Source organism: Narcine bancroftii, chromosome 3 (assembly GCF_036971445.1).
Source record: "Narcine bancroftii isolate sNarBan1 chromosome 3, sNarBan1.hap1, whole genome shotgun sequence".
NCBI lineage: Eukaryota > Metazoa > Chordata > Chondrichthyes > Torpediniformes > Narcinidae > Narcine > Narcine bancroftii.
The window spans coordinates 319,892,080-320,013,975 of NC_091471.1; the positions used below are offsets into that span (position 1 = coordinate 319,892,080).

Consider the following 121,896-nt stretch of genomic DNA (forward strand, 5'->3'; position numbering starts at 1 on the left):
GTCCTCCATTCTGGAGACGTTACCCACCCAGCGCAGCTGGATCTTCAGCAGCATGGACTCGATGCTGTCGGCCTCTGCCATCTCGAGTACTTCGATGTTAGGGATGAAGGCGCACCAATGAATGTTGAGGATGGAGCGGAGACAACGCTGGTGTAAGTGTTCTAGGAGCCATAGGTGATGCCGGTAGAGGACCCATGATTCGGAGCCGAACAGGAGTGTGGGTATGACAACGGCTCTGTATATGCTTATCTTTGTGAGGTTTTTCAGTTGGTTGTTTTTCCAGACTCTTTTGTGTAGTCTTCCAAAGGCGGTATTTGCCTTGGCGAGTCTGTTGTCTATCTCATTGTCGATCCTTGCATCTGATGAAATGGTGCAGCCGAGATAGGTAAACTGGTTGACCGTTTTGAGTTTTGTGTGCCCGATGGAGATGTGGGGGGGCTGGTAGTCATGGTGGGGAGCTGGCTGATGGAGGACCTCAGTTTTCTTCAGGCTGACTTCCAGGCCAAACATTTTGGCAGTTTCCGTGAAACAGGACGTCAAGCGCTGAAGACCTGGCTCTGAATGGGCAACTAAAGTGGCAAAATCTTCGCTAGGATTCTCCTAAATAGAATAATACCTAGTGTCGCCGAGAATATTCTCCCAGAATCACAGTGCGGCTTTCGCGCAAACAGAGGAACTACTGACATGGTCTTTGCCCTCAGACAGCTCCAAGAAAAGTGCAGAGAACAAAACAAAGGACTCTACATCACCTTTGTTGACCTCACCAAAGCCTTCGACACCGTGAGCAGGAAAGGGCTTTGCCAAATACTAGAGCGCATCGGATGCCCCCCAAAGTTCCTCAACATGATTATCCAACTGCACGAAAACCAACAAGGTCGGGTCAGATACAGCAATGAGCTCTCTGAACCCTTCTCCATTAACAATGGCGTGAAGCAAGGCTGTGTTCTCGCACCAACCCTCTTTTCAATCTTCTTCAGCATGATGCTGAACCAAGCCATGAAAGACCTCAACAATGAAGACGGTGTTTACATCCGGTACTGCACGGATGGCAGTCTCTTCAATTTGAGGCGCCTGCAAGCTCACACATATATATATATATATATATATATATACACCCATATACACACATACATATAGTTCGTGGTCATTTTTACTCTCATTACATGTCTTCATCTCTCTGCTTGTTTTGTAGTTGTTCTGCAAATTTTCGTGCTTCCTCCAGATCCGAGAATAGTCTGTTTTGTTGCCCTGGAATAACTATTTTAAGTACCACTGGGTACTTTAACATAAACTTATATCCTTTTTTCCATAGGATCGTTTTTGCTGTATTGAACTCCTTCCTCTTCTTCAGGAGTTCAAAACTTATGTCTGGATAGAAAAAATCTTTTGACCTTTGTATTCCAATGGCTTTTTGTCTTCTCTTATTTTCTTCATTGCTTTCTCCAATATATTTTCTCTTGTTGTATATCTTAAGAATTTTACTAAAATGGATCTTTGTTTTTGCTGCAGCTGTGGTTTTGGGGCTAGTGTTCTATATGCCCTCTCTATTTCCATTTCTTCCTGTAATTCTGGTCTTCCTAGGACCCTGGGGATCCAATCTTTTATAAATTCTCTCATATTCTTGCCTTCTTCATCTTCCTTAAGGCCCACTATCTTTATATTATTTCTTCTATTATAGTTTTCCATTATATCTATCTTCTGAGCTAACAGCTCTTGTGCCTCTTTAACTTTTTTATTAGATTCTTCTAATTTCTCTTTTAAGTTCTCTACTTCCATTTCTACGATTATTTCTCGTTCTACCACATTGTCCACTCTTTTTCCTATCTCTGATATGACCATCTCTATTTTATTCATTTTTTCTTCTGCACTCTTAATTCTTCTTTTTATTTCATTAAATTCTTGTAATTGCCATTCTTTTACTGATTCCATATATTCTTTAAAAAAAAATATCCATTGTCCTGCCTTTCCCTTCTTCTTCCATTTCTCTATGTTCTTCTTCTTCTTCCTCTGGTTTGGCCATCTGTTGTTTCCTTGTTTTCTTTTTGCTCTCTTCTTTCTTGTTCTCGTTGTTTTCTGTGTTCTCTTCCTGTTGCTGTGTTGCAGCTGTCACTCTCAGCTGTGGAGATCGACTCCTCAGCTGTTCCCCCCTCCCGTCAGTGTGTTTTTTTCATGCGCATCGCACATGCGCGTTTGCGCACTTTTACTCGGCTCCGCGAGCCATTTTTGTAGTCCTGAGCTCAGGACTTCCACCAACCTTAGGGAGCAGGCTTCTCTCTCCGCGGCAGGCCTCCTCGGACAGGTAAGGCCTTCACCTTCTTCTTCCGACGTTCTTTCTTCTTCTCTTCTTCCCATTGCTTTTGACTTTTCTCTCTTTGCTGCCATTTTCTTCTCACCTTTACTTTTACTTTGTTTTACTTTTTATTCTTGTACCTTTGTGTTTTGTGTGTTTTTTTTCAACTTTTCCGGAGAGGGCTGGAATTCCCTGACCGGCCACTACTCCATCACGTGACTCCTCGAAGGTTCTTGATATATTTGAGACATTCAGGAAAATCAATTTTAAACTGATATTCCCACAGATCATTAAGTTTCACAACTAAAATTCTGTTGACGTTAACATTCAATGACCTGATCATTATTCATTTTTCCTCCTAATGATCCATTAATTGTCCATTTGAGCAATGTTCTCATAGCATGGTCCATCATTTTGACTCCTTATTACTTCCAGAGGTTCGGGAGCTGTTAGTACATCTAATCCAATTAACATCTCAATCCTGGCATCAATCTTAGGTAAACAAATGTTTGATATTATCCTGATAGGGAATATTCTCCTTATTCACAGGCATAGCCTTCTGAGTATATACACTTGGATGATCATAACATTCATTGCTATTTAATCCAGCAATCTATAAACTGGAAACTATATTAGTTTCAATATTCCTTTCATCATCAACAAGATTTGTGACCTTTTTCCATGAAGATTAAGTTTATTCATTAATTCAGTACAAGAAATGTGTAGACCTTCAGGATGAAGCTGCCCTTTTCAACTTTAACCTATACAGGAACTATTGAGAGGGCTTTGTCACTGGCTCCAGTAAGACTGTTTGTCTGAACCGAAGATAAAGTATATTTTCTGATTGTCTCATTAGTCTTGAATTCAGATTGTTTGACATACTTCACTTCGTTGAGTATGCAATAACTTGCAATGCTTTAAACTGCATATATCACAACTGAGTCACTTGTTACAAGTTTTGCTGATGTGTCCTTTACACAAGCAACCAAAACATATTCCATTGTTCTTCAAAAAGGTTAATTTCTTGTCATACGACTTTTTCTCCAATCGTGAACATCTTTCTAAAACATGCTTATCTTTGGCATTCAATCAGTTTTTCTGAACAGTCTGATCTTCCTTCTCCTTTGTTTCCTTGTTCTTTCCTGTGCTTGTATCGACCCAGCAGTAACAAAGGTCCCTCCCTTTGGTTTTTGTTGAGACAATTACTTAAACTTGTTTACATCTTTAGGAACTATTAAAGTATCATTAATATTTCCAAATACTGGTGCAGTGTTAACATCCACATGCCATTCCAAAAATTGTACAACAACCTCAAAAGTGGTGTCCGTTCCGGGAAGCATCTTAAGCTCTGCAACTTAAGTTCTCCATAAATCATTCAGCTTTTAAGGCAATTTGTTTATAATGATCGACAAATTAGCAAGCAAATTCAGCTCTTGGACACCACTTCCCATTGCATTACAACATCGTCTTAGAAAGAAAGCATACGCTTGTAAAGACTTTGCATCCTCTGATTTTATTGTTGACCAAGAAAGAATCTTGTCTACGTGGGCCCTTGCGATTTTATGTTCATCGCCATATTAATGATGCAATAATTCTTTTGTCTTTTTAAAACCTTGTTCTGGATTCATATATTGGCAACTTTTGACTAACTCCTTCACCAGTCCTCCAGTAAAATGCTCCAGGTAATACAGACGATCTTTAGTGTTTTTAGTATTACTTTCAATGTGATGTTCAAACATAGCAGTGATTTCATTTTGTTTTGCTATAAGTGATGTTATATTGTCTTGTCCACCATGGCTTGTAACTGGTTGTCTTGAGGTGAATGGAGAAAATGGATCTTGAACTGATGCCATAGGGGTAGAACCTTGTGACGTCATTGGTAGGAACCCTTGACTTGTAGCTGGTTCTCCAGCAACTTAAAGAGACATCAGGTCTTGAGTATGATCAACTCACATGGTTGGACTTTTTGGAATACCCTCCTTTCAGGAAGATCCTTATATTGTTCACGCTGGAGAGAATGAAAGTCACTGGCTCTTTCCTTAGGGTTGGTCATTGTCATTCAAGCACTAGCAGCGACACCCGTGGCTTCTTGCTCGAGCATATTTGTTTCTTATGGCTGCATTACCCATGGCTCTGCTGGAATGTTAGGTGCTAGCCCTTTGGGTATTTCACTTTAAGTGACAAATCTTGCAGAAGCCTGAGCTAACGCTTTGACTTTGTCCATATTCATAGCTCGTTGTTCCTCAAGCTCTAGTCTTTTGTCTATTCATTCATCTAATTTGTTCTTCACCAGCCATTTGTAACTTTTGAAGTTGCTCTCCTTGCTCTAGATGCTGATTCTTGATTTCAGCTTCTTTCCTCAGGTGTTGATTCCTGATGTGAACTTCCACAACCTCTAAAGTATATATTTTCTCCAACCACTGTTGTGGTGCACAGACAGGGGCCACATCTGCTTGTGCCTTAGCATGCATCGATAATGTGCTTGAGGCACGCGAAGCTGTACTTGCTCTAGATGCCTTTGAAGATCTTCCTCTGCTCATAGCCTTGGAAATACTATCATCAGGATTCACATCTGAACTTCCAGATACTGCTGATTGAGTCTCTATCTCCTGCATTTCTCAGTACAGCACCAATGGGACTTTGCAACATGTGGTGCACTGAAGTAGCAGCAAGCAAGCTCAAAACTCAAATGACTGTACAACAGGTAAAAGTCTGAACAGCAGTGTGACTGGCTCAGGATGGGCCAGCTCAGGTCTATATTCAGGTCGGCTGATTGACAGCCAGCCAGGTGGAGTCAGCCCTTAGGTAGTCTTCCTGCAGGTACAGAGATTGCCCTTTGTCGTCGGCTGGTGGTCGTATCACAACATTCACCCTCTTCTTAAAATTGTCCTGGGAGGGGCGGGGGTGGGGGGTGTCGTGTTGAACAGTGCCGAGTGATATTTAGAAGTGTACACGGTCCAGCAGCCATCAAAGCCTCTGTGACCATTGCAGAGTTGGCTACTCGTCAAAGGTCAGCAAAGTTGTGGTTGCTGCCTGAGGGCTGGCTGGGTCTGGTGTGGTTATTGCAGGCACAGGTGTGGGCAGCTTGGTGTTTATTAGTATGTTTGGCCGGGAAGTGGATGGGGATTGACAGGAGTGGGGTTTGATGGAGGGGCGGAGAGTGTGCTTCAGCCCCTGGATCCTGGGTGGGCCAAGGGTACCCATGGTGAGGGAGCTGAGTCAGGTAGTCATGATGCTGGGAGTGTGATGCCCCTGCTGGTGCCAGATCCCTGGTCGAGACGGTGTCCTCACGGCCACTGGGGTACCTGTGTGTTGTGGTTAGCGTGGTGGAGGAGCAGCGGGTCGACCTTATGGGCCCGCATGTGTTTGCGTAGGAGCACCGATCCCAGAGGTATGAGCAAAGCTGGGAGTGAGATTCCAGTCACCGATTTCCTGGGGAATGAGAAAAGGCCCTCGTGAAGGGTTTGAGTTGTAGTCATGCACTAAATGCACGGAGTTCCTCAGAGAGGGTCTTTTGCCAGTAGTCAACAGACTAGCCTTTGGACATCACGGCCTTCCAGATCACCCCTTTTTCGCACTCCACCTGCTCGTTGCCCCTCGGGTTGGAACTAGTCACTCAACTAGTCACAATGCCTCGTGCTACCAGGTACTGGCACATCTCCTCACTCATGAAGCCGATCCCCTGATCACTGTGGATGAATGTTGGGTATCTGAAATGGTGAAAATCTGGATCAGAGCCCTGGTAACAGTGGCTGTGGAGGTGTCCGGACAAGGGATGGTGAAGGGAAAATGGGAGTACTCATCTACAACCATGAGGAAATAGACGTTCTTGTTCGTGAAAGACAGGGGGCTCTTGAAATTGATACTAAACTGTTTGAAGGGCCGAGTGGCCTTAACGACGTGGGCCTGTAGTGGGCAGAAGAAGTCTGATTTGCACTCCACACAGACCCTGCATGACTCAGTCATGGTCCGAACTTCTTGTACGATGAAGTGGAGGTTCTGGGACTTGATGAAATGGTACAGGCATGTGATGCCTGGGTGACAAAGGGAGTCGTGTAGCACCTGCGGTTACTCGGACTGCACTGCGGCACAGGTCTGGGACAGGGCATCCGGGGAGTCATTGAACTTCCCTGGTCTGTACTGAATGTCATAGCTAAACGAGGCCAGCTCGCCTCTCCAGCGTAAGATCTTATCTTTCTAGATCGTGCTCCTGTGGGTGGTACTGAACATGAATGCCACTGCATGCTGGTTGGTGAGGAGGGTGAAACTCATGCCTGCCAGGTAGTGGCGCCAGTGGTGGACCACTTCCACGATTGCTTGGGCCTACTTTTCATTGGTGGAGTGCCCGAGCTTGGAACTGTGGATGGTCCTGGAGAAAAAGGCCATGGGTCAGTTCCTTTGGTTGAGGGTGGCTGCGAGGGCAACATCAGAGGCATCTCCCTGGAATGGGATGTCACTGTCCACGGGATGCATCGTGGCATCGGCAATGTCCTGCCTGATGTGGGCAAATGCTGCCTGGGCTTCAGGGGGAGAGGAAAAGTTGTGGCCTGGGCCAGTCGGCGGACCTTGTCCGAGAAATGGGGACCCACTGAGAGTTATAGGAGAAAAGCTCAAGGTACCTGCGGAGGCCATTGAGCATGTGGGGAAGGGGCAGTTCCATTAGTGGATGCTTACGCTCTGGCTCAGGACCGATGATGCCATGTTCCACGATGTACTCTAGTATGGCGAGGCGGGTGGTGCTGAGCACGCACTTCTTTTTGTTATACTTGAGGTTCAGCTCCTCGGCTATCTGGAGAAATCTCTCCAGTTTGGAATCGTACTCCTGATGGTCATGGCCACAGATGGTGACATTGTCCAAGTATGGGAAGGTCGCTCTCAGGTTGTCCATGTGGTCCATCTCCCGCTGGAAGACAGAAACCCCGTTAGTGACCCCAAACAGAACTTGGCAGAACTGGTAGAGGCGCCTGTCTGCCTCAAAGGCGGTATTGGGCTTATCCCGTGTATGAATAGTGAGCTGGTGGTAGGCCACCATTAGGTCGTTTGTCGAGAAGACCTTGTCGAGTTGACCATGTCAGCTTTTCTGTGAAAGTGGTAGGCATCCAACTATGTGTATGGTTCATGGTCTGGCTGTAATCAATGACCATCCTCGGTTTGCTGCCCCCCTTGACCACCAGGACTTGGGCTCTCCAGGGACCAGTGCTAAGCACTATGATGCCTTCCACCAGAAGCTGCCTCACTTCTGCCTTAATGAAGCCCCAATCGGCTATGCAATAGCACCTGCTCCTGGCCACTAAGGGCTTGCAAACAGGTATAAGGTTTGTTGAAGAGGGTGGCAACGTGGAGAGGCCTTAGGTGGACTGGGGTCAGTTGCAGGGCTGCACGCTGTGGAGTGTGAGCAGGGGGAGGGGCCCACAGAAGTAAGGGCATCTTTGGAGATGGCACAGGAAATCCAGCCCTTAGAGGACTTGGGCACAGAGCTTGGGAATAACCAGGAGCCTGGACCTGTGTTATGTTTCCCCCCCCCCGCTCCCCGCCACTATCAGATCCACTGAGCAGTGCCTGAGAGCTGTGATAGAGCGGTCCTGGGCTGTGAAGGCTGTAGCAAAGTTTGTGGGGTAGATTTTGAGCTTTTATGTCCAGGCCACATTCGAAGCTCTCAGTACTACTGCTATTGAACAGACATTTTGTTACCTTCCCGTTGACAGCAATGTCCATCATTGAGCACTTGAGTCCATGGGGAATGTCCCTTTTCAAGGTGGTAGACTCTAGGACTATCTCGGGGTCTGAGTCGCTGCTCCCTGATGGATGAGGCGAATAGCGGCCAATGGTATCCTTTCCAGGTGAGGGGTGCGTCAGGTGGGCGATCCAGTATGTGCCCATACTGACCACATCTTTAGCCCAACAAGACTTATTTTTATCCATCTTGGATTCTTCACATTGCAACCTTGCTTCTTGGCTTGGCTTCTCCTGGATCCTGCAGAACTGTTAATGTTTTTTGTATCTTACTTGGTCCATATAACAATTACAATACAGAAGCAGGCCATCTCAGCCCCTCTAGTCTGCACCGATTTGTGATCTCCTCGAGTCCCACTTACCTGCACTCTGCCCATAACCCTCCAATCTCCTCACATCCATGCACCTATCTAACCTTCTCTTAAATGACAAAATTGATCCTGCTGCAACCACCTCTTCCAGAAGGTGATTCCACTCAGCCACTACTCTCTGAGTGAAGAACTCCCTCTCATGTTACTTCTAAACTTTTTCCCCCTAACCCTTAACTTATAACCCCTCATTCCAATCTCACTTACCCTCAAGGGGAAAAGCCTATTCACATCTACCCTATCAATCCCCCTCATAATTTTATATACCTTCTCAAACTTCTACGTTCCAATGAATAAAGACCCAGTCTACTAAATCTTTCTTTGTATTCTTGTTACTGCAATCCAGACAACATTTTAGTAAATCTTCTCTGCATCCACCCTACCTTATTAATATTCTTCCTATAATTTGGGGACCAGAACTGCACAAAGTATTCCAAACTTGGCCTCACCAATGCCTTGAATAATCTCAACATCACTTCCCAACTCCTATATTCTATGCTTTGATTTAAGAAACTTGCTGCTGGTTGAATTGTCTGTGATTCTGCACACAAGCTTTTTTACCTTAAGGTAAGTGAGGGAGGAGGCGGGATGTGTGTGAGGGCAGTTTGCTGCTCACAGTGTCAGATGTGGGAGGTCCTGGAGTCTTCTAGCCTCCCGAACATCCAGGTCGGCACTAGTTGTGCTGAACTGCAGTGTCTCAGGGACCGACTCAGGGAACTGGAGCTGCAGCTTGACGACCTCGCTCTGGTCAGGGAGAGGGAGGCCATCATAGACAAGAGTTATAGTCAGGTGGTCTCACCAGGGCCATGGGAGGAGAAGAGTTGGGTTACTGTTTGGAGGACGTTTGCTAGAGCTACCAAGGGGGCTTTAAACTAGTATCTTTGGGGAAAGGGTCCATGTAAGGAAGGACAGCAGAGAGAGGTATTGTAGGCAAAGAGAAAAAGCTTATTCACAAAATATGGGGTGGAACAGCAGTTGATTGAGGATGATAGAGATAGATGCTATGATAGGGAAGAGAGGATGGTGACAAATAATAGTGTGGATGGCAGAGAGGGGGATAGACAGAAGGTAAGATGCGGGAAGTCTCTGAGATGCATTTCAATGCAAGGAGTGTCGTAAGGAAGATGGATGAGCTAAAGGTGTGCATAGACACTTGGCAGTATGACGTGGTGGCAGTTAGTAAGATATGCTTAAAGGAGGGTTGTGACTGGCAGTTAAATATTCCAGGATTTCGGTGCTTTAGGTGTGATAGAATTGGAGGGATAAGGCGGGTGGGGTGGTGTGGCACTACTTGTCAAGGATGATAGATTGGAGGGCTTATCAAAGGATGCAGTGTGGGTGGAATTAAAAAATAAAAGAGGAGAAGTTACTATTATAGGGGTGTATTATAGACCACCAAATGGGGAAAGAGAACTAGAAGAGCAAATGTGCAGGGAAATATCTGAGATGTGCAGTAAGCACATAGTTGTGTTGGTTGGGGATTTTAAATTTCCTAACATAGATTGGGAGACGCATTCAGTTAGTGGGCTGGATGGATTAGAGTTTGTGAAATGTGTGCAGGATAGTTTTGCATCAATATGTTGAGGTACTCACTAGAAAGGGGGAGGTGTTGGACCTACTGTTGGGGAATGAAATAGGGAAGGTGATGGAGGTGTGCGTTGGGGAGCACTTCGGATCCAGTGATCATGGTACCATTAGTTTCAGCTTAATTATGGAAAAGGATAAGTCTGTTCCGAAGATAAAGGTCTCTGAGTGGGGGAAAGCCAGATTCGAAGAGATGAGAAGGGAGTAGTTTGGGATGATCTTTTTTCTGGAAAGGACGTTGAGGAGAATTGGAGAGCACTTAAAGGTTAGATAGTGAGAGTGCAGAATCTATATGTTTCTGTCAGGACAAAAGGTAAGACCAAATGTTCAAGGGAGCCATGGTTTTCTAGAGAGATCAGGAAGTTGGTTCGGGATAACAGGGAGGCCTATGTTAAATACAGTAAGCAGAGGATGGATGAGATGTTTGAACATTACATAAGGCACTTTAAGGTGGCCGAATGTCCCACATGTAAAGCCGCATATTTTGGCAATGTGCGGCTGTGGGGAGGCCATGTGAATGTGCAGGAGGGGCCTGTGAGGCGAGCTACGTAACCCTCCCCAGAGAGGGATAATCAGCGCAGCACAGTGGCTCCCCCAGCCATCTGAATGCAGCTGGCTTAAAGCGGCTGTCAAAGGGGCGGGCTGCTGATGTGGTAGTGACATCGTCAGCCTGAGACGTCAGGCGCCAATCTTGAAGCACATTGTGCAGGCACGCGAGTGCAGATACAGTCGATTTGTTTCAGCAGTGCAGGAAAATGGTGTTTTTGAACAATGGCTCCAAAAAAGGCTAGTAACTGGTCTGAAGAAGAGGTAGGACTGCTTCTCGACCATCTGATTCAGGAATCCCAGGAGAAGGAGCTCACTGGGATAGTGAGGGATGGTCTCACATTTGAACGGCTGTTTGGAGTAAAGCGCAGTAAAAACCAAGTGGTCACAAAGCTGAAGAATATGAGGAAGAAATTCCATGAAGTCCTGGACCACAACAGGAGGAGCGGCAATGGGCGCAAGGAGAGGCAGTACTTGACCAGTGCTACACTCTCTGTAGCCAGTGCTCTGGAGACCACTGATTCCCCAATGCTCATCTCTAAGGGATCTCAGGGTTCACCCAGCGGCAATGATGGAGGAGACATGCCGGTCCAGGAGGAGGAGGCCACCGCCAAAGACCCGGCAGCCACAGATTTGGATGCCCCCAGAAGCAGCGCACTGTTCTTGGAAGTGTCGAGGTGGCACTCTCAACAGAGAACACAGGTACAGTAGCATTGAGGTTGTGTTTATGGGGAAGTATCTAAGTCCAATGTTTTTTTTTTGAAATTTATTTATAGTATCTCCATACATTCATTTCAAATTGACTTAGTATAATATTACATAATAGATACTAAATAATTTTCAAATTTTCACCCCCCCCCCCCACCTCCCCTAACCCCTTAGGAAACCACCTTGTGGTGGTTAATTCCCAAAAACCCAAATGGGTGTGGCATAAACCACAAGTGGCATATGACTTTCGGGAGCAGAAGTACCACTCCCTCCTCCCCCCCCCCCGGCAGACAAAATACACGTATAAACCGAAAAATCATCATTTCTTATATCCATAAAACCCCGGTCCATCAATTTAACCAATCTTATTCATAAACTATTTTTTTTGAAAATCCAAACATGATATTAAATTTTGCACCCTTTCCACCCTCCCAACACTGAGTTAAACATTGTTTACAATCAATAAAAGCTTTTTTTAAAATTTTTTTTTCAAGTCTTCCTGAATTTCATCCACTGAATTAAAACACCTCTGAACATCCCAGTTCAACACCGAATCTTCCATTCTTCTCAGTCTCAAGTTGAATTTGTAGCTTACTTTCAAAAAAAGTTTTTTCAAATCTTTTAAAATTTTCTTGAACATAATTCCTTCGGTCTTGATCTTCTAAAGCATCAATGTTATTCATAAGTTCTTTCTTCTATGTTTTCCAATTTAGTATCAAATTTTCCACTTTGTCAATCTTCTCAATGTTAAGTTGAAATTATTGTTTATTTTCAAGAAAAACTTATTCAAAATTTTTAACTCTTCTTGGACATTGCTCCTTCAACTTTAATTTTATAAATCATCAATCTTGTTCATAGTTTCTTTCTACTGAGTTTCCAAATTTAATAAAGTTTCCGTTTTTTCCAATTTTCTCAATATTAAACTGATCTTGTTGTTTAGTTTAAAAAAAACCTTTTCAAAACTATTAAAATCTGTTTGCAATGTATGCATACTCACAGATAATAAATTCACTCTTCCAATATTCCATCCAAAAAAAATCACTGATAAACCTTATTGCAGGTCAAGGAGTTCCATATATATGTTTATCTTCAGAAAATATTTCAAATATTTCAAATCAACATTCGTCGCCATCTTTCAAAAAGGAGTCCGAAATCAACTTTAATAAGTTCTGTTCTTGAGAAAATTCCAGCACCAACTCCGGCTCTGTCTGGGTAAATAGGTCAAATTTCTTCCAAAGTCAAAGAATGTAATTTTGTTCTGTATTTATAGATAATAAGTTCATCCTTCCGATACTCCATCCAAAAAAAAAATCACTAATAAACTTTAATGTTATCTGGATTTTTAAAACTCATGGGCAACCAATGCCAATTACTGCAATTTATCTTCATAAAACATTTCAAATCAATATACATCACCATCTTTCAGAGGGGTGTCCAAGGCCAGCTTATCCGACAGTCCAATTAATGAGCTCCATTCTTAAGAAGATTCCAGCTTTGACTCCGTGGTTCTGTCTGGGCAAGTAGGCCGAGTTTCTTCCAAAGTCGGAGAGTGTAGTTTTGTTCTGTATTTGAACTCTATTTTCCTTAATCTTTGGTGCCATTTTAAACTAAAAACAATTGATAAACAAAACAAAGACTTTTAACAGAAAAGAAATATTCTTAAAACGGGTATTTATATAACTGCCTGGGGGAGACCGGGAAGGCACGTCCGCTCCCTACGCCATCTTGCCACGCCCCCCCCCAAGTCCAATGTTGATGAACTTTTCCTATTTCCACCCACAGCCTTTGGTCCCAGACGCAAGCACCAGTGACTGACCAAGGGTCAGGTTCTCGCAAAGAAGCTGCAGGAGATGATGTTGGCACTTCACAGGGAGGACAGTGAGAGAGACCGCCAGCGGGCAGATGAAGTGCTGGATTAAGAGAGAGCCATGCTCGCTGACCTGAGGGAGGACAAGGAAGCAACGGACCACTCCAAAGTGGAGAAGCATGCCCAGTTGGTGTCTGAGTTTGCAGCTTCCCTGCAGGGACTGAGCACCACAATGGACAGTCATTTTCAACAGATTGGTCACGCGAATGGAGACCTCCCCATCCCCATTCCCACAGTCATATGGTCAGCCTCATCCCATGTACCTGGCCCCTCCATCCAGCATGTCATTTCATTCCACACCAGTGCATCACGGTATTCCACGGTAGTGGACACGTTAGAATGACTGAGATACTGGGGCCTGGGGCAGGTTTCTCATCCACCCCCTCCAACTCATTCCTCTCAATGCTGGAATGAGGTTTGTGTCGGACTAAACATCCTTAATGCTGCTAACTCACTGTTCACTTTTGTTGTTCATGAAGCCCCTTATAAGTGCAATGTTCTGTGCGACACTTTAAGGATGGAACCATTCAGCAGTGAGATGTTATGGTGCCGGGTGGTGATGTTTGTTGTGTTTACTGTTTTAGTGTTTGTTCTGTGGTGTTCAAGTGTGGAGTGGATTTGCACTGTTATTTGTCCATTCCATGGTTTACTTCAAGTTTAAGCATGATGTGAAATATTTAAGTTGCAATATCTACCTCAGATATTTTTTAATGCAATATGAATTCTCAAAGAATGTTTTTTATTAAATTTTATTTAATGTTTGACAAGCACACAGGTCTCATGTTTCATTTATATGCACCTGTTCCTTCGCGAGAGCACATGACATGCCAGGCAGCAGTCTCATGTCACCGCATTGGGTGGAACAAGTTGTGGAAAATGGGGAGCTGGGTAGCCGGGACATACCCTTACAGGATGGCCTGGTGCCCATGGGCCTGCTGATCAGGGCACTCTGGACTATTGGGTGCAGGACCATCTGCTTCAACCAATGTCCACTCTGAAGGGAAGTCTTCCTTGTTAATCTCACATATATTGTGCAGTACACAGCAGGCAAACACAACATCTGGGACTAAGGTGGTAGAGATATCTAGATGCTTGGACAGGCTCCACCAGCGGCCTTTTAGATGGCCAAATGCATGTTCCACCACTATCCTTGCAGAATTAAGGGCTTTGTTAAATCTTCGCTGATCCAGATCCAATACTCGGTGGTAAATTGGATTTACAGATGATACTAAGATTGGTGGTGCCGCGGACAGAGAGGAAGGTTTTTAAAGCTTGCAAAGGGATTCAGACCAGCTGTAAAAATGGGTTGAAAAATGGCTGATAATACAAGTGTGAGGTGTTGCATTTTGGAAGGACAAACCAAAAAAGGACATATTCGGTAAATGGTAGGGCACTGAGGAATGAGGTAGAACAGAGGGATCTGAGAATACAGATACATAATTCCCTGAAAATGGCATCACAAATGGATAGGGTCATGAAGAAAGCCTTTGGCTCATTGGCTTTCATAAATCAAAGTATTGAGTACAGGAGTTGGGATGTTATGGTAAAGTTGTATTGGTGAGGCCAAAATGGAGTATTGTTTACAGTTCACTGAACAATAGAAAATAAATATCAGTAGGATTGAAAGAGTGCAGAAAAGATTTACTAGGATGTTGCCCAGACTTCAGAGTCTGAGTTAGAAGGGAAGGTTAAACAGGTTAGGACTTTATTCCTTGGAGCGTAGAAGCATGAAGGGAAATTTGATAGAGGTATTTAAAATTATGATGGTCATAGATGCATCAAATGTAGGTCAGCTTTTTCCATTGAGGGTAGATGAGATTCAAACTAGAGAACATGGGTTAAGGGTGAATGGGGAAAAGTTTAGGGAGAACATGAGGGGGAACATCTTCACACAGAGGGCAATGAGAGTGTGGATCGAGCTGCCAGCTGAAGTTGTGAATGCGGGATCAATTTTAACATTTAGTTAGATTTTGGACAGGTATACGGATGGGAGAGTTTTGGTGGGTTATGGACTAGCTACATGTCAGTGGCCCAGATGAGAAGGGTCAAAGGGCTTATTTTCTGTGCTGCAATGTTCTATGGTTCTAGATGGATCTGTACTTCCTTGCCTACATCTCAACGAACTCCCTGCTCGCTGTGATACTGAACCCTCTTCCATTGCTCCCTCGTGTCTGTGTTTCTGACAAGGAGTCCAAACCCTTCATGAATGATCCCTTGACCACTCTGCAACAGTCATCCTCCTCCTCCTCCTGGACACCTCTCCACGTGACCTGCTCATTACCTTTCAATGCCTGATGGGGCATGAACCCACTCATCCCACCCTCACCTCGCCATCCCCCACCCACCCAAACACACTGCTCTCTTCTCACTTCACACCCTCTCCACATTCACTAGGGAGTGGGGGGGGGGGGGTTGTGGTCTGGAATACTAATGTGAACGTCACCGAGACCAGGCACCATCTCTCGGACAGCCCCCTCTTAATCAACCAAGACCTCACTGACCATAGTAAGGACATAATCTCCCAGACAGAAATAGTGGTGGTTCTGGAGTTGTTGTAACAGTAGCACTGCCATTGATGCATACCCAGCGGGTACTGCCTAGTCATTTGCCGATGGTGTAAATAGAGCCAATGGGGTTTTATTTTAAAATCCTGCCAGCACAGAGGTCTGGTGACACTGGTTCTGGGCAATTTAACATGAGAGTCTGCGCACTTCGGTGGAACACAGGACACCAGAAACAGGATGTTTCTCATTCCCCCCCTCCCCTCCCGGCAACCCCGTCAACCGCATTGAGAAGGAGAAACATGGGAGCCACCCCCTGCAGGACTGTGACCACGATCGTGGATCAGCGAGGGGTGCAATGACTGAAAGACCCACACAGACTGCCAGCAACTTGTGTTCGAAGTACTCGTGCAGTCTGCATGATTATCAGAACTGGAATTTGAGAGGGTGCTGATGGCAAGAAGGGTTCCCAAAGGGCCTCGGAAATTGAAGGCTTCCTTTACATGTTGGAGGTTTGGGTCTGTATCTTGGTTTGCCAATGGTTTGAACTGGGGTCTGTGAGACTGCAGAGGCAGTGGGTGCTGCGGGTGAACCCATGGACTTTCAGTACCTCTGAAGGCTCGATTTTCCATGGCCATTCCCTTGTTAGGGGCACCAGGCAATGCTCACAAATTACTTTTTTTTTGCCTTATGGCAGACAAAAGTGAAAGTATATTATTTAATTATATTTTATGTATTAATACATGACAATAAAGAGAATCTTGAACCTTGAAGTATCATAGACTCCATCAGTTCAGAGGATCTCCCCATCACCACTTCCAACTGGATAGTTCCCTGACCTCCTACCATGTGGTCAACCTCCCACCCAAAAGGTTCAGCAACAGAACAGTCCTGGAAAACCCATAGTTTCTGCCTGCACCTTCACCACCGAACTCTCCTCCTCATCTCCCCTCACCATCTCGTCTCCCTCGTCCACAACTTCCCCACCTATATCTAGGACATATTCTCCGCCTCCTTGAAGAATTTTGATTCTCTGTCCCACACTGGCTGCCCTTCCCCATGCAAGTGTGCTCCCTTTCCACATCTATTCCCCATCAGGATGGACTCAGAGGCCTCCACTTATACATTGAATGAAGAGCATTTCAGTAGTCATCCCCTAAACGTCCTCTGCCTCCATTTCCTAAAGATGCAGGCTGTATCCATGGACACATGGGCATGACGGCTTGTGATACTGGGTGGCTACAACTGTCACTCGGGCCCAACCCCCAAACTCTTCCTCCACAACATTGATGACTTCTTTGGTACATTTCCTGTATTCATGCAGAGCTGGACAATTTCATAACCTCACTGCCAACTATCAACCAACCCTTATCCCCTTCCTTGTTCTCTCTGACTCCATCTCTGGGGACAAACTATGCATGGACATCAACACCCACCACCACCTGGGTTATAGCTCTTCCCATGGTATCATCTGCAGGTACATCATCCCATCCTCACAATTCCTAGAACTCTACCTCATCTGGTCCCAGGATGAAGCCTTTCACTGCTCAACATCCAAAATGGCTGAATTATAATATAAATGTAAATTCCCCCTCACGCATCAATATCTCCTCAATTTCTGGGTATTCTGCACACACCCATACCACAGCTACATTCCCAGGAAGAATGAGAATCCTTTGCTCCTCAATTTACCTGCCCCTCCCCCAACCCCGCCACCAGCCTCTGCATCCACATTATCCACCGACACTTCTCCCAACATCAGTGTGATCTTAACACCAGTCTCATTTCCTACTCTCCCCCCCCATCCACATTTTCACAGGACTTCAGTCTGCTCTTCTCAATACATACATCCACCATGATACAAACTTTTTACTTGTGACTGCAGAAACTGACAACCTTATTGCCATATATCCTCTGTCCAGGATCACAAACAGATGATCCAAGTGATGCCCACACTGACAGACAATAGACGATAGGAGCTGGAGTAGGCCCTTCGGCCCATCGAGCCAGCACCGCCATTTTACAGATCATGGCTGATCACTACCATCAGTACCCCTTTCCAGCCTTATCCCCATAACCCTTAACTCCTTTGCCCACTAGAGTCTTATCTAACTCTCTTTTGAACATAATCAGCGAATCTGCCTCTACCACCCTCTGTGGCAGAGCATTCCACAGATTCACACTTCTCTGGGTAAAAAAATGTTTTCTCATCTCCGTCCTAAAGGGCCTACCCTGTATTCTTAAACTATGCCCTCTAGTCCTTGTCTCCCCCATCATTGGGAACAAGTAATCCGACTTCACCCTGTCTATCCCCCTGATAATTTTGTATACCTCAATCATGTCCCCCCTCATCCTTCTAAACTCCATCGGATACAAGTCCAGTTTTTCTAGCCTTTCAGCATATGTCAACCCCGCCATCCCTGGAACTAACCTTGTAAACCTTGATTGCAAACTAATAACCACAATGGTCCCCAGACTGATCCCCACACTGGTTCCCACACTGGTCACAACATTGATCCTACCTTTGTCCCCACACCGTTCCCACATTCTTCCCAAATATGATCCCCACACTGATCCCCACACTGGACCCCACACTGAACCCAAACTCTTCCCAACATTTTTCCCCACACTGATCCATACATTGTTCCGGACACTAATCCCATACAGGACACCACACTGAACCAACACTCTTCCCAACACTGATCCCCACACTGATCCCACACTGGACCCCACAATGATGTCCACACTAAACCCCACATTGGTTCCCACGTTGTACCCACAATCTTCCCAACACTGATCCCCACAATGGTTCCCACACTGAACCCACACTCTTCCCCACATTGGTTCCCACACTGGACCCCACACTGAATCCACACTCTTCTCAACACTGATCCCTACACTGGTTCCCACACTGGACCCCACACTTATGTCCACACTAAACCCAACATTGGTTCCCACACTGGACCCCACACTGAATCCACACTCTTCTCAACACTGATCCTCACACTGGTTCCCACACTGATGTCCACACTAAACCCCACACCAAACCGCACTGTACCATACATTGGTCAAAACATTGTTACAGACACTGGCCATTGCACTGATCCTCACAATGGTACCCACACTCATTCTAATGCTGGTCCCCACACTGTTTCCCACAATGTTCCCCACAGAGACTCCCCCACTGATCCCCACACTGGTTCCCACACTGATCCCCACACTGGTTCACACATGGATCCCCACACTGGTTCTCACTTGTTAACCACACTGTTCCTGACACAGGTCCCCACATTGTTCCCCACACTGGTCCCCACACAGATTTCCACAATAATCACAGCACTGATCCCAACACTGATCACCAAACTCATCACGACACTGGCACCACACTCATTCCCAAACTGATCGCCACACTATTCCCCACATTGGTCCCCACTCTGATCAACATACTGACCCACACATTAATCCAGACATTGATCCCCACACTGTTTCCAAAACTGGTCCCCGTACAGATTCCCACACCGTTTCCCACGCTGATCCCCACACAGAGTGGTCCCCGTACAGATTCCCACACCGTTTCCCACGCTGATCCCCACACAGAGTGGTCCCCGTACGGATTCCCACACCGTTTCCCACGCTGATCCCCACACAGAGTGGTCCCCGTACAGATTCCCACACCGTTTCCCACGCTGATCCCCACACAGAGTGGTCCCCGTACAGATTCCCACACCGTTTCCCACGCTGATCCCCACACAGAGTGGTCCCCATACAGATTCCACAATGATTCCCTCACTGATCCCACACTGTTCCCGACAATGGTCCCCACACTGATCCCACACTGTTACCCTCACAGATCCCCACACGTGTACCCACACTCATTCCCATGCTAGTCCCCATACTGTTCTCTGCAATGTTCCCAACATAGACTCCCACAGTGATCAGCCCACTCATTCCCACATTGGTCCCACACGGATCACGCAATGATCCCCACACTGGTCCCTACTGTGGTCCAAACATTGGTCCACAAACTGATCCCTACAATGTTCCCGATACTGGTCCCCACACTGGACCCCAAACTGGTCTCCAACCTGTTTCCTACACTGGTCCCCAAACTAATCCCCACATTGGTCGCCACTCTTCTCCACACACAGATTCGCACACTCATCTGCACACTGTTCCCACACTGGTCTCCTCACTGATCCTCCACTGTTCTACACATTGATCCCTCACTGATCTCACACTAATCCCCGCACTGATCCCATACTGGTCCATACACTGATCCCCACACTCATCCATACACTGATCTCCACACTGATACAATCCCGATCCACACACTGACCCCACATTGATCCCCACAATGTTCCCCACAGTAGTCCCCAAAATGATCCCAACACTGATCCCACAGTGATACCCTAACTGTTCCCACACTGATCCCTCACTGATCCCTACACTAATTCTCACATTATTCTGCACACTGATTCCACACTGATCTCCACACAGGGCCCCCCACTAATCCACACACTGTTCCCAACCCAGTTCCACACACTGATCCCACACTCATTCCACACTGATTCCCACACTGATCTCCTCACGGATACCCACACTGGTACCCACACACATCTCAACACTGCTCCCCACATTGTTCCCCACTCCCACACTGGTCACCCTACTGATCCCCACACTGTTCCCCACACTAGTCCGCAAACTGATTCCAACGCTCAACCCCACACATTAATCCCGACACTGATCCCCGCAATGGCTCCCACACTGATTTCCAGACTGGTTACAACACTATTTCCCACACTGGTACCCTTACTGTACTCCACACTGTTTCCGAAACTGGCCCCACCCTGATCCCACACTGTTCTACACATTGATCCCTCTCTGATCTCACATTAATCCCCGCGCTGATAACATACTGGTCCAATACTGATCCACACACTGACCCCACACTGATGCCCACAAAGTTCCCACAGTAGTCCCCAAACTGATACCAACACTAATCCCACAGTGATACCCTAACTGTTCCCACACTGATCTCCACACTAATCCCCACATTGTCCCATACATTAATCCCCACACTAATCCGCACAATGTTCCCGACACTGGTCCCCACACTGATCCCCACACTGGTCCCCAATCTGGTCCTCACACTGATCCCATGCTGTTTCTAACACTGGTCACCCGACTGATCCCTACATTGGTCCCTACACTGACCCCCACACTGACCCCACACTGAACCACACTGATACCCACATTGGTCCCCACACTGGTGCACACACTGATTCACACACTCATCCCGACACTGTTCCCCACACTGACGCACACATTAATCCCCACACTGATCCCCACAATGTTCCGGACACTGATCCACACACGGATCCCCACATCCAACCCTGCAATGAACCTCACAATCATCCCCACAATGCACACCATTTCCCAGACTGGTACCCCACTGATCCACACACTCTTCGCCACAATGATCCCCATACGGTTTCCCAGACTGGTCCCAAAACAGAGCCCCAAACTTATCCCCACATTCATCCGCACACTGATCCCAAACTGGTCCCCTCACTGATCCCCACATTGACCCACACATTAATATCCACACCGATCCCCTCAATGTTCCCAACACTGGTCCCCACATTGGTCCCCAAACTGGTCCCGGCACTGGTCCCAACACAACATTGGTCCCCACACTGATCCCCACACAGGCACCCACACTCATCCCCGCAATAGTCGCCACACTGATCTCTACACTCATCCTCGCATTGATCACCACAGCGTTTCTCACACTGATACCCACGCTGTTTCCCAGACTAGTCCCAACAGAGATCCCTCACTGATCCACATATTGTTCCAAATACTGATCCCACACTGATCCACATTCATCCCCACACGGTCCCCCCCACTAATCCCCAAACTGATCGCACACTGATCCCACATTGTGGGATCCCTCACTGGTCCCCTCATGGATCCCCACACAGATCCCCACATTTCCCACACTGCTCCCCAGATTTCCCACACAGATCACCACACTGTTTCTGAAACTGATCCCCACACAGATTCCCACACAGATCCCCAAACTGATCCCACACTGATCCCCACACTGTATCCATGTTGATTCTCATACTGATCCCTTCACTGATCTCCACACTGGTCCCTCCATTGATCCACACACTGTTCACCACACAGTTCCCCACACTGGTCCCCACACTGATCCCTACACTGACCCCACACAGTTCCCCACACAGATCCCCACACTGACCGCACACTGGTCCCCACACTGATCCCTACACTGGTCCTCACACTGGTCCCCACACTAATCCCTACACTGGTCCCCATACTGGTCCCCACTCTGGTCCCCACACTGATCCCCACACAGATCCCCACACTGATCCCTACACTGGTCCCCACACTGATCCCACACAGGTCCCCACACAGATCCCCACACTGTTTTGCACACTGGTCCCCACACTGATCCCCATACTGGTTCCCTACACTGATCCCTACACTGGTCCCCTCACTGATCCCTACACTGGTCCCCACACTGGTCCCCACACTGGTCCCCACACTGGTCCCCACACTGATCCCCACACTGATCCCCACACTGATCCCCACACTGATCCCCACACTGATCCCCACACTGGTCCCCACACTGGTTCCCTACACTGATCCCTACACTGGTCCCCACACTGGTCCCCACACTGATCCCCACACTGGTCCCCACACTGATCCCAATACTGTTCCCTACACTGGTCCCCACACTGGTCCCTACACTGGTCCCCACACTGGTCCCCATACTGGTCCCCACACTGATCCCAATACTGTTCCCTACACTGGTCCCCACACTGGTCCCCACACTGGTCACCACACTGATCCCTACACTGGTCCCCACACTGGTCCCTACACTGATCCCTACACTGGTCCCCACACTGATCCCTACACTGGTCCCCACAATGATCCCCACACAAATCCCCACAATGATCCCCACACAAATCCCCACAATGGTCCCTAAAATGATTCCCACAATGGCCACCACACTGATGCACACACTGATCCCCACATTGATGCACACACTGATCCCCCACTGTTCTACACATTGATCTCCGACTAATCTTACACTAATCCCTGCATTGATCCCAGACTGGTCCATACACTCATCCATACACTGATTCTCAGACAGTTCCAAAATGACCCCACACTGTTCCCCACAGTGGTCCCCAAACTGATCCCAACACTGATCGCACAGTGATCCTCATACTGATCCCTCATTGATCCCCACACTGATCCCACACTGATTCCCCCCCAGTAATCTGCACACTGCTTCCATGACAGTTCCCCTCACTGGACCCCACACTAATGTCTACATTGATCCCACATTGATCGACACACTGGTTCCACACTAGTCCCCTCATTGATCCCCATATTGTTCCTCGAACAGCTCCCCACACTGATCCCCTCCCAGATCTCAACACTGATCCCCCACTGATTCCCACACAGTTCCTGACACAGGTCCCCAAACTGATTCCCTCCAGGATCTCAACACTGTTCCCACATTGATGCCCACACTGACTCACTCATTAATCTCCACACTGATCCCCAAAATATTCCTGACACAGGTCCCAAAACTTTTCCCCACGATGTTCCGCCACTGATTTCCACACTGGTCCCTACACTGGTCCACACACTAGTCCCCACACTGTTCCTGACACAGGTCCCCAAACTGATTCCCTCCAGGATCTCAACACTGTTCCCACATTGATGCCCACACTGACTCACTCATTAATCCCCACACTGATCCCCAAAATATTCCTGACACAGGTCCCAAAACTTTTCCCCACGATGTTCCTGCACTGATCCACACACTGACCCACTCATTATCCCCACACTGATCCCCAAAATATTCCTGACACATGTCCCCACATGGACCCCCTCAAGGATCTCGACACTGGTCTCCACACTTTTCCCCACAATGTTCCAACACTGATACCTACACTGACCCACTCATTAATCCCACACAGATCCCCACAATGTTCCCGACCCTGGTCCCGACACTGATCCCCACAATGATCCCCACACTCTTCCCCAAACTGGTCCTCAAACTGATCCCATGCTGTTTCTAACATTGGTCACCCCATTGATCCCCACACCGGTCCCTACATTGAACCACACTGATACCCACATTGGGCCCCACACTGGTGCACACACTGATTCACACACTCGTCCCGACACTGGTACCCACACTAGTTCATACACTGCTCCCCACACTATTCTTGACACAGGTCACCACACTGATCCCCTCACAGATCTCAACAATGGGCCCCACACTGACGCACACATTAATCCCCACACTGATCCTCACAATGTTCTAGAGACTGGTCCACACACTGATCCCCACATTCATCTGCACACTGGTCCCAAACTGGTCCCCTCACTGATCCCCACATTGACCCACACATTAATATCGACACTGGTCCCCACAATATTCCCGACACTGGTCCCCAAACTGCTCCCGGCACTGGTCCCAACACAACATTGGTCTCCACACTGATCCCCACACTCATCCTCGCATTGATCACCATCACTGTTCCCCACACTGATACCTACACTGTTTCCTCACTGATCCCCATATTGTTTCACTCACTGATCCCACACTTATCCACACTCATCCCCACACAGATCCCCACAGTTCCCACACTGATCCCCACAATGTTTCTGAAACTGGTCCCCACACAAATTCCCACACGGTTTCCCTCACAGATCCCCAAACTAATCCCACACTGGTCCCCACACAGATCACATACTGGTCCCCACACTGAACCCCATATTGATCCCACACTGACGCACACATTTATCTTCACACCGATCCACACACTGGTGCCCACTCTGATCAAAACATTGATCCCCACACTCAGCCCCAAATTGTTCCCAGCACAGGTTACCACACTGATCCCACACTATTCCCACATGGATCCCCACTCTGTTCTCCTCACAGATCCGCCCACACTCATCCCCATGCTGGTCACTGTTCACCACAATGTTCTCCACATAGTCTCCCACACTGATCAGCCCACTGGTCCCCAAATTGATCCCAACACTGATTCCACAGTGATCCCCACACTGTTCTGCACACTGATCCCCACAATGTTCCTGCTCTGGTCCCCACACTTTTCCCTACACTGATCGCCACACTGATCCATTCACTCATCCCCACACTGAACACACACTGGTCCCCACACTGATCCGCACACTGAACCCACACAGATCCCACACTAATCCCACTCTGATCCCCATACTGATCCCACACTTTTCCACACAATGGTCCCTAAACTGATTCGCAAACAGATCCCCACATTGGTCGCCACACTGGTCCCAACACTGATCAAACACTGAACCCACACTGGTCCACACACTGATTCACACACTCTTCCCCACACTAGTCCCACACTGATCCATACAATGATCCCCACATTGTTCCACACACTGGTCACCACACTGATCCACAGACTGATCCCTACACTGCTCCCCACATTGATCCCACAATAATCCACAGACTAATCTGTGGATTACTGATCCCTACACTGTTCCCAAACTGGTCCCGACACTGGTCCACACACTGATCCCCAAACTGATTCCCACACTGTTCCCCATAATGGTCCCTACACTGATCCCCACATTCATCTCACACTTGTCCCCACACTGAACACCACACTGGTCCACATTGTTTCCCATTTGGATCCCATACTGATCCACAAACTGGTCCTCACACTGGTTGTACACTGACCCACACTGATCCCCTCACTGATCCTAAACTGGTCTCCACATTGGTCCCTCTCTGGTCCTCACACTGGACCCCACACTGAACCCATACTGGTCCCTCATTGGTCCCCACACGTCACCAAACTGATGCCTACACATACCCACACCATTAGCCAGCAATGGGCACTGCTATATGTCTTGCTGTACTGAACTATGTGTTGACAAATAACAGAACCAAACATTGAACAATCTGTGTATTTATTAATTTTGTTCTGTGTTTACATTATCTCCAAGATTCATTATACAAGTCAATGCACCTGGCAGCTAATCAACCTGATTTAAACTGTCCTCATACTTTCAAAATTTTAATAAAATTAAGTATTAACTGGCAGGAACATCTGCAGAGATTTCATCCATACCAAACTTTTGCTGTGATGGTGAAGTGGTGAAGGCAGGGGGTCATGCAGGAGTGGAGAGTGGTGTGGTCTTCAGTAAAAGTGTATGTGTGATGCGGGAGACCTGCCTTAGTCCATCCATCCACCAGGCTGGTCCTAGACGGGGGTGGTTCGCCTGTTGGCAGCGTTTGACTGGAGACTGCCCATCCAGTCCTTGGACAAGCAGTTGCGGACCTGTAGGAATTTTGCATTTTTTTCAGAAGTCAAGTTAGTTGCCACAACTGCTTTTGAAGAGTCTCTAGGCAGGGTGTACATTGCCATCTCAGTGGAGGATGTGGCGCTGTAGCCTTTACCCCCCATTGGAGAAGGGTCTCTGGATCGGGGCTCGGTAGAGCGTGAACTTGATCTCCGGCGGAACCGGTACCTATAGCTGGGAATTCGGGCAAGTGCTGTCTTCCTCAGGACCGGGTAGTGAGGCTTTACTCTCAGCTGTTGGTGCTTCTCAATGTAGAGGTGCACTGCCAGTACCCCGACTGTCTCGGCAATGATGAACGACAGCGCCCCAAAATAAAACGACCACCCATAAGAATAATTGTTCTTCTTGGAATCGCTGAGCCCGGGATCACCTGCATTTGCGGATATGTACACGATAATCCCTATTATGTTGCTTAAACCTAAAGAGGGGGGAAAGGACAGAGTCATCAATCCAGAGAATGATGCAAATGGCATCAGGGAATCAAACGATTGCTTTGCAGATGGAACATTTCTCACAAGATGTCACTCACAGCTTCCAGACCATTTCTGCAGGGGCCAAACATAAAAGAGGAACAACATCATGAGAGGAATTGATAGGGTGAACAGACAGAATTTTTTTAGCTCAGAGTAGGGGAGGTACAAAGAGGAAGAGATTTAATGGGATCCTGAGGGGAAACGCTTTTATATAGTGGGGTTGGGGGGGGGGGGGAGTATGGAACGGGCTGCCAGAGGAGGTCGTTAAGGCAAGTACAATACTAATATAATTTAACAGCTACTAAGATAGGATGGGTTGAGAGAGCTATGGACCAAAGGTAGGCAGAAGGGACATTTTGGTTGGTGTGGGCAGATTGAGCTGAAGGGCAATGTGAGAATATCACTCCATAACATATGATATTCCTTATGCAATCCCATAAACCTAATGGCATTATTACCAATTTCTCAAATTTAGGGGGACAAAATTGGTTCCACTATTTCCATATTTTCTCACGAATGTTTGGCCATGATGGCGGCTCTCTCTCCACTTCTCCCTCCTCCTCTCCAACATCCCTTGTTGGAACCTCCCTCCGAGCTTCTTTCCTCATTCATAAAGGAGATATCAGTCCTTCATAGTTTGGTCTTCATATAGGGTCCTCACCATAGATACATGGAACCATAGAACATTACAGCACAGAAACCAGGCCTTTCAGCCCTTCTTGTCTGTGCCAAAGTATTATTCTGTCTTGACCCACTAACCTGCACCTTTGTTCATAGCCCTACATACCCCTCCTATTCATGTACCTGACCAAATTTTTCTTAAATGTTAAAATTGATCCCACATTTGCCACTTCAGCTGGCAGCTTGTTCTAAACTTTCACCACTCTCCATGTGAAGAAGTTTCCCCGAATATTCCCCTGAAACTTTCCCCCTTCCACCTTTAATCCATGTACTCTGTTTGTATCTCACCTACCCTCAGTGGAAAAAGCAGACTCCGACTATCCCCCTCATAATTTTGTAAACCTCTATCAAATCTCCCCTTATACTTCTACACTCAAGGAAGCCAGGTTGCAGTGTTAAGTACCCAAGATGGATAAGAATAAGTTTCGTTGGGCTAAAGACCTTAAGCAAACAGATCCTCTCAAAGAATTGTTTGATCGTGAGTTGAGCCAGCCAGGTGGAGCGACAATGCTTGGCAGGAGGTTGGAGCCAGTAGTCAAAGAAGAAGCAGCTTCAACTAGCAAGCAAGAAGAAGACTCTGTCCAGGCATTGCAGGCCTCATTCACTGGCTTAAAAGTTAGTGGAACTGGAACAGATGAATGTATGTTGCAAAGTCCCATTGGTGCCGTACTAAGCGAAATGTAGGCGATAGAGACTCAATCAGCAGTATCTGGAAGTTCAGATGTGAATCCTGATGATAGTATTTCCAAGGTTATGAGCAGAGGAAGATCTTCAAAGGCATCTAGAGCAAGTACAGCTTCGTGTGCCTCAAACACGTTATCGATGCATGCTAAGGCACAAGCAGACGTGGCTCCTGTCTGTGCACCACAACAGTGGTTGGAGAAAATATATACTTTGGAGGTTGTGGAGGTTCACATCAGGAATCAACACCTGAGGCAAGAAGCTGAAATCAAGAATCAGCAACTAGAGCAAGGAGAGCAACTTCAAAAGTTACAAATGGCTGGGGAAGAACAAATTAGATGAATGAATAGACAAAAGACTAGAGCTTGAGGAACAACGAGCTATGAACATGGACAAAGTCAAAGCATTAGCTCAGGCTTTTTCAAGATATGTCACTCAAAGTGAAATACCCAAAGGGCTAGCACCTAACATTCCAGCAGAGCCATGGGTAATGCAGCCATAAGAAACAAATATGCTCGAGCAAGAAGCCACGGGTGTCGCTGCTAGTGCTTGAATGACAATGACCAACCCTATGGAAAGAGCCAGTGACTTTCAATCTCTCTAGCGCGAACAATATAAGGATCTTCCTGAAAGGAGGGTATTCCAAAAAGTCCAACCATGCGAATTGATCATTCTCAAGACCTGATGTCTCTTCAAATTGCTGCAGAACGAGCTACAAGTCAAGGATTCCTACCAATGATGTCACAAGGTTCTACCCCTATGGCATCAGTTCAAGATCCATTTTCTCCATTCACCTCAAGACAACCAGTTACAAGCCATGGTGGACAAGACAATATAACATCACTTATAGCAAAACAAAATGAAATCACTGCTATGTTTACCTAAGAAGGAAATTCCTGTTTTTAATGGAGATACATTACAATATGTGACATTCATGAAATTTTTTGAACATCACATTGAAAGTAATACTAAAAACACTAAAGATCATCTCTATTACCTGGAATATTTTACTGGAGGACTGGTGAAGGAGTTAGTCAAAAGTTGCCAATATATGAATCCAGAACAAGGTTTTAAAAAGACAAAAGAATTATTGCATCATTAATATGGCAATGAAAGGGTCCACGTTGACAAGATTCTTTCTTGGTCGGCAATAAAATCAGAGGACACTGGATGTTATAACGCAAAGGGAAGTAGTGCATATTTCCAAGAGCTGAATTTGCTTCCTAATTTGTCGATTATTATAAACAAATTGCCTTATAAGCTGAAGGATTTATTGAGAACCAAAGTTGCAGAGCTTAAGATACTTCCTGGAAGGGACACCACTTTTGAGGATGTTGTACAATTAACCAGTAGTTTAATAGGTGTTCTGATAAGATTTTGTAAAGAGCCCATTGTAATTGCTTCAGATACTGAAGTAATGTTTCATCAAGTGAAAGTACCATCAGAAGTTAGTAATTGTTTACGATTGTTATGGTGGCCTAATGGAGATTACAGTAAAGACAAGATTGAATACAGAGTGACAGTTCATCTATTTGGAGCAACTTCGTCACCAAGTTGTGCAAATTTTGCTCTCAGGAAATGTGCTGAAGATAATGAAGAGCAATTTAGTTCTCAGACTATAAACATCTTCAGAAATAATTTCTATGTTGATGATTCTCTAACTTCAGTGGTTTCAGAAAAAGAAGCAATAGATTTTTATCAAGAGTTAAAGGAGATCTGTATAAATGGAGGTTTCTTCCTTACGAAATGGATTAGCAACAGTCGAGATGTGTTGGCTGTTATTCCTGAGGCAAAAAAAGAAAAGGAGATAAAACACCTTGATTTGGATTGTGATGTTCTATCTGTGGAAAGAATTCTAGGGGTGCAATAGTTTGTTCAATTTGATGTTTTCAAATTCAAAATCATTTTGAAAGAACGGCTTTTAACAAAAAAGATGTATTATTTCAATTGTAAGCTCACTGACAAAAGGCAAAGGAGGAAAAACCCAACACCCAACCCCAACCAACCAATTTTCCCCTGCAACCGCTGCAATCGTGTCTGCCTGTCCCGCATCGGACTTGTCAGCCACAAACGAGCCTGCAGCTGACGTGGACTTTTTACCCCCTCCATAAATCTTCGTCCGCGAAGCCAAGCCAAAGAAAGAAGCTCAATATACGATCCTTTGGGAATATTGGCACTGGTTGTTTTAATAGCCAAGAAAATACTGCAAAAATTGTGCAGAAGGCAATTTGGATGGGATGAAACTATAGTAGAATCCATTACACAAGAATGGATAAATTGGATTAAGAGTTTTAAATGTTAGAAAATTTTGAAGTCAACATATGTTTTAAACCAACAGACTTTGGAATTGCCACATTTGCTCAGTTACACAACCTTGCTGATGCAAGCGAAGGTGGGCTTGCTACTGTCAGCTATTTAGTTCTATGAAATAACCAAGAGCGAGTGCATTGTGGATTTATAATGGGAAAAACCAGAGTGACTCCATTAAAGCCAATCACCATACCTCATATGGAATTGACTGCCGCTACTATGGTGAGTAAAATGGACACTATGTTAAGAAGAGAATTACAGATGGAGTTCGCAGACTCTATGTTTTGGCCTGATGGTACATCAGTACTTAATTACATTAATAACAAAACCACAAGGTTTCGTACATTTGTGACTAACATAATTATGAAATCGAAAATGTTTCTCATGCTAATCAATGGAGATATGTTAAAACAGAGGATAATCCATCTGATATGGCTTCACGAGGATCAAAAGTTCAATCTTTCATGATCTCAAGAAGATTGGCCACAAAATCCAGAAGAGTGAAAAGAAATTTCAATGGAGAATCCTGAAATCCATAACACTAACGTAAATACTATTCAAATATCTAAAGAAAAGTATGCAATTGGTCGACAAACTTGCTATCACTCTTCATGATTTGGTTTGAAAAAAGCCATAGCATGGATTCTGATGTTAAAAACGATGCTTTTAAATCGTATCAAAAAAGAAAATATGAAGACTTGAAAGAGCTGTTGCCTAACAAATGATGAGTTGTCAAATGCTGAACTGGAGATAATTCATTTTTGTCAAAAAAAGGCATTTGATAATGAGATATCAAAATTGAAAAAGAATCGAATGTTTCACAAACAAGTCATGTTTACAACTTAAATCCTATTTTGGTAAATGATGAATTGAGAGTAGGAGGAAGATTGGAAAAAAGCATTATGCCAGAAGTGGAAATATTCAATTTTATTAGCTAAGGAACTTCATATTTCTGATTTAATTGATCAAAACATTGATCAAAAGAATTATATCAAAATGTGTTAATTGTTGATGAACAAATGCTAATCCTGGACAACAACAAATGGTGGATTTGCCCCAGAGTACAAAGTTTCACCTGATGAACCTCCATTTGTAGATTTTGGAAAAGATGGATTAAAGAAAATCTTTTGTTATTACAAGAATGACAATAAATGGTCTTAAGTTAAACACAATTTTGTATGTGGAGATATTGTGATTATCATGGACCCATAAATTCTTGGTTGCTGGGGAAAATCATGGATGCAGTTCCAGACAATAAAGGTTTCATTTGGCAACTGCCTGATTAAAACCAAGACTGGTCACTGAAATAGACCTGTTACTAAAATCTGTCTTTTACAGGAAGATGAATATTTTGATTTCTAATCTTATACTTACAATATTTATTTTGTGCATCTGTAATAGTAATTATTATATATTAACCATTAATGTCTATTATAATAATTATGATTGGGATATGAAGGTTAGAACTTGGCATTTTTTTATTCTTAGTTAATTTTGTGCCTGTCTCTTTAAGAGCATCATTGTTTGTTGTATTACCATAATGACAGTGAAGAAATATGTTGTAATATCTGTCCAGGCTAATGACTTGCTCATTATTCAACCAGATCTGAAGGAAGCATGAGGACGAGAAATTTTTCTTCGAATTTTCTTTGCATCTCTTTAAATACCTTTTTATTTATCTCTTTAAAGTTTGAGTATCTCTATATACATTTTTTATTTCAATTATCCAGTAAATACTTTGTTATTCATTGCTATGAAAGTCTTAAATGCAAAGTTATGCAAAAGGTTTATCCATTTTATCAATGAATTAAAACTACATAAAGTAACAGCCACAGAGTTTGATTTATTGGATTAAAGTGATCAAAATTTAGGATATTGAGGCTCACACCTTGGAAGATGACACTTTGAAATGAGGATATATTAGAACGGTGGTTCCCAACCTTTTACTTTCCACTCACATACCACTTTAAGTATTCCCTATGCCATAAGTGTTCTGTGATTAGTAAGTGATTGCCTAAAGTGGTATGTGAGTGGAAAGTAAAAGGTTGGGAACCACTGTTCTAATTTCAAAGTGTCATCTTCCAAGGCATGAGCCTCAATATCCTAAATTTTGAGTATTAGAATAAGGAAAGTGCCGTGTATATGACCTTTTTAATCTTTCCCTGTAACTCAGTTCCTGAAGTAAGGGAAAAATCCAACTAAATCTTCTATGTGCTCTTTCAATCTGACTGATATCTTTCCCGTAGTTCAGTGACCAAAACTGCACACAGTACTCCAAATTTGGCCAATATGCCAAAAGCTCTCTTTATGACCCTATACACCTGTGATCCCACATTCTGTATTCCCAGATCCCTCTGTTCTACTGTACTCCTCAGTGCCCTACCATTTACCGTATATGTTCTTTCTTGGTTTGACCTTCCAAAACGCAACACCACTCACTTGTCTTCATAAAATTCCATCTACCATTTTTCAGCCCATTTTTCCAGCTGGTCCAGATCCCTCTGCAAGCAAGCCTTCCTCTCTGTCCACAACACCTCCAATCTTAGTATGATCTGCAAACTTGTTGATTCAATTTACCACATAATCATCCAGATATACAAATAATTGTATATATGATCTCTTTGAGCACCTTCCAATAATTTACCCAATTTCCAGGGTTACATTTGGAATCTATTCTTAAACGGAATAGCATGAGCTACCCTCCATTCTTTGGCACCACATCATTGGTGCAGGACATTTTAAACATTTCTGCCAGAGTCCCTTCAATTTCTACAACAGACTCTCAAAGTCCAAGGAAATATCTTGTCAGACCCTGGGGATTTATCCACTCTTATTTGCTTTGTGACAGCAAGCATTTCCTCCCCTTTAATCGGCATCAGTTTCATGACCTCACTCCTTGTTTTCCTTACCTCCCACAACTCTGTGCCTGTTTTATGAGTAAATACTGATGTAAAAAAAATATATATCTCCCATCTCTTTTGGCTCCGTTCAAAGCTGACCACTCTGATCTGCAGAGATCTCCTCCTCTCCTTTTATTCTTAATCTACCTGTGCAAAACTTTAGGCTTTTTCTTCCCTTTATCTCCAAAAGCAATCTCATGTCTTCTTTTAGCCTTCCTGATTTCTTTCTTGAGGTTTTTCTTGAAGCGTTTATTCACCTCAAATACCTCATTTACACCAGAAAAAAAAATTATAATGTCAACCTGGAAATCTGAAGTGAGCCTGAGAGTACAGTAATGGTACATAGAAATGAATAAATGTATTCCATTGGAAAAAATAGCATATAATTTAAAAAATAACGTCACAGTATTCGAACAAATTTGGGAACCGTACATGGATCACAACAGAGAGGGCCTACCGTGGTCCTCCACCCCCCTAAAATGATAGAATGAAAAGAAGACGAAATGAACTGACCCAGTGTGTAAAAGTAGATGACACAATTTTATTGTTTATTTTCATTGTGTAATGACATTGTTTAATGGGTTTATTGCACACGTTGAACATTTAGTGGGTAGGGAGGGGATGGGAAGGAGGGTTGGAAGGGAGGGGGGAAAAAGGGGAGAAAATGACACTGTGTATATTCAAGAGGGAAATGTTTGTGTGTATTTTGGTTAATATGGTTCATAGTGTGAAAAATTTAAAAAAAGAAAATAACTTAGCCCAATCCACACATTCTAGATCCTTTCTCATTTCCACAAAATTATCCTTTCTCCAATTTAGAATCTCAACCCGAGGCCCAGACCAATTCTTCTCCTAATTAACTTGGAACTAATGGCATCATGATCATTGGACCCAAAATGTTCCCCTACACTAGTGGTCTCAACATTTTCTTTCCACTCACATACTTAAGTACACACACACACACACACACACACACACACACACACACACACACACACACACACACACACACACACACACACACACACACACACACACACACACACATATATTAACAAGAACAAAATTGGTCTTTTTACTTCCACCTTCTGTCTCTCTGCACTTGCTCCCATACCCTTGTCCCATTAGTTTAAACCTTCCCCAACAGTGCTAGCAAACAAACTCCCTAGGACATTGGTCCCGGCCCTTCCCAGATGTAGATTGTCCTGTTGGTACCAATCCCATCTGCCCCAGATCCCATTCCAATGGAGGGCTATGTAGGTCAGTGGGACTAGGCAAAAATAATAGTTTTCCCTACACTGTTTCTGTGCTGTAATGGTCTATGATTCTATGTAGCTTCAGTAGACGAGCCCTTTCACAGTTGTGATATTTTCCTTGAAAAGCAATGCCATTCCCTCCACCTTTCATCCCCCTGTTCTATAACGTTTAAAACAGCAGACCCCTGGAACATTAAGCTGCCTGTCCTGCCCCCCTTCAATAATTTCACTTATGGTTGCAATGTCATAATTCCACATGCCAGTCCACATTCTAATTTTGTCTGCCTTTCCTACAATACTCCTTGCAGTGAAATAGATGACACTGAGAAAATTTCCACAATTATCGGCTTTGTTCCAGGGAAGGTGTGACCTGTTCCAATGGGACTAGCATCCTTGCAGGTAGATTCACTTGTGCTGCTCCAGTGTGTTTAAACGAGATTTTCAGTGGGAAGGGAACCAGAATGATAGAGAAGGTAGTGAGGGTAGAGGACAGTCAGACTCATGCGAGGACTGCATGTAAAGGCAGAAAGCAGAGGTTTGTACATGATATAAATGATCTCAAATACATCTATTTCAATGCGAGGAGTATTGTCGATAAGGCAGATGAGCTTAGGGTATGGATTGGCATGTGGGATTATGACATTATCGCATCAGTTGACTTGGTTGCATGAAGGGCAGGACTGGCAACTCAATGTTCCAGGTTCCAATGTTTCAGACATATTAAAGGGGAGGGATGAAAGGTGAGGGGTGGCATTGCTACTCAGGGAAAATATCATAAGGACAGGACTGTGGGTGGAACTAAGGAATGGGAAATGTGTGAGCTCAATAATAGGCTTGTATTCTAGACAGCCTAATAGTCCGAGTGAATTGGAGGCACAAATCTGTCGTGAGGTAACAGACCAGTGTAAGAGACACAAAGTTCTGGTAGTAGATTTTAACTTTCTGCATATTGAATAGGACTCCCATACTGTAAAAGGGTTGGATGGGTTGGAGTTTGTCAAATGTGTACAGGAAAATTTTCTAAATTAAATGTAGAGGTAGCAACAAGAGAAGATGCAATACTTGATCTCGTATTAGGGAACCAGGCAGGTCAGGTGGTAGAAGTCTGTATAGGTGAGTCCAGTGATCATAACATCATTAAAAGTTCAAGTTAATTATGGATAAGAATAGGTCAGGTCCTTGAGTTGAGGTTCTAAATTGGAGAAAGGCCAATTTTGTAGAAATGAGGAAGGATCTTCAAAGAGTCAATGAGAATAAACTGTTTCCTGGGAAAAAAAAAGTGTCTGGCAAGGATGCAGAGTTTGCATTTTCCTACCAGGATTAAAGGCAGAATTAATGGGCATAGTTCCCTATGCTTTCAAGGGATATTGGTGATAGAATTAAGAAGAACAGAGTGGTGTATAATCGGTATAGACCACAAGGAGCAAATGAGGTGCTTGCAGAATAGGGAAAAGGTAAGAGAATATTAAACAAGGAAATCAGGAAGGCATAAAGGAGCAAGAGGGGGCTTTTTCAGATAACATGAAGGTAACCCCAAAGGGTTTCTACAAGAATATTAGGAGCAAGAAGAAAATAAGGGACTAAATTGATCCCAGAGATGATCAGAATGGTCGTCTATGTGTGGAGCCTCACATAGTGGGGAGACCTAAAACAGTTTGTTTTCATCAGTATTTACTCATGAAACTGGCAGAGTGTATAAGGAAGGGAGAGAAACAAACAGAAGAGTCATGGAACAGATAGAGATTAAGGAGGAGGTGGTGCTTGCTGCCTTACAGTGAACAAAGGTAGATAAACCCCTGGGCTGGATATGATATTCCCTCCAACCTAATGTAGAAATTGCAGGAACCCTGGCAGATATATTCCAAACGCCCTTCACCATGGAAGAAGTGCCAGAGGATTGGAGAGTAGCTCATGTTCTCATGCTGTTTAAGCCCCCCACGGCAGTGACCCCTCTCCCCCTGCAGCATCGACCCCTTTCCCCCTGCAGCATTGACCCCTCTCCCCCCAACAGCAGTGACACCTTCCCCCCGTAACAACGTCCAGTCTGTCTCCCGTGGCAGTGACCCTTCTCCAGCCTCTCCCCCACTCGACAGTGAACTCTCTCACCCTGAGGCAGCGGCACCTCTCCCCTCCTGTGGTAGCTATCCCTCTCCTCGCGTGGCAGTGAACCCTCTCCCCCCCCTTGACAGTGACCCCTCTTCTCCCTGCAGCAGCTATCCCTCTGTACCCCATGGTAGCGACCCCTTTCTCCCACCCGCAAGCAAGCTCTCCCCCATGCAGCAGCGACCACTCTTCCCCCCCCACCAAGGCAGCAACCACTCTCCGCCCCTGCATCAGCGACCCCTCTCACCCCCCACCACTGCAGAGAGCTCTGTCCCTCCACCCACCATGGCAGCAACCCCTATCCCCCCTGTCAGCGACCCCTCTCCCCCACCAATGGCCATAAACCCTCTCCCCCACCCCGTCAGCGACCCCTCTCCCCCACCAAAGGCCACAAACCCTCTCCACCTGTGGCTGCGACCTCTCTTCTTCCCTGCAGCAGTTACCCCTCTCCCCTCCCCTATTGCGGCATCACTTCAACCTGGGGTTTCTTTGTGAACCCAGCACACAAATCCTGACATCACGGGAGTATCTGGGTCAGCCATTTTCCCATTCAAGTCGTCGGTGGACAGGACATAATTGGGTTCACAGATTTTCTCTGAGGTAAGTCAGGGACCCAGTTGGATTCTGGCAGGGTTGACCACTCAGACACTTTCTAACTGCCATGTAACTGGGGCTCTAACAAGGCAAATTGCCTGGTTAACCCTGTTTAACATGGCATTTTGAAAGGGCCTAGTGTCTCACAATGTGGAAGGACAGGAAGTGGCCCAGTGTCCTGGTGTATGAAAGAACACCTGTGTCCCAGACTTCTGGAATCTGCCACAGTATCCCAGGATGTGGGTGAGTGGACTAAGTACGCGTGTCAAGGGAAGGATCTACTAACCTAAACACCACTGTCGATGTTACCACCTCTGCCCCCCATCCCTGAACTGTATTTTGTCCCCCCATTTGCTCTGGCCAATATACTGCACAGCCCTGTTTGGAGCTGGAGACCACAGACAGGTTCAGTAACTCATCTCTGCTGAAAAGTGACAAACCTGCAGCAACAAAGAAGATGCCAGAGCTGAGAACAATATTGTGTCTGCTTTTGTAGAATTCACTGGCCGCCACACAGATGCCTCCCAGAAACAGCAACCCCACACTGAGTACTGGAAACAAACTGGAAGCTCGGACAATTCCTGTGGGGAAAAGGAGGAGTCACCATGAGTCTTAAGGCAGCTACAGTGACACCCTTCATACACGTTGTTGGTGGAGAACATCCCACTGCTTAAAATTTTACATACAGCACGATAACAGACTATTCCGGCCCATGAGCCCGTGCCGGCCAAATGCACCCAATTAACTTCCAACCATTTGCAATGGTGGAAGGAAACCGGAGCTCACGGGGGAAACTGTCGCAAATATGGGGAGAACGTACAGACAGCATGGGATTGGAGCCCCAGTTCTGATCGCTGGCGCTGTAAAGGTGTTTCCACCCTTTACGGGTGTATGATTGGAGTTACCCATGAATGAAACGAGCTGGCTAAGTGCATTGGTTTAGAGATTCACATCTCACAGAGTCGCTGTGGAGAACAGAGTGAAGGAGACATGAGGTGAGATGACAAAGAGACTGGGTAGGGAGCGAGCTGACCTGGAGGCATCATAGAGGGAGAAAACTGGTCCATGCTCCAGACCAGGACCTGCAGCTTCTCCACATGCATTCATTCCAGGACTTTCCCCAGTGTGAACAGGGACTAATTCCTGACAAACTCCCTCCCTCCCAGGGACATCACTGCCCACCCATGGATAGCACACCCTCAACCACATTGACCCCCCCACAGTAATCCCTCCCCAAGAGACCCCCACAGATAACCCACCCAGTGACTCCCAACCCATAGATAGCCCCAACACTGACCCCCACATGGTGACATCCCCACAGTAACCCCCCCAGGGACACTCCACAGTAACCCCCCCAGGGACACTCCACTGTGACCCCCCCAGGGACACTCCACTGTGACCCCCCACCGTGACTACCTCAGTATCCCCACAGAGACCCCCTATATTGGCTGCGACCTCCACTGGGTCCCTCCCCATCTGGCAGCAAGGGTGAGAGCCACACACATCTCCCAGACCACCACCTCTCGCCGTGGTGCTGTGCACATTCCGATGGACTGGCTCCCTGATCCGTCTCTACTGATGCTCAGAAGATGTTGGGAAGGCTAGCACAAGAGTGGAATGAGAGAATTAGAACAGGTTCCACAGTGCAGGGCCATGCAAGAAGAAGGTGAAAGAAGCCATGATGTACTTACCAGGAAGGCTGGAAAGTTTAGAGGGCAGAGGAATGAGCCCCTGGGGACAGGCTTGACTGCACCAACCTCACAGTTCGCTTTGCTATTTTTGAACTGAACTCTTCTTGTAACTCTGCTTTCTGTCTGGTGTTAAAGTTTCCTGACCATGTGAAACATTCTCACCAGATCTTGGGTCAAGTGCCAATAAAAGTGAATGGTGAATGTTAAATTCCAGTGATTGCTTGCTGGGCTGAAGAGCCATTTTGCAGTGTGCCCAATGGCATTGGGGACAGTACCTGAGATGAACTTGGATATGGCAGCAAGGTTCTGGGAGTCTTCATGAAAAGTGTGGAGTGTGGATTTTGAAGGAGTTAGAACCAAGGACAAGAAAGGAGGGGTGAAGCAGGCAACAACACCCACACTGAGCAGGAAGGGAGCACTTTGTGGAGGGAAAGGAGAGAGTTCATGGCAGAGTCAAGGATTGGAATGAGATTTTTCAGGTCAACCTGAACTAGTTTCACCACAGTTTCAAGTCCCAATCTATGATCAGAGCACAAGGAGCTTCAATGCTAAGATGAAGAAATGGTGCAAAGATCGGGCCTCCTCTCACCCTGCGTGATTTCATCCAGAATCATTCCCTCCACAATGCACAATGCGTCTGCAGTTTTAGACCCCGTGTCACACCAGACCACCCCTACCCAGTATTCATCATTGCTATGAGTAATGCCACACAATGACAACCCACCATCTTTGAGGAAGAGAATCAACCCTGACCCACTGGTGCCTGTTAGCTGGGCTATTTCCTCTCCATGTTGTCATGTCACCTGTTCCACCTTGGACCTGCGCAAAAACCTTCCCAGCCAAACAATACCACCAACACTGATGACAACATTAACACAGTCGTTAACACTGTCATCACAAACACCACATTACCACAGACTCCACGTCATGATAGACACCATGTCAACACAGACACCACGTTAACACGGAGACCACATCACCACAGAGAGATGATCACAGGAATCATGTCAAAACAGACACCATGTCTCCACCGACACCACATCACCACAGACACCACGTCACCACACAATCCATGTCACCACAGACACTAGGTCACCACAGACACCACATCACCACCGATACCATGTCACCACAGACACAAGGTCATCACAGACACCACATCACCACCAATACCATGTCACCACAGACACTAGGTCACCACAGACACCACATCACCACCGATACCATGTCACCACAGACACCACGTCACCACCGATACCATGTCACCACAGACTCTAGGTCACCACATCACCACCGATACCATGTCACCACAGACACTAGGTTACCACAGACACCACGTCACCACAAAATCCATGTCAACACAGACACCACATCACCACCGATATCATGTCACCACAGACACTAGGTCACCACAGACACCACATCACCACCGATACCATGTCACCACAGATACTAGGTCACCACAGACACCACGTCACCACAAAATCCATGTCACCACAGACACCATGTCACCACCGATACCACGTCACCACAGACACTAGGTCACCACAGACACCACGTCATCACCGATATCATGTTACCACAGACACTAGGTCACCAGACACCACGTCACCACCGATACCATGTCATCACAGACACCACATTACCACCGATACCATGTCGCCACAGACACTATGTCACCACGGACTCACACCACCACAGACACCACGTTATTACAGACACCATGTCATGACCGGTACCTTGTCAACACAGAATCACTGACAACATACAGCCACCGACATCACGTAACCACATATAACACATCAAAACAAAAACCACATCACCACAGACTCCACATCATCATTGAAACCACGTCACCACCAAAACCATGAACTACCGGTACCAAGTCATCACAGATGATACGTCACCACAGACACCACAACACAACAAAGACCATGTCATTACAAACACATCATTAAAGAAAACACGTCACCTCTAACACTACATCACCACGGACACATCATCACAAACACCTCAGCAACACCGACACCACATCATCACAGACACCAAGTCACAACCAACACCATGTTACAACAAAGTACATGTACTCTTGATCCCAGAGAAGCTGCAACTCAGATCTTCCATCCCAGACACACAGGAACACACACCCTCCATCCCAGTGATACTTGATCACAAACCCTCAATCCAATAATCACTGTAACACAGTGATATCAGAGACACCGGAACAGAGATCTTCCATTGCAGAAACACGGGAACACAAAGCCTGCATCCCCGAGACACGCAAACACAAACAGTCCATCACAGAGACAATGGACACAAACCCCAGATGCAAAAGGAATGGGGAAACAGACCATCCATCCCTGAGACACTGGAACACAGATCTTACATTGCAGAATCACTCTATGCCAGAGACGGGAACAGAGACCTCCATCCCAGAGACATGGGAATACACACCTCCGTCTCAGAGATACTGGAACACAGACCCTCCATCCAACAGACACTGGAACACAGACCTTCCATTCCAGAGACACGGGGACACAGATTGTCAATCCCAGAGAGATTGGAACACTGACACTCTATCCTAGAGATAATTGAGACACATGCTCTCCATCCCAGTGAAACGGGACCACAGACCTTCTATCCCAGAAACACTGGAACACAGACCCTCCATCCTGGATACAGTGGAACACAGAGTCTCCATTCCAGAGACACGGGAATGTAGATTCTCCATCCCAGAGAAACTGGAACACAGACCCTCCATCCCATAGACACTGAACCACAGAGCCACTATCCAAGAGATGCTGGAACACAGACCCTCCATCCAATAGACACTGGAACACAGACCCTCCATTCCATAGACAATGGAACATGCACCATCCATCCCAGAGCCACGGGAACACAGACCCTCCATCCCAAAATCACGGAACACAGCCTCTCCATCCCAGAGACACTGGGAAACTGACTCTCAATCCCAGGATCACTGAAACACAGATCCCCGATACCAGAGACACCGGAACACAGACTCGCTATTCAAGAAACACTGGAACACAGACCAACAATCCCAGTGATGCAGGATCACAGTCCCTCTATACCAGAGATATGGGTACACAGACCAGGCATCGCAGAGGCACGGCAACACACGCCATAAATCCCACAGACACAGGAAAACGGACCCTCTATCCATGTGACTCTGTAAGGCAGAGAGACAGGAACGCAGACCCTTCATCCCAGAGACACGGAAACACACACACACTCCATCCCAGAGACTGAATCACAGACCTTCCAGTCCAGAGACACAGGAACATGCACCCTCCAACACCGAGACATTTGAAGATGCACCCTCCATCCACAGACACAAGTACATCAACTCTTCAACCTAGAGAAACTGGAACTCAGATATGCAATCACAGAGACATGAGAACACAGACCCTCCATCCCAGAATCACAGGAAAAAAGCCCCTCCATCCCAGAGACACTGGAAAACTGACTCTCCATCCGAAAATCACTAAAGCACAGACCCCCGATACTAGAGACACGAGAACACAGACTATCCATTTTAGACACACTGGAACACAGATCCACCTTTCATGAGACACTTGAACAAAAACTGTCCTTCACACAAACAATGGACACCAAACCGACATGCCAGAGGAATTGGGACACAGACCCTCCATTCCAGAGACACTGGGAACAGTGTCACCATCAGAGAGAAACAGGAACATGTACCCTCCATCCCAAAGACATTGGAAAATGGACACTCCATTCCAGAACCACTGGAAAATGGCCCATCCATCCCAGAGACACTGGAACACTGACCCCCCAGTGTGGAATCACTGGAAAACTGACCCCAGATACCAGAGACACCGGAAAACAGAGTTCCACCCAGAATCACTAGAACACTGACGCACCATCCCAGAAATACTGGAACACAGACTCTCAAATGCAGAGGCACTGAAATGCAGTCCCTCCATGCCAAAGACACTTAAATGCAGACCTTCTATCTCAGAGACATTGGAACACACACCCTCTATCCATGAGACTCTGTAACAAAGATACTCCATCACAGAGATGGGTACACAGAACTTCCATCCCAGAGACAGTGGAACACAGACCTTCCAATCCAGAGACACAAGATCACGGACCCACCATGCCAGAGACACAGGAACACAGAACCTCTATTCATGATACTCTGTAATACGGACATTCCATCTCAGAGACAATGGAACGCAGACCCTCCAATCCAGAAACACGCGAACACAGACCCTCCATCCAGAGACACTGGAACACAGGCCCTCCATACCAGAGACGTTGGAACACTATCCGTTCTCCCAGAGACACTGGAACACTGTCCCTCCCTCCCCCAGAAACGGGTACACAGACTCTTCATCACAGAGTCACGGGAAGTCAGACTGTCCATTCAACGGGTACTTGAACTCAAAGCCTACATCGCAGAAGCAAGGGGGAAAAAAAGACCCGCTGTCCCAGAGACACAGGAACACAGATTTCCAACCAAGAGAAACTGGAACATAGATCTTCCATTCCAGAAACTCTGGAACAGAGCACCCTGCATCCCAGAGACACGGAAATACACACCCTCTATCCCAGAGACACGGAAACACAGACCCTGCATGCCAGTGACACGGGAACACAGAACCTCCATGCCAGAGATAGGGGAACACAGACCTCCATCCCAGACACACAGGAACACAGACCCTCCGTCCCATCGACACAGGACCACAGACCCTCCATCCCAGCGACACTGCAACACGAACCCTCCATACCAGAGAGTGTGGAACACATACCTTCCATTCCAGAGATACTGGAAACAGACCCTCAAACCCAGAGACACTGAAACATGCCCCGTCTTGACTGAGATACTAGAACACAGAAACTTCATCCCACAACCAGTGGAAGACCGACCCTCCATTCCATAAATACTGCATCACAGCCCATCCATCCCAGATGACCACATGCCTGAATCACAGAGCAAAGACCAACCATCCCAGAGAAAGTGGAGCTCAGATCATCCATTCAAGAGACATGTGAACACAGACCCTCCACCGCAGAGGCACAGGAACACTCGTCTTCAATTCCAGAGAGACTGGAAAAGAGACCCTCCATTCCAGATACACGGGACCACAGACCGTCCATCCAGAGACACGAGAACACAGATCCTCCATCCCAGAGACACTGCGAAACTGTCCCTCCATCCACGAGACACGGGTACAGAGACACTCCATCACAGAGTCACGGGAAGACAGACTCTTCATTCAAGAGATACTTGAACTCAGAGCCTACATTGCAGAAACATAAGAAAACAGACCCTCAATCCCAGAGACACTGGAACACAGATCTCCAACCCAGAGAAACTGGAACATATATCTTCCATTCCAGAGACTCTGGAATAGAGACCCTGCATCTCAGAGACACAGAAATACACACACTCCATCCCAGTGTCTCTGGAACAAGGACCACATGCCTGAATCACTGGAACACAGACCAACCATCCCAGAGACAGTGGAACTTAGACCTTCCATTCCAGAGACACGTGAACAAAGACCCTCTATCGCAGAGGCACGGGAACACTGGAATTCAATTCCAGAGAGATTGGAAAAGAGACCCTCCATTCTAGACACATGGGAACACAGACCATCCATCCAGAGACACGAGAACACAGACCCTCCATTCCAGAGACACTAGAACACAGACACCCCATCCCAGATACAGAAAAACACAGAGCCTCTATTCCAGAGATACGGGAACGTAGATTCTCCAACCCAGAGAAACTGCAACACAGAAACTCCATCCCATAGACACTGAACCACAGAGCAACTATCCAAGAGATGCTGGAATACAGGCCCTCCATCCAATAGACACTGGAAGACAGACTCTCTATTCCATAGACAATGGAACATGCACCATCCATTATGGACACAGACCCTCCATCCCAGAATCACAGAAACACAGTCTCTCCATCCCAGAGACACTGGAAAACTGACTTGCCATCCAAGAATCACTAAAGCACAGACCCCTGATTCTAGAGACACGATAACACAGACTCTCCATTCTAGAGACACTGGAACACTGACCCACCTTTCGCGAGACACTTGAACAAAGACTGTCATTAACACAAACAATGGACACAAAACCCACATACCAGAGGAATTGGGACACAGACCCTCCATTCCAGAGAAACTGTAAACAGACCATTCATCCCAGAGGCACTGGAAGTCTGACCCTCCATCCCAGAATCACTGGAACACTGACCCCGATATAATAGACACCAGAACACAGATCTACATTCCTGAATAACTGAAACAAAGATGCACGATCCCAGAAATACTGGAGCACAGACTCTCCATTCCAGAGACACTGGAATGCAGACCCTCCTTTCCAGAGACACTGGAACACACACCCTCTATCCACGAGATTCTGTAACACAGTACCTTCATCCCTGAGACACGGGTACACAGACTCTATTCTAGACATAATGGAATGCAGACCCTCCATCCCCGAGACACTCCATCACAGAGAAAAAGGACACAAACTCCACATTCCCGAGGAATGGGGACACAGACCCTACACTGCAGAGACACTGGCAACAAACCTTCCATCCCAAAGACAATGGAACTTGCATCCTCCATCCCAGAGACACTGAAACACAGACGCGCCATCCCAGAATCACTGGAACACAGCCCTTCCATCCCAGAGGCACTGGAACACTGACCCGCAATCCCAGTATCAGTTGAACACTGACCCCAATACCAGAGACACCGGATCACAGAGCCCCATCCTTGAATCACTGGAACACAGACTCTCCAATCCATAGACAGTGAAACACAGTCCCTTCATGCCAGAGACACTTAAATGCAGACCTTCTATCCCAGAGACACTGGAACACACACTTTCTATCCCTGAGACTCTGTAATAAAGATATTCCATCTCAGATATAGGTACACAGAACTTCCAACCCAGAGACACTGGAACGCAGACCCACCATTCCAGAGATACTGGAACACAGAACCTCTACTCAAGAAACTCTATAATATGGATGCTCCGTCTCAGAGACAATGGAACGCAGACCCTACAATCCAGAGACATGCAAACACAGACCCTCCACACAGAAACACAGGAAAACAGACTCTCCATTCCAGAGACACTGGAACACTGGCCCTCCATATTAGATACGCTGGAACACTATCCCTCCTCCCAGAGATGCTGGAAAACTGTCCCTCCATCCCCCAGACATGGGTACACAGACTCTTCATCACAGACTCACGGGAAGACAGACTGTCCATTCAACATATACTTGAACTCAAAGCCTACATCGCAGAAATACGGGAAAAAGACCCGCCATTCCAGAGACACTGGAACAGATATCTCCAATCAAGAGACACTAGAACATAGATCTTCCATTCCAGAGACTCTGGAACAGTGCACCCTTTATCCCAGAGACACGAAAACACAGACCCTGCATGTCAGTGACAAGGGAACACAGACCCTCCATGCCAGAGATAGGGGAACACAGACCTCCATACCAGAGACATGTGAACAAAGACCCTCTGTCCCATTGACACGGGTCCACAGACCCTCCATCCCAGCGACACTGCAACATGGACCCTGCATGCTTGAGAGTGTGGAACACATACCTTCCATTCCAGAGATACTGGAAACAGACCCTCAAACCCAGAGACACTGAAACATCTTCCCTGAGATACTAGAACACAGAAACTCCATCCGAGAACCAGTGGAACACCGACTCTCCATTCCACAAATACTGGATCACAGCCCATCCATCCCAGAGACACTGAAACAAGGACCTCATGCCTGAATCACTGGAACACAGACCAACCATCCCAGAGACATTGGAACTCAGACCTTCCATGCCAGAGATAGGGGAAAACAGACCTCCATCCCAGATACACTGGACCTCAGACCCTCCACCCCATTGACACGGGACCACATACCCTCCATCCCAGTGACACTGCAACACAGATCCTCCATGCCAGAGAGTTTGGAACACATACATTCCATTCCAGAGATACTGGAAACAGACTCTCAAACCCAGAGACACATGAAGACAGACCCTCCACCGCAGAGGCACAGGAACACTCATCTTCAATTCCAGAGAAACTGGAAAAGAGATACTCCATTCCAATGACATGGGAACACTGACCGTCCATCCAGAGACACTGGAACACATACCCTCCATCCCCGAGATGCTGCAACACTTTCCGTCCTTCACAGAGACATGGGAACACAGACCCTCCATCCCAGAATCACAGGAACACAGCCTCTCCATCCCAGAGACACTGGAAAACTGACTCTCCATCCCACAATCACTGAAATACAGATGACCGATACCAGAGGCTCCGGAACACAGACTCTCACTTCTAGAGACACTGGAACACAAGCATCGTAGTGGCACTCGAACACACGCTGTATATACCAGATACACGGGAACACACAACCTCCATTCCATAGACACTGTAACATGCACATTCCATGCAGTGACACTGGAACACAGACACCCCATCCCAGAATTAAAGGAACACAGCGTCCCAGAGACACTGGAACACAGATCTCCATCCCAGATAAACTGAAACAGAGACCTTCCATTCATGAGACACTGGAACACAGACCCTCCATCTCAGAGACACTGGAACACAAACCTTCCATCCCAAAGACACTGGAACACGGACCCTACATCCCAGAATCACTGCAACACAGCCCATCCACCCCAGAGGTACTGTAACACTGTCTTCCATCCCATAAGCACTGGAACAGTGGCCTCCGATACCAGAGACACCGGAACATTGAGCTCCATCCCTGAATCACTGTAGCAAAGATGCACCATCCCAGAAACACTGAAACAATGACTCTCCAGACCCTCCTTTCCAGAGACAGTGGAACACACACCCTCTATCCACGAGACTCTGTAACACAGACCCTCCATCCCCAAAACATGGGAACAACGACTGTCCATCACAAACCCCACATGCCAGAGGAATGGGGACACAGATCTTTCATTCCAGAGACACTGGAAACAGACTTTCCATCCAAAGATAATGTAACTTGCACCCTCCATCCCAGAGACACTGAAACACGGACCCTCCATCCCAGTATCACTGGAACACAGCTCATCCATCCCAAAGGCACTGGGCCATTGACCCTCCATCCCAGAATTATGGGAACACTGACCCCAATACCAGAGACATCAGAACACAGAGTCCTATCATTGAATCACTGGACCACAGATGCATCATCCTAGAACAATCTTTTGTTCTCCTTTGCAGACACACAGGAACGCATACCCTCCATGCCAGAAACACTGGAACACATACCCTCTATCCACGAGACTCTGTAACACAGACACTCCATCCCAGAGACACAGGAACATGTACCCTCCATTCTAAAGAGACTGGAACACGCATCCTCCATCCCAGAATCACTCGAAAACTTACCCCCAATACCAAAGACTCGGGTACACATAACCTCCATCCCAGAGACACTGGAACACAGATACTCCATTCCATAGTCACTGGAACACAGACCGTCTATTACAGAGGCACTAGACCACAGACCCTACATCCTAGAATCACAGGAAAACAGCCCCTCCATCCCAGAGACACTGGAACACAGCCCCACGATCTCAAAGATCCTGGAACAAGGACCCCATGCCAGAATTACTGGGACACAGACCCACTATCCCAGAGACAGTGGAACACAGACCTACAATTCTAAAGACACGCGAACACAGACCTAGCATCCCAGAGACCCTGGAACACAGTACCTCTATTCATGAGGCTCTGTAATATGGATGCTCCATCTCAGAGACACGAGAACACAGACCCTCTATCAGAGACATAGGATCACAGACCCTCCATCCAGAGACACGGGAACACAGACCTTCCATTCCAGAGAGACTGAAACACAACTCAACCATCCCAGAGGCACTGGAATACTGACCCTCCATCCCAGAATCACTGGAAAACTGATCCTGATACCAGAGCCCTCAGAACACAGAGACTTATCCCTGAAACTCTGGAACACAGACATACCATCCCAGAAAAACTGGAACACAGACTCTCCTTTCAATACACACTGGAACGCAGACAATCCATGCCAGAGACACTGGAACACACACCCTATATCCACGAGAATCTGCAACACACACCCTCTATCTCAGAGACACAGATGCACAGAACCTCCTTCCAGAATCACAGGAATACAGCCCCTCCATCCCTGAGACACCGGAACACAGATTTTCCATCTGAGAATCACTGAAACACAGATGCCCGATACTAGACACACCGGGTCACAGCCTCTCTCTTCTAGATACACTGGAACACATCCACCATCCCAGAGAGGTAGTAACACTGTCCATCTATCTCAGAGACACTGGTACACAGACTCAGCATCGCAGTAGAATGGGAACAAACGCCGTACATCCCAGAGACTCGGGAACACAGAACCTCCATTCCATGGACACTGTCCATGCAACATCAACCCCAGTGACATTGAAACACAGGCCATACATCCAAGAATCACAGGAACACAACCCATCCATCCCAGAGACACCAGAACACAGACTCTCCTTTCTCGAATCACTGAAGTGCAGTCCCACCATACCAGAGTCAGTGGAACACAAAATCTCTATTAATGAGACTCTGTACTATGGCAGCTCCATCTCATGGAGAATGGAACACAAACCCTCAATTCCAGAGACACGAGAAAACAGACGCTCCATTCCAGAGACATGGAAACACAAACCCTATATCCAGAGACACGGAAACACAGGCTCTCAATTCCAGAGACGCTGGAACACTCTCCTTCTATCCCACAATCACTGAAATACAGATGCCTGATACCAGACCTGAACACAGACTCTCACTTCTAGAGACACTGGAACACAAGCATCGTAGAGGCACTCGAACATACGCCATATATGCCAGAGACATGGGAACACAGAACCTCCATTACATAGACACTGGAACATGCACATTCCATCCCAGTGACACTGGAACACAGTCACACAATCCCAGAATTACAGGAACACAGCATCCCAGAGACATTGGAACACTGACTCTCCATCCCACGATCACTGAAACATTGATCCCCCGATACTAGAGACACCAGAACACAGACTCTCCATTCTAGAGACATTGGAAGACTGACCCATCTTTTGCCAGACACGGGAACACAGAATGTCATTCACCGAGACAATGGACGCCAACCCCACATGCCAGAGGTATTTGGACACAGACCCTCCATTCCAGAGACACTGGAAACAGACCTTCCATCGGAGAGACACAGGAAAATGTACCCTCTATCCCAAAGGCACTGAAAAACTGACCCTCCATCCTTGAATCACTGGAAAACAGCCCATCCATCCCAGAGACACTGGAACACTGATTCTCCAGCATGGAATCACTGGAAAACTGTTCTCAGATACCAGATACACCGGAACAAAAAGCTCCATCCCAGAAATGCTGGAAAACAGACCTTCCATTCCACAGCCACTGGAATGCACACCCTCTATCCATGAGACTCTGCAACACAGACCCTCAATCTCATAGGCATGGGTACACTGGAAAACAGACACTCCATTCCATAGACACTGGAACACAGACCCTCCATTCCAGAGACACCGGACCACAGTCCCTCCATCCCAGAATCAAAGGAACACAGCCCCTCCATCTCAGAGACACTGGAACAAGGGTCTCTTGCCAGAATCACTGGAAATCAGACCCACCATGGCAGAGACTCTGGAACGCAGAACCTCTACTCATGAGACTCTTTAATACAGATGCTCCATCTCAGAGACAATGGAAAGTAGACTCTCCAATCTAGAGGCATGGGAACAGAGACTCTCCATCCCAGAGACACTGGAACACAGACCCTCCATCCAGAGACACGGGAACACAGACCCTCCATTCCAGAGACACTGAAACACAGTCCACCCATTCCAGAGGCACTGGAATACAGACCCTCCATCTCAGAATCACTGGAACACTGATCGCGATACCAGAGACATCGCAACACAGAGTCCCATCCCATAGACTCTGGAACACAGACGAACGATCCCAGAAAAACTGGAACACAGTCTCTCCATTCAAGAGATACTTGAACTCAGAGCCTACATCGCAGAAACAGTGGAACACACACCATCTATCCATGAGACTCTGTAACACACACCCTCTATCTCAGAGACACGGATGCACAGAACCTCCATTCCAGAGACACTGGAACATGCACACACTATCCATCCCAGAGTAACTGGAAAACAGACCCTCCATCCCAGAGTCACTGGAAAACAGCCCCTCCATCCCTGAGACACTGGAACACAGATTTTCCATCCCAGAATTACTGAAACACAGATTCCCAATACTAGACACAGTGGGACTCAGCCTCTCTCTTCTAGATACATTGGACCCATCATCCAAGAGAGGCAGGAAAACTGTCCATCCATCTCAGAGACCCAGCACCACAGTGGCACGGGAACAGATGCCATACATCCCAAAGACTCGGGAACCTAGAACCTCCATTTCATAGACACTGTACATGCAACATCCATCCCAGTGACATTGGAACACAGGCCATCCATCCTGGAATCACAGGAACACAGCCCCTCCATCCCAGAGACACCAGAACACAAACTCTTCATTCTAGAATCACTGAAGCACAGTCCCACCATACCAGAGACAGTGAAACACAGAATCTCTATTCATGAGTCTCTGTAATACGGATGCTCCATCTCATGGAGAATGGAACGCAGACCCTCAATTCCAGAGACATGGGAACACAAACCCTCCATCCAGAGACACGGGAACACAGACCCTCCATTCCAGAGACGCTGGATCACTATCCTTCGATCACAAAGACGGTAGAATACTGTCTCTCCATCCCTGAGACACGGGTACACAGAATCTCCATCACAGAGTCATGGGAAGACTTCCATTCAAGAGATATTTGAACTCAAAGCCTACATCGCAGAAACACGGGGTAAAAGACTCTCCATCCCAGAGACACTGGAACACAGATCTCCATCCCAGAGAAACTGGAACACAAACCTTCCATTCCAGAGACACTGGAACATAGACCCTGCATCCCAGAGTCATTGAAATACACACCCTCTATCCCAGAAACATGGAAATACAGACCCTCCATGCAAGTGACATGGGAACACAGACCCTCCATGCCAGAAATAGGGGATCACAGAACTCCATCCCAGAGAAACTGAAACACAGACCTTCCATTCCAGACACTGGAACACAGATCCTGCATCCCAGAGACATGGAAGTACACACCATCTATCCCAGAGACACGGAAAACACACACCCTCCACCGCAGAGAGAAAGGAACACAGTCCCACCTTGCCACAGACAGGGGAACACAGACCTGCATCCCATACACACAGGACTACAGACCCTCTATCCCAGCAACACGGGACCACAGACCTTCCATCCAAGCGACACTGCAACACGGAATCTCCATTCCAGAGAGAGTGGAACACATACCTTCCATTTCAGAGACACTAGAAAAGGACCTTCCATCCCAGAGACACAAGAATATGTACCCTCCATTCTAAAGACACTGAAACTTGCAACCTCCATCCCAGAGACACTGATACATGGACTCTCCATCCCAGAATCACTGGAACACAGCCCATCCATCCCAGAGGCACTGGAACACTGACCCTCAAGCCCAGAATCTGTGGAAAACGGACCCCCGATACCAGAGACACCGGGACACAAATACAGACGCACCATCTACCAAACACTGTAACACAGACCTTCCATCTCCGCGACAGGGGTACACATAACCTCCATCCCAGAGACACGGAAACACAGCCATCCATGCCAGTGAAATGGAAAGGCAGACCCTCCATGCCAGAGATATAGGAACACAGACCTCCATACCAGAGACACGGGACCACAGATGCTCCATCCCAGCGACGCAGCACCACAGACTCTCCATCCCAGTGACACTGAAACACGGACCCTCAATGCCAGACAGTGGAACTCATACATTACAATTGAGAGACACTTGAAATAGACCCTCAATCTGAGAGTCATACCCCATCCATTCCAATGACAATGGAACACAAACCCCCCATTCCAGGGACATGGGCACAGAGAATCTACATCCCAGAGACTCTGAAACATACACCGTCTTCACGGAGACAGTGGAACACAGATATTCCATCCCAGGATCAGTGGAACACCGACCTTGCATTCCAGAAATACTGGATCACAACCCATCCATTCCAGAGTCACTGAAACACATCCCCTCCGTTCCAGAAACACTGGAACAAGGACCACATGCCAGAATAACTGGAACACAGACCCTCCATTCCAGAGACATTCGAAACAGACCTTCCATCCCAGAGACACAGGAACATGTGTCCTCCATTTTAAAGACACTGGAACATGCACCCTCCATCTCAGAGGCACTGGAACACTGTCCCTCCATCCCAGAATCACTGGAAAAATGGCACCAGAACACAGAGCTACATTCCAGAATCACTGAAACACAGACGCACATCCAAGAAACACTGTAAACACAGACCCTCCATCTCAGAGACACGAATAAAATAATCTCCAATCCAGAGACACTGAAACACAGATCCTCCATCCCAGAGACACTTGAACACAAACCCTCTATCCACAGACGATGGACATAGTCCCTCCATCCCACAGACACGGGTACACAAACCTGTCATCACAGAGGCACAGGAACACAGACCCTCCATCCCAGACACACTAAATACAGGCTTTCCATCGAAAATATTGGAACACACACTCAAAATTCCAGAATTACTAGAACACGCATCCTCAATCTGAGAGACATGGAAACAAATACTCTCCATCCGAAAGTAACTGGAACTCAGATCCTCCATCTCAGAGACATGGTAACACAGATCCTCCATCCCAGAGACACGGAAATACACACCCTCTATCCCAGAGACACAGGAACTCTGACTCTCCATCCCAGAATCACTGAAACACAGATGCTCGATACCAGAGACACCAGAACACAGACTCTCACTTCGAGAGACAATGGAACACAAGCATTGCAGTGGCAGTGGAACACACGTCGAATATGCCAGAGACACGGGAAAACAGAACCTGCATTCCATAGACACTGGAACATGCACATTCCATCCCAGTGACACTGGAACACAGACGCCCCATCTCAGAATTACAGGAACACAGCATCCCAGAGACACTGGAACACTGACTCTACATCCGAGAATCGCTGAAGCAATGTCCCCCGATACTAGACACCAGAACACAGACTCACCATTCTAGAGACACTGAAAGACAGACCCACCTTTCGCAGGACACAGGAACACAGAATGTAATTCACCGAGACTATGGACACCAACCCCACATGCCAGAGGTATTTGGACACAGACCCTCCATTCCAGAGACACTGGAAACAAACCTTCTATCATAGAGACACAGGAACATGTACCCTCCATTCCAAAGACGTAGGAAAGAGTACCCTCCATCCCAGAATCACTGGAAAACATCCTGCCCATCCCAGAGACACTGGAACACTGACCCTCCAGCATGGAATCACTGGAAAATTGACCCCAGATACCAGATACATCGCAAACAAAAAGCTCCATCCCAGAATCACTGGAACACAGATCTTCCATTCCAGAGACACTAGAACACACACCCTCTATCCTTGAGACTCTGCTACACAGACACTCCATCCCATAGACACTGGAACACAGACACTCCATTCCAGAGACACCAGACCATAAATCCACCATCCCAGAATCAAAGGAACAAAGCCTCTCCATCTCAGAGACACTGGAAGAAGGGCCTCATGCCAGTATCACTGGAAAACAGACTCGCCATTCCAGAAACACTGGAACACAGAGCCTCTACTCATGAAAATCTGTAATACGGACACTGCATCATAGAGACAATGGAAAGCAGACCCACCAATCCAGAGACACGGGAACACAGACCCTCCAATCCAGATACACGGGAAAACAAACCGTCCATTCCAAAAACACTGGAACACAGGCCCTCCATCCCAGAGATGTTTGAACACAGACCCGCCATTCCAGAGACACTGGAACACTGTTCCTCCATTCATGAGAAACGGGTACACAGACTCTCCATAACAGAGTCGCGGGAAGACAGACTGTCCATTCAAGAGATTCTTGAACTCAAAGCAAACATCGCAGAAACATGGGAAGAAAGACCCGCCATCGTAAATAAACTGGAACACAGATCTGCATCCCAGAGAATCTGGAACACAGACATTCCATTCCAGAGACACTGGAACACAGAGCCTGCATCCCAGAGACACGGGAACACATACCATCCTTCCCAGAGACACAGGAATACTGGCCCGCCTTACTAGATACATTGAACACAATACACGAGAATGCACACCTTCCATCCAAGAGACACTGGAGTCCTCCATCCCAGATACACTGGAAACAGACCTTCAATCCCAAAGACAATGGAACTTGCACCCTCCACCCAGAGACGCTGGAACACTGTATCTCCACCCCCAAGACAGGGGTAAACAGACACTCCATCACAGAATTACGGGAAGACAGACTCTCCATTGAAGAGATACTTGAACTCAGAGGCTATATCGCAGAAACACAAGAAAAAAGACCCTCAAACCAAGAGACACTGGAACACAGATCTCCATCACAGATAAACTGAAACAGAGTCCTTCCATTCAGGAGACACTGGGACACAGACTCTCAATTTCATAGACACTGGAACACAAACCTTCCATCCCAAAGACACTGGAAAACGGACCCTATATCCCAGAATCACTGTGACACAGCCCATCCACCCCAGAGGTACTGTAACACTGTCCTCCATCCCAGAAGCACTGGAACAATGGCCCCCAATACCAAAGACACCGGAACACAGAGCTCCATCCCTGAATCACTGTACCAAAGACGTACCATCCCAGAAACACTGAAACACTGACTCTCCATTCCAGAAATGCTGAAAGGCAGAACCTCCATGCCAGAGAACATGGAACGCAGACCCTCCTTTCCAGAGACAGTGGAACACACACCCTCTATCCACGAGACTGTAACACAGACCCTCCATCCCCGAGACATGGGAACAATGACTGTCCATCACAGAGACAAAGGACACAAACCCCACATGCGAGAGGAATGGGGACACAGATCCTCCATTCCAGAGACACTGGAAACAGTCCTTCCATCCCAAAGACAATGGAACTTGCACCCTCCATCCCAGAGACACTGAAACACGGACCCTCCATCCAAGAATCACTGGAACACAGCTCATTCATCACAAAGGCACTGGAACACTGACTCTCCATCCCAGAATCACGGGAACACTTACCCCGATACTAGAGACATCGGAACACAGAGCCCCATCACTGAATAACTGGACCACAGATGCATCATCCTAGAAAAATCTGGAACACAGACTCTCCTTTGCAGACACACAGGAACGCATACCCTCCATGCCAGAGACAGTTGAACACACAGCCTCTATCCACGAGTCTCTAACACAGACACTCCATCCCAGAGACACAGAAACATGTACCCTCCATTCTAAAGAGACTGGAACACGCACCCTCCATACCAGAATAACTCAAAAACTGACCACCGATACCAGAGACACGGGAACACATAACCTCCATCACAGAGACACTGGAACACATCCCCTCGATCTCAAGACCCTGGAACAAGGACTTCATGCCTAAATCACTGGAACACAGACCCACCATCCCAGAGACAGTGGAATACAGATCTACAATTCTAAAGATACGTGAACATAGACACAGCATCCCACAGACCCTGGAACACGGAACATTTATTCATGAGACACTGTAATATGGACGTTCAATCTCAGAGTGAATGGAACACAGTACCTCTATTCATGAGACTCTGTGATACAGACGCTCCATCTCAGTGTGAATGGAATGCAGACACTCCATTCCAGAGACACAAGAACACAGACTCACCATTCAATACACACTGGAATGCAGACCTTCCATGCCAGAGACACTGGAACACACACCCTCTATCCACAAGACTCTGTAATACACACCCTCTATCTCAGAGACATGGATGCACGCACCATCCTCCCAGAGTCACCAGAAAACAGACGCTCCATCCCAGAATCACAGGAATACAGCCCCTCCATCCCAGCGACACTGGAACACAGATTGTCCATCCCAGAATCACTGAAACACAAATCCCCGATACTAGACACAACGGGTCACAGCCTCTCTCTTCTTGATACACTGGAACACAGACCCACCATCCCAGATAAGCAAGAAAACTGTCCATCCATATCAGAGACACCGGTACTCAGACCCAGCATCACAGTGGTATGGGAACAAATGCCGTACATCCCAGAGACTAGGGAACACAGAACTTCCATTCCATAGACAGTGTACATGCAACATCCATCCCAGAGACATTGGAACCCAGCCCATCCACCCTGGAATCACAGGAACACAGCCCCTCCATCTCAGAGACACCAGAACACAGACTCTCCATTCTAGAATCACTGAAGCGCAGTCCCACCATACCAGAGTCAGTGGAACACAAAATCTCTATTCATGAGACTCTGTAATACGGAGGCTCCTTCTCATGGAGAATGGAACGCAAACCTTCAATTCCAGAGACATGAGAACACAGATGTTCCATTCCAGAGACACGGGAACACAAACCCTCCATCCAGAGACATGGGAACACAGACTCACCATTCCAGAAACGCTGGAACACTATCCCTCCATCACAGAGATGCTGCAACACTGTAGTTCCATCCCCGAGACACGGGTACACAGACTCTCCACCACAGAGTCACGGGAAGACAGACTGTCCATTCGAGAGACATTTTAACTCAAAGCCTACATCGAAGAAACACGGGAAAAAAGACCCTCCATCCCAGAGACACTTGAACACAGATCTCCATCCCAGAAAAACTGGAACACAGACCTTCAATTCCAGAGACACTGGAACACAGACCCTCCATAACAGAGTCATGGAAATATACACCATCTATCCCAGATACACGGAAACACACACCATCCATGGCAGAGGAAAGGGAACACAGTCCCTCCATGCCAGAGATAGGGGAACACAGACCTCCATCCCATATACACAGGACCATGGACCCTCTATCCCAGCAACACGAGACCACAGACCTTCCATCCCAGCGACACTGCAACACGGAACCTCCATGCCAGAGAGTGGAACACATACCTTCCATTCCAGAGACACTGGAAACAGACCTTCAATCCCAGAGACAAAAGATCATGTACCCTCCATTCTAAAGACACTGAAACTCGCACCCTCCATCCCAGAGACACTGAAACACGGACCCTCCATCACAGAATCACTGGAACACAGCCCATCCATCCAAGAGGCACTGTAACACTGACCCTCCAGCCCAGAATCACTGGAAAACTAACTCCTGATATCAGTCACACCGGGACACTGAGATGCATTCCAGAATCACTGGAACACTGACGGACCATCTAAGAAACACGGTAACATAGACTCTGCATCTCAGAGACACAGGTGCACATAACCTCCATCCCAGAGATATTGGAACACAGACACTCCATTCCATAGTCACTGGAACACATACCCTCCATCCCCAAAGCACTGGAACACAGACCCTGCATCCCAGAGACATGGAAATACACACCCTCCATCCCAGTGCCAGTGACACAGAAAGACAGACCCTCCATGCCAGACATATAAGAACACAGACCTCCATCCGAGAGACATGGGAATACACACACTCCATCACAGAGATTCTGGAACACAGGCCCTCCAATCAAGACACTGCAACACAGACACTCCATTTTGGAGACACGGGAACACAGACCCTCCATGACAGAGATACAGAAACACAGACTTGCATCCCAGAGATACCGGACCACAGACCCTCCATAGCTGAGACACTGGAACACAGACCCATCATTCCGGAGACACAGGAATACACACACTCCATCCCAGAGACTCTGGAACACAGTCCCTCCAATCAAGACACTGCAACACAGACACTCCATTTTGGAGACACGGGAACACAGACCCTCCATGACAGAGATACAGAAACACAGACTTGCATCCCAGAGATACCGGACCACAGACCCTCCATAGCTGAGACACTGGAACACAGACCCATCATCCCAGAGACACGGGAATACACACCCTCCATCCCAGAGACACTGGAACACATATTCTCCATCACAGAGACACTGGAACACAGACCCTCTATCCCAGAGAAATGGGAATAAACACACTCCATCCCAGAAACACGGGATTATACACCCTCAATTCAAAAGACAATGGAAGACAGACCCTCCATGACAGAGACACTGCAACACAGACCCTCCATCCCCGAGACGCTGGATCAAAGTGTCCTCATCCCAAATACAGAGAAATACAGACAGTACATCCAAGTGATACTTGAACTCACAGCCTAATTAGCAGAAACACGCTAACAAAGACGCTCGATCACAGATACACAGAAAGTGGAACACAGAAGTCCATTCCAGAGAATCTGGAACACAGACCTTCCATTCCAGAAACACTGTAACACAGACCCTCCATCCAAGAGACAATTGAACATAGACTCATCATTCCAAAGATACGGGAATACAGAAACTCCATCAAAGAGGCACTGAAACACAGTCACTCCATTCCAGAGAAACGGGAACACAGACCCTCCATTCCAGAGGCACTGGAACACAGACCCTCCATTCCAAAGACACTGGAACAAAGACCCTTCATCCCAGAGACATTGCAACATAGTCCCCTCATCCCAGGGACACTGGAAAACAGACTCTACATCCAAGGGATACATGAACTCACACCCAACGTATAGAAACATGGTAACGTAGAACCTCGATCATGGAGAAAGTGGAGCAGAGATGTCCATCCCAGAGAAACTGGAACACAGACCTTCCATTCCAGAGACACGGGAATACACACACTCCATCACAGAGGCACTGAAACACAGGCACTCCATTCCAGAGAAATGGGAACACAGACCCTTCATTCCAGAGTCACTGGTACATGGACCCATCATTCCAGAGACACGGGAATACACACACTCCATCTCAGAAGCACTGGAACACAGACCCTCCATTCCAAAGACACTGGAACAAAGACCCTTCATCCCAGAGACATTGGAACATAGTCCCCTCATCCCAGGGACACTGGAAAACAGACTCTACATCCAAGGGATACATGAACTCACACCCAACGTATAGAAACATGGTAACATAGAACCTCGATCATGGAGAAAGTGGAGCAGAGATCTCCATCCCAGAGAAACTGGAACACAGAACTTCCATTCCAGAGAAACGGGAATACACACACTCCATCACAGAGGCACTGAAACACAGGCACTCCATTACAAAGTCACTGGAGCACATACCCAGACACTCAATGGCAGAGACACGGAATCACAGAGCTCCGCCCCAGAGAAACCTGACCACAGACTCTCCATCCCAGAGACACTGGAACACAGACCCTCTGTGCCAAATACACTGGAAAACAGACCCTCTTTGCCAGAGATACGGGAACACAGGACCACCATGCCAGAGATATGGAAACAGAGACTTCCATCCCAGAGACACGGGACCACAGACCCTCCATGCCAGAAATATTCGAACACAGACACTCCATCCCAGAGACACAGGAATACACTCCCTCCATCCAAGAGACATGGGAATACACACGCTCAATACAAGAGATACTTTAACACAGACCCTCCATTCCAGAGACAATGGAACACAGACCCTCCAAGCCCGAGATACTGGAACATAGACATTCCATCCCAGAGACACTAGAACACAGTCCCTCCATGCCAGAGACATTGAACACAGAACCCTCATGCGGACCTTTTATACCACAGACCGTGGTACACAGACACACATGCCAGAAACAGGGGGACCCAGACATTCAATGCAAGAGACCAGAAACACAGACCTCATTCCAGAGACAGGGGACCACAGACTCTCCACCCCAGAGACACTGGAACATGGACGATCTTTGCCAGGGTCAGTGAAACCGAGAACCTCTTTACCAGAGACAGGGGAACACAGGACTTCCATGCCAGAGGTACGAAAACAGTGACCTCCATCTCTGAGACAGGGGACCACAGGCCCTCCATCCCAGAGACACAGGAATACACACCCTCCATCCCAGAAATATGGAAATACACACCCTCAATCCAAGAGAACTGGAACACAGATCCTCCATTCCAGAGACACTGGAACACAGACCCGCTAAACCCAAGATACTGGAACATACACACTCCATAACAGAGACACTGGAACACAGGCCCTCCATTCAAAAGGCTCTGGAACAAAAACCCTCCATCTAGGAGACACTGGAATGCGTACCCACCATCACTGAGACACGGGAATAAACATCCTCAATCCCAGAGACAGTGCAACACGGACACTCTATGCCAGAGACTGTGGAACACAGACCCTTCATTCGAGATTACTGGACACAATCCTTCCATCCCAGAACCACTGGAACACCGATCCTCCATCCACGAGACATTGGATCAGAGACATTTCATTCCAAAAATCCTGGAACAAACACCATTCATTCCATAAAACAGGAACAGAGACCCTCCATAACAAAGGCACGGGAACACAGACCCTCTATTCCAGAGAGAGTGAACACACACCCTCCATCCCAGAAACACGGGATCACAGACCCTCGATCCCTCAGAGACAGGAACACACACCCTCCATCCAAAGACACGGGATATCACATGCTCTAATCTAGCCACATGGCAAAACTCAATCGCCCAGATGTGGAAACACCGACCCTCCATTGCAGAGACATGGGAACTCAGACCATCCATCCCAGAGACGCTGGAACAAATCCCCCATCCCAGAGTGACTGGAATAGAGACTCTCCAACCAGGAGATGTATGAACTCAGCCTACTTCACAGAAACACGTTAACACAAATGCTCGATCCTAGAGAAAGTGGAACACAGACCTTCAATTCCAGAAACAGTGCAACACAACTCTCCATCCCAGAGATAGGTGACCACAGACCCTCCATTCCAGAGACACTAGACACAGACCCTCCATCCCAGAGACACAGGAATACACACCCTCCATCCCAGAGACACTGAAACACATATTTTCCATCACAGAGACACTGGAACACAGACCCTCCATCCCAGAGAAACGGGAATAAACATCCTCCATCCCAGAAACACGGGACTATACACCATCAATCCGAGAAAATGGAAGACAGACCCTGCATGCCAGAGACATGCAACACAGACCCTCCATCCCAGAGACGCAGGATCAAAGTCCACTCATCCCAAAGACAGAGACATACAGACAGTACTTCCAAGTGATACTTGAACTCACAGCCTAATTAGCAGAAACACGGTAGCACAGACACTCGATCACAGATGCACAGAAAGTGGAACACAGATGTCCATCCCAGAGAATCTGGAACACAGAACTTCCATTCCAGAAACACTGTAACATGGACCCTCCATCCAAGAGACAATTGAACACAGACTCATCATTCCAGAGACACGGGAATACACAAACTCCATCACAGAGGCACTGAAACACAGGCACTCCATCCCAGAGAAACGGGAACACAGACCCTCCATTCCAGAGTCACTGGAACATGGATCTTCCATGCTAGAGACACTGGAACACGGACCCATCACTCCAAAGACACGGGAATATACACTCCATCTCAGAGGCACTGGAACACAGACCCTCCATTCAAGAGACACTGGAACACGGATCCTCCATGCCAGTGATAGGTGACCACAGACATTCTATTCCAGGGTCAATGGAATACTGACCCTCTATGCCACAGACCCTGGTACAAAGACACACAATTCCAGAGACATGAGACACAGGCCTTCCATCCCAGAGACACAGGCATACGCACCCTCCATCCCAGAGACACAAGAATTCACACCCACAATCCCAGAGACACTGGAATACAGATCATCCATCCGAGAGACATGGGAATACACACACTCCATCACAGAGATTCTGGAACACAGGGCCTCCAATCAAGACACTGCAACACAGGCACTCCATTTCGGAGACACGGGAACACAGACCCTCCATGACAGAGATACAGAAACACAGACTTGCATCCCAGAGATACCGGACCACAGACCCTCCATAGCTAAGACACTGGAACACAGACCCATCATTCCGGCGACACAGGAATACACACACTCCATCTCAGAGACTCTGGAACACAGTCCCTCCATATCAAAGACACTGGAACAAAGACCCTCCATTTCAGAGGCACTAGACACAGACCCTCCACCCCAGAGACACAGGAATACACACCCTCCATCCCAGAGACACTGGAACACATATTCTCCATCACAGAGACACTCCAACACAGATCCTCCATCCCAGAGAAACAGGAATAAACACACTCCATCCCAGAAACACGGGACTATACACCCTCAATTCAAAAGACAATGGAAGACAGACTCCCCATGCCAGAGACACTGCAACACAGACCCTCCATCCCCAAGACGCTAGATCAAAGTCCCCTCATCCCAAATACAGAGAAATACAGACAGTACGTCCAAGTGATACTTGAACTCACAGCCTAATTAGCAGAAACATGCTAACAGAGACGCTCGATCACAGATGCACAGAAAGTGGAACACAGATGTCCATTCCAGAGAATCTGGAATACAGACCTTCCATTCCAGAAACACTGTAACACGGACCCTCCATCCAAGAGACAATTGAACACAGACTCATCATTCCAGAGATACGGGAATACACAAACTCCATCACAGAGGCACTGAAACACAGGCACTCCATTCCAGAGAAATGGGAACACAGACCCTCCATTCCAGAGTCACTGGAACACGGACCCATCATTCCAGAGACATGGGAATACACACACTCCATCTCAGAGGCACTGGAACACAGACTCTCCATTCCAAAGGCACTGGAGCAAAGACCCTTCATCCCAGAGACATTGGAACATAGTCCCCTCATCCCAGGGACACTGAAAAACAGACTCTACATCCAAGGGATACATGAACTCACACTCAACGTATAGAAACATGGTAACATAGAACCTCGATCATGGAGAAAGTGGAGCAGAGATCTCCATCCCAGAGAAACTAGAACACAGACCTTCCATTCCAGATACACGGGAATACACACACTCCATCACAGAGGCACTGAAACACAGGCACTCCATTACAAAGATACTGGAGCACATACCCTCCATTCTGGAGACACGAGAACACAGAATCTCCATGCCAGAGACACTGCAACACAGACTCTACTTGCCAGAAACAGGGGAACACAGACACACAATGGCAGAGACACGGAATCACAGAGCTCCGCCCCAGAGAAACCAGAACACAGACTCTCCATCCCAGAGACACTGGAAAATAGACCCTCTTTGCCAGAGACGCGGGAACACAGGACCACCATGCCAGAGACATTCGAACACAGACACTCCATCCCAGAGTCACAGGAATACACTCCCTCCATCCAAGAGACACGGGAATACACACGCTCAATACAAGAGATACTTTAACACAGACCCTCCATTCCAGAGACAATGGAACACAGACCCTCCAAGCCTGAGATACTGGAACATAGACACTCCATCCCAGAGACACTGGAACACAGACCCTCCATCAAAGAATCACGGGAATATAAATGCTCCATCGCAGAGACTCTGGAACACAGGCCTTCCATTCCAAATACTCTGGAACAAAGACCCTCCATCCCAGAGACACTTAAATGCGTGCCCTCCATCACAGAGACACGGGAATAAACACCATCAATCCCAGAGACACTGGAACACAGACCCTCCATTCCATATACACTGGAATACAGACCCTCTATTTCACAGACACTGGAACACAGATACTCCAATCCATAGACACTGGAACACAGACCCTCCATTCCATAGACACTGGAACACAGACCCTCCATTCCATAGACACTGGAACACAGACCCTCCATTCCATAGACACTGGAACACAGACCCTCCATTCCATAGACACTGGAACAAAGACCCTCCAACGCAGAGACATGGGAATACACACCCTCAATCACAGAGACACTGGAACACAGACCCTCCATTCCATAGACACTGGAACACAGACCCTCCATTCCATAGACACTGGAACACAGACCCTCCATTCCATAGACACTGGAACACAGACCCTCCATTCCATAGACACTGGAACACAGACCCTCCATTCCATAGACACTGGAACAAAGACCCTCCAACGCAGAGACATGGGAATACACACCCTCAATCACAGAGACACTGGAACACAGACCCTCCATTCCATAGACACTGGATCAAAGACCCTATATTCCATGGACACTATGGCACTGACCCTTCATCCCACAGACGATGGAACATAGTCCCCTCATCATAGGGACAGAGGAAAACAAACTCTGCATCCAAGAGATAACTGAACCGACAGCCTATTTCATAGAAACACAATAACATAGACCCTCGATCAACAGTGGAACACAGATTCCGTCCCAGAGCAACTGGAACACAGACATTCCATTCCAGAAAGATTGTAACACGGATACTCCGTTCCAAATACACTGGAACACAGACCCTCCATTCAATATACACTGGAAGACAGACACACTACTTCTGAGACACGTGAGCACAGATTCTGCATGCCAGAGATACAGAAATACAGACTTCCATCACAGAGATACCGGACCACAGACACTCCATACCAGAGACACTGGAACATGGACCCATCGTTCCAGAGACACGGGAATACATACACTCCATCTCAGAGACACTGGAACACAGTCGCACAATTCCAAAGACATTGGAACAAAGTGACTCCATCCCGGAGACACTGGAATGCATGCCCCCATCACAGAGAAACGGGAATATAACCTTCAATCCGAGAGACATTGGAACACAGACCCTCCATTCGAGATATACTGCAATACAGACCCTCCATTCCATAGACACTGGAACACAGGCCCTCCATTTCAAATAGACTGCTACAAATACCCTCCATCCTGGAGACACTGTAATGCATACCCTCCATCCCAGAGGCATGCGAAAACACACCCTCAATCACAGAGACACTGGAACACGCACCGTCCATTCCATAGACACTGGAACACAGACCCTCCATTCCATAGACACTGGAACACAGGCCTTCCATCCCGGACACACTGTAATGCGCACTCTCCATCCCAGCGGCATGTAAATACACAACCTCAATCACAGAGACACTGGAACACAGTCGCACAATTCCAAAGACATTGGAACAATGAGACTCCATCCCGGAGACACTGGAATGCGTGCCCCCATCACAGAGAAACGGGAATAAAACCCTCAATCCGAGAGACACTGGAACACATATCCTCCGTTCCAGATATACTGCAATACAGACCCTCCATTCCATTGACACCGGAACACAGGCCCTCCATTCCAAAGACACTGGTTGAAATACCCTCCATCGCGGAGATAATGTAATGCGTACCCTCCATCCCAGAGGCATGCGAAAACACACACTCAATCACAGAGACACTGGAACACGGACCGTCCATTCCATAGACAATGGAACACAGACCCTCCATTCCATAGACACTGGAACACAGACCCTCCATTCCATAGACACTGGAACAAAGACCCTCCAACGCAGAGACATGGGAATACACACCCTCAATCACAGAGACACTGGAACACAGACCCTCCATTCCATAGACACTGGAACACAGACCCTCCATTCCATAGACACTGGAACACAGACCCTCCATTCCATAGACACTGGAACAAAGACCCTCCAACGCAGAGACATGGGAATACACACACTCAATCATAGAGACACTGGAACACAGACCCTCCATTCCATAGACACTGGATCAAAGACCCTATATTCCATGGACACTATGGCACTGACCCTTCATCCCACAGACGATGGAACATAGTCCCCTCATCATAGGGACAGAGGAAAACAAACTCTGCATCCAAGAGATAACTGAACCGACAGCCTATTTCATAGAAACACAATAACATAGACCCTCGATCAACAGTGGAACACAGATTCCGTCCCAGAGCAACTGGAACACAGACATTCCATTCCAGAAAGATTGTAACACGGATACTCCGTTCCAAATACACTGGAACACAGACCCTCCATTCAATATACACTGGAAGACAGACACACTACTTCTGAGACACGTGAACACAGATTCTGCATGCCAGAGATACAGAAATACAGACTTCCATCACAGAGATACCGGACCACAGACACTCCATACCAGAGACACTGGAACATGGACCCATCGTTCCAGAGACACGGGAATACATACACTCCATCTCAGAGACACTGGAACACAGTCGCACAATTCCAAAGACATTGGAACAAAGTGACTCCATTCCGGAGACACTGGAATGCATGCCCCCATCACAGAGAAACGGGAATATAACCTTCAATCCGAGAGACATTGGAACACAGACCCTCCATTCGAGATATACTGCAATACAGACCCTCCATTCCATAGACACTGGAACACAGGCCCTCCATTTCAAATAGACTGCTACAAATACCCTCCATCCTGGAGACACTGTAATGCATACCCTCCATCCCAGAGGCATGCGAAAACACACCCTCAATCACAGAGACACTGGAACACGCACCGTCCATTCCATAGACACTGGAACACAGACCCTCCATTCCATAGACACTGGAACACAGGCCTTCCATCCCGGACACACTGTAATGCGCACTCTCCATCCCAGCGGCATGTAAATACACAACCTCAATCACAGAGACACTGGAACACAGTCGCACAATTCCAAAGACATTGGAACAATGAGACTCCATCCCGGAGACAATGGAATGCGTGCCCCCATCACAGAGAAACGGGAATAAAACCCTCAATCCGAGAGACACTGGAACACATATCCTCCGTTCCAGATATACTGCAATACAGACCCTCCATTCCATTGACACCGGAACACAGGCCCTCCATTCCAAAGACACTGGTTGAAATACCCTCCATCGCGGAGATAATGTAATGCGTACCCTCCATCCCAGAGGCATGCGAAAACACACACTCAATCACAGAGACACTGGAACACGGACCGTCCATTCCATAGACAATGGAACACAGACCCTCCATTCCATAGACACTGGAACACAGACCCTCCATTCCATAGACACTGGAACAAAGACCCTCCAACGCAGAGACATGGGAATACACACCCTCAATCACAGAGACACTGGAACACAGACCCTCCATTCCATAGACACTGGAACACAGACCCTCCATTCCATAGACACTGGAACACAGACCCTCCATTCCATAGACACTGGAACAAAGACCCTCCAACGCAGAGACATGGGAATACACACCCTCAATCACAGAGACACTGGAACACAGACCCTCCATTCCATAGACACTGGATCAAAGACCCTATATTCCATGGACACTATGGCACTGACCCTTCATCCCACAGACGATGGAACATAGTCCCCTCATCATAGGGACAGAGGAAAACAAACTCTGCATCCAAGAGATAATTGAACCGACAGCCTATTTCATAGAAACACAATAACATAGACCCTCGATCAACAGTGGAACACAGATTCCGTCCCAGAGCAACTGGAACACAGACATTCCATTCCAGAAAGATTGTAACACGGATACTCCGTTCCAAATACACTGGAACACAGACCCTCCATTCAATATACACTGGAAGACAGACACACTACTTCTGAGACACGTGAGCACAGATTCTGCATGCCAGAGATACAGAAATACAGAGTTCCATCACAGAGATACCGGACCACAGACACTCCATACCAGAGACACTGGAACATGGACCCATCGTTCCAGAGACACGGGAATACATACACTCCATCTCAGAGACACTGGAACACAGTCGCACAATTCCAAAGACATTGGAACAAAGTGACTCCATCCCGGAGACACTGGAATGCATGCCCCCATCACAGAGAAACGGGAATATAACCTTCAATCCGAGAGACATTGGAACACAGACCCTCCATTCGAGATATACTGCAATACAGACCCTCCATTCCATAGACACTGGAACACAGGCCCTCCATTTCAATTAGACTGCTACAAATACCCTCCATCCTGGAGACACTGTAATGCATACCCTCCATCCCAGAGGCATGCGAAAACACACCCTCAATCACAGAGACACTGGAACACGCACCGTCCATTCCATAGACACTGGAACACAGACCCTCCATTGCACAGACACTGAAACACAGACCCTCCATTCCATAGACACTGGAACACAAACCCTGCATCGCAGAGACACTGGAATACACACCCTCAATCACAGAGACACTGGAACACGCACCCTCCATTCCATAGACACTGGAACACAGACCCTCCATTCCATAGACACTGGAACAAAGACCCTCCAACGCAGAGACACGGGAGTACACACCCTCAATCACAGAGACACTGGAACACGGACCGTCCATTCCATAAACACTGGAACAAAGACCCTCCAACGCAGAGACATGGGAATACACACCCTCAATCACAGAGACACTGGAACACGCACGTCCATTCCATAGACACTGGAACACAGACCCTCCATTCCATAGACACTGGAACACAGACCCTCCATTCCATAGACACTGGAACACAGACCCTCCATTCCATAGACACTGGAACAAAGACCCTCCAACGCAGAGACATGGGAATACACACCCTCAATCACAGAGACACTGGAACACAGACCCTCCATTCCATAGACACTGGAACACAGACCCTCCATTCCATAGACACTGGAACACAGACCCTCCATTCCATAGACACTGGAACAAAGACCCTCCAACGCAGAGACATGGGAATACACACCCTCAATCACAGAGACACTGGAACACAGACCCTCCATTCCATAGACACTGGATCAAAGACCCTATATTCCATGGACACTATGGCACTGACCCTTCATCCCACAGACGATGGAACATAGTCCCCTCATCATAGGGACAGAGGAAAACAAACTCTGCATCCAAGAGATAATTGAACCGACAGCCTATTTCATAGAAACACAATAACATAGACCCTCGATCAACAGTGGAACACAGATTCCGTCCCAGAGCAACTGGAACACAGACATTCCATTCCAGAAAGATTGTAACACGGATACTCCGTTCCAAATACACTGGAACACAGACCCTGCATTCAATATACACTGGAAGACAGACACACTACTTCTGAGACACGTGAGCACAGATTCTGCATGCCAGAGATACAGAAATACAGACTTCCATCACAGAGATACCGGACCACAGACACTCCATACCAGAGACACTGGAACATGGACCCATCGTTCCAGAGACACGGGAATACATACACTCCATCTCAGAGACACTGGAACACAGTCGCACAATTCCAAAGACATTGGAACAAAGTGACTCCATCCCGGAGACACTGGAATGCATGCCCCCATCACAGAGAAACGGGAATATAACCTTCAATCCGAGAGACATTGGAACACAGACCCTCCATTCGAGATATACTGCAATACAGACCCTCCATTCCATAGACACTGGAACACAGGCCCTCCATTTCAATTAGACTGCTACAAATACCCTCCATCCTGGAGACACTGTAATGCATACCCTCCATCCCAGAGGCATGCGAAAACACACCCTCAATCACAGAGACACTGGAACACACACCGTCCATTCCATAGACACTGGAACACAGACCCTCCATTGCACAGACACTGAAACACAGACCCTCCATTCCATAGACACTGGAACACAAACCCTCCATCGCAGAGACACTGGAATACACACCCTCAATCACAGAGACACTGGAACACACACCCTCCATTACTTAGACACTGGAACACAGACCCTCCATTCCATAGACACTGGAACAAAGACCCTCCAACGCAGAGACACGGGAGTACACACCCTCAATCACAGAGACACTGGAACACGGACCGTCCATTCCATAGACACTGGAACACAGACCCTCCATTCCATAGACACTGGAACACAGGCCTTCCATCCCGGACACACTGTAATGCGCACTCTCCATCCCAGCGGCATGTAAATACACAACCTCAATCACAGAGACACTGGAACACAGTCGCACAATTCCAAAGACATTGGAACAATGAGACTCCATCCCGGAGACACTGGAATGCGTGCCCCCATCACAGAGAAACGGGAATAAAACCCTCAATCCGAGAGACACTGGAACACATATCCTCCGTTCCAGATATACTGCAATACAGACCCTCCATTCCATTGACACCGGAACACAGGCCCTCCATTCCAAAGACACTGGTTGAAATACCCTCCATCGCGGAGATAATGTAATGCGTACCCTCCATCCCAGAGGCATGCGAAAACACACACTCAATCACAGAGACACTGGAACACGGACCGTCCATTCCATAGACAATGGAACACAGACCCTCCATTCCATAGACACTGGAACACAGACCCTCCATTCCATAGACACTGGAACAAAGACCCTCCAACGCAGAGACATGGGAATACACACCCTCAATCACAGAGACACTGGAACACAGACCCTCCATTCCATAGACACTGGAACACAGACCCTCCATTCCATAGACACTGGAACACAGACCCTCCATTCCATAGACACTGGAACAAAGACCCTCCAACGCAGAGACATGGGAATACACACCCTCAATCACAGAGACACTGGAACACAGACCCTCCATTCCATAGACACTGGATCAAAGACCCTATATTCCATGGACACTATGGCACTGACCCTTCATCCCACAGACGATGGAACATAGTCCCCTCATCATAGGGACAGAGGAAAACAAACTCTGCATCCAAGAGATAATTGAACCGACAGCCTATTTCATAGAAACACAATAACATAGACCCTCGATCGACAGTGGAACACAGATTCCGTCCCAGAGCAACTGGAACACAGACATTCCATTCCAGAAAGATTGTAACACGGATACTCCGTTCCAAATACACTGGAACACAGACCCTCCATTCAATATACACTGGAAGACAGACACACTACTTCTGAGACACGTGAGCACAGATTCTGCATGCCAGAGATACAGAAATACAGACTTCCATCACAGAGATACCGGACCACAGACACTCCATACCAGAGACACTGGAACATGGACCCATCGTTCCAGAGACACGGGAATACATACACTCCATCTCAGAGACACTGGAACACAGTCGCACAATTCCAAAGACATTGGAACAAAGTGACTCCATCCCGGAGACACTGGAATGCATGCCCCCATCACAGAGAAACGGGAATATAACCTTCAATCCGAGAGACATTGGAACACAGACCCTCCATTCGAGATATACTGCAATACAGACCCTCCATTCCATAGACACTGGAACACAGGCCCTCCATTTCAATTAGACTGCTACAAATACCCTCCATCCTGGAGACACTGTAATGCATACCCTCCATCCCAGAGGCATGCGAAAACACACCCTCAATCACAGAGACACTGGAACACACACCGTCCATTCCATAGACACTGGAACACAGACCCTCCATTGCACAGACACTGAAACACAGACCCTCCATTCCATAGACACTGGAACACAGACCCTCCATTCCACAGACACTGAAACACAGACCCTCCATTCCATAGACACTGGAACACAAACCCTCCATCGCAGAGACACTGGAATACACACCCTCAATCACAGAGACACTGGAACACGCACCCTCCGTTCCATAGACACTGGAACACAGACCCTCCATTCCATAGACACTGGAACAAAGACCCTCCAACGCAGATACACGGGAGTACACACCCTCAATCACAGAGACACTGGAACACGGACCGTCCATTCCATAGACACTGGAACAAAGACCCTCCAACGCAGAGACATGGAAATACACACCCTCAATCACAGAGACACTGGAACACAGACCCTCCATTCCATAGACAATGGAACAAAGACCCTCCATTCCATGGACACTAGGGCACTGACCCTTCATCCCACAGAAGATGGAACATAGTCCCCTCATCATAGGGACACAGGAAAACAAACTCTACATCCAAGAGATAATTGAACCGACAGCCTATTTCATAGAAACACAACAACATAGACCCTCGATCAACAGGGTCTATGTTGAACACAGATCTCCGTCCCAGAGCAACTGGAACACAGACATTCCATTCCAGAAAGATTGTAACACGGATACTCCGTTCCAAATACACTGGAACACAGACCCTCCATTCCAGAGACACTGGAAGACAGACAATCCATTCCAGAGACACTCAAACACAAAACCTCCATGCCAGAGACACTTGAACACCGTCCCTCCATGCCAGAAAAAGGGGAACCCACATGTTCAATGCCAGAGACACGGAAACACAGACCTGCATCAAAGATGCAGGGGACCACAGACTCTCCATCCAAGAGACAGGGGACCACAGATTCTCCATCCCAGAGACACTGGAACACAAGGCCACCATTCCAAAGACACTGGAACAAAGAGCCTCCATCCCACACGGGAATAAACATCCTCAATCTGAGAGACACTTGAACTCAGACCCTCCATTCCAGATACACTGGAATACAGACCCTCCATTCCATAGACACTGGAACACAGGCCTTCCATCCCGGACACACTGTAATGCGCACTCTCCATCCCAGCGGCACGCAAATACACAACCTCAATCACAGAGACACTGGAACACAGAGCCTCCATTCCATAGACACTGGAACAGAGACCCTGCATTTCATAGATACTAGGACACTGACCCTTCATCCCACAGCCGTTGGAACATAGTCCCCTTATCGCAGGGACACAGGAAAACAAACTCTACATCCAAGAGATACTTAAACCTACAGCCTACTTCGTAGAAACATGATAACATAGACCCTCGATAATGGACACCAGATCAACTGGAACACAGACCTTCCATTCCAGAAACACTGTAACACGGACGCTCCATCCCAGACAATCTGGAACACAGACCCTCCATTCAATATACACTGGAAGACAGACCATCAATACCAGAGACACTGGGACACAGACCCTCCATTCAAAAGACACTGCAACACAGACACACTACTTCTGAGACACGTGAGCACAGATTCTGCATGCCAGAGATACAGAAATACAGACTTCCATCACAGAGATACCGGACCACAGACACTCCATACCAGAGACACTGGAACATGGACCCATCGTTCCAGAGACACGGGAATACATACACTCCATCTCTGACACACTGGAACACAGTCGCACAATTCCAAAGACATTGGAACAAAGTGACTCCATCCCGGAGACACTGGAATGCATGCCCCCATCACAGAGAAACGGGAATAAAACCTTCAATCCGAGAGACATTGGAACACAGACCCTCCATTCGAGATATACTGCAATACAGACCCTCCATTCCATAGACACTGGAACACAGACCCTCCATTCCAAATAGACTGGTACAAATACCCTCCATCCTGGAGACACTGTAATGCATACCCTCCATCCCAGAGGCATGCGAAAACACACCCTCAATCACAGAGACACTGGAACACAGACCGTCCATTCCATAGACACTGGAACACAGACCCTCCATTCCATAGACACTGGAACACAGACCCTCCATTCCACAGACACTGAAACACAGACCCTCCATTCCATAGACACTGGAACACAAACCCTCCATCGCAGAGACACTGGAATACACACCCTCAATCACAGAGACACTGGAACACGCACCCTCCGTTCCATAGACACTGGAACACAGACCCTCCATTCCATAGACACTGGAACAAAGACCCTCCAACGCAGATACACGGGAGTACACACCCTCAATCACAGAGACACTGGAACACGGACCGTCCATTCCATAGACACTGGAACAAAGACCCTCCAACGCAGAGACATGGAAATACACACCCTCAATCACAGAGACACTGGAACACAGACCCTCCATTCCATAGACAATGGAACAAAGACCCTCCATTCCATGGACACTAGGGCACTGACCCTTCATCCCACAGAAGATGGAACATAGTCCCCTCATCATAGGGACACAGGAAAACAAACTCTACATCCAAGAGATAATTGAACCGACAGCCTATTTCATAGAAACACAATCACATAGACCCTCGATCAACATTGGAACACAGATCTCCGTCCCAGAGCAACTGGAACACAGACATTCCATTCCAGAAAGATTGTAACACGGATACTCCGTTCCAAATACACTGGAACACAGACCCGCCATTCCAGAGACACTGGAAGACAGACAATCCATTCCAGAGACACTCGAACACAAAACCTCCATGCCAGAGACACTTGAACACCGTCCCTCCATGCCAGAAAAAGGGGAACCCAGATGTTCAATGCCAGAGACACGGAAACACAGACCTGCATCAAAGATGCAGGGGACCACAGACTCTCCATCCAAGAGACAGGGGACCACAGATTCTCCATCCCAGAGACACTGGAACACAAGCCCACAATTCCAAAGACACTGGAACAAAGACCCTCCATTCCACACGGGAATGAACACCCTCAATCTGAGAGACACTGGAACTCAGACCCTCCATTCCAGATACACTGGAATACAGACCCTCCATTCCATAGACACTGGAACACAGGCCTTCCATCCCGGACACACTGTAATGCGCACTCTCCATCCCAGCGGCACACAAATACACAACCTCAATCACAGAGACACTGGAACACAGAGCCTCCATTCCATAGACACTGGAACAGAGATCCTTCCTTTCATAGATACTAGGACCCTGACCCTTCATCCCACAGCCGTTGGAACATAGTCCCCTAATCGCAGGGACACAGGAAAACAAACTCTACATCCAAGAGATACTTAAACCTACAGCCTACTTCGTAGAAACATGATAACATAGACCCTCGATAATGGACACCAGATCAACTGGAACACAGACCTTCCATTCCAGAAACACTGTAACACAGATGCTCCATCCCAGACAATCTGGAACACAGACCCTCCATTCAATATACACTGGAAGACAGACCATCAATTCCCGAGACACTGGGACACAGACCTTCCATTCAAAAGACACTGCAACACAGACACACTATTTCTGAGACACGTGAGCACAGATCCTGCATGCCAGAGATACAGAAATACAGACTTCCATCACAGAGATATCGGACCACAGACACTCCATACCAGAGACACCGGAACATGGACCCATCGCTCCAGAGACACGGGAATACATACACTCCATCTCTGAGACACTGGAACACAGTCGCACAATTCCAAAGACATTGGAACAAAGTGACTCCATCCCGGAGACACTGGAATGCATGCCCCCATCACAGAGAAACGGGAATAAAACCTTCAATCCGAGAGACATTGGAACACAGACCCTCCATTCGAGATATACTGCAATACAGACCCTCCATTCCATAGACACTGGAACACAGACCCTCCATTCCAAATAGACTGGTACAAATACCCTCCATCCTGGAGACACTGTAATGCATACCCTCCATCCCAGAGGCATGCGAAAACACACCCTCAATCACAGAGACACTGGAACACGGACCGTCCATTCCATAGACACTGGAACACAGACCCTCCATTTCATAGACACTGGATCACAGACCCTCCATTCCACAGACACTGAAACACAGACCCTCCATTCCATAGACACTGGAACACAAACCCTCCATCGCAGAGACACTGGAATACACACCCTCAATCACAGAGACACTGGAACACGCACCCTCCATTCCATAGACACAGGAACACAGACCCTCCATTCCATAGACACTGGAACAAAGACCCTCCAACGCAGAGACACGGGAGTACACACCCTCAATCACAGAGACACTGGAACACGGACCGTCCATTCCATAGACACTGGAACAAAGACCCTCCAACGCAGAGACATGGCAATACACACCCTCAATCACAGAGACACTGGAACACAGACCCTCCATTCCATAGACACTGGAACAAAGACCCTCCATTCCATGGACACTAGGGCACTGACCCTTCATCCCACAGAAGATGGAACATAGTCCCCTCTTCATAGGGACACAGGAAAACAAACTCTACATCCAAGAGATAATTGAACCGACAGCCTATTTCATAGAAACACAATAACATAGACCCTCGATCAACAGTGGAACACAGATCTCCGTCCCAGAGCAACTGGAACACAGACATTCCATTCCAGAAAGATTGTAACACGGATACTCCATTCCAAATACACTGGAACACAGACCCTCCATTCCAGAGACACTGGAAGACAGACAATCCATTCCAGAGACACTCGAACACAAAACCTCCATGCCAGAGACACTTGAACACCGTCCCTCCATGCCAGAAAAAGGGGAACCCAGATGTTCAATGCCAGAGACACGGAAACACAGACCTGCATCAAAGATGCAGGGGACCACAGACTCTCCATCCAAGAGACAGGAGACCACAGATTCTCCATCCCAGAGACACTGGAACCCAAGCCCACCATTCCAAAGACACTGGAACAAAGAGCCTCCATCCCACACAGGAATAAACACCCTCAATCTGAGAGACACTGGAACTCAGACCCTCCATTCTAGATACACTGGAATACAGACCCTCCATTCCATAGACACTGGAACACAGGCCTTCCATCCCGGACACACTGTAATGCGCACTCTCCATCCCAGCGGCACGCAAATACACAACCTCAATCACAGAGACACTGGAACACAGAGCCTCCATTCCATAGACACTGGAACAGAGACCCTTCATTTCATAGATACTAGGACACTGACCCTTCATCCCACAGCCGTTGGAACATAGTCCCCTTATCGCAGGGACACAGGAAAACAAACTCTACATCCAAGAGATACTTAAACCTACAGCCTACTTCGTAAAAACATGATAACATAGACCCTCGATAATGGACACCAGATCAACTAGAACACAGACCTTCCATTCCAGAAACACGTTAACACAGACGCTCCATCCCAGACAATCTGGAACACAGACCCTCCATTCAATATACACTGGAAGACAGACCATCAATACCAGAGACACTGGGACACAGACACTCCATTCAAAAGACACTGCAACACAGACACACTACTTCTGAGATACGTGAGCACAGATTCGGCATGCCAGAGATACAGAAATACAGACTTCCATCACAGAGATACCGGACCACAGACACTCCATACCAGAGACACTGGAACATGGACCCATCGTTCCAGAGACACGGGAATACATACACTCCATCTCAGAGACACTGGAACACAGTCGCACAATTCCAAAGACATTGGAACAAAGTGACTCCATCCCGGAGACACTGGAATGTATGCCCCCATCACAGAGAAACGGGAATATAACCTTCAATCCGAGAGACATTGGAACACAGACCCTCCATTCGAGATATACTGCAATACAGACCCTCCATTCCATAGACACTGGAACACAGGCCCTCCATTGCAAATAGACTGGTACAAATACCCTCCATCCTAGAGACACTGTAATGCATACCCTCCATCCCAGAGGCATGCGAAAACACACCCTCAATCACAGAGACACTGGAACACGGACCGTCCATTCCATAGACACTGTAACAAAGACCCTCCATTCCATAGACACTGCAACAAAGACCCTCCAATGCAGAGACACGGGAATACACACCCTCAATCACAGAGACACTGGAACACGGACCGTCCATTCCATAGACACTGGAACAAAGACCCTCCAATGCAGAGACACGGGAATACACAACCTCAATCACAGAGACACAGGAACACAGACCCTCCATTCCATAGACACTGGAACAAAGACCCTCCATTCCATGGACATAGGGCACTGACCCTTCATCCCACAGACCATGGAACATAGTCCCCTCATCATAGGGACACAGGAAAACAAACTGTACATCCAAGAGATAATTGAACCGACAGCCTATTTCATAGAAACACAATAACATAGACCCTCGATCAACAGTGGAACACAGATCTCCGTTCCAGAGCAACTGGAACACAGACATTCCATTCCAAAAAGATTGTAACACGGATACTCCGTTCCAAATACACTGGAACACAGACCTTCCATTCCAGAGACACTGGAAGACAGACAATCCATTCCAGAGACACTCGAACACAAAACCTCCATGCCAGAGACACTTGAACACCGACCCTCCATGCCAGAAAAAGGGGAACCCAGATGTTCAATGCCAGAGACACGGAAACACAGACCTGCATCAAAGATGCAGGGGACCACAGACTCTCCATCCAAGAGACAGGGGACCACAGATTCTCCATCCCAGAGACACAGGAACACAGCCCACCATTCCAAAGACACTGGAAAAAAGAGCCTCCATTCCACACGGGAATAAACACCCTCAATCTGAGAGACACTGGAACTCAGACCCTCCATTCCAGATACACTGGAATACAGACCCTCCATTCCATAGACAGTGGAACACAGGCCTTCCATCCCGGACACACTGTAATGCGCACTCTCCATCCCAGCGGCACGCAAATACACAACCTCAATCACAGAGACACTGGAACAGAGAGCCTCCATTCCATAGACACTGGAACAGAGACCCTTCATTTCATAGATACTAGGACACTGACCCTTCATCCCACAGCCGCTGGAACATAGTCCCCTTATCGCAGGGACACAGGAAAACAAACTCTACATCCAAGAGATACTTAAACCTACAGCCTACTTCGTAGAAACATGATAACATAGACCCTCGATAATGGACACCAGATCAACTGGAACACAGACCTTCCATTCCAGAAACACTGTAACACGGACGCTCCATCCCAGACAATCTGGAACACAGACCCTCCATTCAATATACACTGGAAGACAGACCATCAATACCAGAGACACTGGGACACAGACCCTCCATTCAAAAGACACTGCAACACAGACACACTACTTCTGAGACATGTGAGCACAGATTCTGCATGCCAGAGATACAGAAATACAGACTTCCATCACAGAGATACCGGACCACAGACACTCCATACCAGAGACACTGGAACATGGACCCATCATTCCAGAGACACGGGAATACATACACTCCATCTCAGAGACACTGGAACACAGTCGCACAATTCCAAAGACATTGGAACAAAGTGACTCCATCCCGGAGACACTGGAATGCATGCCCCCATCACAGAGAAACGGGAATAAAACCTTCAATCCGAGAGACATTGGAACACAGACCCTCCATTCGAGATATACTGCAACACAGACCCTCCATTCCATAGACACTGGAACACAGACCCTCCATTCCAAATAGACTGGTACAAATACCCTCCATCCTGGAGACACTGTAATGCATACCCTCCATCCCAGAGGCATGCGAAAACACACCCTCAATCACAGAGACACTGGAACACAGACCGTCCATTCCATAGACACTGGAACACAGACCCTCCATTCCATAGACACTGGAACACAGACCCTCCATTCCACAGACACTGAAACACAGACCCTCCATTCCATAGACACTGGAACACAAACCCTCCATCGCAGAGACACTGGAATACACACCCTCAATCACAGAGACACTGGAACACGCACCCTCCATTCCATAGACACTGGAACACAGACCCTCCATTCCATAGACACTGGAACAAAGACCCTCCAACGCAGAGACACGGGAGTACACACCCTCAATCACAGAGACACTGGAACACGGACCGTCCATTCCATAGACACTGGAACAAAGACCCTCCAACGCAGAGACATGGGAATACACACCCTCAATCACAGAGACACTGGAACACAGACCCTCCATTCCATAGACACTGGAACAAAGACCCTCCATTCCATGGAAACTAGGGCACTGACCCTTCATCCCACAGAAGATGGAACATAGTCCCCTCATCATAGGGACACAGGAAAACAAACTCTACATCCAAGAGATAATTGAACCGACAGCCTATTTCATAGAAACACAATAACATAGACCCTCGATCAACAGTGGAACACAGATCTCCGCCCCAGAGCAACTGGAACACAGACATTCCATTCCAGAAAGATTGTAACACGGATACTCCGTTCCAAATACACTGGAACACAGACCCTCCATTCCAGAGACACTGGAAGACAGACAATCCATTCCAGAGACACTCGAACACAAAACCTCCATGCCAGAGACACTTGAACACCGACCCTCCATGCCAGAAAAAGGGGAACCCACATGTTCAATGCCAGAGACACAGACCTGCATCAAAGATGCAGGGGACCACAGACTCTCCATCCAAGAGACAGGAGACCACAGATTCTCCATCCCAGAGACACTGGAACCCAAGCCCAGCATTCCAAAGACACTGGAACAAAGAGCCTCCATCCCACACAGGAATAAACACCCTCAATCTGAGAGACACTGGAACTCAGACCCTCCATTCCAGATACACTGGAATACAGACCCTCCATTCCATAGACACTGGAACACAGGCCTTCCATCCCGGACACACTGTAATGCGCACTCTCCATCCCAGCGGCACGCAAATACACAACCTCAATCACAGAGACACTGGAACACAGAGCCTCCATTCCATAGACACTGGAACAGAGACCCTTCATTTCATAGATACTAGGACACTGACCCTTCATCCCACAGCCGTTGGAACATAGTCCCCTTATCGCAGGGACACAGGAAAACAAACTCTACATCCAAGAGATACTTAAACCTACAGCCTACTTCGTAGAAACATGATAACATAGACCCTCGATAATGGACACCAGATCAACTGGAACACAGACCTTCTATTCCAGAAACACTGTAACACGGATGCTCCATCCCAGACAATCTGGAACACAGACCCTCCATTCAATATACACTGGAAGACAGACCATCAATACCAGAGACACTGGGACACAGACCCTCCATTCAAAAGACACTGCAACACAGACACACTACTTCTGAGACACGTGAGCACAGATTCTGCATGCCAGAGATACAGAAATACAGACTTCCATCACAGAGATACCGGACCACAGACACTCCATACCAGAGACACTGGAACATGGACCCATCGTTCCAGAGAAACGGGAATACATACACTCCATCTCTGAGACACTGGAACACAGTCGCACAATTCCAAAGACATTGGAACAAAGAGACTCCATCACGGAGACACTGGAATGCATGCCCCCATCACAGTGAAACGGGAATATAACCTTCAATCCAAGAGACATTGGAACAAAGACCCTCCATTCGAGATATACTGCAATACAGACCCTCCATTCCATAGACACTGGAACACAGGCCCTCCATTCCAAATAGACTGGTAGAAATACCCTCCATCCTGGAGACACTGTAATGCATACCCTCCATCCCAGAGGCATGCGAAAACATACCCTCAATCACAGAGACACTGGAACATGGACCGTCCATTCCATAGACACTGGAACACAGACCCTCCATTCCATAGAAACTGGAACAAAGACCCTCCAACGCAGAGACACGGGAATACACACCCACAATCACAGAGACACTGGAACACGGACCGTCCATTCCATAGACACTGAAACAAAGACCCTCCAATGCAGAGACATGGCAATACACACCCTCAATCACAGAGACACTGGAACTCAGACCCTCCATTCCAGATACACTGGAATACAGACCCTCCATTCCATAGACACTGGAACACAGGCCTTCCATCCCGGACACACTGTAATGCGCACTCTCCATCCCAGCGGCACACAAATACACAACCTCAATCACAGAGACACTGGAACACAGAGCCTCCATTCCATAGACACTGGAACAGAGATCCTTCATTTCATAGATACTAGGACACTGACCCTTCATCCCACAGCCGTTGGAACATAGTCCCCTAATCGCAGGGACACAGGAAAACAAACTCTACATCCAAGAGATACTTAAACCTACAGCCTACTTCGTACAAACATGATAACATAGACCCTCGATAATGGACACCAGATCAACTGGAACACAGACCTTCCATTCCAGAAACACTGTAACACAGACGCTCCATCCCAGACAATCTGGAACACAGACCCTCCATTCAATATACACTGTAAGACAGACCATCAATTCCAGAGACACTGGGACACAGGCCCTCCATTCAAAAGACACTGCAACACAGACACACTATTTCTGAGACACGTGAGCACAGATCCTGCATGCCAGAGATACAGAAATACAGACTTCCATCACAGAGATACCGGACCACAGACACTCCATACCAGAGACACCGGAACATGGACCCATCGCTCCAGAGACACGGGAATACATACACTCCATCTCTGAGACACTGGAACACAGTCGCACAATTCCAAAGACATTGGAACAAAGAGACTCCATCCCGGAGACACTGGAATGCATGCCCCCATCACAGAGAAACGGGAATATAACCTTCAATCCGAGAGACATTGGAACACAGACCCTCCATTCGAGATATACTGCAATACAGACCCTCCATTCCATAGACACTGGAACACAGGCCATCCATTCCAAATAGACTGGTACAAATACCCTCCATCCTCGAGACACTGTAATGCATACCCTCCATCCCAGAGGCATGCAAAAACACACCCTCAATCACAGAGACACTGGAACACAGACCGTCCATTCCATAGACACTGGAACACAGACCCTCCATTCCATAGACACTGGAACACAGACCCTCCATTCCACAGACACTGAAACACAGACCCTCCACTCCATAGACACTGGAACACAAACCCTCCATCGCAGAGACACTGGAATACACACCCTCAATCACAGAGACACTGGAACACGCACCCTCCATTCCATAGACACTGGAACACAGACCCTCCATTCCATAGACACTGGAACAAAGACCCTCCAACGCAGAGACACGGGAGTACACACCCTCAATCACAGAGACACTGGAACACGGACCGTCCATTCCATAGACACTGGAACAAAGACCCTCCAACGCAGAGACATGGGAATACACACCCTCAATCACAGAGACACTGGAACACAGACCCTCCATTCCATAGACACTGGAACAAAGACCCTCCATTCCATGGACACTAGGGCACTGACCCTTCATCCCACAGAAGATGGAACATAGTCCCCTCATCATAGGGACATAGGAAAACAAACTCTACATCCAAGAGATAATTGAACCGACAGCCTATTTCATAGAAACACAATAACATAGACCCTCGATCAACAGTGGAACACATCTCTCCGACCCAGAGCAACTGGAACACAGACATTCCATTCCAGAAAGATTGTAACACGGATACTCAGTTCCAAATACACTGGAACACAGACCCTCCATTCCAGAGACACTGGAAGACAGACAATCCATTCCAGAGACACTCGAACACAAAACCTCCATGCCAGAGACACTTGAACACCGTCCCTCCATGCCAGAAAAAGGGGAACCCAGATGTTCAATGCCAGAGACACGGAAACACAGACCTGCATCAAAGATGCAGGGGACCACAGACTCTCCATCCAAGAGACAGGGGACCACAGATTCTCCATCCCAGAGACACTGGAACCCAAGCCCACCATTCCAAAGACACTGGAACAAAGACCCTCCATCCCACACGGGAATGAACACCCTCAATCTGAGAGACACTGGAACTCAGACCCTCCATTCCAAATACACTGGAATACAGACCCTCCATTCCATAGACACTGGAACACAGGCCTTCCATACCGGACACACTGTAATGCGCACTCTACATCCCAGTGGCACGCAAATACACAACCTCAGTCACAGAGACACTGGAACACAGAGCCTCCATTCCATAGACACTGGAACAGAGATCCTTCATTTCATAGATACTAGGACACTGACCCTTCATCCCACAGCCGTTGGAACATAGTCCCCTTATCGCAGGGACACAGGAAAACAAACTCTACATCCAAGAGATACTTAAACCTACAGCCTACTTCGTAGAAACATGATAACATAGACCCTCGATAATGGACACCAGATCAACTGGAACACAGACCTTCCATTCCAGAAACACTGTAACACAGATGCTCCATCCCAGACAATCTGGAACACAGACCCTCCATTCAATATACACTGGAAGACAGACCATCAATTCCAGAGACACTGGGACACAGACCCTCCATTCAAAAGACACTGCAACACATACACACTATTTCTGAGACACGTGAGCACAGATCCTGCATGCCAGAGATACAGAAATACAGACTTCCATCACAGAGATACCGGACCATAGACACTCCATACCAGAGACACCGGAACATGGACCCATCGCTCCAGAGACACGGGAATACATACACTCCATCTCTGAGACACTGGAACACAGTCGCACAATTCCAAAGACATTGGAACAAAGAGACTCCATCCCGGAAACACTGGAATGCGTGCCCTCATCACAGAGAAACGGGAATAAAACCCTCAATCTGAGAGACACTGGAACACAAATCCTCCATTCCAGATATACTGCAATACAGACCCTCCATTCCATTGACACCGGAACACAGGCCCTCCATTCCAAAGAAACTGGTTCAAATACCCTCCATCCCGGAGACAATGTAATGCGTACCCTCCATCCCAGAGGCATGTGAAAACACACCCTCACTCACAGAGACACTGGAACACGGACCTTCCATTCCATAGACAATGGAACACAGACCCTCCATTCCATAGACACTGGAACACAGACCCTCCATTCCATAGACACTGGAACAAAGACCCTCCAACGCAGAGACATGGGAATACACACCATCAATCACAGAGACACTGGAAAACGGACCGTCCATTCCATAGACACTGGAACAAAGACCCTCCATTCCATGGACACTAGGGCACTGACCCTTCATCCCACAGACGATGGAACATAGTCCCCTCATCATAGGGACACAGGAAAACAAACTCTACATCCAAGAGATAATTGAACCGACAGCCTATTTCATAGAAACACAATAACATAGACCCTCGATCAACAGTGGAACACAGATCTCCGTCCCAGAGCAACTGGAACACAGACATTCCATTCCAGAAAGATTGTAACACGGATACTCCGTTCCAAATACACTGGAACACAGACCCTCCATTCCAGAGACACTGGAAGACAGACAATCCATTCCAGAGACACTCGAACACAAAACCTCCATGCCAGAGACACTTGAACACCGACCCTCCATGCCAGAAAAAGGGGAACCCACATGTTCAATGCCAGAGACACAGACCTGCATCAAAGATGCAGGGGACCACAGACTCTCCATCCAGAGACAGGGGACCACAGATTCTCCATCCCAGAGACACTGGAACACAAGCCCACCATTCCAAAGACACTGGAACAAAGAGCCTCCATCCCACACTGGAATAAACACCCTCAATCTGAGAGACACTGGAACTCAGACCCTCCATTCCAGATACACTGGAATACAGACCCTCCATTCCATAGACACTGGAACACAGGCCTTCCATCCCAGACACACTGTAATGCGCACTCTCCATCCCAGCGGCACGCAAATACACAACCTCAATCACAGAGACACTGGAACACAGAGCCTCCATTCCATAGACACTGGAACAGAGACCCTTCATTTCATAGATACTAGGACACTGACCCTTCATCCCACAGCCGTTGGAACATAGTCCCCTTATCGCAGGGACAAACTCTACATCCAAGAGATACTTAAACCTACAGCCTACTTCGTAGAAACATGATAACATAGACCCTCGATAATGGACACCAGATCAACTGGAACACAGACCTTCCATTCCAGAAACACTGTAACACAGATGCTCCATCCCAGACAATCTGGAACACAGACCCTCCATTCAATATACACTGGAAGACAGACCATCAATACCAGAGACACTGGGACACAGACCCTCCATTCAAAAGACACTGCAACACAGACACACTACTTCTGAGACACGTGAGCACAGATTCTGCATGCCAGAGATACAGAAATACAGACTTCCATCACAGAGATACCGGACAACAGACACTCCATACCAGAGACACTGGAACATGGACCCATCGTTCCAGACACACGGGAATACATACACTCCATCTCAGAGACACTGGAACACAGTCGCACAATTCCAAAGACATTGGAACAAAGTGACTCCATCCCGGAGACACTGGAATGCATGCCCCCATCACAGAGAAACGGGAATAAAACCTTCAATCCGAGAGACATTGGAACACAGACCCTCCATTCGAGATATACTGCAATACAGACCCTCCATTCCATAGACACTGGAACACAGACCCACCATTCCAAATAGACTGGTACAAATACCCTCCATCCTGGAGACACTGTAATGCATACCCTCCATCCCAGAGGCATGCGAAAACACACCCTCAATCACAGAGACACTGGAACACGGACCGTCCATTCCATAGACACTGGAACACAGACCCTCCATTCCATAGACATTGGAACACAGACCCTCCATTCCACAGACAGTGAAACACAGACCCTCCATTCCATAGACACTGGAACACAAACCCTCCATCGCAGAGACACTGGAATACACACCCTCAATCACAGAGATACTGGAACACAAACCCTCCATTCCATAGACACTGGAACAAAGACCCTCCAGTCCATGGACACTAGGTCACTGACCATTCATCCCACAGACATTGGAACATAGTCCCCTCATCATAGGGACACAGGAAAACAAACTCTACATCCAAGAGATAATTGAACCGACAGCCTATTTCGTAGAAACACAATAACATAGACCCTCGATCAACAGTGGAACACAGATCTCCGTCCCAGAGCAACTGGAACACAGACATTCCATTCCAGAAACATTGTAACACGGATACTCCGTTCCAGATACACTGGGACACAGACCCTCCATTCCAGAGACACTGGAAGACAGACAATCCATTCCAGAGACACTGGAACAAAAAACCTCCATACCAGAAACAATTTAACACCGACCCTCCATGCCAGAAAAGGGTGGACCCAGATGTTCAATGCCAGAGACACGGAAACACAGACCTGCAGCCCAGATGCAGGGGACCACAGACTCTCCATCCATGAGACAGGGGACCACAGACTCTCCATCCCAGAGACACTGGAACACAAGCCCACCATTCCAAAGACACTGGAACAAAGACCCTCCATCACACACGGGAATAAACACCCTCAATCTGAGAGACACTGGAACTCAGACCCTCCATTCCAGATACACTGGAATACAGACCCTCCATTCCATAGACACTGGAACACAGGCCTTCCATCCCGGACACACTGTAATGCGCACTCTCCATCCCAGCGGCACGCAAATACACACCATCAATCACAGAGACACTGGAACACAGAGCCTCCATTCCATAGACACTGGAACAGAGACCCTTCATTTCAGAGATACTAGGACACTGACACTTCATCCCACAGCCGTTGGAACATAGTCCCCTTATCGCAGGGACACAGAAAAACAAACTCTACATCCAAGAGATACTTAAATCTACAGCCTACTTCGTAGAAACATGATAACATAGACCCTCGATAATGGACACCAGATCAACTGGAACACAGACCTTCCATTCCAGAAACACTGTAACACAGACGCTCCATCCCAGACAATCTGGAACACAGACTCTCCATTCAATATACACTGGAAGACAGACCATCAATTCCAGAGACACTGGGACACAGACCCTCCATTCAAAAGACACTGCAACACAGACACACTATTTCTGAGACACGTGAGCACAGATCCTGCATGCCAGAGATACAGAAATACAGACTTCCATCACAGAGATACCGGACCACAGACACTCCATACCAGAGACACTGGAACATGGACCCATCGTTCCAGAGACTCGGGAATACATACACTCCATCTCTGAGACACTGGAACACAGTTGCACAATTCCAAAGATATTGGAACAAAGAGACTCCATCCCGGAAACACTGGAATGCATGCCCCCATCACAGAGAAACGGGAATATAACCTTCAATCCGAGAGACATTGGAACAAAGACCCTCCATTCGAGATATACTGCAATACAGACCCTCCATTCCATAGACAATGGAACACAGGCCCTCCATTCCAAATAGACTGGTACAAATACCCTCCATCCTGGAGACACTGTAATGCATACCCTCCATCCCAGAGGCATGCGAAAACACACCCTCAATCACAGAGACACTGGAACATGGACGGTCCATTCCATAGACACTGGAACACAGACCCTCCATTCCATAGACACTGGAACAAAGACCCTCCAACGCAGAGACACGGGAATACACACCCACAATCACAGAGACACTGGAACACGGACCGTCCATTCCATAGACACTGAAACAAAGACCCTCCAGCGCAGAGACATGGGAATACACACCCTCAATCACAGAGACACTGGAACACAGACCCTCCATTCCATAGACACTGGAACAAAGACCCTCCATTGCATGGACACTAGGGCACTGACCCTTCATCCCACAAACGATGGAACATAGTCCCCTAATCATAGGGACACACGAAAACAAACTCTACATCCAAGAGATAATTGAACCGACAGCCTATTTCATAGAAACAAAATAACATAGACCCTCGATCAACAGTGGAACACAGATCTCCGTCCCAGAGCAACTGGAACACAGACATTCCATTCCAGAAAGATTGTAACACGGTTACTCCGTTCCAAATACACTGGAACACAGACCCTCCATTCCAGAGACACTGGAAGACAGATAATCCATTCCAGAGACACTCGAACACAAAACCTCCATGCCAGAGACACTTGAACACCGTCCCTCCATGCCAGAAAAAGGGGAACCCAGATGTTCAATGCCAGAGACACGGAAACACAGACCTGCATCAAAGATGCAGGGGACCACAGACTCTCCATCCAAGAGACAGGGGACCATAGATTCTCCATCCCAGAGACACTGGAACACAAGCCTACCATTCCAAAGACACTGGAACAAAGACCCTCCATCCCACATGGGAATAAACACCCTCAATCTGAGAGACACGGGAACTCAGACCCTCCATTCCAGATACACTGGAATACAGACCCTCCATTCCATAGACACTGGAACACAGGCCTTCCATCCCGGACACACTGTAATTCACACTCTCCATCCTAGCAGCACGCAAATATACAACCTCAATCACAGAGACACTGGAACACAGAGCCTCCATTCCATAGACACTGGAACACAGACCCTCCATTCCATAGACACTGGAACAAAGACCCTCCAACGCAGAGACACAGGAATACACACCCTCAATCACAGAGACACTGGAACACGGACCGTCCATTCCATAGACACTGGAACAAAGACCCTCCAACGCAGAGACATGGGAATACACACACTCAATCACAGAGACACTGGAACACAGACCCTCCATTCCATTAACACTGGAACAAAGACCCTCCATTGCATGGACACTAGGGCACTGACCCTTCATCCCACAAACGATGCAACATAGTCCCCTAATCATAGGGACACACGAAAACAAACTCTACATCCAAGAGATAATTGAACCGACAGCCTATTTCATAGAAACACAATAACATAGACCCTCGATCAACAGTGGAACACAGATCTACGTCCCAGAGCAACTTGAACACAGACATTCCATTCCAGAAAGATTGTAACACGGATACTCCATTCCAAATACACTGGAACACAGACCCTCCATTCCAGAGACACTGGAAGACAGACAATCCATGCCAGAGACACTTGAACACAAAACCTCCATGCCAGAAAAAGGGGAACCCAGATGTTCAATGCCAGAGACACGGAAACACAGACCTGCATCAAAGATGCAGGGGACCACAGACTCTCCATCCAAGAGACAGGGGACCACAGATTCTCCATCCCAGAGACACTGGAACACAAGCCCACCATTCCAAAGACACTGGAACAAAGACCCTCCATCCCACACGGGAATAAACACCCTCAATCTGAGAGACACTGGAACTCAGACCCTCCATTCCAGATACACTGGAATACAGACCCTCCATTCCATAGACACTGGAACACAGGCCTTCCATCCCGGACACACTGTAATGCGCACTCTCCATCCCAGCAGCACGCAAATACACAACCTCAATCACAGAGACACTGGAACACAGACCCTCCATTCCATAGACACTGGAACAGAGACCCTTCATTTCATAGATACTAGGACACTGACCCTTCATCCCACAGCCGTTGGAACATAGTCCCCTTATCGCAGGGACACAGGAAAACAAACTCTACATCCAAGAGATACTTAAACCTACAGCCTACTTCGTAGAAACATGATAACATAGACCCTCGATAATGGACACCAGATCAACTGGAACACAGTCCTTCCATTCCAGAAACACTGTAACACAGACGCTCCATCCCAGACAATCTGGAACACAGACCCTCCATTCAATATACACTGGAATCAGACCATCAATTCCAGAGACACTGGGACACAGACCCTCCATTCAAAAGACACTGCAACACAGACACACTATTTCTGAGACACGTGAGCACAGATCCTGCATGCCAGAGATACAGAAATACAGACTTCCATCACAGAGATACCGTACCACAGACACTCCATACCAGAGACACTGGAACATGGACCCATCGTTCCAGAGACACGGGAATACATACACTCCATCTCTGAGACACTGGAACACAGTCGCACAATTCCAAAGACATTGGAACAAAGAGACTCCATCCCGGAGACACTGGAATGCATGCCCCCATCACAGAGAAATGGGAATATAACCTTCAATCCGAGAGACATTGGAACACAGACCCTCCATTCGAGATATACTGCAATACAGACCCTCCATTCCATAGACACTGGAACACAGGCCCTCCATTCCAAATAGACTGGTACAAATACCCTCCATCCTAGAGACACTGTAATGCATACCCTCCATTCCAGAGGCATGCGAAAACACACCCTCAATCACAGAGACACTGGAACACGGAACGTCCATTCCATAGACACTGGAACAAAGACTCTCAAATGCAGAGACATGGGAATACACACCCTCAATCACAGAGACACTGGAACACAGACCCTCCATTCCATAGACACTGGAACAAAGACCCTCCATTCCATGGACACTAGGGCACTGACCCTTCATCCCACAGACGATGGAACATAGTCCCCTCATCATAGGGACACAGGGAAACAAACTCTACATCCAAGAGATAATTGAACCGACGGCCTATTTCATAGAAACACAATAACATAGACCCTCGATCAACAGTGGAACACAGATCTCCGTCCCAGACCAAATGGAACACAGACATTCCATTCCAGAAAGATTGTAACACGGATACTCCGTTCCAAATACACTGGAACACAGACCCTCCATTCCAGAGACACTGGAAGACAGACAATCCATTCCAGAGACACTCGAACACAAAAACTCCATGCCAGAGACACTTGAACACCGACCCTCCATGCCAGAAAAAGGGGAACCCAGATGTTCAATGCCAGAGACACGGAAACACAGACCTGCATCAAAGATGCAGGGGACCACAGACTCTCCATCCAAGAGACAGGGGACCACAGATTCTCCATCCCAGAGACACTGGAACACAAGCCCACCATTCCAAAGACACTGAAACAAAGACCCTCCATCCCACACGGGAATAAACACCCTCAATCTGAGAGACACTGGAACTCAGACCCTTCATTCCAGACACACTGGAATACAGACCCTCCATTCCATAGACACTGGAACACAGGCCTTCCATCCCGGACACACTGTAATGCGCACTCTCCATCCCAGCGGCACACAAATACACAACCTCAATCACAGAGACACTGGAACACAGTCGCACAATTCCAAAGACATTGGAACAATGAGACTCCATCCCGGAGACACTGGAATGCGTGCCCCCATCACAGAGAAACGGGAATAAAACCCTCAATCCGAGAGACACTGGAACACGGACCGTCCATTCCATAGACACTGGAACAAAGACCCTCCAACGCAGAGACATGGGAATACCCACCACCCAGAGACATTGGAACACAGACCCTCCATCCCAGAGACACTGGAATACACACCCTCCATCCCAGAGAGACTGGAACAAATATCCTCTATGCCAGAGACATGGAAACCGAGACCCTCCATCACAAATGCACAGGACCACAAACACTCCATTCGAGAGACTCTGGAACACACACCCTCCATCCCAAAAAATGGGAACACACACCCTCCATCACAGAGACACTGGAACACAGACCCTCCATTCCAGAGACACGGGAACTCAGACCCTCCAGCTAAGAGAAACTGGAATGCACACTGTCAATCCCAGAGACACTGGAATAAATACCATCTATGCCAGAGACACGGAAAATGAGATCCTCCATCACAAATGCACAGGGCCACAGACCATCCATTCCAGAGACATGGGAACACACACGCTCCATCCCGAAAAATGAAACACACATCATCCATCCCAGAGACACTGGAACACAGACCCTCCATCCCAGAGACACTGGAACACAGACCCTCCATCCCAGAGAAACTGGAACACAGACCCTCCATTCCAGAGACATGGGAACAGACCCTCTATGCCAGAGACATGGGAAAATAGACCCTGCATAAAAGTGAGACGGGACAACAGACCCTCCATCCCAGAAACACTGGAACACAGACCCTCCATCCCAAAGACAGTGGAACACAGACCCTCCATCGCAAATTCACGGGAACACCTGCCTTCCATCCCAGTGACACTGGGACACAGGCCTCTATTCATGAGACTCTGTTACACAGACCCTCCATCTAAGAAACACTGGAAAACAAACACTCCATCCAAGAGACACGTGTACTGAAACCCTCCATCCTAGATTCACGGTAACACAGAGCCTCCATCTCAAAGACAGTGGATCACAGATCTTCCAAGCCAGGGTCACAGGAACATGCACTGTCCAACACCGGAAATTGGAACATGCTGCTTCTATCACAGAGACATCAATACATCGATTCTCCATCCCAGAGAAACTGGAACACAGATCTTTCATCCCCGAAACAATGGAAGAAAGACCCTCCATCCCAAACACACGGGAACACACACACTACATTCCAGTGACACTGGATCACAAACCCTCCAGCCCAGAAACATGAAAAACAGACCCTGTATCCCATATACACTGCACGCAAACACTCCATCCCAGAGACACTGGATCACAGATCCTCCATTTCAGAAACACGGGAACACAGACCATACATCCCCGAGAGACGGGAACAGAGATTGTCCATCCCAAAGACAATGGACAAAAACCCAACATACCAGAGACAAGGGGACACAGACACTCCATCCCAGAGACACTGGAACATTCTCCCGCTATCCCAGAGACACTGGAACACAGACACTCCATTACAGAGACACGGGAACCAGACCCTCCATCCCAGAGACATTGCAATACACACCCTCCTTCCCAGAAACTCGGGCACACTGACCCTCCACTTCAGAGACACTTGAACACATACCCTCAATCCCAGAAACACAGGAACACAGACCCTCCATCCCAGAGGCACGGGAACACAGACACTCCATCCCAGAGACACTGGAGCAGACCCTCCATGCCAGAGACACTGGAACACATACCATCCATCTCAGAAACACAGACCCTCCATCCCAGGGACACTGGAACACACACCCTCCTTCCCAGAGGCACGGGAACACAAACACTCCATCCCAGAGACACTGGAACACATACCATCCATTCCAGAAACACGGGAACCAGACTCTCCATCCCAGAGACAAGGGAACACAGACCCTCCATCCCAGATACAGGGGAACACAGAACCTCCATCCAAGAGACACGGGAACACAGACCCTCCATTTCAGAACACAAACCCTCCATCCCAGATGCACAGGAACGTGCTCCCTCCATCACCATTTTCATTGGACCATGTACCCTCCATCCCAGCGAAACTGGAAAACATCTTCCATCCCAGAGACACAGGAACACCGATCCTCCTTCCCAGTGACAATGGAACACAGACCTTCCATTCCAGAGACTCTGAAACACAGACCCTCCATCCCAGAGACACTGGATCACAGACCATCCATCTGAGAAACATTGGAAAACAGACCCTCCATCCCAGAGACACTGGAACATGCATCCTCCATCCCAAAAACACTAGAACACAGATCCTCATTTCCATAGACACAGATCATCCATCCCAGATACATGGGAACACACACCCTCCATCCCAGAGATATTGGAGAACTGATATAGCAATTGTAGGAGGACCACACAAAAATGCTGGAGGAACTCATCTGGTCTTTCAGCACCTATAGCAGAAAAAAATCTTTTGTTGATTGTTTGGGCCTGAGTTCTTCAAGGAATACGCAGAATGATCCAATAGCAAGAAATTTCAGATTCAGGTTGAGGCTGGGATCTCCTTGGGTCTGGGAAGCCCTGTGGGACTTCCCTGTGCGGCAACAGGAAAAAAAATTGAAATTCTGACCCAACATTTTTTAGATCCTGAGGTGTGGGTTAGATCAGATGGGATGGGCCCTGTCTGATCCATTATTTATTGATGCCATAAATAAGCAAATGTCACTCTCCCCAAAAGTGGATTTCAAATTGGACGTGTTTTAGCGACCAACCTCATAAATGCTGATTTGCACAGTTTCCCAAAGCCTGTGTGAGGATTCATTGGGAATGGAAGTCTGCTCTTTGTCTGTTGGTTTGTAATCCCTCTTTCTCGCTTTTGCTGTGTTCCTCACTTGCATTCTGATCCCTCTCTCCCCTCTTGTGGTAAATGATCACACCTTTATGCTCTCTGCTCATCCCAGAGACACTGGAACACAGACCCTCCATCTCAGAGACACAGGAACACACACCTTCCATCCCAGAGACACTGGAAGATAGACCCTCCATCCCAAAGGCACGGGAACAGAAACCCTCCATCCCAGAGTCACTGGATCACAGTCCTTCCATCCCAGTGACATGCACCCTCCATCACCGGGACATTGGAACATGCACCATCCATCCCAGAAACACAGGAACACTGACCCTCCATCCCAGAGACATTGAGCAGAGAACATAACCCTGTCCCTGCTGAAACCAATGTTGAGCTTTCTGCACAAACTGGAAGATCCCACAGTGATCAGCAAAGGTGGAACAAGGGCAAGCTGGTGTATTGTGGAGGATGAGCACCCAGTGACCTGGGTACACAAGAAAATGAAACTAAGGAACATTTGAATGTGAAAATGGTCAAAAATCAAAGAACATACTGTATAGATAAAGCAATATAAATACATAATTCCATGTCCAAGATCCATTTGTGTTGGCAATACACACTTCGTGCACAATGTCTCTGGAAGAAGGTGGACGCTCGGTTACTGCAGTGACAGGGAAGTTGGCTGCAACCTCAGTGCACAGAAAATGTTTAGAGTCTGGGAATTTATTGCACAAGGCAGCGACTGCCGCATGTTTTCAAGTTACAAAGATGAACATTTGAAACAGGAGAAGACCATAAAACAGGAGTGCGGTGGTGAGGGATTTATTCTCAACTCCTTGGACGAATGTGTGCAAAATTGCCCAAAGGTTCAGTGAAGGAGATGAAATATTAAATAAAATTAAGCTTGATTTGAATAGATGGAAGGATTTACCCTTAACTTTAATAGGGTGTGTGAATTGTATTATATAATGAGTATACTTCCACGTTTTCAATATCTTTTTCAATCTATTCCTTGTTCAATTCCAAAAGTTTTTTTTAAAGAATTAAATGCTTCAGTTCAGCAGTTTTTATGGAAAGGTAAATTATCTAGAGTATCTTTACAAAAATTGACTTGGAAAATTGTGTTAGGAGGACTCCAATTACCGCATTTTCAGAAATATAATGAAGCTGCTCGATTAAAATTTATTACAGGTACATGATCCTTTATCTGGACTTCTAAAATCGGGAAAGCTCCAAAATCCGGTAAGTGGAGAGAGAGGCACCCAGCACTTGGGGGAGGTGGCCAGGCAACTGGAAGGGGGTGGGGTGCATATGGTAGCACAATTCAGGTGGGCTCTCCGAAATCCGGAAAAATCCAAAATTCGGAACACACTTTCCCCCAAGGTTTCCGATAAAGGATCGTGTACCTGTAATAGGATGTTTAATATTGATCAACCCCCGATATGGGCTAAAGTTGAATTAGCACAGATTTCTGAGTTTAATATACATCAATTTATATATAAATGGAATCCTTATCTTTTACAAAATTATGTTACCAGTATTGAGACATTTGATGGAGATTTGGTATAAAAGAAACCAAATTATAGGAACTAAAGGTAAAATCTCAGCTAAGACTCCATTGTATCAGAATAAAACAATTCCTTTTTCTGTGAATAATTTTTATTTGAAAAGCTGGGATTTGAAGGGTATTAAGTTGGTGGAGGATTGTTTTGAGGGAGGTATGTTTCTTTCTTTTACGAGACTTAGAGAAAAATTTGGGATATTGCCAAGCTCTTTATTTGCCTGTTATCAAATGTGTGCTTTATTAATGGAAAGTTTTGGACAGGATTTGACATTACCTAGGCAAACTAAATTTGAGATTTTAATTGTTGATGGTGGGGAAAAACCGTTTATTTCTGAAATGTATGCCTTGCTACAAGAGAAGGTGGTTAAATTAGATTTATATAAAATGAAGAATAAGTGGGAGAAAGACATCTATTTTATTATCTCAGGAGGAATGGATGACTATGTGTGAAGATAGTGTAACTAAATTGATTAATGTGAGATATAGTTTAGTGAATTATAATTTTTTTGCATCAGCTGTATTTAACTCCTGAGAAGTTAAAAAGATATGGTTTTAGTTCTTCAGACTTGTGTTTTCGTTTTTACATTTAGTCTGGATCTGTGAAAAAGTTAAACCCTTTTGGGAAAGAATTATGAAGTTTTTGGAAGATTTATTTAAGATTGAAATAACACCTGATCCATTACTTTTTTTAATTGGTTATACTACAACATTAACAATGGGTTTAAGATTGGACAAATTTCAAATCGTGTTTATTCATTGGTTGTAGCTCGGTAAGGTATTGCAATTACATGGAAGAATGATATTGAACTAAATATATATAGATGACGTAATGAATTGAGATCTTGTATTTACTTTGAGAAGATAACATATAATTTATGGTATAATTATTCTTTTTTTCTTAAAATGTGGACTCCATATTTGAAATGTATGGGTTTGGATGTATCCTAAATGTTTTTTTTTTAAGATGTTACAGGTTGGCACACTCCATAGCAATGGATAATTAACCGATATATCTTTTTGGCTCTTGTACAGGGGTAGTTTGGGGTGGGATCTAGGGGGAAGGCTGGGAGTGGGGAGGGGGTGATTAGTGGGGGTGTTAGTATTTTGTAAGGAGTTAGTTTTATTTTTTGTATGTATTTCAAATTCTATAAATAAAGTTTTAAAAAGAGTCTGAGTATTTATCGCACAAGGCAGCAACTGCCGCATGTTTTCAAATTACAAAGATGAACATTTGAAACAGGAAAAGACCCAGATTGCAACAGGAGTGCGGTGGTGAGGGATTAGTTCTCGACTCCTTGGAGGGGTGGGTTTCTATGCGCAAAACTGCCAAAAGATAAAGGGAAGGAGATGAAAGGGACAATGTGAGTGGAGAAGGCAAAGCATTAAACTGCCATCTGAAGCGTAAAGGTGCAAGACTTGGGAGTTGAGGGCATTCAGCAGTGCAAAAATAAACTGCTTTTTAAAAACAGGTATTCATCCAAGCATTTTGATGAATCCAGGAAAAAGATGTGGGACTGGCAATGCTAAAATGCATGAACCTTCAATGGATGTGACCTTCAACAACATGCACAGCACTTTGGGTAAATATCAGATTCAGAGAAACTAATTATGTTTTTAGCATTTAGCAAGAAAAGCAAAACCATTCTGATTGTATAAAGCTCTCTCTGAACACTTACGCAATAAATACTCCGCTGTATCTTGTTCATAGCCTGCATCCTCGGGGAAATGGTCAATTATTTTGCAGACTCCTTTGAATGTACCTAATGGAACACACATTTTAGAACAAGCCCTGGAAAAAGCACAAGAACAAAGTTGGTTGCAATTTGAAAATAAAATGCCAAAGCGCATCAGCCTGGGAAAAAGGTGATCTTTGAAATTACTTCGTGGTCTGCTGTTGCCTTTCACATCCAGAGCTCAGAGGCAGGGAGAAACTGTTCAGGGTGAGTCACGGATCCACAAGTGCTGGAAGTGGCGGTTGTAACCAGATTGGGCGAGGAAGAGGGGACCAATGAACTATTTGACTCATGGGATTGTGGTGATGAAGATCAGTTAAGAAAAACAGGAAGAAAGAGATTTTTCTGTCGATGGAACAGTTATTGATCATTGTACAAAGCACATAGAATAACAAACCTTCCAACTTCAGGGGCTGGTGTTTGATTTTGGAACCGACACCACCGAAGGGAAAAGTGAAACTACTGTGTTAATATAAGTTGCTCCAATGACAGATAATCTGACATCGTTTACAGTCCTGTTTCCCAGCTCCTGCTACATACACAGTGTTTGCTGGCTCCAGTCCAGTGAGACACACACAGTGCTGGGTCATAATCTGGGGACATACACTCAGTCATGGATACAGACCGGTTAGACATACTTAGTGATGGGACAACGTGCAGTGAGACTCACTCAATGACAGGACGCTGTCTCTGCTACACACTCAAAGCCAGACCATAGTCTTGTGAGATACACTCAATCCCTGTTTACACACATGCAATCAGTGCTTGGACAAATATGCTGTTACACACACACTCAGTTCTGGAACACAGTCCATATTACAGACACTGGCAGTGCTGGAACATTGTTTTTATTACATACACTGTGGTGGTATGCTATTACACCACTAGGTCACCAGGAGCCACCACCTGACAACCTTGTATATAAAGCCGATCAGAGCTCATGCTGACCTAGGCTTGCACAGAGGCAAGACCTAGGTGTGTATACACGTTGATTAAAACTGCAGCTGACCCCTCCATAAATCTTCGTCTGCGAAGCCAAGCCAAAGAAAGAATAAGAAGAAAACTAGCGTTTAACTTGCACTCTGTCTCGTGTGGTTGATGTTAGTCACAACACTCTCTCTCTCTCTCTCTCTCTCTCTCTCTCTCTCTCTCTCTCTCTCTCTCTCTCTCTCTCTCTCTCTCTCTCTCTCCCTAGCACACAGTCCCTGTTAGACTCACACTCACAGTGCAGGAATACTAGAATACTAGAATACATAAGACTAGAAGTCCAGAAGACATAGGAGTAGAAAGAGGCCATTCAGCCCATTGAGTCTGTGCCACTGTTTAGTCATGAACTGATCCATTTCTACACACCCCCACTGCCCAGCCTTCTCCCATATCCTTTGATGCCCTTGGCTAATCCAGGACCTATTATTCTCTCCCTTAAATACATCCAATGACTTGGCCTCCACTACCACCTGCGGCAACAAATTCTACAGATTTACTCCCCTCTGGCTGAAGGAGTTCCTTCGTATCTCTGTTCTAAGTGGACACTCTTCAATCCTCTTGTCCGAGACTCTCCCACCATGGGAAACAACCTTTTTACATCTATCCTGTACCATTTAACATATCATTCCTGTTATATAAATAAATATTTCCAGAAGAAAATGTCTGTTGCACTCACAGTCAGTGTTAGGACATAGTTCCTACAACATGCACAGTCAGCGTTGGGACACAGTCACTGTTACACAGAGTCAGTTCTGGGACCCTTAGTTTGCATTGTGCACAGTCAGTAAAGGAACACTGTCCCCACACACTCACCGGGACACAGTGCCCATTGCACACAATGTCAATGCTGGGACACCTCAGGGTAATTGTGCTGCATGTCCTGCCATGTATGTGGGCCATTTTTCACTTGTCTCTCAATGTGACCCAACAGCTGACAATAATACTCAGTGTTCAACACTGATAACATTAATCGACCCATTTCAGTGGCAAGTTTAGTTCACTAACTTTGTAACTTCTATGAAGGTTAATCTCTTCTGCCAACTGTGAGGAAATGTTCAATAGCAGCTCTTGTCTGTGGCTGGGATCGTGGGAGAGGGTGGGGCACAACTGATCCACATCTCCCAGTGCCCCAACTCTATGATTGACCAGAGAAACACAACAACCCAATCATTGCAGTCAGTCAGAGGTAATTCACCAAAACTCCACAGTGGTCAGGGCAAGGACACACTGATGGAGTGGATGGAGCAGGAAGCCTCTGTTCAGACACAGGAATATAGTCCTGCTGCTGGTTTACACTCGGGAAAGGGGAGAGTGGGGACACAGATTTAAAGCAGGAACATGAAGGGATTGTGAGAGGGTGTTCGTCGCAGACCTCTGGTTAATAACCTCTCCCACCCTCACAAGAACTCATACCGAATGCCCACATTGTCTCAAGACCTGCACTGGAGCAAGAAGTCCAAACCATATGCAATAGTGATGCAATGAGCCCAGATAAACTCTGGAACATCTTCTGAACCTCCACACTAACCCTGCAGATTAATATGAGGGATTACTTGATGGCTATAGACAGCGTAATGGTCGATAGGCTTTTTTTCCCATTGAGGGTAGGTGAGGTACAAACTAGAGGACATGGGTTAAGAGTGGTTGGAGTGTGGAACAAGCTGCCAGCTGAAGTGGTGAATGTGGGATAAATTTTAATATTTAAGAAGAATTTGGACAGGTACATGGATGGGTGAGGTATGGAGGGCTATGAACAGGGTTCAAGTCAGTGGAACTAGGCAGAATAATAGTTCTGCACAGACTGGAAGGGCCAAATGGTCTCCTCCTGTGCTGTAATATTCTATGGTTCTGAGATTCTATCTATCTTTCTTGTCTTGGACAGAGAGAATTAGTTCAAGTCTTGAGGAAATGTAAATTGGGGATCACAAATTGGGGACAGAGAGAACGAGTTGGAGTGATTCTCAGAGCTAGAGAATGGAAATCAAACTACTTCAGATGCTGGAAATCAAAGTAAAACAATACTTGCCAGGAGAGGTCAACGGCATCCATTGGCACTGGCACTGGCACTGGCACCAGCACAATCCTCTCCACGGTCCCCTCCCTGGAACTCTACTAGCTCCTGCACAGTTCTCTTTAAGGAGCCCACCCTCTGGATCTGGCACAGTCCTGGCCAAGGTCCAAACACTGGATCTCCACTCTCACTATCCTGACCTAAGTCCCAACCCAGGATCTTCATTGCACTGGTTAGAACCTGACCAAGGACCCAATCCTGTGTTTACACTGGACCCAGCACCATCTTGACCAAGGTCCCAACCCTTTAACATCACTGGTACTAACCTGACCAAGGTCTCCATGCTGCATCCCCACTGGAACCAGCACTGTCTTGATCAAAGTCCCCATCCTGGATCTCCACTGGAACTGTCACAGGTCTGACCAAGGTCCCATTCCTGGATCTCCACTGGAATTGTTACTGTCCTAGCCAAGATCCCAAATCTAAATCACCACTGGTACTTTCCTCATCAAGGTCGCCACCTTGTCCACCCCATCTCTTGTCCTAGACTCTCCCAACATGGGAAACCACTGGATCCATGCCTTTCAACATTTGATACCTTTCATTGAGATCTCCCCCATTCTCCCAAATTCCAATCAGTATAGGCCAAGAGTCAACAAATATTCCTCATTTGATAACATTTTCATTCCCAAAATCATCCCAGTGAACCTCGTCTGAACCCTCTCCAACTTCACCACATCTTTTCTTAAATAAGGAACCCAAACTGCTCACAATTCTCCATCTGAGGTCTCCCGAGTGCCTTATAAAGCCTCAACATCAATCCCTGCTCTCATTCTATTCCTATTGACATGAACACCAGCATCACATTTGTCTCCTTCACCACGGTCTCAACCTGCAAGTTTACCTTCAGGAACGAGGATTCCCAGGTCCCTTTCCATTTGGGTAATTTCAATTTTCTCTGCATGTTTATTTCTTCTACCAGAGGGTGTGACCATACATTTTTCAACAGTGCACTTTATTTTCTACTTCTCTGCCCATTCTCCTAATCTAAGACCTTCTGCAGCCTCCCTGTTTCCTCAACGCTACCTGCAGCTCCACTTACCTTTGTATCATCTGCAAACATGGCCACAAAGCCATTCATTGCATAATCCAAATTATTAATATACAACCAGATTATGATGCCTGTTTTCCAACTCTCTGCTTCCTGCATTTCAGCCAAAAATCTACCCCACTAGTATGTTTCCTGTAATACCATGGCATCTAGTTATGCTGCTTCCTGGAGTCTGTAACCCACCCCACCCCCGCCTCCCCTGTGGCCGCTACAGAGCATAGGAGTCATCATATTGGGCTCAGAGCACCATGACTGCAGGAATTTTCTTGCAAACAATGTCAGCCATTGAAAGCCTGTATGAGCCTCCAGGCATGAGGAAATGAACACTTTAGTGTGGCCCTATGTCATCACTCATCACTCCCCGAGTGTACACCAGCAGCAGCGTTGTACCCCCACTCTCTTCTCTCCCGAGTATAAACCACCAGCAGCGCTGTCCCCACTCTCCCCTCTACCGAGTGCAAACCAGCAGGAGCACCGTGTCCCCACTCTCCCCTCTCCTGAGTGGAGACCAGCAATAAAGTTGTGTCCCCACCCTCACACCCCCCCCCCCACCCCCCTGTGTGGACCAGCAGCAGTGCTCTGTTCCCACTCTCCCCTCTACCGAGTGTAAACCAGCAGGAGCACCATGTCCCCACTCTCCCCTCTCCTGAGTGGAGACCAGCAGCAGTTCTGTGTCCCCACTCTCCCCTCTCCCAAGTGGAGACCAGCAGCAGGGCTGTGTCTTTACTCTCCCCTCTCCCAAGTATACACCAGCAGCAGGGCTGTATCCCCACTCTCCACTCACCCAAGTGGAGACCAGCAGCAGGGCTGTGTCCCCACTCTCCACTCACCCAAGTGGAGACCAGCAGCAGGGCTGTGTCCCCACTCTCCCCTCTCCTGAGTATAGACCAGCAGCAGCGTTGTACCCCCACTCTCTTCTCTCCCGTGTAAACCACCAACAGCGCTGTGTCCCCACTGTTCCCTCTCCCAAGTGTACACCAGCAGGAGCACCGTGTCCCCACTCTCCCCTCTCCCAAGTGGAGACCAGCAGCATCGCTGTGTCCCCACTCTCCACTCTCCCGATTGGAGACCAGCATCAGTGCTATGTTACCTCTCTCCTCTTTCCGGAATGGAGACCAGCAGCAGGGCTGTGTCCCCACTCTCCCCTCTCCCAATTGGAGACCAGCAGCAATGCTGTCTTTTTCTTCAGGATATTTTTCCATAACCTCATCTTTGACAACCGGTTCCAACATCGTCTAACTGGTCTGTCTAACTGGTCCATAATTTCCTTTCTCCTGCCTTAAATACTGGGGGTATATTTGCAATTTTCTATTCATCCAGGATCATGCCAGAATCTATTGCTTCTTGAAAGATCATTAACAATTCTTCTACAATCTCTACCACAACCTCTTTCCAGACCTGCAATCCATCAGGTCCAGGACACTTATTCTTCCTGCCATTCAGACAAAAGAATATGTTTCCTGATATACCAAGGGCTCTTATCTTGTTAAGTAGCCTCCTGTCTGGCACCTTGTCAAAGGATTTCTGAAAATCCAATGCACAACATCATCTCCATCTCCCTTGTCACTTGCTCAAAGAATTCCAACAGGTTTGTCAAACAAGATTTTCCCTTGAGGACATCATGCTGGCTTTGGCCTGTCCTGTCATGTCATGTGCCTCCAAGTTCTCTGTAATCTCATCCTTGACAATCGGCTCCAGCATCATCCCAACCACTTCTCCAGCATCTCACCTCTCTTTTATGCTTTATACACTTGAAGAAGCTTTTTGTATCCTCTATGATATTATTTGCTAGCCAACTTTCATACTTCATCTCTTCCCTCCTTATGAATTTTTAGATAGCTTCTGCATGTTTTTAAAAAGTTCGAACCCTTTATCTTGTATGGCACATTTAGTGCTGCGGTTCGTTCAATGCTGTTACAGCGCTAATGTTCAAATTCGCCACTACCTATAGGGTGTTTGCAATTTCCACTGTGTCAGCCTCAGTTTCTTCCGGGGGTTCCACTCTTCAAAATAAAGGCTTGTAGGTCAATTTTGTGTAACTAGGCAGCAAGGGCTTATGGGCTAGAAAGGCCTGTTACTGTGCTCTACGCCAAAAATTTAACATTTAATTTTAAAAATTCCCACTAATTTTTGCTTTCTTGTCTGGCCTCTCTTTTATTTTCACATTGGTTTGACTTCTCTTGTCATCCACAGTTGTGACATTTTTCCTTTTGAATATTTCCTCTTTTTTGGTCTGAATTTATCCTGCACCTTCCCCATTTCTTGCAGAAACTCCATCCATTGCTTTTCTTCCCTACTAGTGCCCCCTTCCAATCTACTTTGACCAATTCATCTCTCATGCCATTGTAATTCTCTTTACTCCAGTGAAATATCAACACATCTGTTTTTAGTTTCTCCTTGATAAATTCCAAACTGAGGTCAATCATTTTGTGGTCACCACCCCTACCAGCCCCTTTACCCCTTTACTCAAAGCCATCTCATCACCTCAGGTGCATTACACAACACCCAACCCTGTACAGCCAATCCCCTTGTGGGCTCATCAATAAGCTGCTCTAAAAATCAATCTCAAGGTTTTCTATAAATGCTTTCTCTTGAGGTTCAGTCCCAACCTCGTTTTGCCAATTTACTTGCATGTTAAAATCCCCCATGACTACCAGAACATTGCCTTTCTGGCATGCATTTTTGATCTGCTGTTGCAAATACTGTTTGGAGGTCTTTATACAACAGCCAAAAGTGCCTTTTCACCCTTGCCATTTCTGAACTCATCCCACAATGTGTCTAAATCTTTTGATCCCATGTCACCTCTTTCTAATGATTTAATGTTGTTCCTGACCAATAGAGTCACACATCCCCCTCTTCTTACCTGCCTATCCTATTGATACATTGTGTATCCTTGGACATTCAGCTGCCAATGAGATCACTACTCCGTGATGGTCACAACATCACAACCCTGTATTTGTTACTTTTGTTTTACTCTGTGTCCCTGTTGCATTACAACTCACCCCATGGCTGCAGTATTGCCCGATCTGCCTGTCCTTCCACACAAACTCCCTGCCAATTGTCCATAATTGTGCATCAGCCACCTCTTCCTCTGCCTCTTCAGTCCCCCCCGGAAATCCAGCTTAAAACCTCGCCCCCCCCACCCCTCCCCCCCCCCCCCCCCCCCCCCCCACCACTGGAGCATGAGCAAACCTCCCTACCAGGAGTTCCGCTCCAGTTCAGGTGCATCCCATCCCATTTGTACAAGTCATCCCTTCCCCAGAAAAGGTTCCAATGATCCAAGAACTTGAAACCCTGCCCCCGCTCCATCTCGTCAGCCACTCGTTTCTCTGAACGATCCTCCTGTTCTGACCTTCCCTATCGTGGTACCCATACTTCAGAGATTCCTATCTTGGAAGTTCTGCTCTTCAACGTCTTTCCCAATTCCCTAAACTTACTTTGCAGGACCTCTTCCCCACACATTGGTTCCAATGTGAATTGCGACTTCTGGCTGATCGCCCTCCCATTTAAGAATATTCTTCACCTACTCAGAGACATCCTGGATCTGACCATCCAGGAGGCAACACACTATCCTGGAGTTTCGTTGCAGCCATATTTGTTTCCCTGACTATCGACTCCCCATGATGATTGCTCCACCTGACTTCAACCTTCCCTTCTTAGACTCAGTGCTATTAGTTTGGCTGCTGCCTTACCCAGGTAGGTCATCACACCCATGTGATAGTACAGATCTATCACCAATGTACATAGTGTATATAGTTACTGTATCTAGACTGTGCTTACAGCGATTGGCTGAGAGCTAAGCCACACCTATTGTTTGGGCCTTAAAGGGTTGTGTCCCTAGCCAGGTCGGATCATTCCGGACTGGTCGGCCACCTGTGAAGAGCTCCGGTCTTTTGCTAATAAAAGCCTTGGTTTGGATCAACAAGTCTTTGGTTCTTTCGACGAGCTCTACAATTTTATTAGCAAAAGGAATTTTTTTTTGAAAGGGATGGAGCGTTTAACTCGGCCAGAAAAACTTGATATCGACCCACAGTCAGCTACAGCCTTCAAAGCCTTTAAGTTCTGGCTGCTGAACTTTGAAAACTTCCTGAGATTCATTCAGGTAGAGGAGGATAACCAGCGTCTAACAGCATTGCTGTCTATGGTGTCCTTGAGAGTCTACGAGAACATCCAGGATGAGACCACTTACACCGCAGCCATAAAGGTACTGAAAGGACTGTATGATCAACCGGTGAACAGAGTTCATGCCCGGCTCATGCTTGCGTCGAGGAAACAACAGCCCGGTGAGTCCAGCAGGGCATATTTACAAGTACTAAAGGCATTGGGCAAGGACTGTAACTGTGTGGACAAAACTGCTGCCGAGATCACTAGCGACCTCGTCCGGGATGCCTATGTGGCTGGGCTCCGATCGAACGAAGTGAGGCTGCGCTTGCTCGAACAAGGGGTAGAAAAACTAGAGGACGTGGCCCGGATTGCAATCACAATGGAGGATGCAGCCTTAAAGTCCACCGAGCTCTCTAGGGACTGGACCCCTCGTTCTGATGTGAGTAAAGTGCCCTTCTACCCTACCCCTGACGGCCTGTCGGCTGCTGCTACCCTGCCCCGTGCGAACCCGAAATGTTATTTCTGCGGGAGGAACAAGCACAGCAGATCCCAGTGCCCAGCAAGAAAAGCCAGGTGCCAGAAGTGCCTTAAAAACGGCCACTTTGCTGCAGTCTGTAGGTCTAAAATGGCCGCCAGCAAACACAGTGCCTCGTGTGAAGCCCAATCGCCACTATCCCATTCAAACTCTTCTTCCCCAGAGCTCTCGTCCAATGAGAGCGAGGGCTCCCCTGCACGGCAACGCCTGACGTCACGGAGACGCCGAACCCAGAAGGGGCAACCCACCGTCGCAACCATGGTGATGGCCTGCCTCTCGCCCGCCGCTGCTGCCACCGCCACAGACACCCCCGGGGCCGACGCTACCGCCGCTGCTGCCGCCGCCACGGACACCTCCGGGGCCGACGCTACAGCCGCTGCTGCCGCCGCCACGGACACCCCCGGGGCCGACGCTACCGCCGCTGCTGCTGCCGCCACAGACACCCCCGGGGCCGACGCTACCGCCGCCGCAGCCACCCCCGCGGCCAACCAGGTGCTCACCCTAGCGTCCATCGCTGACGACCGCCAGGGCCCGACCACCGATCACGAGCAACTACAAACCCCACTACTTACCATTCACCCGCCACAACAGCACTTCCGGGAGGTTCTCCAACCTGCTCCTCGAGCGTTGCCTACGTCATCCCGTTGCGTGACGTCATCCCGTTGCGTGACGTCATCGCGCAAAACTCGCCTGTCAACTGCTTCAATAACATTAAACCAGCAATGCTCTCATCCCCTCACCAGAGCAATGGAACTGATTAAAGTGCATGGACACTACACCAATTGCTTATTTGACTCTGGGTCAACTGACAGTTTTATCCAGCCAGATCTGGCCCTCCATTGGGGACTTGACATTATCCCCACTACCCAGAGGATCTCATTAGCGACGAGGTCGCACTCGACTGGGATAAAGGGGTATTGCATCGCCACGCTGGAAGTACAGGGCGTGACGGTCACCCACTTTAAATTATTCGTCCTTCCCCAATTGTGCGCCCCAGTGTTGCTGGGATTAGACTTCCAGTGTCAGTTCCAAACGGTGTCCCTACACTTTGGGGGACCCCACGCCCCCCTCTCGGTCTGCCATCGCCATCGCCCCACTCCCGAAGCACCCGAGCAACCCGCCCCCGTGCCCCGGGGCCAATCCTGCGGCCTTTCCACACTCCGGATTGCCCCGCCAGCACTCTTCGCAAACCTCACCCCTGGCTGGAAGCCTGTGGCCACCAAAAGTCGGCAATATAGTTACGAAAACAGGCAATTCATTAGGAGTGAGGTGCGTAGATTGCTGGATGAGGGCATCATCGAACCCAGTTCAAGCCCCTGGAGAGCCCAGGTGGTGGTTGTCAAGAATGGGGAAAAACTACGGATGGTGGTCGACTACAGCCAGACCATTAACCGCTTCACACTCCTGGATGCGTACCCCCTGCCACGCATCACGGATGTGGTGAACCAGATCGCCCAGTACCGCATTTTCTCCACTATTGACCTACGTTCGGCCTACCACCAGCTCCCGATCCGCTGCGAGGACCGACCATTCACGGCCTTTGAAGCGAATGGGCGGCTATATCAATTTCTCAGGGTACCATTCGGGGTCACAAATGGTGTCGCGGTCTTCCAGCGGGAAATGGACAGGATGGTGGACCAGAACGGGCTAACCGCTACCTTCCCGTATCTGGACAATATCACCATCTGCGGCCACGACATGCAGGACCATGACGCCAACCTAGACAAATTTCTTCAAACTGCCCGTCAGCTAAACCTGACTTACAATTTGGACAAGTGTGTTTTCCGGACCACACGACTCGCTATTCTAGGTTGTGTGGTGGAAAACGGGATAGTCATGCCAGATCCTGACCGCATGCGTCCCTTAATGGACTTACCCCCCCCACATACCCAGAAAGCTCTCAAACGCTGCCTGGGCCTTTTCTCTTATTACGCACAATGGGTTCCAAACTACGCCGACAAGGCATGTCCTCTTATCAAGACCACCTCTTTTCCCCTCTCGACCGAAGCCACAGCGGCTTTCGATCGAATCAAATCTGACATCGCTGCTGCGACGCTGCACGCGATCGATGAGTCTGTCCCGTTTCAAGTCGAGAGCGATGCATCCGACTTCGCCCTGGCAGCCACCTTGAACCAGGCCGGTCGGCCTGTAGCCTTCTTCTCCAGAACCCTCCAGGGTCCGGAGAGTAGACACTCCTCGATCGAGAAGGAGGCCCAGGCCATAGTTGAAGCGGTACGTCGTTGGAGACATTACCTCGCTGGGAGGCGCTTTACACTGTTGACTGATCAACGCGCGGTCTCCTTCATGTTCAGCAACACCCAGCGTGGTAAGATAAAAAACGACAAAATCGCCAGATGGAGAATCGAACTCTCCACCTTTAACTATGACATCCTGTACCGGCCTGGTAAGCTCAACGACCCGCCTGACGCGCTCTCCAGGGGGACGTGCGCCAGCATACAGATGGACAGACTACGGAAACTCCATGAGGCGCTCTGTCATCCAGGGGTCACTAGGTTTGCTCACTTTGTCAAGGCGCGCAACTTACCCTACACAATTGAGGAGATCCGCTCCATGACCCGAGCCTGTTCGGTGTGCGCCGAATGCAAGCCCCACTTCTTCCGTCCGGATAACTCCCACGTCATCAAAGCCACCCGCCCCTTCGAGCGTCTTAGCGTAGACTTTAAGGGACCCCTACCGTCGACCAACCGTAATACCTACATCCTTACGGCCATCGACGAATACTCCCGCTTCCCATTCGCTGTGGCCTGCCCAGACACCACTGCCACCTCAGTGATACAGGCCCTTCACAGTATTTTCACCATCTTCGGGTACCCCAATTCCATCCACAGTGATAGGGGGTCCTCATTCATGAGTTCAGAGCTGCAACAGTACCTTCTGGAGTGTGGCATTGCTTCAAGCAGGACCACGAGCTATAACCCACGCGGTAATGGCCAGGTCGAGAGGGAGAATGCCACCATATGGAGAGCGGTTACACTGGCTCTCCGGTCTAAAGGTCTCCCCACCTCTCACTGGCAGGAGGTTCTCACTAGTGCCTTACACTCCATCCGCTCCCTCCTATGTACTGCAACAAATGCCACCCCCCACGAAAGGATGTTCCTTTTCCCGAGGAAATCCGAATCGGGAACCACTGTACCGGCATGGCTCACCGTCCCTGGCCCCGTCCTTTTGCGACGCCACGTCCGGCACTCAAAGAATGACCCCTTGGTCGACCGAGTGACTCTACTCCACGCGAACCCACATTACGCATACGTGGAGTTCCCAGACGGGCGGGAGGACACTGTTTCGGTGCGGGACCTAGCTCAGGACGCGGTAGACCCAGCAAACCCCCCAACTCCTTATGCTCCAGGCCCCGTGCCGCAACAGAAGGACCAACAGCACCCCAATGACTCGGGCCACCCTGCCGACAAAACGACTGGGGAATTGAGCGACGGAGCAGTCGCACCCGATGAGCCCGCGGGTGACACCACTCCAGCGACCCCAATCCCGGCACCACGGCGGTCACGCCGGATGGTCAGACCCCCTGACCGCTACAGTCCTTGACCTACCCCTTTTCATTCTCTCCCTCGTTTTTGTTTTTTTTTTTTTTTTTCCCCGGGTCAATTCTCCAAGAAGGGGTGAATGTGATAGTACAGATCTATCACCAATGTACATAGTGTATATAGTTACTGTATCTAGACTGTGCTTACAGCGATTGGCTGAGAGCTAAGCCACACCTATTGTTTGGGCCTTAAAGGGTTGTGTCCCTAGCCAGGTCGGATCATTCCGGACTGGTCGGCCACCTGTGAAGAGCTCCGGTCTTTTGCTAATAAAAGCCTTGGTTTGGATCAACAAGTCTTTGGTTCTTTCGACGAGCTCTACAACCCAGCAGTATCCCCTCTGGTTACAGCTGGGGAGACGACCTAACTAGGTAAGGCAGCAGGGGTGCCCTGTTCCCTTTCCCTCTCCTGACTCCCACCCATTTACCCTCCTTCTGCCTCCAAAGTGTGAATGTGTCCCTGTAACTCCTGTCTATCACCCCCTCCAACTCCAGCTTCAAATCCCTGATGCGGTTTGTAAGGAGCTGCAGCTGGATGAAGTGTCAGGGATGCTGCTGGTCTATTATGTGAGGAGCCTCGAGTAATGGGGTGATCTTAAACAGTATTTTGCCTCAGTATTTACTCAGGAAACTGGCAAAGTGTATAAGGAAGGGAGAGAAACAAACAGAAGAGTCATGGAAAAGATGGAGATTAAGGAGGAGGTGGTGCTTGCTCCCTCACAATGAAAAAAAGTAGATAAATCACCCGGCCTGGATATGATATTCCCACCGACCTTGAGGGAGACTAATGTAGAAATATCTACCCCTGGCAGATATATTCAAAATGTCCTTAGCCACGGGTGAGGTGCCGGAGGACTGGAGGGTAGATCATGTTTAAAAAAGGCTCCAAAAATAAACCAAGTAATTATAGGCCAGTGAGGTTGATATGAGTAGTGGGTAAATTATTGGAAGGAGTTCTGAGAGACAGGTTATATAGGTACATGACTTTGTGAATGGTAGGTCATGTTTAATGAATCTTGTAGAGTTTTTCAAGGAGGTTACCAAGAAGGTAGATGAACAAAATAAGGTGGATGTTGTCTACATGACTTTGACAAGGTCCCACATGGGAGTTTAGTTCAGAAGGTTAAGACATTAGATACCCATGGAGAGGTTGTGAACTGGATTTGAAATTGACTGTATGGGAGAAAACAGCGAGGTAGTGGATGGTTGCTTCTCAGGCTCGAGGCCTGTGACTAGTGGTGTTCCTCAGGGATCCGTGTTGGGACTACTGTTGTTTGTTGTATATATCAATGATCTCGATGAAAATGTGGTAAATTGGATCAGCAAGTTTGTTGATGACACAGAGATAGGAGGTGTTGTGGACAGCGAGGAAGATTTTCAAATCTGAACCAACTGGGAGAATGGGCCAAAAAAAATTGAGGTGATGAATTTTGCAAGGACAAACCAAGGAAGGACATACACTGTAACTGGTAGGGCATTGAGGATACGGAGGAGCAGAGGGATCTGGGGGTACAGATACATTGTTTCCTGAAGGTGGTGTCACATATGGACAGGGTTGTAAAAAACATTTTTGGCATCTTAGCCTTTATAAATCAAAGTATTGTGTAGAGGAGTTGGGATGTTATGTTGAAATTGTTTAAGATATTGGTGATGCCAAATATGGAATATTGTGTGCAGTTTTGATCACCTAACTACAGGAAGGGTATCAATAAGATTGAAAGAATGCAGAGAAGATTTACTAGGATGTTGCTGGATCTTCAGGAGTTGAGTTACAGGGAAAGATTAAACAGGTTAGGACTTTATTCCTTGGAGCTAAAAAAAATGAAGGAAGATTTGATTGAGGTTTAAAAGATAATGAGAGGTATAGACAGAGTGGATGTATGTGGATGTGGATCTTTTTCCACAGATTTGGGAGATAAATACGAGAGGTCATAGTTTTAAGCTAAAGGGGGAAATGTTTAGGGAGAACATTTGGGGAAAGTTCTTCACTCAGAGAGTGGTGGGAGTGTGGAATGAGCTGCTATCTGAAGTGGTGAATACAGGTTCAATCTTGTGTTTTAAGAATAGATTGGATAGATAGATGGATGGAAGGGGTCTGGAGGGTTAAGCAATGGGAGCAAGTCAGTGGGGCTAGCAGAGCGGTGGTCAGCACAGAATAGAGGGGCTGAATGGCCTATTTTCTGTGCTGTAGCATTCTCTAGTTCTAACCCACATCCTGCAAGGGGAGCATGTCCCTAGCCTGGCTATCATTCCCACTGTGTATGAAAATAGAAAAAAAAGTTAGATAAACTGATCCTCAGCAGAGGCTCCTTGTTCCTTATCAGGATTGTCCTTACCTTATCTTCCCTCTACTCCTTTGTTTCCTGAGCTGGCTTACAAGAGGGACTGCACAGGTTTACTACAACCACTCCCATTCTGAGCCTGTGCAGAAGCTGAGCATTCCAGAGTGGGACATGTGCAATTCTCTCCCTTCAGGTAGACGTTTGGCTCAGACCTAGATGCTTCCCTAAGACCTAGTCTCTCAGCTCAGGCCTAGATGTTTGCCTAAGGGCCAAACACTAACCTAAGGCCTATACTTTAGGCTAAGGGCCAGACATTTGGCTGAACCCCAATCACTTACCCACGGCCCAGATGGTAGGGTGAGACCCAGACATTTGGCTGAGGCCCAGATACTCCATAATGGACACAGAAGACCGTCCAGCAACACTTGCAGAATTATAGAGGGTCAAAGTATTTGTCAAAACAGCAGTTCTTCAGTTAACAGCCAACCAGAAACTATGTGCAGAGGGATCTGGCATCCAGATACATCACTCCCAGAGAGTGACCACACCAGTTGACAGGGTGGTAAAGAAGGTGTACAGTATGTTTTGGCATTGTTACATAAGACTCTTGAGTACAACAACAAGGACGTCGCATTGCAGCTGTATAAAACTTTGGTGAGGTTGCAGTTGGAGTGCAGTTCTGGTCAAGTCATTACAGGAAAGATGTGGAGACTTTCAAAAGGGGACAGAAGAGGTTTACCAGGAAGTTTCCTGGTTTAGAGGGTATAATTTATGGGGAGAGGTTGGACAAATTTAGGTGGTTGAAGTGTTGGAGGCAGAAGAGAGACCTGATAGGTTTATAAAATTCCAAGAGGCATTGACAGTCAGAATATTTTCCGCAGTGTAAAATTGTCAAGTATTAGGGAACATGCTTCTAGCGTGAGGGGGAAAGGTTAAGGGAGATGGGTAGGGGATTTTTTTTATTTTTTTTTACACACAGAGAGCAGAAGTTGTCTGGAGTGAGCTGCCAGGAGCAGATACAATAGTAATGTTTTATAAGCATCCAGACATGTGTGAGAGTGGAGGGATAAGGACCTTACAGGGAGCAGAGGCTTGGTTTTATTTTGGGGCAGATGGACTTGTTCCTGAGCTGTCCCATGGAAAGTTCTAGCAACAGTTTAGCCCCATTTGGAATATGGTGCCTAATTCCAGGTATCGCATCAAGAAGGGTGGAGCAGATTTGGAGGGAATATGGAAGAGTTTGACTGGAAGGTTCCTGGGATAACAGGCTTCATTGTTGAAGACAGGATAGTCCAGAGATTTGATGGAGATGTGGAAGCACTGAAACAGAATCCGAACATTCTGCAAGTATTCCGCAGGTCAGTCAGCATCTGTGCAGAAAGATATTTCACATCAACACCTCTTTGTTGGGCTCTCCCTGACCATGTTTCTCTCCACATATACAACCAACCTGCAGACTATCTCCTGCACTTTTTACTTTTAGTTCAGTATTTTCTGCACTCCAGTTTCTGAAATGTTAACTTTTATTTAATTTCCATATTGGAAGAATAACTGGTGAGCAGCTGAAGAATTAATAACTATAGGACACAATTGAAGATGATTAAGAAGTGAACCATAGACAATAAAATTCAACCCATTGTGGATTTCACATGCAATGAGAGGGTAGTGGGATGGAGGGAGGGGGAAAAACAAATGCAAAAAGGGAAAAACAAATGCAAAAAGTGGATGGATGGGATGATCTAAACTGGCTGTCAAGAGAGGAGAAAGAGGTGATGAGCTGATGGTTTCTGCACTGAACTATTCCAAGAGTGAAACATGATTTACTGCAATATTCTGGGGATGAGGGATTTTGCCAGTGGGGTCTGTTACAAGCCCAAAGGACCCCAAAACCCAGCAGCAATAGACATTAGGGTCATTTCATGATGTCATTTCAATTAGCACTTACTTGTGAAATGCGCATAAAAGTCTCCAAAGATCCTGCAATGTTACTGAATATGAATTCTTCAGTCTTTCAAATAAGATCTGTTTTAAAATGTGTATATGTATGTAACCTACTCTAATTTTACCAAATTCCTCCCAATATTTATACTCCATTACAGGTCAAACTGCAATGACAGGGGATGAGGGATTTTGGGAGTGGGGTCAGAAACCAATAACTGGGGATGAGGAATTTCACCAGTGGGGTCAAACAGCAATAACTGGGGATGAGAGATTTCGACAGTGGGGTCAAACAGCAGTGACTAGGGATGAGAGATTTCGCCAGTGGGGATAGAGAGCAGTGACTGGGGATGATGGATTTTAGGGAAAAGAGTGTTGCAAAGGATTTTGGCAGATGTGTAGAATGTTCTGTTTTTATATGGGGCATTCAGTGGCAGATGCTCTCATTAGCACCTCAGACCAAGGTGCACACCTTTTACACATGGTGGGTCATACTTACATTGCATACCACTTGGGATCTGTGATCCCTGTGATCAGGAATAGCAGGAACAGAATTCATGTTTAACAAGGGAATGAGAGGGGAGCGAGAGGAACACAATTGGTTCTGGGGGTGTGCTGGGAAAGAGGAAGGAGAGGCCTCCTGTGGCACTGTTTCCAAGTTCTATGTGAAATGCTTCAACTTCCATCCCATGTTTGTGAATCCACAATATTTTATTGCTGCAAAACATGTTGTGATCTCCTTATTGTGGATCCATTGCACCTTTTGAGGACTGGCTCAGATTAGAGCAATACTGCCTAATTTACCCAAGGCCATACGTTCCATGGAGCCCCAGAGACAGGACTGCCGGCAAGACCTGACCACAGCTCTTCTGACAAAATACCAGTTTACAAGATCAGTTCCACGTTTTCAGATACCCTGCTGTTCCAGCCCACATCAGGAAAACCAATTCCATCGACAATGTTAACAGGAGGCACAAGAAACCAGCTGAGTTCCACCAGCAGAGGGCATTTTGCTTGTCAAATTAACCTCACAGACGCTGCCTGACCTGCTGAGTACTTTCGTTTATCGTCATGAGAAACAAAGTGCAGTCAGAACGTTTGTTTGGCGAGCAGTCCACAGACATCGTACCGCGGTAAAAGACGGTGTAGTGCCCAGTTCCAGAGAGATCAGTACGAACAGAGCCAAGGTGTTGGGTTTGTTCAGGAGTCTGCTATCTTTGTGCTCCAGCATTTTTTGTTTCATTTCACATTTTCAGTGTCAGAAGTTTAAACCTCTCTGTTCCATCGCTGATTGTCTTCTCACTCCTCGTCTTCCACTGTCATTTCCCGCAGTCTGTCTGCTGTTATCCTTGCCATTCGCTCTTAGTGCCCACTGTGTCTCAGAATATCCCCCACACTCTCTCCACTTCCTGCCCCTCTCTGCACTTGAGTCTTTATTCTCCAGCGTCCTTTCTACTGAGTGAACTCTCATTGGATTGCACTATAAACTGGAGTTTTCTCTCTCCACAGATGCTGTCTAAATCCAACCGTTTAGTTCACACTCCCAGCATTTTGCATGTTCTGTTTTCTGGTGTCATAACTTTTCCTTGTAACCAGGTGAAACTTCCCATCTCACATTGCTGGAACAAGCACAAGTAGCACGTTGCCAAATGATTTACTTCAAAACTACGCTTTTTCTTTGGAAGCAGCCAATACTTTTGACATTAAACGAGTCTGTTCGCACCGTTTCAATGACGAGATTACACGTTCCCGAGTTCAGAGGAGCGGATTATATTGAAACCCACGCAACTCTCCGCCAGCGCGGATGTTTCCACGGTCGGGGGGTCGGGGTGGGATCTGGAATCGGGGGGGAGGGGGGGGGGTCCTTCCAAATCAGGGCTTGAGCAGGAGAAGGAGGGTCTTCTCCGTGAGGGCAGGAAGATGTGGGCACACGGCGGAGGCCAATAGATTTTTTGGATATGAAATGTGTGAAAGGAAACTGAAACCGGTTCCTTACCCTCACAGAACTCTGGAAGAGCAGTCTGCCCTTGTACTGGAAAACAGAGAGAGAGATGGTCTTTTTTTTGGCCATAAAGGTCACAAAGAGGAGAGGTGAGCGGAGGATATTGACAGCTGGCTGGGACCATTTCTTGGCTGCTTACTGTTCGCCCTGACGGCCAGGAACATTTACCGGGTGAGACAATTCTCCGGGGGATTCGGAGGGGGGGGGGGGGTGGGAACTGACTTCTCCCTCCCTCTCGGACCCACGCCCAGCTGCAGTTCCAGGAAGATGAGATAAGATCGAGAGGAAGCCCGCGGGGAGCTGCATGGAGAAGGGAACGAGCGGCGAGAATACCCGGGGATAATGATGTAGGGGTGGAGTGGGGGATCCGAGCCCGGGATTACCGTGGACAGGGGTCCCGAGCCCGGGATTACCAGGGACAGGCAGGTCCGATCAAGAGGCGGATCCCACCGCAGGGGAGGCGTCCCAGGGGCAGACGGTGTTCCAGAGGTGAAGGGGTGCTAAGCGACAGGGGGTCGCGGGGAGACAGAAGGTCTGGGGGGGGGGGGGTGGAAGTCGCGGGGATGTGCCACGGGTTACTAATGGGAGGGGTCCCAGGGGGAGAATCCAGGACATCCAGGAGTGGGAGTTCCTTGGGAAAGAGTCGGGAAGGGGGGCCCCAATGGAGGGGTTCCCAGGGGAGGAGGGGGGTCCCAGGGGAGGAGGGGGGTCCCAGGTGAGAGGGGGTCCCAAGAGAGCAGGTGCCAGGGACGGGATCCCAGGGAGAATGGGGCTCCGGGGAGGGGTTTCTCGCAGAGAGGGTGTCCCATTGAATTCAGCGTTACAGCGGGTCACGGAGAAGGGAGAGGGGAGTGGAATCCGGGGCAGGCGGGCGGTCTCCGACACTCACCTTCCAGACAGCAGGTCCTCCAGAGCCCCGAGTGGGTCATTACCTCCTCGTTCTTGCGGACTGTGTCGTTGTCAGCGCCACCCTTGGAGCGGCACATCCCCAGCGAGTACAGCCAGTAGTCGGTACCCACGGCGATGGTCATCAGGCTGAAGGCGGCGAATGCTCCCACCGTGGTCAGCAGGGTTTGCATGCCGTGCTCGCAGCCGCCCCCCATCCCGCAGCACCCCGCCAGCCGGCCGGCCCCGCTCCCGGCCGCTCGGAAGGCTGCTCCAGCCGTCACTCCCGCCCCGCGACGTGACTCTCCCCCCAGCACCCTCCCCCTCCCTCCGTCCCACTGCATCACAGCGGCGGGGGTGAGGGTGTGGGATGCAAAGTTCTCTCCTCCCCTTACCCCTTTCTACCCCCCAACCCTTACCCCTCTCCCTCCCTCAACCCAACGCTCTCCACTCACCCCTCCCTCCCTTCCTCTCTTCACCCCAACCCTCTCTCCCCCTGCCTCACCCTCATCCCTTCCTCACTCACCCCCAATCCTCCCTCCCTCCCCTCACCCCTCTGTCCCTTGCTCACCCCCAACCCTCCCTCTTCACCTCCCCTTGCCTCTCTCTCCCTCCCTCACCCCAATCCTCCCTTCCTCCTCCCCACCCACACCCCTCTCTCCCTCTCCCCACCCACACCCCTCTCTCCCTCTCCCCACCCACACCCCTCTCTCCCTCTCCCCACCCACACCCCTCTCTCCCTCTCCCCACCCACACCCCTCTCTCCCTCTCCTCACCCACACCCCTCTCTCCCTCGCTTACCCAAACCCCCCTCCTTCTCTTCCTCCCCTCACCCCTCTCTCCCTCACCCTCAACCCTCCTTCCCTCCCTCCCCTCATCCCTCTCTCCCTCCTCCCCCTCCCCTCCACCTCTCTCACCCCCAACCCTCACTCTCCCCCTCTCCTCACACTCACTCCTCATCCCTCCCCCATCACTCACTGCCTGTTTTATAGCATACCCACTCCCAAACCCCCTCCCTCAACCTTCATAGTGTTTGATAGCTTTGGTCTGTCATTATTGGAATAAGGTGGGGGGATGTCATTGAAAATTTCAAATCTTGAAAGGCATAGGTAGAATCCAGGACAAGGGACAAAACCTCAGGGTTGAAGGGCATCTGCTTAGAACAGAGATGTGTTGGAATATCTTCAGTCAGCAGGTGGTAAATCTGTGGAATGTTTCCACAGGTGGTTGTGAAGCCAGGTCATTGGGTGTATTTAAGGCAGAAATTGGTAGGACCTTGATTAGCCAGGGCATCAAAGGGAGAATGTATTAACTGCACATTGTTAGCTCTGGAAGACAGAAATTGAACCTGCATCTTGGGGGCTGTGAGGCAGCAAGCTCTGACTGCTCTGTGTTCTGTTGGAAGGGCACACAGTAAAGAAGGAATGGGAAGTGAGCATTCCTGCCTCCCCCTCAACCCCACTGCCCCCTCACCACCCCCCATGGACAGGTAGGCGTGGAGCTGGTACAACACTGGGATTGTGATTGGAAGCCTGGCAATCAGAATCACTGAATGTGAGGATTGCTCAGTGATATTATGTGGGTTGTGAATTCAATCTCAGCCGTGGGATTTCAGTGCAACATCTCAATGCTGCAATATGTTTATGCAGGAACAAGGCATTGTTGCATTACTGAGAGTGTCAGCTTTCAGACAGAATATTCAAAGAAGCAGCGCCTGCTGATTCCACTCACCTTATGGCTGTGAATGATGGAAAAGGCGCAGCAAATTCTTTGTCAGGATGATCTTTAATTGACATGGATTGATTTATTGTCAGAGAACATGCATGATATCACATACAACCCTGAGATTCTTTTTTACTGCGGGCACAGCAGAATTACCATTAATTGGTCGTACAAAAAATAAACTTTACACAGCGTAAACATGTAAACAAATAAAAAACGGTAAACATGTAATGAATGTCAACAAACTGACTGTGTAATCAAGTGGACAAGTGCAAGTCCTTAAATGAGTCCCTGATTGAGTTTGTTGTTGAGGAGTCTGATGGTGGAGGGGGAGCAGCTGTTCCTGAACCGGATGGTGCGAGTCTTGTGGCACTGATATCTCTTTCCTGATGGCAGCAGCAAGAACCGAGCATGTGCTGTGTGGTGCAGGCCTTTTGGCCCAACATCCATGCCGACTATTATTTGCCCACCCTTGTATCCCTCCAAGCCCCTCTTACCCTTAAACCTAGCCAAATGTTTCTACAGTTTCCTCTAATAGCTTTTTCCAGATACAAACTATCCACCATGTGAAAAATTCCCCCTTAGGTCCCTCTTAAATCTTTCCCATCTCACTTTAATCCTCTGCCCTCAGGTTATGGAATCATCTCCACTGGAGATAAAAGGCTCTGAACATTCACTTTGTCCATAATCCTCATGATTTTGTAAACCTCTATAAATTCACCCTCAGCCTCCTATGCGCCAGGGAGTAAAGACTCAGCCCATTCAACCTCTCCAGTCCCAGCAACATCCTATTGAATCTCCTCTGTACCCCTTCCAACTTTATGATGCCCTGCCTATACTGTAGATGAGTGACCAGAACGGTACCCAGTACTTCTAGTGTTGATTCATCAATGCCCAGTACAGCTTTATCATGTTAAGAGAATGGACAGAAAGTGGTAAATTAAATATAATGTTGGAAAGTGCACAGTCATACACATTGGTAGAAAAAATAAAAAAGCAGACTTTTTTAAAAGGAGAGAAAATTGTCAATACTAAATGCAAAGGGTCCTGGTGCCTGGAGTAAATTTTTAGGCTGAGTCAGTGGAAAAGAAGGCAAATGCGATGCTGGCGTTCATTTCAAAAGGAATAGAATATAAGAGCAAGTATGTGATGTTGAGGCTTTATCAGGCACTGGTGAGACCTCACGTAGAGAATTGAGAGCAGTTTGGGTTCCTCATTTAAGAAAGGATGTGGTGATATGAGAAAGGGTTCAGACAATGTTCACAAGGATGATTTCAGGAAGGAAAGGATTATCAGATGAGGAATATTTGGCAGGTCTTAACCTGTATTTGTTGTGATTTAGGAGAATGAGAAGGGATCTCATTGAAACATTTCGAATGTTGAAAGGCGTGGACAGAATAGATGTTAAAAAGTTACTTCCCAGGGTGGGAGTGTATCAGCCAAGAGGGCACAACTTCAGGATTAGAGGGCATCAGGTTGGAAGAAATGCAGCAAAATTTCTTCAGTCAGAGGGTGGTCAATCTGTGGAATGTTTCCACAGGCGGTTATGGGAGTCAGGTCATTTGGTGTATTTAAGGCACAGATTGATAGGTCCTTTCTTTTTTCAAAAGGACTGGAAAAACCCAGGTCGACCTCCCACTACTATTCAGGAGCAGGCCTTCACCATTAAGTGGCTCGTGGCTTCGGAAGGAGAGGACAAAAAGTCCACACCACCTCCCCACGGACAGAATATTAAAAAACGTATTTATCATGTATGAAAAGCTTCTTCCACTTGATCATCATCAGACTCGATCTCAATCAATTCTCGACGTTCCACCAATTGAGATCAATCTTATCTTGACTCATTCTCGGTTGCGGAGATGAATAACTTTAGTTCCCATTTTGTTTATTATTAGGCAATGAATTAGCAAACATCCTCACCAGTAAAAAACCATGACTGAAATTCTCCATAGAAAACGTTCGAAAGGGTATTGAGAGCCAAATTTATATCCATTCTTCCACAAAACAGACTTTGTCGGAATAAATTCTTTCCTTCTCTTAACAATACTTTGACATTAAAAAATATTCAATTTTTTCCTAATTATCAACGGAGTTTGTTATTTTCCAGTAATTTGTATGCCA

At 47.4% G+C, this 121,896-nt stretch overlaps 1 protein-coding gene and 1 long non-coding RNA gene across 3 annotated transcripts; one reads left to right on the plus strand and one right to left on the minus strand.

The window, feature by feature from the left end:
* Positions 1–25,615: 25,615 nt before the first annotated feature.
* LOC138759082 (voltage-dependent calcium channel gamma-3 subunit-like) lies at positions 25,616–118,321 on the minus strand. 2 transcript variants are annotated; one of them, XM_069928961.1, is made up of 5 exons: positions 118,058–118,321; positions 117,163–117,198; positions 98,586–98,669; positions 37,446–37,586; positions 25,616–26,425 (listed from the first exon to the last, which is right to left on the minus strand). In XM_069928961.1, the coding sequence occupies exons 1-5, from the start codon at positions 118,269–118,271 to the stop codon at positions 25,908–25,910; spliced, it is 993 nt and encodes a 330-aa protein (XP_069785062.1). In that variant the 5' UTR covers positions 118,272–118,321; the 3' UTR covers positions 25,616–25,907. The 2 variants fall into 2 exon arrangements, with proteins under 2 accessions (XP_069785062.1, XP_069785063.1); XM_069928962.1 differs by lacking the exon at positions 117,163–117,198.
* Positions 117,942–121,525, plus strand: LOC138759083 (uncharacterized). Its single transcript, XR_011354631.1, has 2 exons — positions 117,942–118,230; positions 121,386–121,525. It is a non-coding gene; the product is annotated as an uncharacterized lncRNA (long non-coding RNA).
* The last annotated feature ends 371 nt before the right edge of the window (positions 121,526–121,896 follow it).

What these genes read in the sequence shown, in the direction of transcription:
- LOC138759082 (XM_069928961.1), bottom strand. Translation starts at nt 118,271, where the DNA reads ATGGGGGGCGGCTGCGAGCACGGCATGCAAACCCTGCTGACCACGGTG. An exon ending in TCTTCCAGAGTTCTGTGAGG is followed by an intron (nt 98,670 to 117,162) that starts GTAAGGAACCGG and finishes GTGTTCCATTAG; the next exon opens with GTACATTCAAAGGAGTCTGC. An exon ending in TACAGCGGAGTATTTATTGC is followed by an intron (nt 37,587 to 98,585) that starts GTAAGTGTTCAG and finishes TTTTCCCCACAG; the next exon opens with GAATTGTCCGAGCTTCCAGT.